We start from the raw sequence: 144,179 nt of genomic DNA on the forward strand, positions 1-144,179 counted from the left end.
GACCAAATTGGGAAAATGATGACCAAATTGAAGGCCACTAAAAACGTGGTAGGGAAGAGAACCAGGTACAACATCATTTTGTTTAATCAGAACAAAGATGAAATCTCTTTATGCATAAAGATATTTCAGTGCCTATCCCCTGAAAGTGTTAAGCATTTTCTTAAAAAGAGATTAGTGGGCCAGGCGCGGTGGCTCAAGCCTGTAATCCCAGCACTTTGGGAGGCCGAGGAGGGTGGATCGAGGTCAAGAGATCGAGAGATAGCTAGACTGCTGACAAGGATTGCTGACTTGTACTATTTTATTTAAAAAAATTGAGAACTACAGGACAGAAGTGTAACTACAATGAAATCTGCTGTCCTTCTTCTAGTTTCAAAATTTAAGTAAATTTGTTGACCTAGAACCCAATAATTGAAAGGGAGGCTGAGTTTCCTTAAGGAATAACATTGCAATGCTATTGCAAATATATATATATATATATATACACACACACACACACACACACATACATGAAATATTCCTTATAATCCTTGCCCAAGGGGGCCTGTGCCCATTGATAGACTATTTTATACTGGGGAAAGGAAGTACACATAGTTGTTTTTGAGCACTGTTAAATATGGGATCTGAGCTTTCTGATGCTAATAGACTCAAAGCTTCATCACAGAATTCCAGTTAGAGTAGATATATGGAAGCTAGGTGATAAATTAAATGTTAGCTCCAGTTTATCTCAGTTATTTTTCTAGTCTTCAAGTACACAGTTATTTTGAGCATCTGGCAGAATCCTCCCATTTTTTCTCCAACTTGTAGATTAAGAGCCATTATGCAAGGACTATGTGGAAACCCCTGAACTTTCTGCAATTCCTTCTGCTCTTACACATACACACCTGCACACACACACACACACACACACACACACCCCTACCTATGTACACATTCATGCCCTACATGGTGAGAAGCAATCTGCATCCCAAAAGGAATTACACAGATTTTCACTACCATTAAAGATGTAAAGGATGAAGGTGTGGTGTTCTCATCATATCCTTATTTAGTTGGTTTATCTGTATCTTGAAAAAAACATATGGGTCATGGCAGACAAAATGTGGTTACCTTTAATGAAAAAGATCAACACAGTCTTTGGCATTTTATATGCAGCTCCTAATCTTGAAAACACTTTTTTTTTTTTTTTGAAGTCAGGGATAGGCAAACTATAGCTCATAGGCCAAATATGACCACAGACTACAAAAGCAGAGTTGAATAATTACAACAGAACCATGTGGCTAAAAATATTATTGAATGACCCTTTACAGAAAATGTTTGTTGACTAGATTTCCATTGGCAAAAATGATTAAAAGAAATTTGTCTTTACATTTAGAGGGACAACTCTGCATACTCCCTGTTTCACTGTTTTGTTAACTCTCCTGTTCCCTGGCATAATATAATAGGTAGGGATTTCCATCATCTTGACCTTCTGCAAAACCTCACAGTATCAGACTTCTCTGCTGTATTGATGATGCCATGTTTATTGGAAATGTTACTACCCTAGGTGACCCAGTAAGATACATACATACCAGAGGGTAAGATATAAACCCAATGAATATTTAGGTTCCCATGATATTGGTCAACTTAGAAGATATCCAGCAACCCAGAATATATTAGGACATTCTTCCAAAGAAGTAAACACATTTCTCTACTTGCAACTCTTACCACTGAGATAGAGGTACAGTGCTTGGTGAGCCTTTTTGAATTTTGGTTGAAGAGCAGACTGCATTTGAAAATACTGCTTTGGTCTGTATTCTGGGAGATATAGAAGTTTTGCCTGGGCCACAGTTAACAGAAGGCTCTGCAGGAGCCTTCTGCAGAGCCAGACTATTGGACCATCACACTCAATAGATCTAATCATGATAGAGCTCTCCATGATGAAGGAACTGTAGGAAATAAGAATCTCCTTCAAAGATGATAAAGAGTTATCTGGCTTTTGCAGACTGCCATTTCTTTTGCAGCTCCTGGCATGCTACTGGATATCTGTAGAGATTGAATGCCTGGTTATCACATCACAAGACAGCAAGTGTGAGCTGTTTCTGAGTCCATTTAGTGTTGCTATAAAGGAATACCTGAGGCTGAGTAATTTATAAAAAAAAGAAGTTTATTTAGCTCACTGTTGTGCAGACTGTACAAGAAGCATGATGCCAGCTTCTGTTTCTGAAGAAGGGCCCAGATTACTTCCACTTATGGTGGAAGGCTAAAGGGATCCAGCATGTGCAGAGATCACAGGGCAAGAGAGGAAATGAAAGAGAGAGAGAGAGAGAGAGAGAGAGAGAGAGAGAGAGAGGAGGTGCCAGATTCTTTTTTTTAAGCTCTGGAGGTTTATTACTAAACCCAAACCCGTGTTACTTTGAAGAATCTTTACATATTTACATAATACACTGTACATCTTATGCATGCCTGTTTATGCTACTTTTAAGAAGAGAATATTGTTTTAAACTATTAATAAACCAAAATTAATTGATAGGGCTGCATCAATCTGTCTTCCTTCCTTGGTCCATGATTTCCTTAAATGATGGTGTCATGTTCATCTATGGTTCTATACCGAATGCCTCTTCTTGAGTAGTACATTTTGCATCCAATGTAAAGAATAGATAAAACTCCCAGCATTAATACAATACCACCAACAAAGCTCCCAGTATCAAATCTGGATCCTTTCTTTGCTTCAGAATGCATAGTTGCTGTAATTGTTACTGATGAAGAAACAGATGTCACTGAACTATTGTGGGCTATGGTCATGGTGGATGTTGCTATAAGAGATGTGTTCTGTGAAACACTTGTTTTGGGTGTAGACTTGAAGGTGGCAGTCGTATTTGTTGAGACCATCCTTGGTGTTGTCGTATTAGCTGCTGCTGTGGGTTTCATGGTGGTGACTGTCTTATTGCTGGGGACTGAGGCAGCTGGAGTTGGTAGTTTCTTTCTTTCTTTCTTTCTTTCTTTCTTTTTTTTTTTAAAGTTTCTTAATAACTTTATTGCAGGGAAAAATAATGCATTGTATTTAATCATTTTTTTCCAAAGTCAATAATATTTTGCAATGTACTACTTCTGTATAACAGCATTTCTCATACTTCACAATGTGTTTATCTTGTAACTTCTCGCTAGCTTCACAGACATTTTCTGGTTAGGGAAAGTTCCTGGGTCATTGGAAAACAAAGTAACCAGCACTGTACATTCTATGTACAGAAAACCTTGAGATACGGCTCTACGATCCTGTGCATTTTTGTTTAAAAGGAGAATCTGAGGCTGGTAGTTTCATAGTGCTGTTGGAAGTTTCATTTGCATGGTCAGAAGGCACGTGTTGGAGAGTCTCTGTTGAGTTAGCACTAGAGTTGTGTGGAGGCACAGAATTCTCTATGTTTGCAGATGCGGCCGAGGTTGCGCTGTACTCCATCCAGGGCGGTCCCCAGCAGCGCCAGCACCTGCAGCGTCCCCAGGAGCAGCGCGGCCCACGTACCTCGCGCGCCGAGTCCCATTGTTCCAAGGGCAGGATGCCGCGGCCTCGTGGGTTCCCAGCCGAGAAGGCAGCAGCGACAGCGGCTCCTCTGCAGAGCCGGCTCCACGCCCCCTCAGGCGGCGCACGTCTCCCCTCCAGCCGCTTGTCCCCCGAATGACCAAATAGGGCGCAGGAGCTGGGCCTGGAGGGGGCGTCGAGTGCGCAGCCAGAGCTGCAAGGCCCGGCGGGGTGGCGGTGGCGCGGGGGCGGGCTCGGGGTTGTGGGCTTGGCGACGGGCGCCCGGCCTCCCTCGCAGGCGCACGCCTGGGAACCCCAGAAGCCACTTCCTTTCTTTTCAGAAATGGCAGTTGTTGTCCTGGATGAAGGCGATCGCCGCTGCCTCTCCGAAAGCTGAGCACGCAGGCTTCGTGGTGCCCAGAAGGAAGTCTTTGAAGAGTAGTTTTGCCCCCAGGGAGGTTACGGGTGCCTGCGGCTCAGAGAGAGAGGGTGGAGCTGCAGGGCGGGGGGCGGCAGGACGGGGAGGTCCTGGAGAGGAACTTCAGTGGATGTGATTCACTCTTAAGGAGTCCTGGGTGGTTGGAGCTTCCCCCGCGTGTGACCCAGCCTAAGGGGGAAGTGGAGATTCTTTTTAACAACCAGCTCTCATAGAAACCAAAAAAGCAAGAATTCACTCACTACTGACAGAATGGTATCAAGCTATTCATGTGGGATCCACTCCTTATAATCCAAACACTTCCCACTTGGGCCCACCTCCAACATTTTAAATCAGATTTCAAGATGACATTTGATAGGAGCAGATATCTGAACTAGAGCAAGCTGTGTATTATTAGATTTGCTAAATCATAGATTGGGTTAGCACAGCAGCAATCCATTGTATAATGGAATGTTGTGTCTGGAAATGGGCCTGAGACAGGTCCAAAAGGCAAGAGTAAATTGCGTGAAGAGTGACACAAATTTGCATGTCATCTGCTTCTATTGCTCTGATATCTTTTATCTCATCTTTCACTTATGGTTTTAGGGGATTCCCTATGACCAACTGATAGAAGACTGAAAAAACCTCAGGCCTGGCTCACAAGTGTGTCAACAGATGCTGGTCAAAAATACACTGCTGACATATTACAGATCCACTTAGTGGTATCTCTAGAGAGCAGTGATAAAAGTAAATTAGCCAGCCAGGAAAGTGGTGATCAGTAAATTTGATCATCCACTTTGCATGAATGAACTGGTGAGGAGTCTAGAAGGAACCAAATTAGAAAACCGAGGAATGATGAATAGTGAGGTCACAGGAAGAGGCGTATAGATTGACCTATAACAATGAACAAAAATTTTGCAGCTGTTACTACCTGCCAGAGAACATTCACCACCAGGTCTCTCAGTAACCAGTGGGGAAGGCTAATTCATCATGTATGTCACTTTATCTCTCTCTCATCGATTGCTTCTATGCTGGACAGTGGTCTCAAGAAAAGAGTGGTTGCATGGCAGAGATAAAGGTTTACATGAACTCCTTCTAGTCTAGCTAATGATACTCTTGAATGCTTAATTCATCAACAGCAGAGATTGAGGAGATCAGCCAGCCTCTTGGTATCAGGTGGATTACAATTAGACACCTTCTACCCTGGGGGGCTGGGGAGGACAAAAATTTGTCTTTATAGGAATTGATCCTTAATGTGACTATACCCTGGGTTTGCCCTCTTTGTCTGTAGTACCTCCACTGGCTTACCATCCAAAAGTTTTTAGAATACTTGACTTATCAACATATTGCACACAACATTGCCACACACCAAGGGAATTCTTTTATAAGAGGCAAGGTAATGAGTGCATGAAATAGGATCTAATAATTGTTCCTTGTACCCCATCACCCAGAAGCAGCCATCCTAAGAGAATGGTAGAAATCGTATTAAAGGTTCATTAAGATTCGAGCTTGGGGACAACATGTAGCAGGATTGAATGTGGTCTTCCAGGATACCGTATATACATTAAGCCAGTGACCAATATATGGTTCTGAATCCCAGCAGCTCGGTTATGTAAAACTGGGAACCAAGTGATTATAGAATCTGTGTTTACCATCTTGCAACTTTAGCATCTATTGGATTATAAATCTTAATTGTGATTGTGAATGGGAAAGATAATAATTCTGCCAGAAAAAATGTATGGGTCCCTGAATTTGAAGCTGAAGATATCAATTGAACTCTTCATTATTATGGGCCAGCAGGGAAGAAAAAACACATCATTAACAGTAATAGCCCATGACTCTCCTGAAGAACTGAAGTTGCTGTTCCCAGTGAAGACAAGAAGAAGCACATCTGGAACCCAAGGATTTCACAGGGGCATCTCCTGGTGCTCCCAGGTCCAACGATAACAGATTTATACATAGTTGTATTGTACCTACATAATTGTATGGTCAAAAGTTGATGCATAGTTGTATTGTAACAACTATGGCCCAACAAGGATAAGGCAAAAAAAGGTTCAGGCCCCTCAAGGATGAAGGTCTGTGTCATCACACCAGGACACCAAAACAGATAGCTAATGTGCTGGCCCATGGTGCAGGAAATATAGAATTTCTGGAAGAGATTGGAGATAAATATTAATTATGACTTCAGATGCAGGTCCAGCTATGGAACAGAAGTTTGTCTTACTTATCCTTAACCAGACTCTGGTGAAACATCCCCTGGAAGGAGACCTTGTGACAGATTGAACTAGTGCTTCCCCTCTTGTAGAATAGATAAGGACAACTTATTCTCACAGAAATGGGGACCTCTATTGTAGAATGCAATTTGGATATAATGATGGAGGAATGTGCCCTGAATAGTGCAGGAGGTGGACTGTATTATGCACCTTTTATATACTAGTTTATAGGCTTTGGCTCACTGATTTCATTCAAGCTGCTGCTGAGACCTCTTGTTCTTAGGGTATATTCTGATTGCTTGCATGCAAGAGCAACCTGACATTATTGCAACTTCTCAACTCCTTCCACAGGGCCATCCTGATGATACTTACATAAGACGCTTATTACACTCAAATATGTGTAATATGGACATGCAGGAGGTTCATACTCTGTGAGACAAACCTTTGACCAATTGGAGGTGCAGCCAATGGTTAAATTCTTCACTTTATTTTCTCCATGATGAAATTATACAACTTCTCAGAAGATGGTCCTATGGGATTGAGCAATCAGTCAAACCTAGGAGCAGTTAGGCCTATACTGCATCCTTACATTACTCTCCCTCTTTCTCTATTCCATTCCCTTTATCGTCACTCCTGTTCCCTGGGATTGTACAATCTAATTCAGGCTGGGATATTATCCCACCTTCCAATCTGATCCACTTGTGGCCCTCTCTGTTCCCAGCATCAAATAGCTCTCTACTTCTCATTTTGCCTCCCTTCAACTATCTTGGACACTGAGTCAAAAGTAATCTTCCCAAAGCATAAATTGGATCATGTCATTCACCTACTTAAAACTTTTTCGTGGCTGCTTATTGACCTTAATATAAAAGTCTAAGTTATTTATCCCAGTCGAGAGACTCTGTAAGATTTAACTTGTTTCTTTTCAGCCTTTATCTTCTGTCACTTCCTCCCTCACAGTCAGCTTCAATAACACTGAACTACTTTGGCTTTCCTAAAATGGAGCCTGTCCTTCACATGCCCTGACCCTGAAATGACTGCTCACACTTGATTAATGCCCACTTAGCTTTTTAGGTCTCAGAGGCAAGTGTCCTGGGATATTTTCCTGGACCTTTCCAAGACTGAGCTAGTAGTGAACACCTTATCCAGCCTTCTTACTTAACTCTTACTTTAGCACTCGCTACTTTGAAATTTTTGTCTCTGGATCCTCTGTCAGACTTAAGGCTTCCCAATTCTCCTAGCATCTAGTAAAAATTAAGCATTTGACAAAAATTCATTGCAAGAATGTCTAGATGAATTGGTTTTCTTTTCTTCCTATTAACTTGTTCACCATTGTTTATAATATTATTAAAAAGATGAGTGTACATTTTTTCTCATGTATTTTTCCAACGTACTTAAAAAGTAAAATGAAATGGCACATGAACAGTATGAAACTGACTAGGAACTTTCTCAGGCACAGATTACATCATTAGGCTAAAACTCATATAGTCAGCATTAGGAAAAATAGATTAAATTCCATATATATATTCACAATCATTTATTATATTCATATTCCTTTTACATTTTTGTATTTTTGAAATCCCGTGTCATATTTTTATCACAATACTATATCACAAAGCTGAACACACCTCCTCTTGAACATTTATCACTAGTGGCCTTGAATCTTATGTGATATCATAATAATTAGAATTTCTACTTCATAATGACTGATAGAGAAAAGCAACCTCAGCTGTAAAAACAGAGTCCCGGGGGAATCCTGATAGCCTTTTTCCCAAGAAAGCAAAATCCATTTGCAATAATATGTGTGTATGCAAAGACCTCCTGAAATTGCAGGAACAAAACTCTTTCTGCATTTCTACCTCATTAAGATCTGTTCCTCAACAGTGATCAGTCGGATTTTACTGTAAGAAGGAAGAAAACAAGGAGCCTGCTGGAGCAACATGGAAACAGGCTATATATATGGTGGTTATGGCCACAGACATTTGGTTCAAATTCTTGTTCTGCTTTTAGCCTCTCTAGCTTTCAGTCTCTTCGAGTTTAATGGGAAAAATAACATCTACTTCATAACATTGTAGGGAAATTAAGTAAAATATCATATGTGGAGTTCTCAGCACATTGTATTCTCTCAACACACCCATGGCAGCTATCACTGATGAGTTCCCAGAAACCTGGAACAATAAGGAAATCTATTAAAAGAGCTGTAGGAACCAGCATCTTCAGGGAGGGATGGGGGTCAAGGAGCCAGAAGGAGGTGAGAGAGGATGAAGAAAGAGTGATCATTTTCTCTAAAGTAGTTTTTTATTAAACTTTAGCAGCTTCCAATCTCAGATTCAGAACCCTAGGCAATGACCTAGTAGTCAGTAAGGCAGGAATAAATTGTGATAAGCTGGTTCTATTATGGAAAACATTTTCAGCAAACTGCAGGGGAAAGATAGCAGGAAGATCCATGGCTAATGCACCACTTTTAAAGGACTTTCATAACTCACTGGATACACAGGGATGTTATGTGCTTTTCCAGTCATGAGCAGACAATAAGCACAGTGACTTACTTGTCAGGCAGAAAACTTGATTAATTTTTTTTAAGCAGTAAGCAGAATCAAGGAAATCATTTCCTTAATGGAAGCCTGGAAGAAATGGGAGGTTCATTTGTCATGAATTCATTTCAGCATTCACATGGTAAAAAAAAATTACTGCCACAAGTGGAATGAGCCAAGTGGGCTTTAGAACTCTTTCTGAAATAAACATTGCAAAAAATCATACCCATAAATATATTAATCTGTATTTCTTATGCTCACATTTTAAGGTTGAAAAGATCAATATAACATTAGTACTTTATCTCTCTCAAAACACTTTTATATCCAATATTTCATCTGCACTGAATAACAGATACCATTAGGTGGGCAGGGGAAATATCCTCCTGTTAAAGATGAGGACACAGTCTCTGAGGGGTTATCTCACTTGTTAAAGGTCACATAGCCTGTAAATGAAAGAACAAAAGCTCAACCAAACCTCATGCCTCCAAATCAAGAGGAGGCCCCAGTGGACCACGCTGATGCTGCTGTCAGATGTGTTTTGTCTCATATATTTTGATGTTTACACAGACCATTTTTAACATACATGTTTAGCAGTCAATGCCATAGGAAATGAACTTAGACCAGGGCAGGTGTTTAGACATCTTATGGATATTTCCCTCATCAGGCCCATGAATAGAGTGTAAATATAGGTGAGAAACTGACTTCCTGTTTGTTTCTCTGGTCCCACTCTTTACCTTTCTCCTGCTGTGCCCTGGGAAGTTCACTTTAGGACCTACAACAAAGAGATTTCTCACTGGCTTCCTTGTGGTTTATTCAATGTGGAATTCCTGCAGTAAGTTGGAGGGAGGGAGGAGAAGTAGGTGTGGATTTTTGTTTCTTTCCTTAGTTCTCATTTTAATGCCTGGGCATAGGCTGGTTGTGCCTGGGGGGCATCTGCAGACAAACTTCTGTGCTTCCAGGTTTGGTAATGACTCCTTCTACTTGCCTTCTCAGAGCCAGAGGCCTCAGGGTGCTGAGATGTTCTTATCCCCAGTTCCCACACCATTCTTGTGGCTTCCCTGTACCCTGCCCATCCTTTGTAAATATGTCTTTACCAAATTTTCCTCAGAATACCTGAATTTGAGTGGTATCTTCATTGCCTGCCAGGATCCTTCCTGACATTACCTTCCTGAATGAATATTGTTGAAGGAGTCTATTCTCTATGCAAAGAAGCCCAATTTCTCACCATGTATAAAAGGAAGTAAACATCATTTTCAATAGAAAACAATGCAGGGTATATGTCTAGTGTCACAGCTGTGTTTGGACCACAGAGCCTAGAAAGAGGTAGTCATAGAAATAGACTCTTTTCTCTCTTTCTTTTGGTAACAGCATCCTGATTTTCCCTTGAGAAACCATCCTCTCCTCTCCTTATAGTCTCTGTCATTATGATAGGACCAACCCTACCCTCCAGGGACAGGCGTGGGGCTCCACCCTGGCTTATGAAAGAGCTATACACTCTTAACCACAGTGATCCATGTAGGACATCAGTCAGGATGCTGGGGAAAATTATAAGAAAGACTCAAACCTTCTTGGAAGGCTGGATGGTTTTACAAAAGCCTCAGAAGAGAATTATAGCTGAAGGCAGCCTAATCCTCTTGACTTGAGCAGAGCAGGTACCAAGGGAATGTAAAGGAGTTTATCTAAATAGCTTGTTTACTTATGTTGTCCCAAGATCAAACTTTAATCATCCACATGCAGGACTGCTCTCTACATGTGGTGGGGTGGGGGTGGGGGGTCGACAATGTCAATTATCCACTAATGATGTTTGCCCAAGACTTCTGTCATTAAATCTATTCTAAAATAAATATGAGCCTCTCCAATATATAGGGGCTTCATAGCTGGACTCCCTCTTAGGGATCTGTGAGCCATGGAGTCCCCTGGCCATGCTTGTACAGGCAAAACATCTGTGTCTATATACTTCATTGATTGCTCAGGCAGAGTCTGCCATTCAGACTCAGCAGCCAGTTTAAAGATGGGAAGGAACAGGGGCAGGGGAAGCTTGACTTTTTCCAGAGGTATCAAGAAAGATTCTCTTCCCACTGGATTTTCTAATCTGTAGAACCTAAGCCTGGAGATGCTGTCAACCATCATGTAAAAGCCAAAATAAAAATCAAAAGGTGGAACTGAAAGATGGTGAAAATGTCCTCCTGGTCACATAGGTTGAGCATTTGTATTTGGCCATACCTGAAAGTGTCTCTGCACTTTTCTCCCCTGGACCAATCATCTTTTTTTTCTCTTAGGGTGATCTGTTTTCACCTTTATCCAGAAAAGTCTACAGTAAAGAGAAAACTCCTGAACTAGGAGACTTGAAACTCATTCCAGTCTCTGTTATTTAGAAGTTGTGTGACCTTTGGCAAATTATTTTGCCTCTCTGGGTTTAGATCTCTCCCCTATAAAATAAGGATTTTGTGCTGGATGTTCTTCAAATGCTTTTGTAGAGCTCAACATGGAGACAGATCAACAGTAACCAGACCTCAGAGAGAAGTTATGCCTCCAAGTGAGCTCATTCTTTGTTCTCAGCATGTTGACTGCAGCATTGCAGTCCATCCGATAAAGGTAAGACATTGTTAGAAATAATGACCCTATCCAGCCCTGGTCAGCCCTACTGTTAACTCCCAGGAGGGCTCATCTCATCTCCCCACTTCAGTCCACTCAACCAAATACACTATGTAATTTTGATGATATGTCTCTTAAAATTTAATCATCACACCAAATGGCCAAAGAAATATTCAATGTCTACCAGAAGTAAAATGTAGTGCTAGGTATTGTGATTATTAGCATTCCATCTTTATGTTGATCCTCCTTGGAAGGGACTCAAAAAAACTCTTCCAAACCCTCCAAGTTTCTACCACATAATACCTTCCTTCATGCACTGTGGCTTTTTGATACTTTCCTCTGACATTCATTAGATGAAAGTTTATCCGATAAAATTTATTTTCATCAAAAGATGCCAGAAAAACAAATGAGTTTTGAAGTAAAGATGAAGGAAAATTTTGAAAAGCACTTAATTTCCTCATTATTCATCCATTCATTGTTCCAATAGCCAGTGACCAAGGTATTTTTTGTGGGCTGTTCACAGTAGCTCTATTTCCTGCTATTGTTTTTTAGTTGATGAAAATTTAGCTAATAGCACAATCCTGCATGATTTGCCAAGCATGTGTTGAGTTGAAAGGTCACATATTTGCACGTGACATTTAGCTGTGGGAAAGAAACTGTCGTCATTGTGCCCTGAAAACCTCATTCTCACCATTGGTGGGGAAAAAAAACCCTATATTAGTGCATAGAAGGTATTTCATTGTCTGCTGGCTTAAATAGTCTTTTAAAGGCTTGTTTAATATCTTCTGGATAGAGACCCAATCAAGTTTAAGGTCCCTGCCGCTTTTAGTACTGTTTCTGGTCTTGGAGATTCATTTTCTAGAAAGATTCACTTTCCCAAGAGGCATCTTTCACAAGATGTAGTCTTTCATGAGATGGCAGTTGGTTGGAGAGGAAAGCTTACCTGCCCTCTTTGCTGTGAGGATGTCCACCTGCTCTCCTCGTACTGTCTTCTGGTCCCCTCCAGCCTTTGAGAAAGATGTTCTGTTTAGGCATCAATTAGGCATCCCCCTGACAGAAGCTGCTGAGGCCACAGCCAGGGTAGTTGGTGATCTGGTGGCCTGCTGGGGGTCTACTGTGTCCCCTCCTGTTACACTCCCTTACCTTGGTTCTTGCTAGAGCAGCAGCTCCCCATGGTCTCAGCTGCCTCCTCCATCTGCCCTGGGCCTTGGTTGTCCACCCAGCAGCCTCTGCCATGAAGTCAAGTTTCCCTCTCACAGGGATCCATGGGAGGCCCACTGGCCCTCATTTCTCTTCCTTACTCTTCTTACTCTGGGAGCAAGTGACAATGTTTGGTTATCTTCCCTATCCTACTGGAGAAGACCTATTCCCAGTTATCTTTTCTTCTTAAGTATCACCACCATGGTATACTACATGTTAATATTTGTTCTGTTGCAATGTTACTGATGCCGGGGTTCCCTAAAAGGTGATCTCCTCCCTGAACTCCAAACAAGGCATGAGTCCTCTTTGCCCCTCTGCTTCTGGGTTTCCTTGCTGATCTCTCTTGATATGAATTCAGGAACGTGTCTTACCTCTTTCTCTTATTTTCTGTACCTCATGGCTTCTTCACAGAATTGGAAGGTATATCTACTTAATCTTTCTGTTGTTAAAAGAAAAACTTTAGCAGAATTAAATTTAAGAGAGTTTAATTGAGCAGAGAATAATTTGCAAATTGAGCAGCCTCCCGAGGCAGAGTAGGCTCAGAGACTTCAGAGCAGCCACACGGTGGAAGATTTATGGATAGAAAAAGGAAAGTGATATATAGAAAATGGATGTGTGGTACAGAAACAACCAGATTGGTTGCTACTTGATGTTTGCATCATTTGAACACACTTTGAACAGTTGGTTTCCTTTGACTGGCCAAGACTCAGTGATGGCACAAGAGTAGATTACAGTTTGTGTACAACTCCATTTATGTTATAGTTCATGATGTACACAGAAACCTTTAGGCTGAACTTAAAATATGTAAGGAGGCAGTTTTAAGCTAAACATGATGTATCACTGTCCAGTAGGGCATTCACCAAGTAATATCTTCCTTCATGCATTGTGGTTTTTGATACTTTCCTCCTTTTTCCTGGGCAATAAATTGGGCTTTAATGATGGAAAGCCTTTGGGAGAACAATCACTTATATGGGAATGGAAAATGTAACAATTTAATATCTTCTAAATAGGATTCCTGTTACATCTAGAATATGTAAAACTCTGCTAGTTTTTAGGAAGGGAGCTGAGGATAGGCTAAGAGGGGATCAAGATGTGAATTAAACATGATTTCTGTTCTTAAATAGCTTTTAACTTGAGGGAAGAGATGGACATGAATACCATTGGAACCAAATGTGGCCTATACCACTGGGTTATGAGATCAGACAGGGGTAAAGATCACATAGAGCCCTTAAAAAGCTGGCTGCCCCAGCACTTTGGGAGGCTGAAATGGGTGGATCACCTGAGGTCAGGAGTTTGAGACCAGCCTGGCCAACATGGTGAAACCATGTCTCTACTAAGACTACCAAAAATTAGCTGGGCATAGTGGCAGGTGCCTGTAATCCCAGCTACTCAGGAGGCTGAGACAGGAGAATTGCATGAACCCAGGAGGTGGAGGTTGCAGTGAGCCAAGATCATGCCATTGCACTCCAGCCTGGGCAACAAGAGCGAAACTCCATCTAAAAACAAACAAACAAACAAAACAACAAACAACTGTCTGCTTTCAGTTTTTCAGTTTGCTTCTTCTCCATTCTGCAGGTTAGAGACCACAGCCAGAAACCTGATTAGCTGTCATCTTTGAGCTTAGACTTTGGCTTGCAGGGCAGAGGATTTCTGTCTCAGCAAACATCAGGTTGGGACTGAACTTAGGGGTGGGAGAGATCCATCTTTTTACTGGGTAGGACTGTACTTTTTTCTGGTAGATGGCAATTAATAGGAGATGCCCAGAAAGAGCTGCACTCTATTTGAGAGCAATAGTTCTCAAAGTGTGTCCCACCCACATAGGTGTTATCAGGGAACTTGTCAAAACACAAATTCTCAGGCCTCACCCCAGGCCTGCTGAATCAGAATCTCTGGGGATGAGGCCCAGCACTGTTTTAACCAGCTCTCCAGGTGATTCTCATCCACACTAAAGTTTGAGAACCTCTTCTCTAGACCCTAAAATTATGTAACTTCACACTGGCACTCAGGGCCCAGCAGCACTGGCATTACCTGGGAATTTTTTAGAAATGTCGGGTCTCAGGCCCCACTTCAGATGTATTGAGTAAGAATCTTTTAAACTAAAATTCCAAGTTAATTCTTATAAACATTAAAGTTTGAGAATCATTGCACTAGGTGATTAGACCTATATTCAACCTGGATTATAGATCATAGGTGGACAGTATCATTTTTTTTTAAAGGTATGTTTTCTTCTGTCTGTTCCAGGCAGGTCCCCTCCTATCGAAGTTGGCACATCTGAGAGATAGTGGTCACACTACAACTCAACTGCACGCACACCAAAAAAAGTAGCTTATTTTCTTTTACTGTTTATTTTTCTTGCTGGTTTACCAACCTACTGGGTATCAGGGTACAAAACATTATTTTACTTGCAAATTAATTATATCACCACCTTTTCTTGCTTAAACTGTCTTTTTAGGTTAACTCTGTTACTTTGGGATAAATGTTCAGTCTTTTGGAAATACGCCACTTACCCTAGTTTCTCCCATGATGGTTCTGGGGTGGGAGAGGCTTACATGACCTTGCAGGGCAGAGGACAGGGTTATGCAGCTCATGGGGCATTTTGTACAAATTAGATGTGTCTTTCTTATGATACCTTCCTTTCAGGTGTTGGAAAGTTGTCATGCTGATTTTATTAGAACAAGCACCTTGTTGCCAAATGCTTTAAAATTGACATAATAAATGTTCAAATTTTCAATATCTGCTAAGTGAATGGTGCCCTCTTAGACATGGATTTCTTGTGCAGTACTCAACCTGCACAACTATATGCCCGTCTCTGTTTTTGTACCACAGTAAGGTGCATGCATGAGGCTGAATATGGGGTTTTCCCTAGAGGCTTGCAGTGGTCTTCTAGAAAGGTGGACTATTGGCATTGACTATCCTGGCCACTCTGGAAATTTTATTGCTCTCAGGCCACAAGGATCAACATTTGTCCATGACTTCCTCACGTTAACTCTTTCTTGCCTCCTCCTCTTAGGCCACTGGGGTCAGGAGCCCAGGCTTTTTCATTTCCCTGAAAAACAGAAGCTTTGTTTACATCATGACTGGTTCTCACTACTCCCTGACATACAGAAAACTCCAAGTTTAAGTCAGCCAGGCCTGCTTCTTGATATGAGATGGGAGCTTAAGGGATTTAAAAAATTCTTTTACTTTCCCATAATGTCTGACTTTTGAGACTCCACTCACTAGTGCCTCACATACCACGCTGACTTGCTTTTTCTAGCTAAAATTCACCCTTTTCCTGAAGCATGAAACACACTGTTTCAGTGTGTAGGTCCCCCAGGGAAGCAGTGTTTTCTGGATTTGAAAATTTAACAGAAAAGCTCTCACAAACATTGTATTATTTTTACCTGTCTCTTGTGGGACTTTATTGAAGGCAACAAGAAGCAGCCAAAAACCCACCATCATTTTGAACTTTTCCTAACAATTTCTTGGTTTCAGACTTTTGGTGGACATTATCTGAGTCTCGGGATACAGCAGGCAGTAGTTTAACCAGCAATTTTGCTGCCACTTACCATGGGCTGCTAACAAGCTAGTTCCATCTTCATTGCCCTCTCCACTGTAGCTTTTCAGCTCTGCCTATTCAACAGTTTCGAGTCTGTCACATCACCCTCACTTCCACATTCCAAATTCCATTGGGATCCTTTAGGATTCAAGGAACAAAAATACCAGATTTATACTAAAATAATAAGGAAGCATATTTGGTTCATGTAACTGCAATATTTGAGACTCTCAGCATCTTTAGGATGCAGCTCCAGTGTTGAGTGATTCTGAGTTCTTCTTTCTCCCATGCATTGGCAATTTTATGTTAATAAAATGGCCACAGAGATTCCAGGCGTCTCATTCACATACCACAACATCCAGATTAGGGCCTTTGTCCCAGAGTCTAAGCAGGTTAGGTCACATGCCCACCACTGAACCAATCATTGTGGCTTTGATTGACTTATTTAGGTACTACGTGCTCCATTCCTAAAGCCAAGAACCACATAGGTCTGGAAGTCAGGCATTCCTAAAAAGAGGCAGCTCTGAAGTGTCAGCTGAAACATCATGAGATCTATCCATTTAGAATGGACACTTTATTTCTCAAAGGGTTACAGCCTGCAAGGTGGTCATTTTCATAGGCTGGGAAACATAGCCTCTGGTAGTAGCCAAAAGGCAGGCACTTTGAGGGAGGGGAGGGTGAAACAAGGATTTATGCTGAACAGTTGGCCAAGTATACATATTTAACAGTTTATAAGAGTAGCTATGAATATTCATGAAGGGTGTCCTAATGCATGTGTATTAATAAACACGCATGTTGCATGTTCACTTTGGGGTGGAGACTTAACATATAAATGCATTACAATTAGGTCTTGTATGTCAAAAGGTGAATCAGGGACACAGAGGCACTCAAGTGTGCAGCCTCTGCAAATCAGCCAGAACCAGCCCATGGTTGGTGATCTTTTATCAGGAGAAAGTTACCAAAATCAACCTCATGTCTAATCAAAGCTGTAGAGATGGCTTGTGGAACAGAGGGGCCAATCAGGCCGCATCTGGTGACTGGTGAGCTATAATTGTTTAAATATTTCTTATTTCGAGGCCAGTGATTGTTTAGCTGCTAGAGAAAAAGAAAAACCTTGTGGCAGGTAGAAAGTAGTTTATTCTTTAAGTACAGGAGGTACGTGACTTAACTATGCTTGACGTGGCCTTAGGTCTTGTTTATAATTTAGTATCTTATTGCCATAAAGAGTGCATTCTGTCAGTCTTATGATCTCTGTTTTAACATTAATACTGGTCAGTTTTGTCTAAATTGTAAAAGGGAGTGGGTACAATGAGGTGTGTACAAGATCCCATCCTACCACGGCTAGGAACTCAGTTTTTAAAGTTTCTCTGGGGTCCTCATGGCCATGAGGGGTCTTTTCAGTTAGTTGGGGGGCTTAGAAATTTAGGATTTTATTTTTAGTTCTCAGGAGGATACACAACATTTTGAAGGAAGCTCTACCTGTTGCACAAGAATCTGGGTCATTAACTGGGCTCCTACTAAGTCTTGCTCTGTGCCCCAAGAGATTCAGGGAGGCAGGAAAGGATTCAAGCGACCACTAAAAGCTAGGCAATATTACCATCACTGGTGACTGTTAAGTCAAAGAATGCCTTCATTTCCTTAACATCATGTAAACCTCCCCCATTCTGGTGTAAACCAAAAAGAAGACAATCCCATAATGCCTGAGATGGGATTTCCTACAGCCTGGTGGTGTGTGGGCTGGGAGGTGTAATTAAGCTGACAAAGAAAATGTCGCAATATTTTTTTGCAGCTGCTGATTCCATGAACAGATATTCATGCCATTGTGTAATCTGCAACAAAAGTCAGCGGATGAGCAGCTTACTAAAAATTTAGGGAAGGGATATCCTAAAAACATTTATCATGAGCAACAAATGATAGCTAGAAATCAATATGACGATTCTTGTTACTACTAATTTAAGATGAATAAAATGTCATTTGCTAATGTTTGTTCATACTGTTTTACTTCAGCAAATATAAAAACTTTGATAACGACTTTCCTAAAGGGAAACTCTTTCTTTTTAACCTTATTTTCCAATATAATCTTAAAGTTTTTCAACCAGGAATATAAATATCCCCAAGGGTTTTAGGAACTGAATTCTGAGGTTAGGACAAGCTAAAATTGCAGCATTATTAGTTTGTTTCATTAATTAACTTATTTATTTATCCAAAGACAATTATGATTACTAGTGAAAAGACCCTTAAAAAATTGTCCTTTCTGGGGATCAGAACAAGAATTGTCTTTAAATTTTCAATCAAGGTTTCCAAGTTAAATTATTTGTTAGTGTCAATAGTCTTGGAGGCAATACCAGCATTTTAGAGTAATTCTAAAAAGAACTTACAGTGAAATGCTGAGAACTGAAGTTAATATTTTTAATAGAATTGGTAAATCAAGTCATTGTAGAGTAAGGTTTCTTGCTTGTGTTAGATTTGAATTTCAATGAACACACATTTCCTAGATAATCAAATTTATATTTTTATTCTAGAGCTCACACTGAATGATAATATAGAGACCTCTCTAGCTCATCCCTCTATGGCTATGTACATGGTTTGATTTTTGAACACACCTAACTGCAAAATTATTTGAGGAGTCACAAACTATTTTTTAAATAAAAATCCACCAGCGCTTCATAAAGGGCTTCAGAAAATTACAGGCAGAAGTAAAGGAAATTACAGGACATTGTATTTTTAAGATATGCAAATGCTATTAAATTAGAACATGAGGGCATTATTGTTCTTTGTGGAGAACAGATCTAAACAATTCAAAATATTAGATGTAAGTTTTAAGTGCTGAGATCTAACAACAAATTAGAAATTAAAATTATACATATGTTGTTACATCTTGAATTTCATAAATAATTTCATAATAGTTGACAAAAGTGTCAACTGTGTATAACTTAAATGTTCTATTTATATCAAAGTTGGCCAGACTTTTCTAACATGGGTAAGATAACTATACAAAGACATATTTTTAATGCTATATCCACATTCCTGCAAGAATTATACAACTTAGCCTACGTTTTTTTTACAAATGGGCAGAACAATTTTAACCAACTTTTAAAAGTTTAGAAAGACATATGGAACTTAAGCCAAATGAAATGATCTGATGATTGCTGAGCTTTCCAGAGAGAAGAGAAGTGAATAGTGCAAAGGATATGTCAGCATTTTCCCCTTTCATTTCCAGTTCCTGGGAGATACGTGTTTCTTGGTTGAGAAACAATCATCCTGGGCTCCTCCGCTCTTGTGAGAGTGGCAACTAGTGGTGAACTATTAATACGAGATTCTGTACAGAACAAGATCATCACCTAGTGGCCACAAGCAGAACTCCCGCATGGCTTTTCCTGGCCAGCCAAAGTGATGTAGTAGGAACAGCATCTTTGGAGGAGAAAAGATGTATCTTAACTCCCACATCACTTCCCCCTCCCCAGATTCGATCCGTTTGTCATTGTCAGCTTATGTCTTCAAACTAGGTGCATTCAGCTAATGTAAGTAATAACACAAAGGTAACCATGCTGTGCTCCATCTTTAAGCTGTTTGAAATGTCAAAGAATAAAAGAAGATAGGGGTCAAATATATATATATATATATTTTGAATTTTTTTTTTTACTTGAGTCAAACCAGGTTTTTATACTATAGATGAAAACTAATTTAAAAATGTTTACTTTCCTTTTTCTTTCTTCTTTCTCAATTTCTTTCTTCTTTCCCTCCCTCCTTCCTTTCTTTCTTTCTTCTTTCTTTCTTTTTCTTCCTTTCTTTCCACAGAGCCTAGCTCTGTTGCCCAGCTGGCTGGAGTACAGTGGCACAATCTCAGCTCACTGCAACCTCTGCCTCCCATGTTCAAGTGATTCTCCTGCCTCAGCCTCCCCAGTAGCTGGGATTACAGGCATGTACCACCATACCTGGCTAAGTTTTATATTTTTAGTAGACATGGGGTTTCACCATGTTGGCCAGGCTAGTCTCAAACTCCTGACCTCAGGTGATCTACCCACCTCTGCCTCCCAAAGTGCTGGGATTACAGGCATGAGCCATCACTCCTGGCCCTACTTTCTTTTAAATTAAATTTCTATTATTTCTCCCCAAAGGTGTCTACCTAGTAGGTGTAAATAAAACTCAGTCAGAACTGGATTTCCAGTACAATAGTGTAAAGATGTAGTTAGAAGTTTTCTTACTATAATTCCCTTGGCAGACCCTTCTGGTTGGGGAAGAAAGACAGAAGGAGGGACAATTGGGAGAGAGAATCTTAAAAATGCCCCACCTAGATGCTGATTTTGCAAACAAGAAAATAAAAGCAATCTGATGGTGCAGTACTTCAGAAGTTAAGGGGGTGATGTGTGCTCTACTATTTGACATTAGAACACCTTAGAGGACATGCTGAAAGGGCCCAGGGATTTTTGTTTGTTTTTTTGTGAGATAGGGCAGGTTGTTTGTCAGTTATCTGTAAGCATATGTTCTTTCTGTGTGTCGGCAGCAGGAAGTCTTCTGATTCCATGGCTAAAGAAGTCTATCATTGCAAAAGCCTCCTTGGTTAGGGTGTTACACTAGCCATTGTGTTTCCATAGCAACCTATGGATAGGTTTATCCAGGACAGCACAGGGGCCCGCCCCATGCATGGCCAGAAGAATCATGACAGTGAGGATTGGACAAAAAGAAGCATAGGACAGGATAGACATGTTGTAAAAAGAATGTGTGTTCTGTATCACAAATTCTATTCTAAAATCGGTGCTAATTAAAAAGAAATAAATCAACAAAGTCCACAGAGTCCTTTGGTAAGTAATTATTTATTTGATCATCACATTAAATAATAGAAATCTAATGTCTTGGGGAGTCTTATTAGCTTAGTTTGAGACAGAAAAAGGAATAAATCAGGCTGCATCTACAGATTTGCTCAGGATGCTCTTGAGGAGATAATGTTACATAATTTGGGCCACATGAGTTGGTTCTTTTGGGTTTTTTTAAGTTTCTCTTCATCCATGAAGCCTCCCAGACTAGGTAGAGAAAATGGAAGTTTTAAAAACTTATAATCACTCCTTTTTCTGCCCTATCAGGTATTTATTTTCAGTTCATTCAATTAGAAAATAATATTCTGAATAAGAAAATAAAAAGTCAATAACTTTTAAACCAGTGATAATGGACATCAAGCTGCATATTGATGCCCACAGGGTATGTCTCCCCAGAATCATGAACTCCTAAGAACAGGCAGGCACTACTGAGAGTGGTTCACAGAAAAAGAAAGATGGAAGTCTTTAAAATACGTTAATGGATATATTTAACCACTTGGAGGAAGTAACTATAGCAGTGGTCTCCTATAGCCAGCTCCTGCCAGCTCACATTGCTACATTCCTACCCTAGTGTCACTCCAGGGATTCTCTGTCTCTTGGGTAGCTGTCCACTGATTTTAATAAAGATGAGAATAACTGATAATCACGAACATTAGACAAATGCACCACAGTTATATACAGTGTTTTCACATCTGCTTGTTAAAAGCAGGTATTATCACTGTCCCTGCATTTTGTAAAAATTGAGTATTGGGGAAAATCACAAAAATGTTGGGAGGTCAAACAGTTAGTAAGTGGGTGTTCTAATCTTCTAATCTAGGTCTTCTGACAATAAATTCCAGATAATCACAGCTAGAAGATCTTACCTTTTTCAGAAGTACTTTCGGTTTACTGGGGAACTCTAATAAAATAAACGTGAAAAGCCTTTAAAAATTAAACAATTAGCTCTCGAATGCTGAAATTTTAGATAATTTTAGATTACTGCTAGTGTTTTGTCTGAAATCATATGAGTATTCTCCCAACATGGATTCTCCGTGATAGGCTCTGGTAGGAAAGATAGGCTGGTAGAAGGCATGGGAAGCCTGGTTCATTTGGGAACTCATCTCACATCCTAAATCAATGTTTTGCTGGTAATCATTAAGTAGAACATTCTTATTAAGGGTGTCACAAATATGTATTTGCTACATCTCTTTGTATAACCAGCTGAGGAAAAGTCCTAATTGATTCTGTATTACAGATCACTTTAATTACTGTCTGTATGATTCATTGTATTTCCAGATATGTTAATTAAGGAAATAACTCTCCTTTTCCCCTTATCATGACCTAAACCTCAAGACTACACTTAACAATTTTCCATCCATATGTCTTTATCAAGCCTACAGAAAGAAATGGTAGAAATGAGCAAAAATGATCAGAAAGCGGGAGAAACAACTCTGGAGAGAAGTCAGCATTCCTGGGTTCCAGGCCTGGCTCCGCTTGCAACCAACTGTGTGATCTTGGACAATGAGTTAATCTCCACCTGAGTTTCCAGATGTGGGCAACACTGGTTTTGAATCTTTTACTTTTACAGATATTCAACTCACAGCCCGCCAATAATTTATCGGTAATTAATCAATCAGCCCAAACTATTTTCATTTTAATGAATCTTTAGTCTTTAAACATATGGGTGTCTCAGAGTGCCCAGAGGAAATCTTAATTAATTCTCTAAAAAGATTAGACCAGAAGAAGCAAAGAACAGAGAATGCTCACATGACCTCCAAGTAAGGTGGTTTTCTATTGTGTATGCACACCATCGTGGAAGACTTTCATGGATCATGGAGTCAGTTTGTGCACTCACTGATTTTTCAGTGTGTGTCTAGAAGTTAATGACTGAAAAAAAAAAAGATCTTTCTTGTTATCAATATTCTGTTTTTTAATGTGAGGGCATCAAATGTTATCAAGACATTTGCTCTCTGATTATTGTAGGGGAAGTAGAAAGACCAGGCAAGAAAAGGAAAGGAAAGGAAAAAGGAGACGGTTAGAAAACTCCTCAAAAATATTTTGGTGAAGAAAATGTTTACCAAGGGTCTACCTACAACGAGGCGATTTCCACAATGAGGATTCAAAAGAATATGTTATATCAAGACTCTCTTGGCCAGGCATGGTGGCTCACGCTGGTGATCCCATCACTTTGGGAGGCTGAGGTGGGATGATCACTTGAGGTCGGGAGTTCGATCGAGACCAGCCTGGGTGACATGGTGAAACCCCATTTCTAGTAAAAATACAAAAATTAGCTGGGAGTGGTGGCGGGGGATTGTGATCCCAGCTATTTAAGAGGCTGAGGCAGAAGAATTGCTTGAATCTGGGAGGTGGAGGCTGCAGTGAGCAAAAACAGCACCACTGCACACCTTCCTAGGTGACAGAGGGAGACTCTGACCCCTCCCCAAAAAAGAAAAATGAAATAGAAACTCCCAAAATATTCTAAGATTTTAAGTCCAAAAGGAAGCCTCTGAATGTAAGATGTAATAGAACTAGTTATTTGTCTATTCATTAAACTTCTGGTAATTTCAACTATGTTATACCCAGCTATAAAAGGAAATCAAAACAAAACTCAGAGCCTACTTACTTTAACTTTATATAGAAATCATTAAGCTCAGTGACTAGGTTTTTGGACTAATGCAAACTTCATGAGGCTTCATGAGACCATTTCTTTCATAGCCCCAGTACTTAGCTCGAAACCTAGTTTATGGAATGGGTTCAATAAATATTTGTTAATGAAGCCAAGTGATTAGATAAACAAAGTGTAGTATAACCATGCAACAGAATACTAACAGGCCATAAAAAGAAATGAAATGTTGATACATTCTATACATGGATAAAACTTGCAATCATTATACTAAGTGAAATAAGTCACAGTAGGCCACATATTGCATATTTCTGTTTATATGAAATGTTCAGAATATGAAAATCCTAGAGACAAAAAGTAAATTAATAAGTAGCATGGACAGGAGAACAGGGAGTGACTGCTAAGGGTGTAAGATTTCTTTGATGGGTGATGAAAATTTTCTGAGTGTAGTGACGGTTGCCCGTCTCTGTGAATACACTAAACATCACTGAATTGTACATATTACACAGTTGAATTTTAAGTTATGTAAATTTTGTGTCAATAAAGCAGTTCTTTTATACAAGATAAAAAAATAAAGATTTGTTAATGAATGAGGAGATTAGAAGCAGTATTCAGTAGCTGGGGTTGTTGAAGAGCAGTACACAAAATTAGTAGAACTGATGGCTGATACCCTGGAAAACAAAGCAAGAGTGAGAAAAATCATAAAACCCAGACACAAAGGCCACCGCTTTGAAGAAACAGTCCTACATACCTTACTGACTCTAAGCGATTATAGCACAGATACAAAAACAATTGCCATGAACAATAATGACCCTGAGTCATTAGGAAAGTTTTGAACTTCGTTTAATATACCTCATTTGATACAACTCAGGGAGGGAGCTGTACAATGTACTTTTAAGATATTATATTGGACAGGATTAAAATATCACTCTGAGAACGCTTAGTCTCCTCTCATGCTAGATTTCCTTTTCAAAATGTGACTTGATGGTATAATAATGTATACCTTAAACCTCCATTCCCTTCAAAAGATCCTTGGTTCTATTCCAGGACCTCTAATTCCAAAGTATCTTTTGTAGACCCAGAAAGTATGCGTTTTCTTTGTCTTTGTGATGTATTATACCTCCCAGTACAGAATTTTAATATATTCCACATATCATATCTTCCTGTTTCAGTTACAAAACAGTACAGAATTGGATCAGCAACACAATTCAAACTTGTTAATGCGACCGTGATTCTATACATTGTGTAAGTTTGCTTCCCAGACTTGCTGTGGTCATTGAAGTTCACATCATGCTCTAAAATGCAGCGAATCAGCAACATCACATGAAAGGGAGTAAAGCATAAGACAAAAGTCACTGTGATGCTGAGAAGTAGTTTTATGATTCTCTTCTTTTCCTTGTTTTCTGTGGCTTTATTATGCCGCACAGCTTGGTAGACTTTCTGGTTGCAGATCAGGATGGTGACCAAAGGTATTGCATAGCCTGTACACGTTCTGAACAAGCTGAGGTTGATTTGCCATTTCTCTAAAGGGTATTTGTCATAGCATAAAGTAAAATTAGACTTTTTGGTGTCGCAATATTCAACACTTGTTTCATCTTCCCACAACACGACAGCATTGAAAATGGTTTCCAATACCCAGATGGAAAGGCTGACCATGAGTGCAAATCTTCTTGTCCTTAGAAAAAAAAACTTCAAAGGGTAGACAACAGCCAAATACCGATCAACGGCAATGCAGGTGAGGAATGCTGTGCTGCTGTAAAAGTTCATGTATGTGAAGAAAGCACTTCCTTTGCACAAGGCAGGAGAGAAAGTCCAGTTGTCATTATTCCAAGTATAATCAATCCATAAAGGGAGAGTTAATGCATAGAGCAAATCTGATAGTGACAAACTGAAGAGGTAAATTCCTAGTTCACTTTCCTTCTTTGCTTGCAGGAAAGACACACATAGAGATCCAATATTGGCCGGAATGCTGACTATAATCACAAAGATGTAAACAATAGGAAACAAATAGTGATCCAGGTCATGCTGTTCTTCAATGCATGTGCTGTTCATGTTTTTCTTTTTAAGGTAGCAATTATATTAGTTCTTAGAAGGTAAACAGAAAAGTAAGTCTTGTCTTGTTGTAGTTTGTTTTGAACATCAAATTCTCTTTTACTATTTTTTTTTCAATTTTTCTTTGTTGTTTAAAGTTCTAATTAATTCATCAATGCTTTTAAAGGGTGGATGTAGATCAATTTCTACACAAGTACCAGCAGTCAGAAGTCAAAATCCAGGCTCCTGACAGTTGGCTAAAGGGATCAACTGAATTTATTGAACAGAAGTCCACATGTTCATTATCATAGAACACTGACAAAACCCACAAGGATCAACTAGGGTATTTGTAAGTGTGCATGGAGAGTTGTCTGCAATTTGTTTTTCTGCATAAATCTCACAGTCGATTGGTAGAAACATGAATATATAAGGCTTTGTTTTCATAGAGATTGGTATTTCCTTCTAAAATTCCTTTCTTTCTGTAATGAAAGATGAATTAAAATAGTTTAGATGTTTAAGATACATAACTTCATTACAATAATGATTTTGAAACAATCCCTTTTGTTTCATTTATGGAGATACTGAAAATGCATTAAGTTACAGAGAAGGTGTTTAAAATGGGAAAATTGTCTGATTGACTTCAGTAAATAAAATCAAGCCAAGATATTTTACTTATTTCAAATAAGAATTACCTGAGGTATACTGGATTTCAGTGAATTTTATTTCTCAATGGGCATGACCTAAGAACATAAAACTCAAGTTAGAAAGCCGTTTTAGCCGCTAAAGATTTCGTTATTTGTCTGTGATTGGTAAATACTTTTCAGTGTGTGATCAACTGTATGGTTATATGATTTCAAATTTCTAATTTCATATGCAATCTAGGTATATGGCACTTTCAAAAATCACCTTATTATTCAAAGAAATAGTATAATAGAAATACAAGAAAGTTGTGGAATTTTAAAATGTAGCAGTTTGTTAAACCTTAGCATATAATTAGACAACCCTACCTCTGTTAATCTTTTTGTTTCCTTTGTAGGCTAATACACTTTATCTTTCTTATACTTTTATGAATGAGAGGACAGAATGTTCTCAATTCTGAGTAAAATCTTAGAATCATTAATTTCCACCTTTATGCCTGATAGTTTATTAGGCATCTTTTAAAAGCTATGATGTAATAGATTAACACAAGAGTAAAGGTTCCATCCTTCTCTCCATACTGGAGTAGAGAAATACGTTGTCTATATCCCCTTGCTAGTGAGTTCTACTGGTGGTTTAGATGATTTACCTGGTGAATACCTTCACAGAAAGCTTTGTAGAAACACTATTCAGGGCACCAAAATCACTCCCTTCCAACTGTTGAGTCCTGAGCACAAAAAGACCTGCCAGCACAAGTCACAAGAATTCTACTAGAAGAGTAAAACATATGGGAGAATATATTTCACTCTTAAACAGAATACTAAAACTTCTGAAACCTTTTAGCTTTATCAACCTAAAAAATAGGAGTAAGATGTGAAAAACAGCCTTTTAAATAAATAGGGAGACTTCCAAAGGGGGAAAAAATTTGCGATGGAACAAAGTAGGTGGGAGCTGCTATCAGGGAGGTGAGTGAGCACTGAAGCTCTGGATGGCCTGAAGACATATGTAGATCTGGAGGAACTAACCGGGGATCAGAGAAACCAGAGACAAAGCTTGGGCCTGTGCAGGTAGGAAGGGGTCCTTGATCATTCCAAACACATGGGATCCAGGAACCTCTGCTGTCAGGAAAAGGGTGAACTAGAAAATAAACAAAATAAAATAACAAACTGCACAGACATTTGCTGACAGTAGAGAAAAGATGGCAATTTCCCTGCCTCTGCTTGGTTTCTGTGAGGAGTTATAATAAAAAATTCTACCCTAAGTAGTTGTGGTCTGTGGGGTCCTCACTTGCAAAGTGGGTCTGGGTCTACGTTGTTAGTTTGGTCCTGCAAACTTCAGGCCAACCTACATGCTCAACTTCATTAGTCATTAGAGGAATTCAAACTAAGATTAAAATGATATGCCACTACACACCCAACAGAATAAATAAAATAAAAATAAGACAACATATCAAGTGTTAGTGAGGAAATAGAACACCTTGACTCATACGTTGTTGATTAAAAAACTATTTGGCACTTATGCATACCATATGATCCAGCAATTCCACCTCGAGGTATCTGTTCAACATAAATGAACACAAAAGTTAACCAAAAGACAGGTACTAGAATTAGAATGTTCACGGTAGCACTATTTGTAATATCCCCTAACTAGAATGTCCACTAGCAGTATAATAGATGAGTAAATTGGGATATAGTAACACCATTGAAGTCTATACCTCAATGAAAATAAATAAATTATTGCTACACACAATCACATAGTTGTAGATCACAAATATAATGCTGAGTGATAGATAAATGCAAAAAAAGTATGTATTATTTGATACAAATCAGGCAAAGTTAATCTATGCTGTTAGGAGTCTGAGCAGTGGTCACCTTGGGGAAGGTCTGGGTACTGCTGGAACAGGGCATGAGGAAGACTTTTGAAATTTAGTAATGTTCTATTTCTTGATAGGGGTGACTGCTTTCATGAGCATGCTCAGTTTGTAGAAATGTATCAAGCTGTACACTTAGGATATGTGCATTTTGCTGCACGTGTATTGTATTGCAATGAAAACATTAAAGAGTGGAATCAAAAGGCTGTGTGAGATGGCATGTAGAGCATCTTGACAAACGTGTTTTACCTGCAGATGGAACACATATGCCTTCCTAAGAAATTTTATTTTATTTCTATCCTCATATATGCAATGTAATTGAGAGAAACAAAATAATAAATAATTTACATAGTTATGAAAATATATTCACCAAAAATAAAGGTTGACTATATATGAAAAAATAAGTTCTAGGATCCTGGAAGAAGTAGACACAGATCTTCCCTTGAGCAAGGTCTCTTAACTCAGGCCTCAAAGAATCCTACAGATAGAGTTCTAACAAATATGACCTTGTTCACACATACACACAGAAATAAGCCACTATGTGTGAGATTGAGCAGAAACAACAAAGAAGGATACTAGATCTGCAAAAACTTTAGAGATAAAATTAATACGTATATAACACAAAACAGATATGTTCAATATGTTTAAAGAAACAAAAGAAGGGATTTAAACACATGAGTAAGGAGGAAGAGATTATTAAAAAAAGATGGCATATTTTTTAGAAAGATTGAAAAAATTTCTAAAAATAAAAAATAGAATCTAAATTTAAAAATCAACACAGGTACTAACTAACTGATTAGATCCAGCTGAAGAGAAAATTAGTATATTGCAAGATAGAGATAAAGAAATAACACAAAATTATCAGCATGTTAAGGACATGAAAAGATATCAAAAAGACAGAGAGTAAGGTGGAAAGGACGGCATATGCATAATTGGAATTCCATAAAGACTGAAAAGAGAGGATGTTGAAAGGGCGATATTCACAAAGACGATGAACTTTCTAGAATTGATGAAGGGATACTGAGGATAGATGAAGAATCCTCATGGATTCATTCCTCATGGATCTTCAATCCTCATAGTATCTTCAGGTTTATGAAGCCTAAACAAATCCCAGATAGGATTAAAAACACACAAAAATGAAAACCTATACTTAGGCACATTGCGAAAATATTGCAGTTTACCAAAGACTAAGATAAAAAGAGCCAGAGAGATAAGATGGAATATGACTACCTATGAAGGATGAAATTTAGATGGACAAAGGACTTCTCAACAGTGAGAACAGACAGCAGAAGATTAAACGTTCCCAACTTTCTAAGAAAATATATGTCATCCTATAATTGCACACTCAACAGAACTAAATTTCAAGGACCAGAGCAAGAATTAGGACATTTTCAGATAGACTACCACTGAGAACATTTCTATCTAAAATCCCCACTAAAGAAACTTTTAAAGGATATAGTTGATGTAGGAAAAGGACACTAGAATAACATGTGAGATGAAGGAAGGATTGAATCAGCCCCCTGTGGATGGGATTCTGACGCATACACAACACATCCAACTCTAGCTTCATGTGTCTTGGGGAGGACACGCGAACCATGAAAAAATCCTCCCTTAAGACCAGGACTGAGAGAAAATTGGGTAATGGGCAGTGTGTACCTCTTCCTCCCTTGTCCATGTTCCTTCAATAAATATGCATCATTTTCTTTTAAAATGGTATGATAGATTAAATGAAAAAAAGGATTTTTAGAAAGGTTTATAAAGTTTTCAACAGAATACATCTCTCTAGCTGTAAAAGCATTTCCTGCCTTGACTTAACCGCAAGACAGCATGGGTTGATGAAGCAGACAGAGGGCCCTCTTCTCCGTAGTGATGCAGAGGCAATTCAGACTTGTGGTTATGAGCGTGGGCTGTGAAGACAGTTCGAAAGCCTCTCCATGGGTTCTGGGCCCATTGTGTGTCTTTACCTTCTAAGTTCCAGTTTTCACATGTGTAAGTTAGTATCCACTTTGTACGATTGTTGTGAGGGCTAAATGAAATGACATATGAACAAAGTACTAGCACATGAGAGGCATTCACTGTACATGAGCTGGTAATATTGTTTTAATGCCATTGATAGTCTGCAGCCAATCTTGGTGCTGTCCCCCAAATTTCCTGAAAAGAAATCACCTTTGGCCATCTAGCCAGAGCATAGCAGAAAAGCTAGAGGTGCTCGGAGTATAATTTGTATGGTAACACTTCACATATAATACCAAGTTCTGCAGATAATAGTCGTTTGTTTAATTTGGATGGTCTGATATTTTAATGGAATACTGTATGTAATTCCTATTATAGTATTCATATATCTTTTCAGATATTATTTTGGTTCCTTTAATCAAATTTTGAGAAAATTGTTTTTAGAACCAGCATTGAGAAATTTAGGTGAGTTTTTAATTTTAAAATTTTTACCAAATGTCAAAAAAGATAATTTACAGAATACTAAAGTATATCTATTCTTGACCAGCTCTAAAAACAGTACAAGTCATTGATGAAGATGACCAAAAGTAAAATATTTTCCTACAGCGTTATAGAAAATGCTTGTTTTCATTTATCAGTTTAACAGTTACTTATTAAGACTCTACTGTATTTCAGGCACTGTGATAGTCACTTTTTAACCAGTAATTATTACTTGGCATTTATTAATACTGGAAATATTCTTTCTTAACACCACATTTTTTTCTGACAGATATCGAAAGTATTACTGGACCATTGTACAGATGAGGGATTGGTGCCAGATAGCTCTAAAGCCAGGAGCTGTTAGGCTTCTTCCCAAATACTGAACGAAGTTTGTCAAAGCACTGTTTCCTGAAAAGAAAATAAAGCATAAAGAACCCCCTTTTTCTATATTTATTGTTTTACCTAGTTTTAAATTTAAATTTTGGCCCTTTACCACTGCTCAAAGTAGAAGAAACCATGTGTCTTCCTCATTTCTTTCTCTCTTACAATGCTTTGCATCACTACATTTATACAGCCTAAACCAGGTAGAATGTTGCGAACATCGCTGACAATTATGCCAAGGCATGTTATCTACTTTAAAATCTTACGTTATTTTTTAATCTTATACTTACTCGTGTTTCTTCGGGTGATGTGTTTGTTGACCGAGGAGGTTGATAAATCTGTGCCGGCATCAAGTCAAGAAGAGAAACCAGCACTGCTGAGGGGACAGGAAATTGCACTCATATTTCACCACAGACCAATGAGGAAGCAGCATCTCAATGAGAAGGACGTGCGTTATCCAAATTTGCACAAAAATGTCTTCTAAATACTTTTAAAGATGGTTTCTTTTTTTGGTATTTACTGTACTGTAATTTTTATAACTCACTTATCTCATTGTATCTTAATTACAAGGGTATACTGATATGATATGCCCTTTGCTTAATAGAATATATGTTAGATATTTTTATTCATTCATTCATTCATTCATTCATTTATTCATTCACTCATTCAATCATTCATTAACTCATCATGCTTTATATTCTTAGGGAGTGTGCTTGGAGATGTGTAGGAACTGGCTATCAACCAAAAGGAGTTTTTTTTACCTAGAAAAAGAGAAAGACATGTTTAATAATAATTGTAGTGCAATGGCAAAATGAAGTACTTCAAGAGTGGTACAGATAAAATAGAATGAGCCATTTGGATGTACAAGATAGGGGAGGATATTGTAGATAGATTCAGTGTGATAAAGTTTCTGGGAAAAAAATTTTTTTTTTTAGGGACTACTGGGATTGGATATACAGTATTTGATTGTAGAACTATTTCTCCTTTGAGTCTCCTCTTGGAATAGAATACAGAGATGGCTAAAGCCAGTTGAATTAACTGGCTGAGACAACAAAATAATTTTAGAAAACTTGAATATTTTATTTGAGAAAGACTTACATTGTTAGTATAAGAACTCATCTACTTTAGCAAGTTAAAATTAAAGCCAAATCTATAAGAGGTTTAATATGAAGTGAAATTCGCTTCTATAACTTTCTTACTATTGATATATAAAAAAGTCAGAGATATCACTTTGAAGAACAGAATTGATTTGGGATAAAGACATTTAACCTAATTTTGACGATTGTAATCAGGACATTTTGAGTCTGTATTTGTAAAAGGACATTAAGGGTTGTTGTTGGTGGCTTTTTTTTTTTTTTTTTTTTTTTTTTTTTTTCCTCCCTACCCAGAGATGGAAAAGATGAGCCTGGCTTTTCATATTAAAGTTCTTCAGGGTATATGAGGAATGTAGAGATTTTCAATACTTCCTTTGCAGGTCTTTCTTTGAGAATAATAAAACTAATACCTTACATTTATAAAGTACATGAGTGTTTATAAAGTAATTTAGCATATAGTAAATCATAAATTAGAATATACTGTTACTAAAATAAAAATTAAATGTAAAGTAAAAAATTAATAATAAATGTCCCGAACTTTTACACAAATAAGAGTAATGATTTCAGTTTACTCGTGACTCTAATTCATAATTTTCACTTTTGCTTGGTTTCGCACATCCTCTTATCTGTAGTTTCTATACATGATATTTCTCTTTTTAAGTTCAGGGATACAAGTGCATTGTTATGTAGGTATTTCATAACTTTCATGATCTCTTATTTTATCTGAATAGGCTAAACTTCTGCTTTTAGGGAAAGGGTATTTTCTTATCCATATCAAATATTTATGTATTTTGCTTTTCCAAAAAAAGTATGTGGTTAAGAAACATAAGAAACACAAACTTTCGCTTCTCCTGATCAAACAGGAGAAAAAGCTGCAGTTGACCTATACTAAAACCTTGCCAACTCTACACAAAAAGAAATTTACCAGCTTTTAAGAAATTTGCTTCTTGATGCAGAAAATATGGCAGTACTGTATTTTCAACTATAGGGCTATTACAATGAATGGTTAGAAATTTTAGACCACTGAGTCACTGTGACATTTTAACAACGTAACGATGAGATAAAGACAATTAGTAGTTATTCAGAACGCTGCCTTAAGCGGGTAGGCATTTCTGACCAATTATTTGGTTTTCTGTGGTCACAAACTGGGGACCCAACACTGGCCAGTTGGGCTACCCATGGGGTAATGGGGAAGAGATTGTGGATCTACCCGGTTCCAACTTCTCCATGGGGTAGACAGTGCAAGAGTGTGTTCTACTGATGAAGGGGTCCTTTGTGAGGCCACACTATTTGCTAAGTGTAATTTCACTAGCTAAAGCAGCAACCAAATGTGGCAGGGTAAGATTTTGAAATAATGCTATGTTTTCCCAGCCACATTTCTTTTCACTCTAGCCCTACCCTTACACAATCAGTGAACCATTTTGCATTTATTACCTCAAGGAAATTTCTGGCACAAAGCAGGGGGAAAAAAAAGAAGACAATGTGAGTTTTGAGTTTCAAAAGATTTAGGGAACAGCAGGGGGAAAAAAAAGAAGACAATGTGAGTTTTGAGTTTCAAAAGATTTAGGGAATTCAAGGCCATGGAAAACACGGAGGCACAGACACTACGCTTGGGAGAATATCTGTTGAAATAAAGTAAAGCTTCCCAGCCCCCAAAACAAAAAGATTGTCCTGCTTGATAGGGGTTGGGCTTACCGTTGCGAGAGAGGAAGTATGTACAAGAGCTTAGATGTGGTGAGCACTTGAGAAAGGGGCCCTGCATCCTGATTGCTGTACTCTCTTCCAAGCCAGTCCTGAGGTAGGGGTGGTTGAGAAATACCCCAGATGACTTGTGTGATCTGGGGAGGAGAATGAACCTGTGCCTCATTTTCAAAAAGAGATGCAGGAGGTATGTACCTGAGAGGGCTGAGACAACCTCACTGTTGTAGTTGGGGTATGGTTTGTTTGTCTTCACAAAGCTGGTGTTGAAATTTGATACCCAGTGTGGCAGTAGTGGGAGGTAGGGCCTAGTGGGAGATGTTTGGGCAATAGGGGTGGATCCTTCCTTAATGACTTGGTGTGCTCTGAGGTAGTGAGTTCTCTCTCTGGATTAGTTCTCCCAGGAGTGGATTAGATCTAGAGAGAGTGGGCTGTTATAAGAGCCTGGATACCTCTCTGGTTTCCCCTTTTTGCATGTATCCACTTCCCCTTGGACTTTCTCTGCCATGCTGTAGTGCAGCATGAGAGCTTTTGCCAGAAGCCTGGGCCACACCCTTGAATTTCTTGGCCTACAGAATCATGAGCTAAACAAACCTCTTTTCTTTATAAATTATCCAATCTCAGGTATTCTTTTACAGCAACACAAAATGAACTAAGACACTTATCAAGTCCCTCTGTGCCCATACAGCACAGGTAGAGTAGAATGATTTCTGGATGCCATGAGGGCCACAAAGAAATGATGGGAAGCTTCAGCCCACCTCACAGCACTTTCAGTGGCCCAGTGCAGCACTTTGTCATCACTGATAAGGAACAACTCAGGTTAATATTACATGGGCTAACTACCAAAGACCAGAAGGGAAAGAGGGTGTCTCAGGAGATGCTAGCATTGATACAGGCAGTTCTGAGAACCAAGGGTCAAGCTACCCTCCAGCTCTGGCAATGTGAAAAGTCCCTGAATCTGAGATGGTGTTATAAGCTGAATTGTGTCCTTCCCCAAAACTCATATGCTGAGGTCCTAATCCCCAATATGTCAGAATGTGCCTGCATTTGGATATAGGGCCTTCAGGGGTGATTAAATTAAAATAAAGCCGCAAGGAAAGGGCCTAATCGAATCTGACTGGTGTCCTTATAGGAAGAGGAAATTTGGTAGCCTAGAAAGATATGGAGAAGTTCCTAGACACATACAAATTGCTAAGACTGAAACATTAAACACACACACACACACACACACACACACACACACACACACACACACAGAAAATCTGAAGAGACCAATAACAAATAAGGAAATGTTATCAGTAATAAAAAGTCTACTACCAAAGGAAAGCCCAGGACCTAAAGTCTTTACTGCTGAATTCTACCAAACATTTAAAGAAGTCATACCAATTCTTCTCAAACTCTTCCAAAAAATTTGGAAAAGTGGGAATACTCCCCAATTTATTTTATGAGGCCCCCATTATCTGGATACCAAAACCAGAAAGAACACTACAAAACAAAAAATTACACGGTAATGTCCTGATGAATATAAGACACAAAAATCCTCAACAAAATACTAGCAAAGTGAATTCAACAGCACATAAACAGGATCGTTCACCATACATCATTTTAACAGAATGGACAAAAGCCATTTGATGTCTCAATAGATGCATAAAAAGCATTTGACAAAACTTAACATCCTTTTATAATAACCGTCAATAAATTAGGTGTAGAAGGAATGTACCTCAACATAAAGGTCATATATGACAAACCCATGGCTCACATCATACTAAATAGTGAAAGTTAAAAACTTTCCCTCTAGGATCAGAAACAGGGCAGAATGCTTTCTCTTGCCATTTTTATTTAATATAGTACTGGAAGTCCTAGCTAGAGCAATTAGGTAAGAGAAAGAAATAGAAGATATCCTAATTAAAAAGGAAGAAGTTAAATTGTTCCTATTTGCAAATGACACAATTTTATATATAAGAAACCATAAAGGCTCTACCAAAAAACATTAGAACAAATAAACAAATTCAGTAAAGTCACAGTATACAAAATCAACACACATATGAATAGTACGTCTATACACTAAAAATGAACTATTCTAAAAATAAATCAAGGAAATAATCTCATTTATAATAGCTATAAAAAATGTGGAAATAAATTTAACAAAGAGATGAAGGACCTGTATGCTGAAAACTGTAAAACACTGATGAAAGAAACTGAAGAAGACACAAATAAATGGAAATATGTTCCATGCTCATGGATTAGAAGAATTTCTATTGTCAAAATGTTCATACTACTCAAATCAATCTACAGATGCAATGCAATTCCTATCAAAATTCCAATGTTATTTTTCAAAGAAACAGAAAATGCAACCATAAAATTTATATGAAATAAAAAATAACTCTGAATTGCCAAAGCAATGTTGGGTAAAAAGAACAAAGCTAGGGGCATCATATGACTTGACTCCAAAATCTACTACAATGTTACAGTAATCAAAACAGTATGGTGCTGGCATAAGAACAGAAACATAGATCAATGGAGCAGAATAAAAAGCTCAGAAATAAATACACACATTTACAGTTAATTGATTTTTGAAAAAGGTATCAAATATATGGGGAAAGGAAGTCTCTTCCATAAATGTTGTTGGGACAACAAGATATTCACATGCAAGGGAATGAAATTAAACCTTTATCTTACCCATATGCAAATATTAACTCAAAATGGGTTAGGACTTAAACGTAAGACCCGAAACTATAAAACTGGTAGAATAAAACTCCAAGACATTGGTCTAGGCAATGATATTTTGGATATGACCCCCAAAACACAGGCAACAAAAGTATAAAAATGGACAAATGGAATTACATTAAACTAAAAAGCTTCTGCATATCCAAAGAAACAGTCAACAGAGTGAAGAGACAACCTACACAATGAGAGAAAATATTTGCAAGCCACACATCTCAGGAGTTACTATCTAAAATAAATAAGGAACTCAACTCAATAACAAGAAAATAAATAACCTCATTAAAAATGGGAAAAGGATCTGAATAGACATTTCTCAAAAGAATACATACAAAAGGACAACAGGTATATTAAAAATGCTAAAAATCACTAATCATAAGGAAAACACAAATTGAAAATATAATAAGATATCACTTCACACTTGTTAGAATGGCTATGATCAAAAAGAGGAAAGAAAATGTTGTCAAGGATGTAGAGAAAAGGGAACCCATGCACACTGTTGGTGAGAATGTGACTAGTTTAGCCACGATGGAAAACTGGCAGTTCCTAAAAAAATTAAAAATAAAACGACCATATGATTCAGCAATCTCACTACTGGATATGTTTCTATTAGACAGAATTGTAATAGATGTTTCAAAAATATTTCGAGTGATGAGAACCTCTTGTACTGTCATTTTCTTCATGCCTGGTACCTGGGGCTAGGTAGACTCTAAAATTCTTTTCCTGGCAGGAGTGCAATCAAGTGGGTACTTGCAATCCAAAGAAGAGCAGAAATATCACAGGTAAAGCATAGGAGGACAGTACAATTTCCTGGAATTTCTTTATTTGAGCAAATCTGTGCTGTAACAATTACCAGCAAAGGACTACAGGTAGTAAAGGCAGTTTTTACAGTGGAGAAATGCAAATATGGAGGCTGATAATTCTTTGCAATTATCACATCAGCCTTGGATTATAACCTGGTGTATCCTTCAGGGTTCCTTGCTGCAGGTCACAGAAACCGTCTGTGGTTAACCTGAGCAGAAAATGAATGACTTAGAAACATATCGTTCAGGATATGGAACGAATTGATGCAGAATAGACTAGAGTCAAAGGACAAAAAGCCAGGTCACTCTCCGAGCATTCAGGTGAGAAAGGCATTGCTTGACCCCACTGCTTTAGGCACCTGAGGCCACCTCTGATGGAGCCTCTATGCAGTTGCCTCCTCTGGACTCTGACATGGCTTTTGTGAAATTTCTCAACTGTGCATACATCTAGTTACTCTTCCAAGGTCAAATTTGCAGATTCAAGGAACTGAATGAGAAAGCCTGTTCATTGTCAGAGCCTGTACTGCATTAAGAGGGAGGATCTGGTTCCTCTAATTCTGATGGAGGCAGAATTCTGCTTCACACCAAGACTCTCACTTGAGGAATCAGCTACACTGGACATGGATTTGCATGACTGTAGACAACAACCCAGCAAAAACAAAAACTGAGACCAATACAAAGGTAGGAATAATCTGTTTTTGCAGAATTAATTGTGGGGAAAGCAGTAAGCTCAAAAGTTATATGATAGTTACCTAGGTATGTCATTTATGTTAACTATTAATATAATAAGCACTCATATAACACATAGGATGTGTGGGTCACTCTTCTAAGTGCTATGTGAATATTAGCTTGTCCAATGTTCACATTAATATATTGCCATCATTATCTCTATTTTATGGATGGGTAAAACGAAGCCCAAGGAAGTTATATAACTTAACCAAAATTACACTGCTACTAAGTGATAGGAGAAAGATTTGAAGCCAGAAAACCTGGGGCTTCAGAGTTAATATTGTAACTAGTACGCTACATATTTACTATGGATGTTTTTATTTGTAGTTATACTTAAGAAAAATGTTCATTGAGCAATTTATAATTTGTTTCATTAGGTGGATTCTGTCCTCTGAATTATTTTCATTTTGTTTTATAAAGTCTTGTATTAATAGAGCCCTATAACATATTTTAGGGAGAAGTTACCGAACAGCTGCAATCAAGAAACATGTTCAAAGTTGAAAGACCAGACAAATAACAGATGCTGGATATATACCAAAAGGAATATAAGTCATTCTCCCGTAAAGACATATGCAAGTTATGGTCATTTCAGTACTATTTGCAATAGCAAAGACATGGAATCAACCTAAATGTCCATCAACAGTCCATCAATGGATAAAGAAAATGTGTTACATACATACCATGCAATACTAAAACAGCTATAAAAAAAGAATGAGCTCATGTCCTTTGCAGCAACATGAATGGAGCTGGAGGCCATTACCCTAAGAAGACTAACACAGGAACAGAAAGCCAAATGCTGCATATTCTCACTTGTAAGTGGGAGCTAAACATCAAGTACATATAAACACAAAGAACGAAACAACAGGCACTGGGGCTGACTTGAGGGTAGAGGGTGGGAGGTGGGAAGTGGTGGAGGATTAAAAAACTACCTATTGCTTATTACCTGGGTGATGAAATAATCTGTGCACTAACCCCCATGACATGCAATTTACCTGTGTAACAAACCTGCACATGCACCCCTGAACTTAAAATAATAGTTATAAAAAATAGCAGATGTTACAGGACAGTTCATGAAGAGAAAGTACTGTACACTCTCATGTCCCAGGGACTCTTACTTTAAGATATGTTTCCAACTCCCTTTGTAAATAATTCTTCACCATTCAGTGATTTTTTTTTAAGTTCAATTCAACTAATATTTATTGAGTATTTAGCATGGTTTGGGCACTGTGCTTAAGAAGTACAAAGAAGAAATAAACTTGGCCTCTGCCCTGGAATTACTGACAGCCTAATAGCAAAAACATGGAACCAACCTAAATGCTCATCAATGGTAGACAGAAGGGGAGGTGGACTGATTTCTAAAGTAAAGACTTCTCCTGAAGTGAGACAACATAATACTATCATACTCTTTTATGATAGTCTTAGGGGTTGGGGGGAAGGACAAAAGAAAACAATCCAGACTGCTATTAGAGTTTATCAATAAATTTTCATTAAAATATCTCTGATCCTTCTCAAGAGACCATTTGATTTTGATCACATTTAATTTAAAAAAGGAGAGATTTGGGGTGGCTGAAGTGTAGTTGTGATACCTAGAAACACCTGTGGTTTAAGAGAAAAACCATCGTGTTTCCTTTGGCAGCACATATATATCGAACATCGGTATGTTACAGAGATTACTGTGGCCCCTGAGTAAGGATGACATGCAAATTCTGTAAGTGTTTCAGATTAAAAAGAGAGAAACACTGTCATTACTTTTTAAACTCATTTAAAATCTGAAAATTGGGACCTTCCTTCTCTCTTACCATCTTATCTCACTGACCCTGATTCACAGACACAAGGGAAGCTAAGCATATGATCACTTGTCTGGTAACTGCCATTTTTATCTACATCTTGAGCACATTTGAGTGTTGTGCACAGCACTTCAAGGTTCTCTGTCAGCTTGCATCGGCCTCTTATTAGAAACATTCTTGCCTAATGGTCTCATGAATATGGACTAGAAATTAAAATCTTTTTCTGGTAAGCAATTTTTTTGATAACTGAATGAATAGGAACTACTGGGACTTCTTGGGAGTTAGATTACCTTTTCCTTTAGAGTTTGTTTCCTCTTTTGTAGATTTCACACATTGCTCAAATATTTGTGGCATGCATTCCAAGTATAAGGTGCAACTCAGGGAGGGGAAAAGGGAAAACTTAGTTGGGCGGAGAGCTAAAGCTGGTCTTTGGTAAATTATTTTAAACAGAAAGACAGCCTGAAAAAATCAAGATACAGGCATAAACAGAGTGGCCTGGGTAAAACTCTGGCCACAGCTGCACTGTTAAGAAAATAAGGTCCAGCATAGAAGCCTTTTGGTCTTTGTGTGATTAGTGGGCTCCCAGGGAAAAGTTTCTTGCACTTTTCAGGCACATACACGGTAGGTTCCATGAGAGCTTGTAAGCGGGTGGAAAGAACAGACCCGCAGTCACACAAAAAAGAGAAGTTGAACTTTGTGCTTACCCAAGACATACCAGCAGCTGCACAGATAAGGGGAGTTACATAGACAGCTTTATAGATAAGTTACACAAACAGCTACAGAGATGAGAGGAGTTTCTTATAAAAACTTTTGGATTCAACTGTAAAACTGGCAACCCATCTGGGACCCCTCTCCACTGAAGAAAGCTTTCTTCTTTTACATAGCAAACTTTCCCTTCAACTTCACTCTGGTGTCCACACTCCTTAATTCTCTTGGTTGTGAGAACACAAGCTTGGATAATATCTCAGACGAGACCATTGACCCATTTCACAATGATGTGCTACTGGAGGATGTATGTTGGGTATTCATATATCATCACGCAACTTCCTAATTTTATGTGTATGGTAGTTTCCTCTGTTTTCACCTTGGTATTTTCTACCTAGTGAAGGTGTTACATGGGTCTTATGTGCTTGTTAAGATCTGGTGAGAGAAACTTAACATTCACTTGATGGAATGGTTACCATGGCTTATATCCACAGATGCTCCAGCTCATGCTTAAAATATTGTGTTAGAACAAATGCATCAGAGTGAATTCTGTAAAGGTAAATCCACAGAACTGGAAAATTACTGGCTTGCATCATAAACTGGTGGCAGTGGGAAGACAGAGTTTAGATTCGTGTTATACTGGGGAGAGAAGAAACCAAGGAAAATAAGTGGTTCATACACAGGGGACTATTTAACTCATCCAAGCCAGAAAACTAGGGAGGGTGAAAGGAGCATTATCAATAATTATGTTTGGACAATAGACATAAGTTGTGACTGTCCTTGGTAAACCAGGATAGGTGGAGAGTAAAAAGAGAGAAAGAACAAACACAGCTAATGTACATTAAGAACCCAGGGATATCAGAGGACCTGATATGCATATTTATGGGATTGCCCAGAGATTTGACCTTCAAGTATAATTGAGTTCTGGAAACTTAGATTTAGGTTTGTGGTTAAGGGGCAAAATAATCAGATTCCAAATAGGGTTCTGCAGACAAGTTCCCACACGTCCTAAGTCTCTGGGTCTTTTTCCTGCCATTGTGACATCTCAGGGGCTTGTGTAGACAATGATAACCAGTTCCATACTTCTGCTAAGAGAAATTTTGGGATTAGAAAATCTTTCTTTGCAGCTCTTTAGAGTCTCTTTAATTTACTTCAATAACAAGGAAATCGGAAATCTCAGGACAGTGTTGAATGTGGCAGAAATTCCAGGGCGATTCATAACTTTCCTACCAATTTAGAGTTATCTGTCTGGAGTGAGTTCAACTGACCGTGGAAGATAGCTTATAAAATTGTAGGGGAGGCAAAATTTCACCTTCATCTATGTAGGGTCCCAGCAGGGCCTTAGTACTAAATTGATTTAAGGTATTAATAGATTGACAGGAGAGAAGCACACAAATTTATTTTACATGGTATGGGGGTTGGGGGGAAGGCTCACTAAAAAAAAAAAAAAAAAAAAAAAAAAAAAAAAAAAAAGACCAAAAGCAGCAGTTAAAAGCATATACACTGAAATGGACAAAAAATAGTTAAGTTATGAAACATGATAAAGTGAAGGGGCTTAGAGTAATTAATTGGGTAGAGAAACGACTAATATATAGATTAACACACTTTTGTTTGGATAGATTTCCCTCGACTTCAACTTTCCGTCCTTGAAGGTAATAATGTTATTTTATAGGGAAGACATCTTTCACATGGGAATTTCATCTCCTGCTTTTAAGACACAGCCAATCAGAGTGATTTTGCACCTGCTGTTTTTTTGTTTTTGTTTTTGTTTTTTTTTTAAGTGCCTTTAATTTAAAATAGTCAATATGGCACAGCAGCATACTTTGAAGCGGTATATTCTTAACTCCTTCAAAGCTAATAGCCTTGAATATGCCAGGGCAGTTACCAGAATGGAGAACCTTCTCAGCTCACATTTGCCACATGTGGAATGCATTCAATGTACTGAGTGCTTACTGACTTTTATCTCAGTCCCTCACTCTGCTGCTCTTCTCGCCTCATCTTACATAACAGAAAACTCAGGCTCCAAAAGCAAACTGATTCCACAAAGACGACAGCGGAACTGGGACTTGGGGTCCAGGCCTGGTCCTCGCACGAGGTGGATACTCCCTGAGATGCTGGGGAAGAGCCACAGCAGGGCCACTCATCGCCCTCTTCCCGTGGTGGACCTTGGACATCCACCCTCCTTGCGTTAAAGTGCTGCAGCCGGTGACGCCGGAAGAGAAGCCGCAAGTAAGTACATGTGAAGTCCGGTGGTTGACCACACACACGCAAGCCCTAAGAAAAAGCACGCTTCTACTTTCCGCAACGCGGCGCGGGCGCCCGCACTCAAAATGGCGGCGTCAGCGTCAGCAGCCTCCTGCCCATCTCCACCGTGGCGCCGACGGGTCCCGCCTCCCCGGGCGCCGGAGTCATGTGACCGACACAATGGCTGAGATGCTGCTCCCGGCTTCCCAGCAACGCCGAGTGAAAGCCATGACGGCCGCCGCGGGCTCGGCGGGCCGCGCCGCGGTACCGCTGCTGCTGTGCGCGCTGCTGGCGCCCGGCGGCGCGTACGTGCTCGACGACTCCGACGGGCTGGGCCGGGAGTTCGACGGTATCGGCGGGGTCAGCGGCGGCGGGGTGAGCGGCGGGCCGCAGTGTCCCGCGGGAGGGCGCCGAGAGCCCGCCCCTGGGGCCCGCCCCACAAGCCCCCGCGGCGTTTCCCTGCGTTTCGACGCGCTCCCGCTTCGGGCACGTTCTGTAGGCTTTCAGTCAGCAGGTTGTTGGGGCCGGCCCGCTGCGGGCTGGTCCGGGTGCGTTTTCGTTTAACTTGAACCAGAAAGGCGGTTAGATTTGAAGAAATGAGGATCTGAGGGTCCAGAGAGTAAGGTGACAGGTCTAGGTAGTGAAGAAGCCGGGACTGGAACCCTCGTCCCCGGCAATGGGGCCCAGGCTAGTTCGTCGAGGAGATAGATGGCGGTCAACGAGCGCGGCTCCAGAAAGGGCCAGGGAGTGCGGGAGCGTCCGTGTGCGAAAGCGGACGCCCCGGGGGGATGCTTTGGCTGTGTCTCTTCCTTTTGGGGGAGTTGGTGGTGGTGGAGTCGTTAAGTCCCGGGCAATTGCCAGGACAGGGTAAGGATGGGCTCTTCCGGAGAGGGTAGCCCGAACAGGATTTTGTTTGGAGGTCGGACTGGTGCCTCGAGGTCTCTTTAGGAAGATAAGTGGCCTGAAACTACCCGGTACTCCCTCTAGGCCGCTGGGCTTTATGGTGGCAGACCTTTGGGTGAGAAAGTTTTTGTTTTTTGTTTTGTACCCTAAATTACATCTAGAGCTTTTTTTTTTTTTTCTTTCTTTTTTTTTTTTTTTTTGAAAATGTTAAGGTTGAATTCTTGTATATTTCGGGTTGAGTTAGATGGAGCTTGCATCCTTCCATTCAACTCAGAACAAGTTTGAATGCTTACTGCATGCATGACGACCTGGCCTGTAGTCCGACCGCATGACACGACCTTCTAGTAGGGGAAGTTTTTTTTCCCTTAGTTGATCCTTCTTGATTTTTAATGCTTTTATTCCCTAATTTGCAATCTCTCCAGCAGTGCTGATGGGTATTTCAGGGGAAATCTGTAGGCTAATGAGCTAATATATTTATTCTTTGCTACTGCTATCTCCTTTTTATGTTTTTGGTCTAAACCTGAAACAGCCAATATTTCATAAAATGAGGCCCCATCTTTTTGATAGCTTTCCTTGTGGTACTAAATCTAGCGTAAAAGCTCATCGAAAAATGGAAGTCTTTGTTTCCATTAGGCTTATTAAGCCCAGTTTAAAATGAGAAGAATCATTTTGTAATTCAGAGTAGGAAAGTCCAATCGAATCTGATAGAATATACAGCAGTTATTAGTATCCCTGTGTATTCAGCTTTATTCCTCATAGGAACTCACTAAATAATGAAAATTATTGCAACCTTATATTTAGATACCGTTTTAAACTTCTTTGTGGAGCCCTTGGTCTCTATCCCAGTTTGTGGCAGTAAGTGTTTAGAATGCTGTCATTTAATCTTCATGTCAGAGAGGGAAATCAGTATGGTACAATGAGTAGTTAAGAATATAGACTAAAGAGAAGATTTCCAAGAGTTTATCTGGGTTCTGCCACTTCACTGTATGACCTTGGTGGGTTATTTATTATAACTCCTCTCTGCCTCACTATCTTTTTTTGGGGATACAGTTATACTTGCATGGCAGGAGCATTGTGAGGATGGACCTGAAGTACTTAGGATGATGTCTCGCAGGTGACTAATTTTGGTTAATAACCACTTTTGGGAGGAGGAAGTTATTTCAAGACCACTGAATGAGGAAGTGTTACCAGGGCTTTTTCCTGGGCCTGTAAACTGTTCCAGGCCTCATTCAGGCAGTGTGGTTAGCAATCCCATGATTTGTTACTGCTTGATGATACATTTTGATATTTGGTTATATTGCCTTTGACTTACGCTGTTGTGTTAGGTGTGGCTGTAGGTTTGCAATAGCGTGATGGATGTGTTTGACTAAAGCTGATACTTTATCTGTTAAACGTGGGAGTGCATAGAGGGCAAAATAAACCCCAGACAGAAAAACACACAGTTTTAATGGTGTACTGTAGGACGGGAAGCATTGTTTACCTAGGGTCAAGGATATGTTAGTGTGCCCATACTGTGTTCATTTAAAGAATGCCTATTTTAATACAACCCCTGCTAGGTTGTAAGCTCTTTGAGAAATATGTATCTTTTAAAAAACTGTATATATAACACTTGACTTTATTGAGAACTTATTATGTGCCAGGTAATGTGCCAAGTCCTTTACATAGACTAATTTTAGTCTTGAAACAGCTGAATGAGTAAGATAACCCACTTTACAATAATTTGCCTATGATTACATAGCTTATAAATGATGAAATCAGAACACAAGCTCCATTTGACTCAGAGTCTCCTGTGTTATGTTGCTTGTACCATTGCAACAGAACCCATGAAATACTTAATGTCTTTAATGAATAACAATAAATGAGGATTTGAACTTGAATAAGAAACAGTCTATGTCTTTAAGGAACTAAGAGGTGAGTCTGAAAAGTAAAGTAGTGATAAGAATGCAGGGTTGAAGTGTGGTGATAGAGATATGAACCTGGTGCCAAAGGAGCCCCAAGAAGACACATCAGATCAGTGGGTAGCGTCAGAAGACATCTTTCCTTGAAGAGGTGGAATTTAAGCTGAAAGATGAATTGGAGTTGCCCATGAGAGGATGTGGGGTGCATTCCAGGTATAAGAACAGAAAAAGTTGTTTGTTACAGCTAGATGGAAGGTGTGAGGGTGATAGGGGTAAAGTATGAGGTTTAGGAACCAAATAATTAAGGAATTAGGGTGCAAAATAGAGCAATTTGAACTTTATCCTGAAAACTTTTGGGGAAGGGAAGGTCTTAGGATGTTTGTACAGAAGAATTTCGTGATTACATTTGTGTCTTGGGAAGGTTACTCTGGTAAGTAGCATGTAAGATAGAATACAGGGTGAGGCAGAGGGGATGCCCTGAGACCACTTACACTGCTCTCTTAAGTGAGGAGGGCCTAGGTTAAGTCAGTGGGTTGAAGAGTAGAGGAAGGATTTGGGAGCTGTTAAGGGTATCTTAGTGACTGAGGGTGCATGGGAAGTTTGGACAACAGGTGGCTCAAATTTGGCAAGTATTCATTACTTAGCAAATTCAGGAAAAGGAGCGGATACATGCAAAAGTGCTATATTTGGTTTGGGGTATATTGAGGTGGATGGGAAGAGTGGCTAGAGAGCAGCTCCATGGGTCTTGGTCTCACTGGTATGGACTGGGGATATTTTGGGTATGAGAGAGTAGATATGGGCTCCACCAGAATGTCAGTGGTAGCATATATGAGAATATAAAATAGAAAGTTGAACCCCATAAAAGTGAAGTATTTTGTCCCAGTCATCATGCATACACCTGGCAGAGTGTCAGCAGTTTGAACCTAGGGCTGTCTGGTTTACAAGCCTGAGGACGTGCTACTGTTTCATGACGAACACCTGCCTCTTTTATTATTATTATTTTTTGCTTATATTGTCTCCCAAAGGATAGATTATGGGTCAGTTACTGGTTTTGTGATTACTTTTTTCAAACCGTTGTATGTTGTGGTCCAGGCATGATCCAGTATTGGTCCTTGCACTGTCCACCATCATCTTTCCATGCATTTTGAGGCCAGTCCTGTGTTAGGTTTTCTTAGTACGGCCTGGTCATTATTGCTGGTTATTCTTACTAGTAACAGGCAGAGTTTATGAGATGGGGAAAGCAGTGTTTTCTTTCAGCATTGCTGCTTGGAATGTTTTCTGGAAGATGTTAAGGGGAAAAATTACCTAAGATTCATCCCTCTCATCTTAGTCCTGAGATATCGTTGCCAAGTGGTTTTAAGATAGAAAACCTAAGTTTCAAGGTAAGTTTGTGATCATGAGGTTAGCAAGCTTACCTCCCAGTTTACCCTTATCCAAGCAGAAGAGAACCTTTTAGCTGTCAGACAAATAGCAGCCCTGCTCGCCCACTGATTGACACAGAAAGGGCAGACAAACAACTTGTGAGGTGCTTTTCCACACCCTGACCTTGCCTGAGGCTATGTGTATACCAGGTGGTGTGCATGAACACTGTAGACAAGCAGTCATGATTGGATTTCTTTTAGTCATACTTTTAAAAACTTTTTTTTTTAGGCAACCTCCCGACTTCTGGTTAATTACCCAGAGCCCTATCGTTCTCAAATATTGGATTATCTCTTTAAGGTAATGAAAAAATAATTATTTCATGGTACCTGTGATATTTTAGAAACTGTGTGGTAAATTTCACCATTGAATTTATTAACTTCACAATTCTAGTTTTTGAAAAAAGTGGCACATTACTTTGAGAATAAATTGCTGTATGAAGTTTTGCTTTTGTTTTTGCATCTGTAAAATCAAAGGCAGTGATTAGTAATTGTCTTGAAGCTTTGTAGAATACAGCACTATGTTAATACTGTCACTTCTTTTCACAGCCGAATTTTGGTGCCTCTTTGCATATTCTAAAAGTGGAAATAGGTGGTGATGGGCAGACAACAGGTAGGAGAATTTGGGAGATAGGATTTCCCCTATCAACATTTTAATCTATACCTCACCATATAGACTATGATTTCAGAATATGTGTAAACAACACAAACGCTTTTGAGATTGATTGTCGCTTATTAGATTGTTCTTTATTTTTTAACTGTAATTATTTTAAGATATTATATAGAATATGACTTCTGTCAAAAACAGTATTCAGACTTTAAATTGCTTATTTAGTTGAAGTAATCTGTAGAAAACAAATCCACAGTTTTCTAAAACCTATATACACAAGACAGAGTGTAGGGACAGTTTTGAATTCTATTGATAAGTTAGAAATATTTTAATTTTCTATAGAATATATAAAATGTTATTATGTGGTAAACATATATATATAGCCAGTGTTTCAGAGATACAGCTTTTTTTTTCTTTTAAAAACAAAACTGTCTTTAATCACTAAATCTCCAGTCTTCATTTTAACTATTTTGATTGGCTTTGGGTAGTCCATGTTATCAATTAGCAGTTTATAGGTCTTTTGTTTCCAGGAAGAAGGAAAAAAAATTCTGTTATTAGATATAGCTTATTATTTATAGGTCAGATTCCATTATATTGAACTCTAGAGTATCTTCTGCATACTTGTATTCCTGCTAGTGATTTGGAAGTAATTCTTTGTTAAACAGATATGTCAGTGTGGTGGTATTAGTGTTTATGTTAAAAGAAAAAGTGCAAAGCAAAAACAAAAGAAACCTCCATAACAGAAACTTTCCCCAAGCTGTTACATTTTACTCTTAAAAGCTTTTAGGCAGAATTGATAATGATAGGCTGATTTCACTTGCTAAAGCTAAATTAGAGGTAGAGATACATAAACAGGCAGTTCTTGTGAATTCTGATGTTTACCTTTAAGAAGAAATGGGCAAGGGCCTCTTGGAAGGCTCTACTTAGCATGTTTGTGAACTGTGGGAATATATGTGGACTTTGATAGCAGTTACCTACCTCAGGGCTATGATAATGTAACCTCTGTTAACTGCAGATGTTAGTGTAGAATTTTGTTATTTTTAGAGTGGATATGTATACTCATTCTTTTTTTCCTCAAAACTCTTACTGTATTAAGACATATTATAGGCTAAAGGCGTGGGGTCTAAGAACAGGGCTCAGGAGCCCAGGGATTCACATCCAGAGTTGATAAGCTGTAAGTTGAGATAATGAGAACTACAGGTTGGACATGGGGATTTGAAAACTGCAGAGAGAGGACATGGAATTTGAAAACCACAGAGAGAGGACATGGGGATTTGAAAACCACAGAGAGATCAAAAGCCCAGAAGAACGAATACTGGGAATTTTTAGTTATATGAGGTGATAACATTTCTCTCAGTACTGCTTATAATAGAAGGTCATGGTTTTATTAAGACTTTTAAATGCTTAAGATAATGAAAAAGGATGAAATAATATACTTTTATCATCCATCCTTAAGTTGTATAAGATTATAATTTGCCCAGCTTCAGGATTAGAACTGGAATACTGCTTTTGTGAAGTGTGTTGATGGGGTGTGGGGAGTGTGAGATGGTCCTAGGAAGTACCATTCATGGATCATTTTCTTCCATTTTTGCTCTTCTCTATTCAGATGGCACTGAGCCCTCCCACATGCACTATGCACTAGATGAGAATTATTTCCGGGGATATGAGTGGTGGTTAATGAAGGAAGCTAAGAAGAGGAATCCTAATATTACACTCATTGGTAAGAAATGAAGTTTGCAGTGCTTCTTCAGTGTCTTTTCCTTTAATTTTTAAATTCTGAGTCATGTTGGTGGAATCTCTGTTAATACCGAAGTACTCATAATATCATTAATACTATCACTATTCTGCCAGCAGCAAAGCATGTGCCAGGGGTGATCCTTTCTGTGCCCTTGTATATTATATTGAATCCTTATGATACCTGTGGAGTAAGGCATGTCTCTTTCCATTTTACAGGAAGAAGCAGTAGAGGCTTCAGAAGGTTATGGCACTGACCTAAGGTCATAGACAGTAAATGGCAGTCAGTTTTAGCACCTAATTTTTTGTTTCTGTGATGCTAAACTACTTTCCTTCACAAAATCTGTCATCAGTATTTGTAAAAGGGTAATTCTATTAATAAAACTGTATATTACATGCAGTAGTACACCTAACTAGTTACAAAATTGTATACTATATATAGTAGTAAACCCCATTTTTATAAAAGGTACATACAAAAGTGTTTTTGTTTGTTTGTTAGTTTTTGAACTTAAACAATATGCTGGTCACTGTTCTAGGGACTCAGGAAGCCAATCCAGTCCCCAGTTCCTACATCTGTGGCGGTTAGGTTCTATTGGAAGGATCATTGGCTAGTTGCTTAAATGGGACTATATATACATTTCACAGTTCTGTGAGAATGCCTACAGAGCCTGTGAAATATTTCAAACATTCAGAGTGGTGGAATTTTTTTCATCATTTGAAATAAGTTTGATTTTTTGCAACAGGCATAAATTCAAACGAAGTTAAATGAAATTAATGATTCGTTTTAAAGACCTGATTTCAAGTTATTTAAAAAATAATTTTCTCAACAATCAAATTAAAGGATTAAATTAATATTTTCTAAGTTAAAAGAAATTAGGAGTAAGTATGTTCTTTATAAATGGGCTTTTGTAAGAGATTCCAGAAATGTTGTGAGCAGTAAAAACATCATTGAATCAGCACATATTCACTGGACTGCTTCCAAGGTCAGACCTCATTTAAATGTAGAAAATATGGCATGCTAAACCATGTCCTAACAAAGACATACATTGTGGGCCTTCAGATTGCATTTAGCATTTCACTGTCTTCAAGAATTCCATTACTCCAGTGTCACGTTTCTTATGTGATACACGTAGGTGTTCCTCCTGAGTTTAGAAAATATGCATTTTGTCATTTTAATTTTCATTTTTTTCAGTGGTGAACTAGTTTGGTAATATATTTATTGCTGAGGAACGTAACTGTTGAGCTTATTTTAATATATTAGTAACAATTTAGATTTAGGATTTTAATAAGTACTTTTCTACTTTTCTCCTTTTTTAACTTAAGTATTATCAGGGTTATTGGAAGAGTATGAACTCATTTGATGTGTATCACTTAACAAGGGTATATTTCTCTATTGAGTCATTGTCATTTATAGTGACATAAGAACAAACTAGTTTTGCTAAATTAGATTACCTAATTAATATTTTAAGGACCCTTAAATTGTAAGAAGATGTGCTAGTGAATGATAAATTTGTGTTATACATAATTCAAAGGAGTAGTTTGGCATAAGCCTTTTAGAATTCTTTGGTTTGACCTCAAAGAACAGAAATTGAATATTGAACATTCCAACAGTGAGTGGAGATGTTAAGTTAAAACATATGGTACATTTCTTTCTACTGGTAAGTGTCTTTGAGAGAGATGTTTGTCTTTGTTATTTTTGTTTTTCCTGGAAAGAACATTTGAAATTATGGGACCTGACTCTAGGGATCAATAAGAAATTATAAGGTCTGTAGATTGGAAGGATTTCAATAGTTTTTGTATGGTATGTAATCTTTCCTTTAGTCAGGTATGTATTGTTTTTTAGCTAGTTGAATGCTTTAAAAATTTTTTTTTTGTTTTATTTTCAGTAGTACCAACACCATTATACCTCCTCTTTCTTTGCCTCTTCCCTTCTCTCTATAGGGTTGCCATGGTCATTCCCTGGATGGCTGGGAAAAGGTTTCAACTGGCCTTATGTCAATCTTCAGCTGACTGCCTATTATGTCGTAACCTGGATTGTGGGTGCCAAGCGTTATCATGACTTGGACATTGATTATATTGGAGTTAGTAATGTATTTAAAATATGATTAAGTTTTAGACATTTATTTGTAATTTAAAAATATAATTTGATTTTTTGGCACTTTTTGACTAATTATGTCATGAGGCTAATTTGTTCTACTGGGGTGTTTGATAATAATAACACAAACTAAGTACATGTGACCATTTATTGCTCCCCTTTGCCCATTCCAAATGTTCCCGCTTTTGAAAACTGTACTAAGGGTATACCTCCTTTCTCTCAGCTGGGTTTTTTGTTCTTTTTTTTGGTATCAACCCAACTCAACTTCTCTTTAAAAGCTTTCCCTAGTTTCTCTGGTTCTTACAACAATATTATGTTTCTATACAGCTTATGGGTTAGTCTTATTTTATTCTACTGTTGTCCTAAGCCAAAGATTGGCAAACTTTTTATTAAAAGTCCAGAGCATAAATAGTTTTTGGTTTGTGGGCCAAAAGGCAATATTGAGGATCTTGAGGTAAATATATTGCTGTTTAAAATGTAACCATTTAAAACTAAAAACACTTATAGCTCTGAAGATGTAAAATTACAGATGATGGGCCAGATTTGGCAGGCTAGCTGAAATCTGCTTCCACCTGTCCCAAACTGTTATTTAACACCTTTTAAAGATTTAAAAAGTGTGAAACATGATACCATGTCCAGCTTATCTGTTGGCTAGGTGGCTGCATGCCTCAGACTGCATTGTACCCCACAGAGCCTTAACATACACATAGCGGGCCTCCATAATCATTTGCTTATTAATATACCATCAGTTAAAACTGATACTTAAACATTTTCATGTAATCATGTTTTAGATTGTTAGGAAACAATTACTGAGCTCCTACTGTGTTGCAGGACTGTGATTGTAATATTGTAGGGCTGCTACGGTTAATAAGCTCTTGTGTTCTGTAAGAGAGGTAGAACATAAAAACTGGAACATAAAAACTGCAATACTACATGATGACACAGGGCATGAAGATGAGCCAAGGGCTGGAGGAAGCCAGAAGAAAGGATATACTAATTTTTGCTATTTTTTTTTTCCAAATTATGACCGAAAATATTTATATTTGAGAACTTTCTTTTTTCTTTTTTTTTTTTTGTTTTTTTGAGACAGAGTCTCGCACTGTCACCTGGGCTGGAGTGTAGTGGTGCGATCTTGGCTCACTGCAACCTCCACCTCCTGGGTTCAAGTGATTCTTCTGCCTCAGCCTCCTGAGTAGCTGGGATTACAGGTGCTCACCACCAGGCCCAGCTACATTTTTTTTTTTTTTTGGTATTTTTAGTAGAGACGGGGTTTCACTATGTTGGCCAGGTTGCTCTCAAACTCCTGACCTCGTGATCCACCCATCTTGGCCTCCTAAAGTGCTGGGATTACAGATGTGAGCCACTGCACCCAGGCTGAGAACTTTCTTAAATGTCAGGACATTTATAACCCATAGTGAGACTAAATGTAGGTATGGTCTAATAGCTTTCTGTTATGGTATGGTCTTATTTAGACATGGGTGATTTACATCTTGTTTAGACTCATGATAACACGCTGTCATGAGGAGCTTCATTCATAAACTCTTTTTCTGTATCATTGGAGTAAACAGACCTGCACCTGGATTCTAGGATCATCTCTATTAACAGTTTTCTCAACTGTGGAGTTATGGAAGTTCTTTCAATTCTGAAACCCCGTGCTTCATGATTCTAAACCTAATCAATATATATGTGCCTTTTATCCATCCTCATTCAGAGTTTGCTTTTGTGACTAGTGTATTACTTTGATTCTCTGTATATGCTTTAAAACATTACTTCTATATAGTATACATATTAATACTTGGCTTTCAGTGTGCCTGTAGGGATCTTGTCATAACTGTTATAATAGTCTCCATATCTATTAGTTTTCCATTGCCTATTGTAGTCTCTGGCACACGTTGCACTGTCAATACTTGTTGAATGAATTAATGAATATTCCATTATTTAAAACCTTTGGAATAAATGACTTTTTGAAAAATATTAAATATTTTAATATTTTAAACATATTTTAATTTTTTAAAAGTTATGCTATCTTATAAATTCTATGGCAGGATGTTGTATAAGGTTAAAAAATGGCTTATCAGGTAATATGAAAGATGATGAGAGAAATGGTATCTTAATGATATACTTTCTGACATTTCAGAACTTTCAATTCAGACTTTTTTGATTTTTTGTTTTGCAGATTTGGAATGAGAGGTCATATAATGTCAATTATATTAAGGTGTGTACAACTTTAATATCTTTCTGTCTTTAACTTATTAGTGAATAATTCCTTATGGTTCCAAACACAGAAATTAGTAGGAAATTTGTGTTGGAAATACTATATTTTTTATACTATAGTTATTTATTTTGCTGATTGTGACATAAAATTCAAGCAAAATCTTAACAATGTTTATATTATTGATATTAAAGCATGTTTAATTCTTTGTGAGCCCTGGATTGTCTTTGTCTAAGGGGTCTTGTTGAATTTTTCTATTTTAAAATTAATTAGTTTTAGAATTCTAATAAATTTTATGAAACAATTATATCATTTTAGACTTGTAGGACTTCAAGAAATGTAGTTTTTTTCTTTGTCTTGTCAAAATTTATGGCGTATGTTCTCATTCCTGTTTTCTATTGGAGTATATTATAGTACGTTTCTCTTCCTGATTAGCAAAGAGGCAGCAGTAACGTCTGCCAGTTGTGTTATTTTTGAGCCACTTTTCCTAACTATTTACCTCCATTTAATTCTCACAACCTACCTATGAGGCAACTACTATAATTGTTATTTTCCAGCAAAGGAAAAACAGAATAATAACTTCTGCCATTGGAAAAAAAATTGCAGTTTTACTTTTCAGGTGGAGCTGTTCTCTAGTTTACTTTTCATTTCCTTTTGTCTCACTTTATGTATCTTATCCAGGAAATATATTTTATTTCAGGTTTTAAAAAATTTTCTTTAAAAAGTTTTCATAGGGTTTTGGAGAACAGGTGGTATTTGGTTACATGAGTAAGTTCTTTTGTGGTGATTTGTGAGATTTTGGTGCACCTATCACGTGAGCAGTATACACTGAACCAAATTTGTAGTGTTTTATCCCTCACCTCCTTCTCATCTTTTCCCCCTGACTTTCAAAGTCCATTGTATCATTCGTATGACTTTGCATCCTCATAACTTAGCTTCCACTTATGAATGAGAACATATTATATTTGGTTTTCCATTCCTGAGTTACTTCACTTAGAATAATAGTCTCCAATCCCATCCAGCTTGCTGCGAATGCCATTAATGCATTCCTTTTTTTGTGGATGAATAGTATTCCATCATCTACATATACCGCAGTTTCTTTATCGACTTATTGATTGATGGGCATTTGGGCTGGTTCCATATTTTCGCAAATCCAGCAATCCTGCTACTGCGTATCTATCCACAGGAAAAGAAGTCATTATACGAAAAAGATACTTGCACATGCATGTTTCAAGAAAAAATTTTTCTTTAAATTCAGTGTTTTATGTTCTTAAGTAGATATCAATACATTTCTTTCATCTATTCATTCAGTTAATCAGAGAGCATTTATTTACTTAACACTAGTTTGTTAGGCATTGTGCATGTGGTTGGAATATAAGGATAGAGAATATTATTTTCTGCCCAGAAGGATTTTTTTATATTGGAAAGGGTGGTATAGAGTCAGATATAGACAGTTAAAATGTGTCATAATTTCTCTAATGTGATAATACACCTACAGGGTTCAGAAAGTGCGCAGAGGAGATGACACCTCTGCCTGGGTTGATTAGAGGAGTTGATGTATAATTTGAATCTTCAAGAAGGGATAGATAGGAACTCTCCACGTTGCTAAGGCAGGGGCATAACATCTGCAAAGAAGTGAAGACTGAGAGGTAAAGGGCTTTGGGGGAAAAACAAACCATGAATTCACTGAAATAATGGCATATTTTCATTCATCTGTCATCGTAGGGGTGGAGAAGGCATAGGTTGAGAAGATCTGTTGCAGCCAGAACTGGGTAACTCAAGGTCAATTCCAGGTTGAAGTAGGCAGGTGGGAGTGTGGTGGTGTGGGCAGAAGGGGTGAGGGAGACAGGGCAGGGCAGTGGAGCTAGTAATAAGATTGGAGCACAGGAATTATTTGTGAAAAGTCATGACTGCTATGAGCACAGGTCTGATAAGAGCAGTAAGGGGACAGAGCAGAAGCCAAGTTGGTGCACGTGTAGTGGATAACTCTGTAGTCAGGTGGATGGCATTGCTATAGCATCTTCATAGTGAAAGGTGAAAAACTTTTTAAATACCCAAATTTGAAATTTCAAAGCTTAAGTTTTATTTTTTTGTGATCATACGCATGTCTCTCTTGTGTTCTTTTCATTTGAGGGAAGCATTAAAAGTATTAGAGCCTGGTTTCCATTTTCTTTTAAACTAATGAAATAAGACCGGTGGTATTTTATTTTAACTTTTTTACTATTAATAGTCTATTCCTGACTCTAATGCATTCCAATTCAACTAACCTGGTTTGAAAGACGAATTCTTACTTTAAGACACATTCTTAGTGTTTTAAAAAGTTCAGACTTCATTTCCTTTTCTCTTAACCTTCAGTTTTCCTGTAGTAAAATCTCTCAGGATGCAAAATCTTTTAACTTTGTGTGTGCCATTTTTTTCCAGTAAGATTTTATTGGGATCTGTGTTCTGTTTGTTGAAATGCCTATTGTAGGCCAGGCATGGTGGCTCACGCCTGTAATCCCAGCACTTTGGGAGGCCAAAGTGGGTGGATCATCTGAGGTGAGGAGTTTGAGACCAGCCTGGGCAATATCGTGAAACCCGGTCTACATTAAAAATACAAAAAAATTAGCTGGGTGTGGTGGTAGACATCTGTAATCCCAGCTACTTGGGAGTCTGAGACAGGAGAATCACTTGAACCTGGGAGGCACGGAGGTTTCAGTGAGGCGAGATCGTTCCATTGCACTCCAGCCTGGGCAACAAGAGCAAGACTGTCTCAAAAAAAAGAAAAGAAAAGAAACGAAAAGAAAAGAAATGTCTATCACAAAGGGTTCAATAAAGACGAATGTAGTTGCTTAGACTAGATAACCTTAATAAATATATATTTTATGGGACAACAAATGACCCCTGGAAAGAATAAGGATTTGTTTTTAATAGTAGAAATAAAATACAAAGGAGCAATTTATATAAAGATGACAAGGATTTTGTTTCTGTTTGTTTCTGTTTTCTTTTTCTTTTTTTTTTTTTTGCTATGGATATTTATAATTTACTTTGGTTTTCAGTGGTGTTCTTAGGTTTTCTAAATTGTGTCTGGAAAAATCTCATGTAGGATCTAGGATAGTGGATGGAAATGGAAGGGTGGGTCTTTGGACCTTCATTCAGTTCAACCATAATAAATTCCTTTCCATTTATTTTATAAATAGAGCTTCTATTTAAGCTTTTTCTGGAGGAGAAAATTCAGTAACAAAAACAGAATCTGAAACACGTTAGGTAAAACTTTGCTCAAAAGAATGCTGCTGTTCATGACTTTGGGATGGAAATTTATTTAGAAATCACAGCATGTACACTTGTAAATTTTGGAATGTTAAAATACAATGTATAAAAAAGTAAGTCTTATTGGGATTGTCTAGCACTAGTACTAGAAAAGCTAGATACATCCATAGTGAAAAATGCAAATTTGACTAAGTTGCTATTCCTCTGCTCTGGAAGAATAAGGAGAACTTCAGGGTGATGAAATTCAGGATTGATCTCCTGCTAGAGGGATAGGGATTCTCAATCCTACTGAATCTTGAGAGTTGGTCTCTGTTTGCTATGAAGGATCTGTTCATGCTGCTTCTAGGGTGTCCTAGGACTCACTTGATCTGATTTGAAAGATGAACTTAGATTGCCACCTCTAATTCTCACCACTTTTTCTAAAATCCTATGATATATCTGTTTTAAGACACCATCTATTGAAAAGTATACCATGGATTTAATTGGAGCTTTTATTATTTGCCTCCTGAAAGAGCACATTAATTTGAAATTCCCCTAGTTCTGAGAAATTGGAATGTGAAGAGAGAGCTTGTGAAATTCTTTGTTCTTTCTTAATTTCTTCAATCAGTATTGAGCATCTGCTGCTATGTACTAGAAATTTCTGTGTGCTTGTGGATATAATGGTGAGCTTATTTGGATCCATTCATCAAGAAATGCTTATGGTATGAAATCTGATCTTCCTGATCCTATGTAAAATGATGTATCCTTTTCTCTGCTCTTGATTTTCATATAGGCAATCTATACATTTTGGTCTGTACCTGCCCTTTGATTTTCTAATACATCCTGTTAGTTTCGGTGTCTTGTTGAATGTGTTGGCCACCTAAGGGTGAGGCTCCATCTCATACTTCTTTTAGAGTCATCATGGGGCCCAAGCATAGTATTGAGTACTAAAGTAGTTGCTGTTTGTGCTTTGCTAATTTCTCATTAGAATTTAGCTTGTTACTTTTAATTTTTGTGGGTGGACAGTCCTACAGGTAAATTTTATTTCCTCTCTGGTTTAATAATGGCAGAATATTTGAAGATGTTGGAAATTACTTAAAATGATAATATAAAGCATTTTGCCAAATGGTATAATTAATATGTTACCCATTTTATTACTGTGTCTGCATAGGAAACTTCCTGGAAGAATGCATAGCAAAATAATGGTGGTTATTTCAGGGTAGTACTATTTGATTATTTTTATTTCAGTTTCCCACCCCCCATATTTTATGTTTAAATGTAATTTTAAAGCCAAAGTGAAAATCCTCTAAAACACTTTACCCATTCTGTTTTTTTTTTTCCATTTTACATTCCTAGTGAATTAGGTTATTTTAATGATAATGCTTTTATTTTCCATAAGAGGCATGTTTCTATTGAGAAAATATAGTATTGAAATTATCATCCATGAGGTCAGGAGTTCAAGATCAGCCTGGCCAACATGGTGAAACCCTGTCTCTATTAAAAAATAGAAATACTAGCAGGGTGTGGTGGCGTGTACCTGTAATCTCAGCTACTTAGGAGGCTGAGGCAGGAGAATTGTTTGCACTCAGGAGACAGAGGCTGCAGTGAGCCGAGATGGTCCCACTGTGCTCCAGCTTAGGTGACAGAGTGAGCCTCTGTCTCAGAAAAAAAAAAAAAAAAAAAAAAAGCTGTTTTCCAGAATGCTGATTTTTAACGATACTTTATCTATCTTGGTCATAAATTCAACAGCTAAAAATTCGTTTGTATCCTTTCATATGTTCTGTTTATTACTTTAAAAGGTATTAAGAAAAATGCTGAACTATCAAGGTCTCCAGCAAGTGAAAATCATAGCAAGTGATAGTCTCTGGGAGTCCATTTCTGCTTCCATGCTGCTTGATGCCGAACTCTTAAAGGCGATTGATGTTATAGGGTAAGGCATGTTTTACTTGGAAAACTAGCAGTTTCTGGTTGCTTGCTCTGTGTATTGACTGTATGTTTCTTGCCTTTTCCCCATTTGATTACATTTTCAGAAGATAGTGCTCCTGTATTTACTTACCTGAAGCACCCATAGCTCATAGTTCATTACTTTCTCTTTTAAATGTATTTTAGGATCTTTCTATGACAGATACGTATTGATAACTTTTAAAAAACATGTTGATGTTTGGAATAATAAAACAGGGCTTTGTTTTAGATTAAGGGGCAGAGTAGTACCTGTATTTAATTTTAGAAATGATAAAGACAGTTGTGAAATTAGTTTCTAACTCTCAGATATTCTGTGGCTGGAGGTTCTTGCATGAACACATTTGTAAATGGTTCATTATGATCACTGACAATAACTTTTATCATGCTTCCTTAGTAGTATAGTTTAACCCCTACTCTTTATTTCATTTCTGCCTTTTAGCCCTCTGGACCTTGACCTCATTGGATTCATTTTTTTAAAAAGTGAATTTATATTTTATCTACCATGACACAGGATATAAACATTTGAAAAATAGAATATGTGTGTGTGTGTGTGTGTTTGTGTGTGTGTGTAGAATTCATTCTTTATCCAGTGTGAAGACTGATTGATCTCTCCATGTGCCTTACTTTTAAAAAAAGATTTTGAATATACACAAAAATAGGCAGAATAATACAATGAATATCTATGTTTTTATCACTCAGCTTCCTGAACTATGAACCCATGGACAATTCTTCATCCATGTATCTATCTGCTCCTCTTCCCTTCCTCCCTACATTACCTTGAAATGAACCCCAGACATTATATTATTTCTCCCATAAAAATAGTACTGTGTATGTATCTCCAAAGATAAGGATTATTTTTTTAGTTACCATAAACAATACTATTATTACACCTAAAATGTAATAGTTTTTTGATATTATTAAATATTCATTATTATTTTTTAATTTTATTTGATTGAATCTGGAGCCCTTTAAAATTCATACATTGTGAATTGGTTGATACTTAAATCTGTTCTGTTCTTTAGGTTCTTGCTCTTTTTCTTTCTTTTAATTTGTTGAAGAAAGGGGTTATCTTATAAACTTTCTGTCAGTCTGGATTTTACTGATTTCACCCCTACCAGGTGCCAGGCTGGAGTGCAGTGACGTGATCTTAGCTCACTGAAACCTGCGCCTCTCGGGTTCAAGCAGTTCTCCTGCCTCAGCCTCCCAAGTAGCTGGGACAATAGGCAGGCACCACCACGCCCAGCTAATTTTTGTATTTTTTAGTAGAGATGGGGTTTCACCATGTTGGCCTGGATGGTCTTGATCTCTTGACCTTGTGATCCACCCACCTCAGCCTCCCAAAGTGCTGTGATTACAGGCGTGAGCCACTGTGCCCGGCCTTCATCTATCCTTTTTTGATGATTTTGAAATTGGTAAAGGTGTGATTAGGTTAGATTTAGGCTTAAGTTTTTTTGCAAGATAAATTACATTAAACATTTTATACATTGAGATTAAAATGGAATTTTTGCTGTTATTGTTAAAGCTTTCATAAATATTGGAAGTCTTGAAGGAAAACAAACTTGTGTTCATCTTAAATATATTTTCTTATGAAAAAATATGAAATGAAAGTATGAGTTTTACTGTATCTTCATGAAGGATTTTGATGTGTACTTCATTTTTTTATTGATAAAGGCATTTTAATGTAATGAATATTCCTCTGAGTACTGCATTAGATTTATCTTATAGGGCTGTTTTATCATTAGTTTCTAATATTACATTGTAGCCATTTAATACCAGATGAATTATTTACGTTTTATTTTTTTTGGAAATTTCTCAGGAGCTTATTAAAAAAAGTCTGAAAAAACCTTCACATTTTTCTTGACTATCTCATATTTTGACTTTTAAGATGTATTCTTTATTAGGATATAGAATTGAATGTATAATATCTACTTCTTTGATTATATTGTTCAGGTATTTTGTATTTTAACTATTTTGTCCACTTGAACTATTCAGGGATACCAAGTGTTTGTTTCCTTCTATTAGTGGGATCTATTTCTCTTTTCAATTTTATGCAGTTTTTGCTGTGTGGAAGTTTCTGCTTTGCTATTTGGTACATAAATGCTGATGAATGTTTTATTTTTATTATGATTTATGACTATTATCATTAGAAAATGCCATTCTTTGTCTTGTTTAAAGCTTCTTGATTTGAATTCTACTTTCTGTGGGACTGAGAGATCCCTGCTTTCTTTTCATTAGTATTTGCCCGATATATTTTTGCCCTTTTATTCTTTACCTTTCAAGGGCATTTTCTTTTAGGTGCATTGCTTGCATATAGCATAGAGTTAGATTTTGCTTTTTTGAAGCTCCTCTGAAAATGTATATTTTAGTGAATGAGTTAAACTCATTTTTAGATATAACTGGTATTTGTGTTTTCTATGCTACTATATTGTCTTTTGTTATTGAATGATTTATACTATGCATGTAGTAATACAAACTATCCTATTATGTAATTTGTTTACTTCATACTTATTTAAGGAGGTGTTTCTTTTGTTATTTGGCAAGGTTTGTTTTTGGTTCTTTTATTTTTTTTATTTTTTTTATTTTTTTATTTTTATTTTTTTTGTTTTTGGTTCTATCAGTTATCTTTATACTGATTTATACCTTTATACCAGTATTTTCAGCTGGCAATAATTTTGCCTCCCAGGGGACATTTGGCAATGCTTGGAAATATTTTTAATCGCCACAAATAGGTAGGGTGGTGCCCCTGGAATCCAATGGATGGAGGCCATGAATGTTTATAAACATCCTAGTACACAGGATAGTTTTCCCATAACAAAAAATTATCCAGCCCGAAATATTAATGGTGCTGAAGTCAAGGAACTGCTTCATACTAATACTTTGGTTTCCTCTTTATTTAGTTATTGTCTATGGATTTATTATAAGCAGTACTAAAATCATTTGATAACTTCTTTCTCCCCTTTTCTCCCTTACCATGGAGTTTTAATTGCCAGAATTATCTTAGTTTTAATTTTTGTACTCTTATATGAACTTACGTGAACTTAAGCTTCTACTATATTCGTTTGACAGCTGTAAGTTATAACTGTTTACTCCCAAATAATCTGCAGACTTAGTTTACATTTCACCTTCTTTTTCTCTTGTCTTATTTCATGTAGCTATATTAGTTGTATTTTAACCAAGTGTGAAATATTTATATGCTATTTATTATTTATTTTAATCTAGCTTTATTATTAAACATATTAAATGCTCACCTTCAAGTCTTTTGCCGAAGTTTCTCTCTTGGTTTCTTGGATGTCAGAAATGTAGTTATCTATTTTATGTCTCAGACAATGCTAATGGAAACAATATTTCTTGATGTGTTTAGATATTTATTGATGTTTATCTATGACCTTTATACTTGAAGGACAGTTTGACTGGATATACTCTTTTTTTAATCCTTGAGTATCATAAACTTTGTTCCATTTGTTATTTACATAAAATGTTGCTGTTAAGAATTTTGACTCCAGAGATATTTCCTTTTCCTTATAAGTAACTTGACACAATTCCTGTTATGTCCAAAGAATATTTTTATTTATCTTTAAAGCTTAGTTGTTGTATATACTTCACTATTTCCAGATATATGGTAGGGGCCTCTTTTTTTTTTTTCTTAACATCTTCTTGAATTAGCACCCTCATAATATTTATATATAAGTATTATTTCAGTAAGGTTGACTTAAGTTATAAATTAAATCATTATTCTGCTCCATTATTTTGGTCTACTTTTTAGAAGCCCTGGTTATATATCTTGGTCTTATTTGCATATGGCTTTATTTTGTATTTCTCTGAATTTTTCTCTATCTATTTATGTTTTCCAATGTTTACTATTCTATATCTTTACTGCATTTTCCATAGTGTCTGTTCTGTCTTATGTTCCTTCTAGTTTAGTCTTCATTTCTAAAATGTGTTTTTAAAAATAATTCCTCTATAATTCTTTCATTTTAGTTTCCTATATCTTTAACAATTCATCTTAAAAAATGTTTAATTGTTATAAAAATTTATGTGTTACAGCTTACATACATACATATATAAAAGTACAAAAATCATAGGATTATAGCTTCATGAATTATCACAAAGTGAACATACGTATGTAACCACCACCCAGAAAATTATCAGTGCCTAAGAAGCTTGGTTACTGATACCTCCTCTTGGAAAGATTTTTCCTTGGAAATCTTTCCAATCATTAACCTCACTTTTTGCCTTAAAGATAACCACTAATCTGACTTCTAACACCGTGGACTAATTTTGCCTGTTTAAAAACTTTATTTAAATAGCATCTTATAGTAACTGTTATTTCAGCCAATATTATATAAATTTGTGAGATTAATACATGTTGTTATATAGAGAGGTAGTTCATATTTAGTGTTTAGCATCCAATTGTTGGATGCTAAATGGAGCACACCACAACTTACCTGTGTATCATTTGTTAATGGTCATTTGGACTGTTTCCAATTTTTGACTATTAGAATTTTGTTCAGGAGCTATTTCTTGGCTCATATCTTCATAGGAAGACTATTCCTCCCTGCCTCCTTCATGTTGTGCTTGGCCTGTGCTATATCTGCAGATTTTTATTGTACCATTACAGTACTTTCCAGGGTCTGTTTATGCTGGACCCCATTCTCCTTACTCACTGAAAGTTGTTCTCCCTCACACACAGTGTTCCTGCCTTATTCAATTTGGATTCTTCTTCAAAGTGCTTATTTTCATGTTGAGGGTCTACCATTCCTGATTATTTGCTACCTTCTACTGAAATTGTTACTGCTTAACCCTGTATTGTTCAATACAGTAGCCACTAGTCACGTATGTTTATGAAATACTTGAAATGTGGCCAGTGTGAGTTTAGGTGTGTTCCATGGCTTTTGAAGATTGAATATAAAAATGTTATTTACGATTGTTTTACACTGATTACATGTTAAGTGATAATATTTTGGATATATTGGGTTAAATATATTATTAAAATTATTTTCTTGGCTGGGCACGGTGGCTCAGCACTTTGGGAGGCTGAGGTGGACGGATCACGAGGTCAAGAGATGGAGACCATCCTGGCCAACATGGTGAAACCCTGTCTCAACTAAGAATACAAAAGTTAGTTGGACGTGGTGGGGTGTGCCTGTAGTCCCAGCTACTCGGAGGCTGAGGCAGGAGACTCACTTGAATCCAGGACGCAGAGGTTGCAGTGAGCTGAGATCATGCCAGTGCATCCCAGCCTGGTGACAGATCAGTACAGAGCAGGACTCTGTCTCAAAGGAAAAAAAAATATTTCTCCATGATTTTCTGCTTTTTAAATTAAATTAGTTTTTTTCATTTATGTGTTTTATTGTGGTAAGGACCTTTGCATGTTTTTAATGTGGCTGCTAGACAATTTAAAATTATGATATATGTGTGGTTCACATCGTGTTTCTAATGGACAAATCTGATTTGAACTGTTACAGTATTGGGTTTGATTTCCTAATGAATTAACTGTTTTGAGCATTCATCCCTAACTTCAAGCATGTAAAGATGTTCTCAGTTTCCTGACTTGGTCTTCTGTGTTCTCATCCCTAACTTCAAGCATGTAAAGATGTTCTCAATTTCCTGACTTGGTCTTCTGTGTTCCCCTTAGGGTAGGATCTACTCATTTTGTGTGAGTGCAGGCCAGTCCCCTTTCACTTACACAGTTTCTGTATACCATCTGCTGATCCTGGGCCATTTCTGATGCTGTGGGGCTCCTGGGAGTCCCTGTCATCTGGTTTGATGAAAGTATTATCTGTGAGTTTTTCCTTTCCTTTATCTGGTTGGTCTGTTCGGTTTCAGGAAAAGTACTGAGGAGCTTCAGAAACTGGGCTACTGTCATGTTCTGCCTTGGCCAGAAATTCTAATTTTTTAAAGTACAAATATGTTCATCTGTTAGGATAAACTATAAAGTTGGTTTACTTTCAATGAGATTAATTTTATCTGTCATTGAAGTTTGAAAAATAATGCTGCAAATGATAGAGAATTTTTGCCTGGTTATGTACATTAAAATTTTGTATTCTTAAAGAGACTTTACATTTTGTTACACTAGTAATAAATCTATACATTGAGAAAGACCAAGATTTTAGTATTAGTTCTGCTTTTCTTTGCTCAGATCATGTAATAAATCATTTGGGCTTTGACTGTAGTAATAGTTTCATCATTTTCTGAATGAAGGATATACCGCCTATTCCTATAACGTCAATATAGTTCCTCTTTCATTTTGTCATTATAGAAAATTTGGAAAATGTAGAGAAGTGTAAAGGTAGAATTTACTCATAATCCTAACATCTACTGATTATTGGTAATATGCTAGCATATTCCTTTCCAGGGTTTTCTTTAATAGAGAAATACATTTTAACCAGAGACACCAAACATTCATTGGGCAACTAGACAGCTGGATGACAACTAGATGAGTCTTAAAATTAACATTTAGCTGAGGTACCAAAGCTGAATGTCATGGAAATAGAATGAAGTTGTGGAATAGAAGAATAAATCTAAAATGTAATTTTTTGAATTTATATTATTTAAAAGACTAGTAGCTAGATTTTTTCAGGTTGGTTGTTTTACTGCCAGAATAATGAATACTTAGTCTTGTTAGTTGCTAGATTTCTGTTGGTATCTTTGTAGTGTAGAATTGTAATATTGAAAAGATGCCTGCTTTCACCTGAGTTTAGTGACTCAGTAAAATCTTAGTGGAACCTCATTTTTCTCTAATACTTCCTTTTATGTTCTGTGGTATATATTGTGTCTTATTTTCTTACTCATGAAATCCTGGGATGCTAAATTGATATTGTGCCTTAATTCATCTTCACTAGGTATAAAGAATTATGAGATGGGATTATTTTCCTAAAAGATCCTTGGCTTAAAATGGAATTAAATGACTAAAAAGTAAAGCAAGCATTTACACTCATTCTTTTGATGTTATAAATACAGTTAAACCAAACTACAAAGGTTAGAATTATGATTTAACTTAATCTCCATTATTCTGCTTGTATTTTTTTGGTAAATAATTCTTAATCTAAAAAGTAGATGCTCTTATTCCTAGTTATTCAGCTAGTGTGATTTCTTATTGGCTTGTCAGTCTATTTTCTATTTTACATTTAAAATTTATTATTTGTTTTTATTCCTATAATCAGTGTTTTCCACAATCATTGTTATGGGGTGTTTTACTCTTGCAGTAATGAATATGCGTTTATGCTTCCACTGACTGACTCCCCTCCCATCAAATGCTAGAATGAAGGAGGCATTCATTTTCTGGGGCAGTTTCTCACCCGCTGCCCTATTGATTCAATGAATAATTTTTTGTTGTAGGGTTGGTCCTGTGCATTGTAGGATGTTTAGCAGCATTTTTGGCCTCTCTTCACTAGATTCCAGGAGCAAATCTCCCCAACCCCAGGTGAAACAGTTGAAAAATGTCTCCAGAGATTGCTAAATATCTCTTCCAGGGACAAAAATCATCTAGGTTGAGAACCACCACTGCTCTGTTACAGTAATTTCTAGTTTTCCCAAGGTAGTTTATTCTTTCTATTCAAGAATAACCATTTGTGGGTTTTGTCTTTGTCTTTGTTTTGTTTTTGGCCTGGGAGTAAATGCTAAGCTATCTTTCTGTGTTCTAAGGCCAGGAGTAGCGGGGAGAGTACTACTTTATATAATAGATTCACTAGTCTTATTTTTGGCCTCCTCCTCACTCATTTACTATTGCCCCAAGCTCCTTAGCTTCACCTGGGAAGTCTGAGTCTTATCTTTACTTCATTCTCCTCTTGGAGTATTCTAGGCTCTGGCCCTCTCTGCTATTTCCATCCTTCAACATGCTTCCATTAATTTTGTGATTTCCAGAAATAGATTGAAATTCCTTATCTATTGATGATTTTCCTTCCTATCCTGTATGCTGTTGTAGGTTTATCCCCTTTTGTTTTCTTTGCTGTCGTTTTATTGGCATGCTGAGACAGAAGAGCATAAAGCAGATGCTTACATTCATTATCTACCTGGAAGCTACCCAACTGTTTAAAAATAGAAAACCTTGGAGAGGACTTGTATTTTTATACATTCAACAAATGTATATAAGTGCCACATTGTGACCATTTTCCATTGACTCCCACCCTTTTTTTTTCTAGGGCTCATTATCCTGGAACCCATACAGTAAAAGATGCAAAATTGACTGGAAAGAAGCTTTGGTCTTCTGAAGACTTTAGCACTTTAAACAGTGACACAGGTGCAGGCTGCTGGGGTCGCATTTTAAATCAGAATTATATCAATGGCTATATGACTTCGTAAGTTATTAAAAGCCTTTTAGAGTTTATATCATAAAAAATTTAAAAACATAGTGTTTGAAAAAATGGACTTTCTTATTCTTATAACCTAGATTCAATGATTGTAAACATTTTGCCTTATTAGCGTCTTCTATTTTTATACTTATACTTCATCTATATCTAATTTTCTATATTTGAATATAGTCTATGTTAAATAAAGTCAGGTTAATTCAGGTATAATTTATATGTAGCAAAATATATGCAGCTCTCAGATTTTTGACAAGCTACATATATTTTTAAAAATAATTACAAAGTAAATTATATATGTAAGGATACTTTATCTCTAAATATTTTAGCATGTGTCTCCAAAACATAAGGATATTCTCCTACATGATCACAATATCATTTTTTATACATGAGAGTGTTTTTAATACTCAGTTTATATTCAGATTTTTTAAACTGTTCCCCAAAATGCCATTTGTAGCTTTTTTAAAGAAAAGGAATAGTCAGGCACACACATATTCCATTTAGAAGTTACACCACTCAAGTCTAGAGTAGTTTCCTTATTCCCCATTTTTGATGACAGTGATTTTTTGAAAAGACCAGGTTGGTTGTCTGTGGACTATCTGCTTCCCAGCCTGTCTGATTGATTCCTCATGGCATTAATGTGTGTAATTGTTTGTTTAAAAAACAGATATTCTTAAGGGAGAACACAACTGTTTTTGTTTCTAAGGGAAGCATTTCTTAAGTGCTTTGAAAAACACTTTAATTGTGAATAGATCCAATTAACTTGCTTAAATAATGATAAATAGAAGAAAAGCCAACAAATATGTGTGTGTGTATATATATATATATATATATATATTTTTTTTTTTTTTTTTTTTTTTTTTTTTTGAGACGGAGTTTTGCTCTTGTTACCCAGGCTGGACTGCAATGGCGCAATCTCGGCGCACCACAACCTCTGCCTCCTGGATTCAGGCAATTCTCCTGCCTCAGCCTCCTGAGTAGCTGGGATTACAGGCACATGCCACCATGCCCAGCTAATTTTTTTTGTATTTTTAGTAGAGATGGGGTTTCACCATGTTGACCAGGATGATCTCGATCTCTCGACCTCATGATCCACCAGCCTCGGCCTCCCAAAGTGCTGGGATTACAGGCTTGAGCGACTGCACCCGGCTATTTGTTGTGATATTAATGTGAGTTGCCATATATTGTATTTGTCCTTTTTCTGAAGGAAAAGATGTGGAGAGTTCAGTTATAACTTGATTTGGTCTTAAGGGTAAGGCATCTTCATGGCAGAGAATTTAGAAAACTGAAGATAGGTACAAAGAAAGAAGGAAAAGCATCTATAGTCTTACTATCCAGAGCTAACCATCCTTAGCAATTTTAGTGTATGTCCTCCTATTTTATATTGGCATGTATACCTTTTTTAATACAAAATTGAGACCATACTATAGAATCTGTTTAAAAAGGTGCTTTTCACTTGACATGACATTAGGAACTTTTTTTCACATTTAGTTATATTTCTACTTCATCATTTTTAATGCTATAAATGCATTTTAAAATATTCTGTTACATAAGGCACTATTTCTAAATCTTGCCTTAAGAAGCACTCGAGACACTTGTTATAGCTACTCCTTGGCAGCTGCCCAGACTTAGTGAATCAGAATCTACAGGGCAGGCTGGTGGGGTTCTGTCTATCTAGTCAGGGACCCAAGTGATTCTGATGCCACACAAGTTGGGAAACACTGACGTGGAAAATATATTATTCCTTATTAAATATTTTCCTCTTTTAGAATTGGAAGTTGTCTCTATTTTTATTAATAGCTTTGTACAAACTGAAATGATCGATTGTATACAAATATCTTTGTATATACTCATGACTATCAGAATGTATTTTTAGAAATGGAATGGTCAGAGATATATAGATTTTGAAAGGTTTTGTATGTATTTTACAAAATGCCCTCCGTAAAGTTGTCTTGATTAATACTCTGTCACTAGCCAGAAAGGATACCATGTATCTTGCAAACTATGAGCAAAATCACAGGAACTTAAAATATTCACTAGTAGTAAGGTGTTTTGAAAATTAGGACCATTATTTCTACTTTGTATTGATAGAATTAGAAGGTTTTGATTTGCTAAGAATGTCTATTTTTTTATGCTGGATGAGGTCTTTTTAAAATTGCATTTTAGGTTTTTGGGTACTTGTGAAGAACATGCACGATTGTTGCATAGGTACACACATGGCAGTGTGATTTGCTGCCTTCCTCCCCATCACCTATATCTGGCATTTCTCCCCATGCTATCTCTCCCCAACTCCCCACTCCCCCGCTGTCCCTTCCCTATTTCCCCCCAATAAGGTCTTGATTAAGAAAAATAAAATTCTGTGGGCAAGCTCTGTGGGTTTTTAATCAGTGAGGAACCCAACAATACCAAGTTCAAGAACTTCCCTTTTGCCCTTGGATTTCCTGAGAACCAGAGTCAAACTTTTAGGGTTTAGCCCCTGCTCTGGACTGTTAGGGCCTGATGGATCTCAGAAAGAATGGGCCACAAAGCAGATCACCGAGTGGATCCAATTACTACTTGTAGATGAAGTAGAATAATATTTAATAGCAATACTACAGCCCAGACCTTGTTCCATACTCTTCCTATGCATTAGTACATTTAATCCTTACAACAATCACATGAGAGAGATGTAATTATTATCCTCATTTTACAGAGAGGTTAAATGGTGAAACCATGGTTTAAACCCAGGCAGTCTGATTAAGAATTTTCAGTTGTAAAACTTTGGAACAGTTCAGAGTCAAGTTCATAAAAATTATGTCATGAAACTGGGGTACTAAGAAGGCTGACTGTTGAAAGTAGGTATGCAAAAAGCTTGTATTTGTATTTGACTTAAATTTGTGACGTGTCAGGTACTGGTAGGGTATGATTCGTCTTTTGGCTGTACCATTGTTCACTAAAAATTTTGTACATAATACATTTGTATTTTTTATCATGTGATTCACCATGAAAAATACTAAAATGTAGCCAACACTGGATTTTTCAAAAAGTGAATGAATTTAGACAAATTCTTATTTTGGGTGATCCTTTTATTGTCATTTATGTAGATGTGTATTACTATGATAAAATCTTTTTCCCCAGGTTTTTAGACATTTACATTTTTATCACAAGTTGTCTTGATATTTCTTTTCTTATCAAACAAATCTTTTAGCACAATTGCATGGAATTTAGTGGCTAGTTACTATGAACAGTTGCCTTATGGGAGATGCGGGTTGATGACAGCCCAGGAGCCATGGAGTGGACACTACGTGGTAGAATCTCCTGTCTGGGTATCAGGTATGGTTCAGTTCCATCTCTTACTCTCTAAATTCTTCTCTAAGAGACAAAGCAGAAAAACACTTAAAGAAGATAATATAAACTGTGCATCTGTGTGGGTTTTAATATGTGTCTCTAAGAAAGATTTGCCAGTGTTTTATGAGAATATTTTGGGTAACTAGTATTCTAAGACTAGGCTTTTAGAAAAGTGTAGGAGAGGAAGAGAGAGAGAGGGAAAGGGAGAGCTGTGTGGTGATAGAGACGGAAATAAATAATCATCTAAGGATATAATTACAAACTATGATAATTGCTACTAAAATTATTTGTAAAAAGAGTATCTAGAAGTCTTAAAATTAGCTTTGGAGTCACTTTGTTCTTTTATATTAATAATATTAATGTAGTTTTGATTAAAATAATATGCTAACAAAATCAAAGGTATATGATTAAAAAATACTGTATTTATTGAATCATCAAATGAATAAGTAAATATGAGTTATGTGAAATATGGCTTTATATTGTCCCCTAAATCTACTGGTGTGTGTTGTGAAAAGGTAATTTTCAAAATAGGTAACAATGTAGCTTATATAGATTTTAAAAATGAGCACATACTGAGATTTTATGGTACTTATATGATATGAAGGATCCTGGCAGATGGCAGATGTTAGAAATGGTTCAAATGAAAAGTCAGCATAGCACAATGTTTTTGTAGAATAAGAGAACTGGAGATGAATTGTCAAGGGAGGCAAATCGGGTTTCTCACAATAGGGAAGAAATCAAATTTCTACCAGACAAGACATAATTTACATAGCTCAGAGACAATGAACAGAGCTATAGATAATACATCCAGTTTTATTGAACCACAAAGGTTTTACTACAGTGTCATTTTTTAGTCACAAGGGAGGTTGACTTTATGCAGGGATGGATGGCTTAGTATCACCTTTTCATGAAGAGATATAACCATACTAATAGTGACTATAATTTAAACAAAATAACAAAATCTGTTGCTGAATAATATTGAAATTTTTTTCTACTTTTTTTTTTGTAAAAGATTAAACATTGTGACTATTTTGTTTTAAAATCCTAACAACCTTTCTAAAAAGCTAATTTCTTTAAAGGTAAAATGCTTTTGGAAGAAAATCGTGAATTTGAAGTGAATTTGTTTTTATTTTAAACTTAAATGTGGTGATTTTCCCTATTGTGGTGCTCTCCAAAGCAGATTTGTAATCATATTAATTATGTAATCATGATATTATTCTAAACTCCTTAAATTGTCCTTCCCAAAACATGAGAAAATTAAGACTTATATATTAACCCTTTGAATGTTGAAATTGTTGGTCCTACATGATCTAGATGAACTACTGTACTTTTTAAATTTTGTGACTTTTCTAAGGGTTGAGACATGGTGTACTGCTTAGTACATTTTCAGGACCAGCTTAGGAGGTCGCCAATAAATATACATGTGGTGGAAATAAGTATGTTTGAAACCATGAAAGTTAGTTTTTGAAATTCATTATTAACCTTTTTTTAAGTTTTTTTTTTTTTTTTTTTTGTAGCTATTTTAGGATGGGTTAAATAGGGATGAACCAAGATTGGGAGGGAATAACTATATTGTTCTTAAAAAAAAATACTGATTGTGTTCTTGAACTGAGAGCTTCGTTTATTTTGTCCATCATTCCAGGAATCGTCTTGCAATTGTACCATTTATTGGATTATTTAAAAATTTAAACATGAAGTTGACAGATACATTTCTCCAAAATAGAAAATAGCTTGTTAGAATCAGTCAGACTATCAAACTGATATCCAGCTTTTTTTTTCTTTTTAAGAAACACTGTTATTATCATTTTTATCTTATTTGGGTCTTTCTGTTTTTCTATAGCTCATACCACTCAGTTTACTCAACCTGGCTGGTATTACCTGAAGACAGTTGGCCATTTAGAGAAAGGAGGAAGCTACGTAGCTCTAACTGATGGCTTAGGGAACCTCACCATTATCGTTGAAACCATGGTAAACTTTTGTTGTTACTATTGGATTAAGTCACTTCTTTACTATTGGAAAAATAATGTAATACAAACTGAACACCTTTTTGTAAATATAAATACATAACCATACAGACAGATGCCAAGATCTTAATGATTTTCATTAAAAAAATTTTAGCCATGAGTCAGTAAGCATAGCAACACAGCCCACTGATTTATACAAAATAGTCATCCTTTTTTTTTTTTTTTTTTTTTTTTTGAGATGAAGTTTCGCTGCCCTTGTTACCCAGGCTGGAGTACAATGGCATGATCTTGGCTCACCGCAACCTCCACTTCCCAGGTTGAGGCAATTCTCCTGCCTCAGCCTCCTGAGTAGCTGGGACTACAGGCACACGTAACCATGCCCAGCTAATGACAAAATAGTCATCTCTTATCTTTTCTCCACTTTGTTTCTGGCATTTGGGACAAAATTAAGATTACCTGTTTACCAGTATTTGTGGAGAAGACCTTCACACCTTCCCTTGCCCTGATATATAATCTTACAGAGGCTGTGGCTTTTTCCACTTCAGGTTGTTTTGCCCTGATATGTAATCTTATGGAGGCTTTTTTTTTTCAGTCTCAGGCTGTTTTGGGGAGACTTTAAGTCTGTTGAGAGCAAGGAGCTTAAAAGTTAAGTGATTGAGGGGCTGGAGTAGGAAGGGAATAGGTATGACAGGTGGACAGAAGCATGGGAGGAGGTCGGGGCTTGAAAGTGGACATATCAAGGATTCAGGGGAACTGAATGAAAGAATGAAAGTGAGAAAAGGTGTAAGGAGAAGCAGAAGCAAATGGAGAGAAGTCTTAGAGGTACCAGTTTAGGGAGATCTCAGGCTTCCCGAAGAGGTCAGTGAAGTTCCAACAAGAAGGAAGTGGACAGAATAGGAAGTGCATATAGTCAGCAGAGCTTTGTGAAAAGGGATTTCTAGCAATTAAGTTCCTATGGGAGAAACAAGATACAAAACAGAGTACAGAGTTGCCTTAAAGTATCCTACTATCAGGTTTGAACTAGGACAAACAGTAAATATTCCTGGCAGTATTGAGCTTTTTAAACCAAGGGTATCCATTAAGTGACTCACAACCCAAACCAATAAGCCATTTATATCTTACTTTGGATGAAGAGGGTCCTTGAAAGAGGGTATAAAAAAGATACAGGCCTCCCAAGATCTGCACTTGATCACAGCCAAAAAGCTGAGAAGTGATCCTCCAAAGACCTAGAACCAGTCCCAAGGATAGTCAAAAGAAAGACCCAGATAACCTCCCTACTCCCAGCTGCCTGTCAGAGCTGGCAATAGTTGGTAAGCTAGCTGTAACTAGGGGGCAAATCACATTGTTTCTGGCTATATTCTTAGGGCCCCCAACTTGAAGTTGGCTGCCTTCATACACAAAACTTACATCTCACACATCCCTAACAGGTGGGAAGTCAAGCCAGGTTCTCAGTATACAAAATGAGACAAATGGGAAAGCAATAGCTGACCCTGGGAGGGAAGGGATCTACAGGTAATCAGTACCCAAAACTACGTTTATACAAGAGTCACAAACCAAACAAATGTTTCCTTCTGTGAATCTGAATCTGGAGAGGATGGGATGAGAAGTTTTGTTTGTTTGTTTGTTTTTTCAATTGTCTTCTCTGGATCGGATACTTCAGGCAGAGATCCAGAAGAGCAGGGCTTTGTGAGAATTCTTGCTTTTCTGCTAGCATTTTGTCAATGTCTCAGGATCTCATTTGCAGGCTGTTAGAGTAAGTAGACATCTCATCTTCTTCATCAGAAACTGTCTTCAGAGATACAGGATATAAGGAGAGCACCTGTTGAATGAGGGTCTTATGAACTGCTTCAGAGGAGGAAGGAGGTCAGAGAGTAACCTTTCTACTTCTGCATTTTTCTCAGATTTCTTCACTTTAAAATATTTGGGGGTAGTGTGTCTTGAGCCCTGTCATGGCTATTATGAATAATGGTATGGATTAGCATATATGTACAAATTTTTCTGTGGACGTGTTTTCACTTCACTTGTGTATGTATGTAGGAGTGGAATTGCTGGGTCACATGGTAACTCTGTGTTTAAAATTTTGAGGAACCACCAAATTGTCTTCCAAAGTTATTGCACCATTTTACATTGCCACCAGTAGTTTATGAAGCTTAGAATTCTCCACATCCTCCCCAACAGTTCTTATTGTCGGTGCTTTTGATTATAGTCATCCTAGTAGATGTGAAATGCCATGTTATTGTAGCCTATTTGCATTTTCCTAGAGACTGATGATGTGGGGATCTTTTCTTGTGCTTATTGGCCAGTAGTGTATCTTCTTTGGGGAAATGTCTGTGTAAACTCTGCCCATTTTTAAATTGGGATGTTTGTGTTTTTATTATTGAGTCTTAAGTGTTTTCTATTCTATATAAAAATTCCTTATCAGAAATATAATTCGCAGATGTTTAACCATTGTATGGGTTGTCTTTCAGTTTCTTAATGATACTCTTTGAATTAAAAAAAGTTTAAAATTGTGATGAAGTCCATTTTGTTTTTTTGTTTGTTTGTTTCTTGTGCTTTTGGTGTTATATCTAAGAAACCACTGCCTAATTCAAGGTTCTGAAGATTTATATTTATGTATTCTTTTATGAGTTTTAGAGTTTAAATTCTTAAATTTAGGTTTTTGGTCCATTTTCTTTCTTAACTAAGATTAGCTGTGGGTCCAACTTGATTATTTTGCATTTTGATATCCAGTTGTCCCTGAACTATTTTTTTTAAAAGACTGTTCTTTCTTCATTGAATTGTCCTAGCACCGTTGTTGAAAAGCAAATGACAATAAATTTGAGGGTTTATTTCTGGAACCTCAATTTTATTCGATTGGCCTATATATCTTTTCTAATGTGAGCACCACACTGTCTTAATTACTGTAGCTGTCTGGTAAATTTTGAAATCAGGAAATGGGAGTACCTCAACTATGTTATATTTTTATTTTTTATTAATGCAAGGTACAATTTGATGTTTTGATACATGTATGTGATAAAATGATCAAATCAGGATATGCCCATCACCTCATGAATTTATCATTTCTTTACAATGAGAGCATTCAAAAGCCTCTCTTCTAGCCATTTTGTAATACACAAAACCTTACTGTTAGCCATCCTCACCCTACTGTGCAATAAAACACCAGAACTTATTCCTCCTTTGTAATAGTTACTTTGTATCTATTGACCAACCTCTTCCTATCCTCCCCTTCCCAGCCCCACCCCAGTGTTTGGTAACCAGCATTTTACTCTCTTCATCTGTGATAGCAACTCTTTTTTTTTTTTGTTCCACATATAAGTACGATTATGAGGTATTTGTCATCTTGTGTCTGGCTTATTTCACTTAACATGATATCCTCCATATTCCTCCATGTTGTTGCAAATATCAGGATTTCATTATTTTTATGACTGAATGATACTCCATTGTGCATATATATCACATTATCTTTATTCACGCATTCGTTGTTGAACACTTGGGTTGATTCCATGTATTAGCTATTGTAAATAGTGTTTTAATAAATATGGGAGCACAGATACCTCTTCAACATACATATTTTATTTTGGGCGGATATATACACAGTAGTGAGATTACTGGATCGTGTGGTAGCTCTACTTTTAATTTATTTTTTATTTTAATTTTTTTGGGAGACAGAGTCTCTGTACTCCCAGGTTCGAGTGCAGTGGTGCAATCTCGGTTCACTGCAACCTCTGCCTCCTGGGTTCAAGTGATTCTTCTGCCTCAGCTTCCCGAGTGGCTGGAATTACAGGCACCTGCTACCACACCCAATTCATTTTTATATTTTTAGTAGAGACAAGTTTTACCATGTTGGCCAGGTTGCTCTCAAATTCCTGACCTCACGTGATCTGCCTCCCTAAGCTTCCCAAAGTACTGGGATTAGGGATGTGAGCCACTATGTGCCCCGCCTATTTTTAACTTTTTAGGAATCTCCACACGGTTTTTTTTTTTTTTTTTTTTTTTTTTGAGACGGAGTTTTGCTCTTGTTACCCAGGCTGGAGTGCAATGGCGCGATCTCGGCTCACCGCAACCTCCGCCTCCTGGGCTCAGGCAATTCTCCTGCCTCAGCCTCCTGAGTAGCTGGGATTACAGGCTCGTGCCACCATGCCCAGCTAATTTTTTGTATCTTTAGTAGAGACGGGGTTTCACCATGTTGACCAGGATGGTCTCGATCTCTCGACCTCGTGATCCACCCGCCTCAGCCTCCCAAAGTGCTGGGATTACAGGCTTGAGCCACCGCACCCGGCTCACACTGTTTTTTATAGTGACTATACCAATTTACAACCCCATCAACATTAAGTAAGTATTTCTTTTTTCCTGCATCCTCACCAACACTTGTTTTCTTTTGTCTTTTTGATAATAGTCATTCTAAGTAAAGAGAGGTGGTATCCCCATATGATTTGCATTTCCCTGATGATTAGTGGTGTTGAATATTTTTTCGTGTACCTGTATTGTCTTCTTCTGAGAAATGTCTATTACAGTCTTTTGCCCAATTTTAAATTGGGCTATTTTGTTGTTGTTCTTGTTATTTAAGTTCTTTATGTAGTTTATATATTAACCCCTTGTCTGATGTAGAATTTGGAAATACTTCCTCCCATTTTGTAGGCTGTCTGTTTTACTTTGTTTCTTTTGCTGTGCAAAAGCTTTTCAGTTTGATGTAATCCCCTTGGTCTATTTTTGCTTTTTTTGTCTGTGCTTTTGAGGTCTTATTTAAAAAATCCTTGCCCATCTCATTGTCATAAAGCACTTTCCCTTTGTTTTCTTCTAGTTTCATAGTTTCAGGTTTTATATTTAAGTATGCAATCAATTTTAAATTGACTTTTATATATTGTGAGAGGTAGGGGTCCAGACTCATTCTTCTGCATGTGGCTATTTCTCTCAGTGCTGTTTATTGAAGAGACTATCTTTTTTCCCAGTGTGTATTCTTGGCACTTTTGTTGAAAATTAGTTGGTCATAGGTGTGTGAATTTATTTCTGGACTTTCTATTATGTTCCATTGGTCTGTGTGTCTGCTTTTATGCCAAAACCATGCTGTTTTATTAGTAGTTACTATAGCCTTTTAGTATACTTTGAAGTCAGGTAGTGTGATGCCTTCAGTGCCTTCAGCTTTATTCTTTTTGCTCAGGGTTGCATTGGCTGTTTGTGGTCTTTTGTGGTCCTATATGAATTTTATGGTTGAGTTTTCTATTTATGTGAAGCATGTCCTTGGCATTTTGATACAGAATGCATTAAATCTATAGATTGCTTTGGGAAGTATGGCCATTTTAATAATATTAATTATTCACTATATTTTTATGAGTTATTTTTTAGTGATTATTCTAGGGCTTACCATATACATCCTAACTTACTGGATTCACTTCAGATTTAAGCTAACCGAATTCCAGTAGATCATGCTGAATTCCCTTGTTGCTCTGTTCCCTTTCCCCTTTTGTTCTATTATTAGCATACATATCACAACACTGTGTGCTGCAAACTTAATAGGACATTGTTACTTTACATATACATTTATATGGTTTTTAAACCAGTAACATGGCTGTTTTGGTTACTATAGCCTTGTAGTATGATTTGAAGTTAGATAATGTGATGCCTCCAGATTGTTTTTTGTTCAGGATTTCTTTGGGTGTTTGGACTCTTTTTTGGTTTCATATGAATTTTAGGACTGTTTTTTGTAATTCTGTGAAAAATGATACTGATATTTTGATAGGAATTACACTGAATACGTAGATTGCTTTGGGCATTGTGGTCTCATTTTCACAATAATGATTATTTCAATCCATGAGCATGGGATGTATTTCCATTTGTTTGCATCATCTATTATATATTATATTTTTTATAGCTATTCTAAAAGAGATGGAGTAAATTTGACTCTCAGCTTTGTCATTATTGTTGTACAGTAGTGCTGCAGATTTGTGTACATTGATTTTGTAACTCAACTTTACTGAATTCCTTTATCAGATCTAGGAGTCATAGATCAATGGAGCAGAATAGAGAACCCCCAAAAAAGTCAAATACTTAAAACCAACTGATCTTTGACAAAGCACACAAAAATATAAATTTTGGGAAAGGACATCCTATTTAATAAATGGTGCTGGGAAAATTGGATAGCAACATTATTTGCCTAGAATAATGAAACTGCATCCCTACCTCTTACCTCACCATATACAGAAATTAACTCAAGATGGATTAAAGGCTTCAATCAAAGATCTGAAGCCATAAAAATTCTAGAAGAAAATCTAGGAGAATGTGGCTTTGGGCATATCCACAGTCACTGTGGGTTGACATAGGTTTTTCCAGGACTCTGTCTGGTTCCTTGATCACACCTCACTATAAGTTACGCTAATTGCTGTATTGTGGATTGCTGGATTTCTGTATTGTTTTAAACAATGCCCTGGGGACTTAAATTGTTCCAAAGACTGATCAAATTAAATTACAGCTCATTTTCAGTGATGGTTTAAGGTTAGTGTTTTAGTTTTCTTCTGACCACAGGAGGTGTTTTTTTTGTTTTTTAACTGTCACTTTCTTTTTTTGATTCTCAATGGTATACTAGGCTGGGCTGTGGTTTCACTTATGCCTATAATGAATGTACTGGCCTCTTATTTGCTTTTCACCAAAACTTCCATTATTTTTGAGAACTACATTAGTCTTGAACCTCCCTGTGCTCTGTGTCAAATATCAATTCCTTTAAAAACAGTTTTGAAGCTATTTCATGTCTTGTGTCTTTCCCCCGGGCAAATATTTGATCTCTAGTGGTATCATCTTTCTTATTGTTGAAATGTATGTTTTCTTTCTTTATATCCTGATTTTTTTATTAGTCTGGCTAGAGGTTTTTCAATTTTTTTGATCTTCTCAAAGAATCAGCTTTTGGTTTTATTATTTTCTTTTGGTTTTTAAATTTGCTTTTGTTTAATTGATTCTTCTTTTCTCTTTATTTTCTTTGCGTATTTTGGTCTTTATTTTTATTTTTACTTTAAAAAATGTTATTTCCATAGCTTTTTGGGGAACAAGTGGTATTTGGTTACATGAGCAAGTTTTTTAGTGGTGATTTGTGAGATTTTGGTGCACTCATCACCTGAGCATTGTACACTGAACCAAATTTGTAATATTTTTAAATTTGCTACTGTTTTTCTAGTATTTCAAGACTGAAGCTGAACTCTCAGATCCCTTCTTTATTTCTAATCTAGGTATTTAGTGCTCTAAATTCCTTCTAAGTATTATTTTAGTGGCATACCACAAATTCTGGTACATTGTGTTTTCATTTTCATAAAGCTGAAAATTCTAGTTTCCTTTTTGTTTTTCTTCTGACCTATTGATTATTTAGAAATTTTGTTATTTAGTTTGTAAATATTTTGGACTTTTCCGAAAGGTTTTCAGTTATTCACTCCTGATTTAATTCTCCTGTGGTTAAAACAATATTTTGTGTGACTTGAATCTTTTTGTATTTATGAGGAATTACTTTATGAATCAGAGTATGGTGTAGTTTGGTCCGTGTTCCATGTACACTTGAAAAGAATGTGCATCCTGCTGTTGCTAGATGGAGTCATTTATAGATGTCAAGGCACATTATTTGGTGGTTTTTGGGTTCAGGGGAGCCCTCAGCTCCCCTGAGAGGACGTTTCTCCAGGTTCTTGGTCTATCACTCACCCAAGTATGGGAGAGGAGACCATGGCGCAGTGCGTAAGTAAATACCAGACTCAAAAAGTGTTTGCAGAAAGTGATTATTTAGGCAGAGAGAGAAAAAGGAGAAGGAGAGAGAAGGAAAAGCGACTTTCACACTGAGTGAGGGAGGTTCCGGGGGGGAAAACCAGAGAAGGAAAGCTCTTCTCACACTGAGTGAGAGAATCCAGAAAGATGGAATCTAGGAGAGTAAAGACAGCTTTCACACTGAGTGGAAGGGAATTGAGAGAGAAATGGAGTTTAGGAGAGGAAAAGCAGCTTCCACGAGAGTGGAAGGGGACTCCAGAAGGGGAAAATCTGCCCTGATGAGGGAGACAGGGACTTTTAATCTGGCAGGAATTCCCTCCCTCTCCAAGCCCCCCCACCCTGGCCAATGAAAAGAGTTCCTTTAAACTTCTGCTGGAGTGATTGACTTGTGACCTTTTCCCACAACCTCAACAATTCAGCAGAAATGGTTACACCTTCTGGATGGAGAGAGATGGGAGGGGGCATGGCGCTGGGAATTTTTTGCCCTTAAAACTATGCCCCCTTGTGGACCTAGAAAGAGAACACATTCCCTCAGTAGAGTCCAAATCTCTTATATCTTGATTGTCCCTCTAGTTGTACTATCAATTACTGTACTAAGAGACAGGTATTGAAATCTGTGATTATGAAAGTAATTTTTTAATTGTCAGCAAAGCCTGAAATAGAACTGTGTACTAAAGTATTCTGTGACTGTGGAATCTTTTAAAGTGGGAATTAGGTCTAATACTTCTTTTGATCCCAGCCCATATTAGTGAGTATTTAGTAAAAAATGATGGCAATGTGAGAACTATTTGTTACAAATATTTAGCTGACCTTAGTGTGTATTTGACATCTATATATACTGTAGATACACACACACACACACACACACACACACACATTTTACTTCTTACATGAGAACGAACGTTATATTTAGATGAGGTGTCTTTTCAGTGAAAACATACTTTCCTTTTGCTTTTTATTTGATGTATTTTAGTTGGAAAACATTTATAACACAAAATTAATCTGAGTACCATATATGTCTCTACAGTTTAGCTATGAATCCAAAGTTTGATTCAGTTGAAGTGCCGTTGAACTTTGCATTTGACTAGGAACATACAACACGCATTCAGTAAAGATTATATTATAAAAAAATCTTTAAAAATGTGAAATAAACTCGTTTGTTACCTAGTATATGTCATTTTTGCTAATCTTGGGCATTAACTATTGAACTGTTTTTCCCCTAAGGTAGCTTATACATCATTTGTATAATGTATGTGATTTTTTTTTTCAGAGTCATAAACATTCTAAATGTATACGGCCATTTCTTCCTTATTTCAATGTGTCACAACAATTTGCTACCTTTATTCTCAAGGGATCTTTTGTAAGTAAATATGTATAACTTTATTTTGGTTTTGATTTAAGAATTTATATGTTCTATCAGGCCAGTAGTTCTTAAGTGAAGCCTTATATTATGAACTATTAAAGGTTTGCATATGAGTTGACAAAGGCCCTGGTATCTTCTGTCTTCTGACTTGCTTTATTCTAACAAGACAGAAGCCAGCAGGAGGTAAAACATTCTGTGACTTTGAGGAACACTTTCAAAGTCACTTGCAAGAAAGTTGTTCTTGGTGGTCTAGAAGCATTACATGGTCTAGGGAACTTTCAAGCATTGACATTTACAGTATTCTATACCAAAAATATATTTTTAAAAGTATCAGATACTTGCTATTTCTGTGAATTGTTAGGTTTGAATTGAGAAACAGCAGCTTCTGATTACTAATGCATAAGAATTGTTTTTTAATTCCAGAAAATTAATTTAAGAATTTTTACAGAGGTACAGTAATGAACATTTTTGAAGCAAAGACACTATAATTTTTCAACATTTGCCAAAATTCTTTAGTGTTTAGAAAATAAAGTATTTGCTAGAACAATGTTTTCCTATTTTTAAAAATAGAACTATTTAGTATTTGAGGTGGTTCTTTTGGTAAATAAGGTAGAGTACATACTGTCATTGGTACATTCCTGCTGGTACTGATTTTGGAAATCCTCAAAGAGGTTGTGAAGAATTACTCAGCCATGCTTTTTTGTCTTTTCTTTACAGAGTGAAATACCAGAGCTACAGGTATGGTATACCAAACTTGGAAAATCATCTGAAAGATTCCTTTTTAAGCAGCTGGATTCTCTATGGGTAATTTTAAAATACATTCTTATATTTTGGGTATTCCAATAGTAAAACAGTAAGGGAACAGAAATTTCATTAAGAATTTTGTTTTTATATTTTATAATTGATTTTGTAGCTGCAACATAGTAAAATTGTTCCCAACTGTTTTTTTTTTTAAATATAAAATCTCTTCAAGGCAGCATAGAAGTTTGTGTGTTTATAGATGTGTTCAGCTCTTAGACATTTACTTTGTTTTGATGGATGGTGACACCACCACCTGGCTGCCCAGGTCAGAAATTTAAGTCTCATTTGAGACTATCTGTGTTTCCCACTTGCCCTCTGTATTCTACAAGTGGTCAAGTATAGATGATTGTGCCCAGAACTTTCTCTTACTCCTTATTCTCCACTAGCACTTTTACTTCCTTATTCTCCACTAGCACTTTTACTTCTTGTTTTAGTTTCTCCTCTTCCTCCTCCTCCTTCTCCTCCTCCTTCCTTTTTTTTTTTTTTTTTTTTGAGACAGAGTCTTGCTCTGTTGCCCAGGCTGGAGGGCAGTGGCATGAACCTTCACCTCCTGAGTTCAAGTGATTCTCCTGCCTCAGCCTCCTGAGTAACTTGGACTACAGTCACACACCACCATACCTGGATAATTTTTGTAGTTTTAGTAGAGACAGGGTTTCACCATGTTGGACAGGCCGGTCTTGATCTCCTGACCTTGTGATCCACCAGCTTTGGCTTCCCAAAGTGATGGGATTACAGCAGTGAGACACGGCACCCGGCTGGGCTGTTTCAGTTCTTATTTATCTCTCTCCTGGATTTCAGAAACTGCCTCTTGTTTTTCCAGTCTGGCTTTCCAGGTCACCCACCACATGGCTGCAGAGTGATATGTTGAAAATGCAGATCTGATTTTTGTGACCACTGTGTACAGAATACCTCAGTGATTATGTTCTTAGAAGTTCATATTCCTTAGTGTAGCGCACGACCCTCCTTATCCTCTCAGGAGGTAGAAGGCTGGTTTCTTCCTAGATGTGTGTCTTACTAAGCTGGCCTCTTTTCACGGACTAAACTTACATTTTTCAAAGCATAGCATGCATGTTTACTTACCTCTGTGACTTTGCACCTGTTTTCTTCGCCTAGAATGGCTTCTCCTCATCTTTGTCATCTTTTGAGACTCAGTTCAAGTGTCTCTTCCTCTGAAGCTTCCTCACCAGTCTTAGCGCATATTCATCTTCAGCTGTGTGCTTACCGAGTTAAACACTTTTCCTGCTCCCCCGGACACCTCGAAGACTGGGCCTTGCTTTATTTAGCTTTATATCCCAGGTGCTTCCTACAGTGCATCAGCCATGGTGGTTTCTCAGGAAAGGTTTCAAAGAATGAATTGGCCCAAGCAAGCACATTATTTCACTCAATTGACACAAATACATGAATTTTTCTTGTTATTATTAATGTTCTGATAATCAGCTAGTCACTAACAGTGATAAAACACCTTATTATATATTAAGTTCTGAAAAAAGAAGTTTCTACTTTTTGTGTAACACATTGCTAGGAATAGTATAATAATACTGATTTTCCCCATTAGAGAAATAATGTCATTTGGGGTTGTTTCTCAACTTAAATATAACATCAGGTATTTCATAGATCTGATCATCAATTCGCCATTAAAACAAGGAACAGAACTCCTTTAATTCAAAGTAGAAAAAACTGTTCAAATTTCATAAAATTGACATAGATTTAATGCCTTCATTGATTATGCAAGGGATTCCAATGTCTTCAGAGGTCTGCATTTAGCATAGAACAGCTTTGATACTGGGAGCGCTTCTTATTGGTTACACACTGAGCTTAGCACTTTAAAAGCATTATCTGGTTTAATCTCTGCACAGCAGGTCTATGAAGTATGTATTTTTCCCCTGATTTTGTAGATGAGATTGTGGCTTAAAGAGATTAAGTTGCGAAGCCTAACTTGCTAGTTGAAATATATTTTGAACATAAAATGAGCAGGGATTTTCTCTCTTAATTGTAAAAGGATTTCTGTGATTAACAGCTGGGTCAACAGTGATATTTTATGGATTTTTCTACCTTAGGAACGTTCTGAGAGAAAAAAAAGCAGGTCTCTTAGTTATATGTATTGAATATATTCAAGCTTTAAAGAGATTACTGTGTAATGGAAAAGAATAGGCTAATAGAAATACATTTTGAGATTATTTAGTCCTTCCTTCTATGAATTAAAGTTGTTTAAAATTATAAAGCATAGTTTTACAAAGTTTTCTCCAATACTTAGGAAAAAATGATTCCAAGGGCCTTGGTATTGGTGAGGTTTTCACAAGTGCTTAGGAAGTTCTCACAGAAATGATTAGGACTTTCCTTTAAGCTAGTTTTTTTAAAAAGCGATTTTGTCCACATGAGATGAGCTGTAGCATCTGGTCTTGAATACAGTAGTGTCTTCTTTTTCAGCTCCTTGACAGCAATGGCAGTTTCACACTGGAACTGCAAGAAGATGAGCTGTTCACACTCACCACTCTCACCACTGGTCACAAAGGCAGCTACCCGCCTCCTCCAAAATCCCAGCCCTTCCCAAGTACCTATAAGGATGATTTCGATGTTGGTGAGTGTTTTTCACTAAAACTTAACTTGGTCTTGATATTTAACAGTGGTGAGTTGATTTCTACCTGTCAAACTGGGTACATGATGGAGTGGCTATCGAAAGCACATTTATTTAGCTCCTAAATCTCATGTGTGGTAAAAGGAGGCCTAATTTTCTGTATTGCTTTGTGTAAATCTAAATTTGAGGACCCTGTATTTTTCAGTTTCAGAAAAAATATAGAGTTCATTGTTAGAATGAAAATTATAATTCTAATTTTTTTTTTTTTGGTGAAACTTAAACTTTATAATTTTGCTACTAACCCATTAGCCGTTACTGACATCTTCTTTATGTGTGGAGGTTAAGACACATTAATCTCTTTCTGCAGTGCTAGTGAACTGAGTGCTTATGGGCAGTTATGTAGCCCTTGGGTGATCCAACTCATTAGATACCATTTTGTGCCTCAGAGTTTTTTTATTGAGGTCTTTTGGTTTTCTGAGAAGATCTGTCTTAAAGTTGTTAGAAGAGCTTTGATTATAGGTGATTTAGGAAAACCACTTGGAAAAAAGTTAGAAAACATCATTCTAGTTATATTCCTAGTCAGTAAGTAACAAAATTTGTTGACTAGTCGGTCATGTTCTATAGGTTTATGGGCCTCACAGACAGGGTCAGATGGCTTTGTAATCTGCTTCTAAAGTCTGTAGCAGCAGGAGAGTAATAGGGAGGGAACTGGCATTGCTGGAGCATCTCTTAAACCTCCTGGTGGCTGCAGAGCTGCATGTTGCACCAAAGATGGACACTCCTGTCACCCTTTCCCAGTGACTGCTGCAGGGTCTCAGCTCCCTTTCTCAGGAAATGATCTAGTTGGCTGGAGTATTGGCTTTTTGAACTATGTAGTGGAGTCGTCTCAGCTATAATACAGACAACAGTGACACTTAGCTTGGTGGTTTGTTTTTCTGCAACTCTTTGAAATATCTCTCTTAGATAAATCCACTAACTTTGTGAAATGCAGGGTCTTTGAAATCTGTTGCTCAGTTGGTTCAGCAAAGGTGACTTTTGCCTTCAGTAAGTGAGGAATCTTTGTGGGCCATGGCCTAGTTAATGAGATTGAAGAACTTCTGCCAGCACCAAGAACAATATTCTGTGACCCTGAAGACCAAGAGACAATTCTAAACCTTCCAATCTAAAATGTAATACTTTATGAGATATGATATAAATTTAAAACTAAAGTTAAATATTCCATGCCAGGCTCTGGAGATACTTGATAGGGTTCTAAATGTCTCAAATGGGGCAGTGAATGCAAAAACACATGGAAAAGCATGAGATGGAAATAGCTATAAGATATTACAAATAAAATTTCTTCTCTACAGCATTCATTATTGTGGACTAGTAAAACTAAAAAGCGATTGATAACTTAGGTCCAAAGCTGGTTTTGCTTCAGTTTAGAAATAGAAGAAAATGTGTAAATTTTAAGCTTGATACAGTAAACCTTTCTCATGCTCTTTTGGCAGATGATTGTGACCCATAATTTGGAACCTTGCTTGACAGATATTAGAAATAATAAAGCATATTGAGCCCTTACCAGGTGCTGGCTTATGTATATGTTATCTTAATTCTTTTGTCCTCTTGCAAACCTAGAAATGAAGAGACTTTAGATGCAGGGCAATTAAATAAATTGTCCAGGGTGACAGACTGAGCTTGAATTTGAACCTAGGTTTTACTTAAAAACTCATGACCTTTCCTCTATACCAAATGCCTGTATTAAATATTATGCAGCATTTATATGTCAAATCCATCATCCTGATATTTAGTAATGATGATACAAAAATTCATATATCGTTATTAGCCTGGGCCCTAAACTTTGGTTTAACTTTGTTTATTTCAGAACTTTCAGAAGTGTTTCAGATATACTGTAAAATACCAGCAAAGAGAGCTTCTGACGGATTTGTTACTAAACAGAGAATTTCTTGTGTTCTGAACAGATTACCCATTTTTTAGTGAAGCTCCAAACTTTGCTGATCAAACTGGTGTATTTGAGTATTTTACAAATATTGAAGACCCTGGAGAGCATCGCTTCACACTACGCCAAGTTCTCAATCAGAGACCAATTACGTGGGCTGCCGACGCATCCAACACAATCACTATTATAGGAGACTACAACTGGTATGTAAGATTGATGTTCTCTGTGTGGATCTGGCTGAAATACCCTTGTAATATTGTCAGGTACATTTGAAGTGAAGAGTTTTCAATAGTCCTCCTTGTCTAAGAACCTAATTGATATGTAATAAAGAATTTAGAGTTGTTGAATATTATGATGACCGCAAAGCTGTAAATTGTTTTGCTGCCTCAGTGTCCTTCACTCATATTTGCCCTATAATAGTGATTATTACAGGAGAAATTTTATTGCAGTATAAAAACTGAGGACTTTTGGACCCAATTATAATTTAATATTTATAAACAGACTGATTCGTGAGGTGTCTTTGTTTTGCTGGAGTTTTTTTGCTGATCTGGTGTTGCCATCTAGTGGATCATAGAATCACACTGTCTCAGCCTTATTAAAAAATCTGTTTACCAGGTGACAGTAGATGGCAATAGTAAAAAGCAGATGAGCTTTAGATGACTAGTGATTTTAACTTTTTATTTAGGCATCTGGTAAAGAAACAAGTTATATTATTCACGTAAAATATAATGCCAAACTAAAACTTGCCCTTCCCCTTTAGTTTAGTTACAGAATTTCTATGTGCTGACTTATTATCTGTCTACTTACTTCTTTTCATTTTTTCCTGCAACTAGTATGATTCCACTGTGGAAAAAAATTACAAACATTCCAGGTTTAGAGCTAGTACCAATAATACCAAGCTACCAAACAGCCATATCTATAGCTTGGAAACTAGAGAGGGAAGAGGAAAGAATTCTGAAAAGAGCCTTGCATTCCCTGTCTGTGGAGTGTGTAGAAAGTCTTTATGCCTCCTGAAGTGCTTTACTCCCAGTTAGAAATCCTGATTCTAGTCCCAAGCTCTGACATAAGTCTCAAGAAATTTTTAGTTTTCTAGAGTCCCTGGAACCCTTATAGCACTATGAAGAGTTATTGAGGTTTAGTGAAGAATTCTTTCCTAATTTAGGATGACATTCATGGCTTGTGTTTTTACACAGCAGAATTTCTGCTTGTCCCATTGTCTCTGAGGTGGAAACTTTACCTAGATTTTCTGATTGTGGTAGTGGAGTTTGTGACATCTTCATTTGGTCTTATTGTTAAGTCCAGTGGCTGAGTTTAAGTGTACAAGGCATGGGCCCCATTGTTTTGATCTCCAGTTTGGAAGTTACCTTAGGAAACTTAACTTTTCTGTGACAACCCCTATATCCCATGCCCATGAATATTATAGAGGGTTCTTTGTAAACGCAAACTCTCCTATTTCTGGCTCAGACTCCAAAAAGATTGAGAAGCCCCTTAATTGTAGTATAGAATGAGATATAGCACCATTCAAAGTTTTACTCCCCCAAATCTTCATATATTTGAAGATTTTACACAATTTAAATAGCAATACTCAGTTTTTACTATGATCTATTGCAGTGGGTAAGGAGATCGGGAAGAGAAATGGGGAAGGGTGTGGAAGAGAAAGAGTGACACATTCTGAAAGGAGAGGATCCAGAAAGTGGCAATTAAGTGTGTCAAGAAAGGACTACTTTCATCTTTCTGAAGCCCTGTTTTCAGCATGTTATTCCTCTGCTCAGGCAGATGCAGTCATTCTCTACTGCTACCTGTGTTTTCCACTTCTAGGCCTGATTTCCAAGACCCTTTATAATTTGGTCTCATCTGTTATGCGTTATTTTCCAGTATTCCATCCTCTGTTTGAGGGAGCCAGATCTGCTCAGAGATCCCACAAATCCCTTATTCATTTCTGTTGTCTGGCTGCTGTGCCCACTTATTGTGGGAAAAGGAGGGAATAAAAATTGGGTAATATTAGACATTTTGATGGATTTCTCACAAAACCACTTCAGGGTGGAGATATCATCATCCCCACCTTGCAGACTGAGAAACTGCATCATCTTTGGGGTATGATTTACCCAAGATCCCACTTGTAAGTGGCAGAACCAGGGCTAGAAGCTGGGGCTGTATGACTCAGTAGCCCATTCTCCTTGGAATACATCTCACAGCCTCATTTTAATTGTCTTCTTCTGAAAGGTAGGAAATGGGAAATTTGTTTAGTTTTATCTGTAGTGCTATTTTAGTAAATCTACTCTTAATGTGTGCACACTACCCACAGGTTTTAGAGTTGTAATTTGAGTAGAACTTCCTCTCTTATACCTAGATTTAGTTATGTACCAGCACAGTAATTTGATTATACAGGTAGATTGTACTATAGCTGGCTACTTCTATCTTGATAGTGTGCATTGATTGGAATTCTTTAAAGACAATCACAAAATTACCTTTCCCTGCACACAGCTGAACTCTCTCTCTGATCAAAGTTGCTTTATATATTGGCTAGTTTTTGTTCTTTCAGCATTACTGAGAGATTGTGGTTATGGAAGAATAAACCACACTTTTATTCCATTTCATGATTATCTACAAAATTGCCTGGCAAGTTCTGATGCAAGAATCATTTATTGTGGAATGTGGTATATAAAAATGGGAAAAGTTTGATCTTTTCTCATTCCAACTCTAAGTAGAATAATTTTAGGGTGTTGATGATATTTGCAGCACTTTCAAACTTGTGATGAACCAGAAAGGAGGTAAGGAATATAAGTACCAGTGTTGATTGCTAGTGGTTTCATGCTGGTGATAATCTCTGGAGAGAAAACTTCCTCTGATGTCAGAGGACAGGAGAGACTGGGCTTGAATTACTTAGCATTTGATCTTCCTATAAAGTAGCCCAGCTCTGCTTAGATAATTAAGTGTGGATTGTCCTCACTGTGTACTGTTGCAGGTACTTTTGTAATTTTTTCCTTTATATAGTAAATTGGACTGTGCAAAATTCACTGAAAAGACACAGGAATGTAAGGGCCACATAATTCTAGATCTCATTCCTCTCAACCCATTTCCGGAATAGATTTATTGGTGTTTCCAGTCTTACATGAGATATATTGCTTGATTTATGACTTGGTTGTGTGCAAGCTTTCCTGTTTCTTCCCATTTGCAGTTAGATACTGAGTAGGAAGTGAAATATTTTCAGAGATCATGTTGGTTTGGGGTGGTTGTAGCATCCCAGAAGGAAAGTGTTTTACCTGGTAGCATTTGTAAGAGGAAACCTGGAGGAGAGCTCACTATAAAAGCTCTGGTAGTCCCTGGATGGCTGAATCTTTTCCCATGTTTGATAGACTCTCGTGGATCAGTGAGCCTAGAACCAGGATTTTATTGCTTCATATAGACAGATACTTCATATGGAAAAATGGTTCAAAGTGGCATTTTTGGACAAGCAGCATGAGCATCACCTAGGAATTTGTTAGACACGCAAGTTCAAGGGGCTGTACCGGATCTACTGAATCATGCTGTGGCATAGGGCCAGTGAACTGAGTTTAAGAAACCCTCCTAGAGAGTCCACTCTGGGCTTTGCAGAGAAATAATTTTAGATCTTTTCTTATGGAGTTTTAAAGTTTTGTTATATTTAAATGTGAAAATTGGCCCCAGAGTAGCTTCTCTTCTCCCAGAGGCTCCTAGCATTGCCTTCATTGCCTCTCTTTGTTGATGGAAATTTGAATAAACACTTTTCCTCAGAATTGTGTAGAACTTTTACTTTTTATGTGTTCATAGACAATAGTGGATTTTTAAAATATTGAATTCTTAAGATGAGAAGTTTTATTTTAATAAACTATTTTCTCAAGAAACTTAAAAATCGTAACTATTATTGTCCAGTAATCATTTAAAGAGACAATGAAATGACTTAAGTCATGTAACATTTAAAACTATTGTCAATGAAGAATCTTGAAGCCCATCTCTGCTACAGGCACAGGCTCAGCAAATCACCTTCTCGCCTCAGTTAGAAGTTTGGAAGCATGTGCTGTGAAATGACATATCTGCAGTATGTTAGGAAGAGTATAGTTTAAGAGTACTAATCAACCGTTTTATTTTGCAGGACCAATCTGACTATAAAGTGTGATGTTTACATAGAGACCCCTGACACAGGAGGTGTGTTCATTGCAGGAAGAGTAAATAAAGGCGGTATTTTGATTAGAAGTGCCAGAGGAATTTTCTTCTGGATTTTTGCAAATGGATCTTACAGGGTTACAGGTGATTTAGGTAAGTCACTTTTTAATTTTTTATTTTTTTAAAATAGCATATGACTTACCATGGGCTATGTTACTATGAGCACCTACTTGTTAGTTGTGGGAGTGATAAAAGAGTTCAACCCAAGGTGCTTGGACATCTAATTGGGAAGAGATGTAAGCAAATACCAAATAGTTTACAATGATAGAAAGTTATTTAATTCCTAGAGAAGGGGCAGCTCTGTGAAAGAGGAAATAATTGTACAAAGCTTTTTAGGGTATTGTAGAGTTGAGCTGGGCTGTGAGGATAGGATTTGCATAGATAACATCAGAACCCTCTGAGGTAGAGATGGTAGTGAGAGAATGCTTAGGAGGCACCATACATAAAAACAACATTATAAGAATGTTGCTGCTGTACTTATGGAAATACAAGAAGAGGGATTGATCTGCTTAAAATGGAAAACTCTCATTTTTGATTTAGTTAATGCTTGAAAATAACTTGACTTTTCTCGGTCATCTTTACAGCCCTTGTGTTGGTAGGATGATATTTTATCCAGAATAGGTGCTTCCAACATGTTCAGATTAAACTGTGCTCACCACAGATTGGTTTTGTTACACAGCACTTGTTTGAAACTAGACCTTACTGGTGGTGTGGTGACTTTTCTTGTTTCTCAGTCTCTTGGTTTTCCTCCTGCCTTAATTTTAAAAAATTTTGCTGCTTTTTGCCTTGATTCCGTAAATAAAATAAAAATTAAAGAGGAAGAAGGTAGTAAGGATATTAGAACAAGAGGTACATATTCATAGCATTACCAATCTAAGTTACCTCACTGATACTGAAATTGAAAACAGAGAGCCAGAGAAGTTAATTGACTTGCCTGCGGCTCAAAGCTAGTTAGTGGTGGAACTGGAACTAGGAATTTAAATCCATGTCTGCAGTCCCTACTGTCTGTTTTAAACTGCCTACTTGACACTTTATCCTCGGGTTCTCATAGGCATTCAAATAACAGTAATTCAAAAAATTAACTTACTGTTTTCTCCCTCTAAGTTAATACTATTACATGTAACCAATTAGACTGGCTGGAAATTTTATGTTCTCTCTCTTTTGTCTTCCATATTCAATCCAGTCATGTGTAAGTGTATACTTAAACTATAGATGCTAACACTTCATACTGTCACTGGCTTTTCAGTTTATTTCACTGGTTCTTTGGTGAACTCACATATAGTATATGGCTCAGAGTAGGATCTAAGTATATGCTATTAAATGCATGGCTAAATGAAAGATGTTTTGGCTTAACTCAGTTGTAGGTCTAGGAATTAAGGGACATAGACCTCTATTAAGGCTGACTTTACCACATACAGATGCCACTCAAGAATCCCACTAAGTTATATGATTCTGTGATTGAGATCTCAAAAATATAACTATTAGGATAATCTTTTTATGTTACAGCTGGATGGATTATATATGCTTTAGGACACGTTGAAGTTACAGCAAAAAAGTGGTATACACTCACGTTAACTATTAGGGTAAGTATTGCTGATTGGAGGATCTGGAGGTAAAATGCTCTTTTGCTGTGCCTTTCTAGAATTTTCTGTTGTAAAATAGGAGGGGGAAAGTGTGACACATAATGAAGAGAGACAAGGAATCTGCCTTGGTGCGAGGAAACTACTCATCCCTAGGATGGTTATGTGTATGTGGGTAAAGGTAACGTACGTGAGAACCGTCAGCAGTTGACTTTGTCAGGTCACTATTTTTTTAAAATTTGTTTCTGTTTTTTAAACTGAGGCATAAGTGATAAAGTCAATAATTGAACTGTTTTTTCAAGTTTGCTTGAACTAAGACTGTACATAGAGCTTATAGTTGTAAGCAAAGTCATATACATTTATTTTTGATGGTTAAGAATAATTTGGTTTTCAGTTATAAGCATAGTTTTTTAGAAATTAGTTTGCATGAATATTTTTGTCCAGGAAAATACCAGATTAATTTTAGTATAATATAAAATGTTCCTCAAAATCACTGGGTGATCATGAGTTACTACTTGACAGTGCTTCCAAGGGATGCTGTGCAGGGAAAATTTTTATGTATGATGTGCTGGTCTCTCCCGAGATAGCTCTCTCACAATTTTGTTTAGGCTGCAATAGAAATTAAAAATCAGATTCCAATAACTTTGGAATTTGTTCTCTCAATCAACCACCAAAAATGACAGTACTATTTTTTTTTTTTTAGCATTTACAGTATGTATGTTGAAGATTTGATTTGGTATAGCATAGATTATTTAACCATACCACACTAGCCAAACTGTAGCCATTTTATAGCAATTATAATAATATTTACTATTATTGAATTCAAAGATTTTTATCTAAACTCATAGGTACGATTTGCATTTCCTTGATAATTAGGGAACTTGCACATCTAATGTTATTGGTTATTTGTATTTTCTCTTCTCTGAAATTGCCTTTTCACTTCTTTGTCTTTTTCTGATGAATTTATGTGAACTTTATATGTATTCTAGATAGTAACCTGTTGTCTGTTGCATATGTCACAACTATGCACATCCATCATGTGTACTTTAATTTTGCTTATGATATTTTTGATGATTATAAGTTTTATATTTTGATACTGTCAAATATTTCACCTTTTATTCATTGCTTTTGTGTTTCATGTTTTAAATAAGGCCTTCTTGCTTCTCAAAGTTAGGAACATTTTTTCCCCCAAAACTAAACAAAGTTTAGGATTTATTTTTATGTGTAAGTCTTTAATACATCAAGAATTTATTTGTGAATTGTAAGGGGAAGTATTGAATAGAATTTTTTGAAAAATGGATAGCCATCATTTATTATAATAGACTATCCTTTTGCCCATAATTTAAAGGTAACAATTAGCACATGGTACATATGCTTATTTCTGAACTTTTCTCTATTCTCCACATTGCTATTTGTCTCTTATTATCCAAAATCACACTTTTAATTGTGTTCACATTCCGAAAGCTTTGATGATTACTCCCTTGCCTCCTTCAGAGTTTTCTTACCTGACCACTTGATCAAAAAAGTGCCCCATCTCACTTCTGTCTCTTTTCTGTTGCTTAATTTTTCTCCAAAGCTTTTATCGCAAGCTTACATCACACATATTCTGTTGATCGTTTCTGTGTTTGTCCTATTCCCTTGACTAGCACATAGCTCCTTTAGTAACAGGCCTTTCTCCATATTCCTCACTGGAGCACCTAGGAAAGTGCTTTACAGCCAGGCAGAGCAAGAGCCCAAATAATGCTTGGTAAATGAATGAGTGGATATCTGGTGGGGCAACTTCCTCATTGTTTCTTTTTCAAAATTATCTTTGCTATTCCACTACATACATTATTTGATTTGACTTTTTAAAAAAATTTTCACTTACTTGAAAATGCTGCTGGTATTAAATTGAATTTATACTTCAATTTGGGAAAAAATAACTTTTTTTTTTTTTTTGCAATAATGTGTTTCTCCGTGAGCGAACACGGGAACAAAAGCATACCATATTTCACCATTTATTAAGATTTGCCATTATGTCCTTCAGTTTTATTTTTACACACTTTTGATTAGGTTCGTTTTAGTAATTTTCTGAGTTTCTTTGAAATCATGAATGAGATTTTAAAAATTTTTAAATTTTCTTTAGGTACTTTGCATACTTGGTTAAAATTTCAACAGGACTTATTGAAAACAGCTGCCTCCTGCCTCACCTCCTGTTCCTTCTTCTTGACTCCCAGTCTGTGTTCTGTACTTCTGATACAGCCACTCTTCACTACTTTAGCTGTTTTTTTCCGATGTGTCTTTAATATAATATGATTCATTACTTTTAGAAATTGGCTCTTGTGTTGCTACTGGGATGGATAGGACTTTGCTGGCTTGCACCCGCTTTACTGCCTTACTCCTATTATTTTGTGTTTCATCAACTATAAGCATTCTGCTGCTTAACTGAATCTCAGCTTTTTGCCACATACTCTGAGGGTCTTCTCCAACTGTCTGCTCTGAAGTAGTCTGTCAGGCATCCATCGTCATCTTGACCTGCTTTAATTTTTGCATGCTACTATCCCTTAGCTCTCACTGTGTATGTGTGTCTGTCCATCTCCTTCTACTAGAAGGTAAGTTCCATAAGAGCAAGGACCTTGTCTTTCTTGTTCATCTTGAATTCCCAGTGCATTAAACAGTATTTGACATATAAATCTTTTATGCATAAATGAAAAAAAAACATAATCTTCTCTGTTGTCCATATTCCAAATTATGGCTAATGTGAGGATTTTGTCACTGACCGTCAGCCACCTGTTGAATTCTTCTCAGCACATGTCAGGTGACATGTCCCCAGCTGTGTTGCATGGTAGGTAGCACAGTGGACTTTGAAGTCTATTATATTTTATGTTGCACAGCTTCAATTTTCCCCTTCATAATATCATGAAGAACACTTTTCTTACGAAGATTCAGTGAGAAAATATATATGAAATTTTGGTGCCAGATATGTGGTAAGCACTTAATGAATTAAGTTAATATTCTTAGGAGTAGGAGTGTTTGAAACCAGACAGACAAACATATTTCCTTACTAACACATACTGAGACTTCTAGCAAGTTATTTCTCCTCTTTGAGTATCCGTTTCCTTATTTGTAAAATGGGGATAACTTCTGTGACGTTGTTTTGAGGGTTAAATATGTTTCATTCTTTCATTTAACACATTTTTATTAAGCCTGTACTGTATGCACTTTACTAAGTCCTAGGGATACAGCAGTGAACAAGATAGATAAGTTTCCTGCTCTCTTAGAACATATATTCTTCTAGGACAGGGGTTGGCAACTTTTTCTGCAAAGGGCCAGATAGTAAATTTTGTGGGCCATGTGATCTCTGCTGCTCCTACCCAGTTCTGCTGTTGTAGAGAGAAAAAAAGCCATAGACAACAGGTAGATGAATGGATGTGGCTATGTTTCAATAAGATTTTATTTACAAAAACAGGTTGGCTGACCTGTTTTCTGAGGCCTGTCCTGAGACAGTTAGCTTGTAAATAAGTATATACTTGATTATGAAGAAAAAATAGTCATGAAATAGAGTAGTTCTGTTACCCTTATTCTGTAATCAGGGAGGTGAGGAAAGACCTCACTGAGTAGGTGGTACTTGAGTGCAGACCTGAATGATAGGAAGAACAATCTGAGCAGACCACTGGCTTGTACAAAAGACAGGTGTGACTGACATTGTGTGAAGAGCAGCCTGGAGGTGGGGCTGGCTGAAGCCTGGGGAGCGAGGAGAGATGACGTCCTGTTAGACAGGTTTTGTGCTTAATAGGCTTTGTGTTGTGAATCCCTTGGCTCAATATTAATATTGAGTGTTTCATGGCAGCAAAAGATGTTCAGTAAGCACTTCAAGAGCTGAAGACAGCTGTGCAGGTCTGTAGTCATAGGAATGTGGTTCTCAGTTTGGAGCTAGGTGACTTGGAGTAAAAATCTGTGACTTTGAGTTTTAATTTATTTCTTTTTTTCTTTTTCTTTCTTTTTTTTTCTTTTTGCCTAATAAAGCAGAGTTTAAATTTATTAAGCCTCAGTGTTTCCATGCATAAAATAAAAGAACTAAATTAAGGCCCATTATTATTATACTTCTAAGACTTAAAAGCAGATTTATTCTGGTTCTTGGCCCAGTGCTTTGAACTTTGAGCTCTTTGCCTTTTGAGAGTAGCTAGTTTTAAATGATTGGCTGTAGTTAGTATGCTGTGCATATATGCTCATAAATGTGCTATCATAAAGATAATAAGAGCTGAGATTTGTTGTTTACCATGTGCCAGGCACTGAGTTAAGTAGAATGGCAACCTTCTGAGGAAGGTGTAATTTTTTTCTTTCCCTGTCAGTGACCAGTAAGCCGCACCTTATAGATCCCTCCCTTCTTCCACCCACCATAACCTGCCCCATCATCACTTTAACTGGTAGTTACTGTTTTTCCCTCTTAAGGGTAGGAGCTTCATATGGCTTTGAAGTGATATTCTGTTCATGGGAACAAAACACAAAAACTAAGGTTAATTATTTTTCTTCTGGCTGGGCAGAGGCTCTTTAATGAAAACCTTAAACAGGCAGTGTGGTAGAAGCAGACGTTTTGGCACCAGCGCAGTCAGATCTGGAGAGCTGGTGGCTGTTAGCCACAACACATGTACATGCGACTACTTATAAATAACATTTTTTTTTTTATTTTAATGAGTTTTTGTCTAAAACTTTATAATCATGAAAAGTTTTGCAATTTTGTTGGTTTTCCATTTTGGTGGAGCACAGGAAATACTGAGGTATTCCTTGTACATTGGGAACAATTTAAGTAGGTAGGTAAGAATTTCGTCCCAGAATTTTATTTTGTATTTTAAACTTTTGCTCAAACTTGTGGAATTGTGTTTTGATGTGGTAAGTCATGAATGAGAAGTACATTTGCTCCACTAAGTAGTGGGCCATACATTATCAAGAAACAGACTTAAGAGGACTGTTTTCATATGGTTTCAGGGAATGTGTTTCTCTCTACTCTAGGGTGGTTTTGCCTCTGGCATGCTGAATGACAAGTCTCTGTGGACAGACATCCCTGTGAATTTTCCGAAGAATGGCTGGGCCGCAATTGGAACTCACTCCTTTGAATTTGCACAGTTTGACAACTTTCATGTGGAAGCCACATGCTAATACTTACAGGGCATCATAGAATACTCTGGATTTTCTTTCCTTCTTTTTGGTTTTGGTTCAGAACCAATTCTTGTTTCAATGGAACAGTTTGTGAGCCTTTCGAGGCTAAAAATAAGAGTAAATGGGGAGAGAAATGTATTTTTAATTTACCCTGTGGAAGATTTTACAAGAATTAATTCCAAGGGGAAAGCTGATGAATCTTTAACATTACCTGATGTGTTCCCCAACATTCAAGCTGTGCATTGGTTCTATCCTTTGGAGTGGCTTGAGTAGTATAGACCTTGAAGCCTTGCTGCTAACACTTAGGTTGCTCTCTTCGTCTTATTTGCAAATGATTCATGCAGATGGCAGCAACTTGATCATCACTGAGACGTATTTATGGATGCTGACCATGTGTCCAAGTGAGCTAATGTCTTCATCACAAGATGATGCTGCCATAATAGAAAGCTGAAGAACACTGGAAGCAGCTTTATGAAAACCACTTCAACCTGTTATGCTTTATGCTCTAAAAAGTATTTTTTATTTTCCTTTTTAAGATGATATTTTTGAAATGCAGGATAGGATGAGTGGGATGATTTAAAAAATGCCTTATCAATAAACTACTTCTAACTCTATTTCTGCAGTAATAGAGATTAGCAGACTAATTGGGTGATTTGCATTATCTAATTCTTTTGATTCCAAGTTTTGGTCTTGTAACCATTACAACTCTCTGTGAATGTTTTTTGAGGTGGCTAGAAGAAGGAAGAAAACCTGATATAGCCAATGCTGTTGGAGCCACTTCCTCTGCCTCATCTCATTGTGCTGTGGTCTGTCCTCACATGTGGCACTGGTAACAGACTCAGACAGCTGATGAATGCTTTTTTCTACTTAGTGTGGAAGGAGAGGAGTACTTAACCATTTGCTAACTCACAGAACTAGATCATCTACTAAAATGTAGTTACTGTTTAAAGTCCAAATGTGTTTATATTTAAATATATGTGAGTATGTTTACCATGTAGTATGATTTATACTAAGCACTAATGTGGCTCTAAGTAGCAAATAAATTATTCATATGGGTAAAGTAAATCTAGAGTTATTTATAAGAATTACTCATTGGACAAATTCTACGTAAGAGTCTAACACAGGATTAGCTACAATGAAGTTTTGCATTGCTTCGAAGACAAGAAGCTAATTACAAGAATAAATAAGATTACAGAGAAAATTTTTTGGTTAAGACCAAGTCTAAATTATTTCCAGCTAATGTATCTAATAATTTTTTAAAACTAACATTATAGAGGCATAATTTATTTACAATAAAATGTTCCTACTTTGAGTATACAAGTCAGTGAGTTTTGATAAATAGATATACCCATATAACCAATATTCCAATCAAGCTTCAGAATATTTCTCTTGTATACCTGTTCTGTCAGTTCCTTTCACTACCAATCACAAGCAGCCACTATAGGTTAGTTTTCTTTGTTCCAGAACATCATGAAAGTGGCATCATATGCTGTGTATTCTTGTGAATGGTTTCTTTCCTTCAGCATAATGCTTTTGAAATTTGTCCATGTTGTGTGTGTCAGTGGTTTGTTCCTTCTTATTTTGAAAGAGTTTTCCATTGTATGAATATACCACGATGTTTCCTCTCTCAAGTTTCCACTATTGCAAATAAAACTGTCTAAATTTTCAGTCTTTGTATGAAATATATTTGTATTTCTTCGGGATGAATACTGAGGAGTGAATTTTCTGGGTCTTATGTTAATTGTATGTTTATAAGAAACTACCAAACTGTTTTCCAAAATGTGTGGTTTTACACTTCCGTCAACAATGTTTAAGAGTTCAAGTTACTCTACATTCTTGTCAGTGCTTCATGTTGTCATTTTTGATTTTAACCCTGAATTGTGGGTGTATAGTATATACATTTCTCTGATGACTAAAGCTGTTGAGCAGACGTCTTGTCATGGACTTAATGGACATTTATATAGTTAGTTTTATGCAATATCTACTCAAACCTTTTGCTCATCTAAAAAAATTCTGTTGTCTTTTCTATTGAGTTTTAAGAGCCCTTTACATACTCCAGATACATGTAAAAAATGTTTTGAAAAGTATTTTCTCTATTTCTGCAAAGAGCCTGATGGAATTTTCATTGTTAGTACATTTAAATTATAGATAAATCTGGGAAGAACTGATATCTGACTAATATGGACCCTTCAAATCCTTTTTAAAAGTTATACCTTTTAAAAAAAATTTACTTTAAGTTCCAGAATACATGTACAGAAGGTGCAGGTTTGTTCCATAGGTATACACATGCCATGGTGGTTAGCTATATCTATTGACCTGTCATATAAGTTCCCTCCCTTCACTCCCCAACCCCCAACAGTCCCTAGTATGTGTTGTTCCCCTCCCTGTGTCCATGTGTTCTGATTGTTCAGCTCCCACTTATGAGAACATGCAGTGTTTGGTTTTCTCTTCTTGTGTTAGTTTGAGGATGATGGCTTCCAGCTTCATCCATGTCCCTGCAAAGGATATGATCTCATGCCTTTTTATGGTTGCATAGTATTCCATGGAGTATATGTATCATGTTTTCTTTATCCAGTCTACCGATGGACATTTGGGTTGGTTCCATAACTTTGCTGTTTTAAATGGTGTTGCAATAAATAGATGTTTGTATGTGTCTTTATAGTTAAAAGATTTATATTCCTTTGGGTATATACCCAGTAATGGGATTGCTGAGTCAAATGGTATTTCTGGTTCTAGATCCTTGAGGAATTGCCACACTGTCTTCCATAATGGTTGAACTAATTTACATTTCCACCAACAGTGTAAAAGCATTCCTATTTCTCCACAGCCTTGCCTGCATCTGTTATTTCTTGATATTTTAATAATCGCCTTTCTGACTGGCATGAGATTTGCATTTCTCTAATGATCAGTGATGTTGAGCTTTTTTTCATATGTTTATTGGCTGTGTAAATGTCCTCTTTTGAGAAGTGTCTGTTCATATCCTTTGCCCATTTTCTGATGAAGTTGTTTCTTTCTTGTAAATTTGTTTTAAGTTCCCTGTAAATTCCAGATATTAGTCCTTTATCAGATGCGTAGACTGCAAAAATGTTCTCCCGTTCTGTAGGTTACCTGTTCACTGTGATGATAGTTTCTTTTGCTGTGCAGAAGATCTTTAGATTCAATTTGTCAATTTTGGCTTCTATTGCAATTGCTTTTGGAGTTTTTGTTATGAAGTCTTTGCCAATGCCTAGGTCCACAATGGTATTGCCTAGTTTTTCTTCTGGGATTTTCATGGTTTTGGGTTTTATATTTAAGTCTTTAATCCATTTTGAGTTAATTTTTGTATAAGGTATAAGGAATGGGTCCAGGTTCAGTTTTCCGAATGTGGCTAGCCAGTTTTCCCAGTACCATTGATTGAATAGGAGAGATCTTTTCTCCACAGCTTGTTTTTGTCAGGTTTGTCGAAGATCAGATGGTTGTAGATGTGTGGTCTCTGTAGATCTGTAGACCTCTAGAGATCTGAGGTATCTGTTCTGTTGATCAATGTGTCTATTTTGGTACCAGTACCATGATATTTTTGTTACTGTAGCCTTGTAGTATAGTTTGAAGTCAGGTTACATGATGCCTTCAGCTTTGTTTTTTCTGCTTAGGATTTTCTTAGCCATATGGGGTCTTCTTTGATTTCATATGAAATTTAAAGCAGTTTTTTTCTAATTCTGTGAAGAATGCCAATGGTAGTTTGATGGGAATAGCATTGAATCTATAAACTACTTTGGGCATTATGGCCATTTTCACAATGTTGATTCTTCCTATTCATGAGGATGGAATGTTTTTCTGTTTGTTTGTCTCCTTGCTTATTTCCTTGAACAGTGGTTTGTAGTTGTCCTTGAAGAGATCCTTTACATCCCCTGTTAGCTGTATTCATAGGTATTTTATTCTCTGTGCAGTGATTGCGAATGGGAGTTCATTCATGCTTTGGTTCTTTGCTTGTTTATTGTTGGTGTAAAGGAATGTTTATGATTTTTGCACGTTGATTTTGTATCCTGAGACCGCTGAAATTGCTTATCAGCTTAAGGAATTTTTGGGCTGAGATAATGGGGTTTTCTAAATATAGAATCATGTCATCTGCAAACAGAGACAATTTGACTTCCTCTCCTCCTATTTGAATACTCTTTATTTATTTTTCTTGCCTGATTGCCCTGGCCAGAACTTCCAATAGTATGTTGAATGGGAGTGCTGAGAGAAGGTATCTTTGCCTTGTGCTAGTTTTCAAAGGGAATGCTTCCAGCTTTTTCCCATTCAGCATGATATTGGGTGTGGGTTTTTCATAAATAGCTCTACTTATTTTGAGATACATTCCATCAATACCTAGTTTATTGAGAGTTTTTAACATGAAGGGATGTTGAATTTTATTGAAGGCCTTTTCTGAATCTGTTGAGATAATCATGTAGTTTTTGTCTTTAGTTCTGTTTATGCAATGGATTAAGTTTATTGATTTGCATATGTTGAACCAGTCTCACTTCCCAGGGATGAAGCAGACTTGATTGTCGTGGATAAGTTTTTTGATGTGCTGCTGGATTCAGTTTTGTCAGTATTTTATTGAGCAGTTTTGGTATCAGGATGATGCTGGCTTCATACAATGAGTTAGGGAGGAGTCCCTCCTTTTCAATTGTTTGGAATAGTTGCAGAAGGAATGGTAACAGCTCCTCTGTACCTCTCTGGTAGAATTTGGTCCTGGGCTTTTTTTGGTTGGTAAGCTATTAATTACTGCCTCAGTTTCAGAACTTGTTATTGGTCTATTCAGGGATTCAGCTTCTTCCTAGTTTAGTCTTGGGTGGGTATATGTGTCCAGGAATTTATCCATTTACTCTAGATTTTCTAGCTGATTTGCATAGAAATGTTTATAATATTCTGTAATGGTAGTTTGTATTTCTGTGGGGTCAGTGGTAGTATCTCTTTTATAACTTTTTATTGTGTCTATTTGATTCTTCTATCTTTTCTTTATTAGTCTAGCTAGTGGTCTATCTACTTTGTTATTTTTTTCAAAAAACTAGCTCCTGGATTCATTGATTTTTTTTTTTTTTTTTTTTTTTTTTTTTTTTTTTTTTTAGGGTTTTTCGTATCTCTATCTCCTTCAATTCTCCGGTCTTATTTTTTGTCTTCTGCTAGTTTTTGGATTCATTTGCTCTTGCTTCTTTAGCTCTTTTAATTGTGATGTTAGGGTGTCAATTTGAGAACTTTTTTGCTTTCTGATGTGGGCATTTAGTGCTATGAATTTTTCTCTTAATATTGCTTTAGCTGTGTCCCAGAGATTCTGGTATGTTCTCTTTGTTCTCATTGGTTTCAAAGAAATTGATTTCTGCCTTAATTATGTTATTTGCCTAGGAGTCATTCAGGAGTAGGTTGTTCAGTTTCCATGTAATTGTGTGGTTTTGAGTGAGTTTCTAGATCCTGAGTTCTAATGTGATTGCTCTGTGGTCTGAGAGACTATTATTTCTGTTCTTTGGCATTTGTTGAGGAACAGTTACACCTTTTCATGTATTAAGTCTGTAATTTCTCTCAGCAATTTCTGTAGTTTTCAGCATACAAATCTTCAACATATTTTTTTTTTTTTTAATTGCATTTTAGGTTTTGGGGTACATGTGATGAACATGCAAGATTGTTGCATAGGTACACACATGGCAGTGTGCTTTGCTGCCTTCCGTCCCCTCACCTGTATCTGTCATTTCTCCCCATGCTATCTCTTCCCACCTCCCCACCCCCCGCCCCTCCCCCATTTCCCCCCAACGGACCCCAGTGTGTAGTGCTCCCCTCCCTGTGTCCATGTGTTCTCATTGTTCAATACCCGCCTATGAGCGAGAATATACGGTGTTTGATTTTCTGCTCTTGTGTCAGTTTGCTGAGAATGATGGTTTCCAGGTTCATCCATGTCCCTATAAAGGACGTGAACTCATCGTTTTTGATGGCTGCATAATATTCCATGGTGTATATGTACCACATTTTCCCTATCCAGTCTATCATCGTTGGGCATTTGGGTTGGTTCCAGGTCTTTGCTATTGTAAACAGTGCTGCAATGAACATTCGTGTGCACGTGTCCTTGTAGTAGAATGATTTATAATCCTTTGGATATATACCCAGTAATGGGATTGCTGGGTCAAATGGGATTTCTATTTTTAAGTCCTTGAGGAATCGCCACACTGTCTTCCACAATGGTTGAATTAATTTACATTCCCACCAACAGTGTAAAAGTGTTCCTATTTCTCCACATCCTCTCCAGCATCTGTTGTTTCCCGATTTTTTAATGATCGCCATTCTAACTGGTGTGAGATGGTATCTCAATGTGGTTTTGATTTGCATTTCTCTGATGACCAGTGATGATGAGCATTTTTTCATATGTTTGTTGGCCTCCTGTATGTCTTCTTTTGTAAAGTATCTGTTCATATCCTTTGCCCATTTTTGAATGGGCTTGTTTGTTTTTTTCTTGTAGATCTGCTTTAGTTCTTTGTAAATTCTGGTTATCAGCCCCTTGTCAGATGGGTAGACTGCAAAAATTTTTTCCCATTCTGTTGGTTGCCGATTCACTCTACTGACTGTTTGTTTTGCCGTGCAGAAGCTGTGGAGTTTGATTAGGTCCCATTTGTCTATTTTGGCTTTTGTTGCCATTCCTTTTGGCGTTTTGGTCATGAAGTCCTTGCCTACACCTATGTCCTGAATGGTTTTGCCTAGATTTTCTTGTAAGGTTTTTATGGTATTAGGTCTGATGTTTAAGTCTTTAATCCATCTGGAGTTAATTTTGGTGTAAGGTGTCAGGAAGGGGTCCTGTTTCTGCTTTCTGCACATGGCTAGCCAGTTTTCCCAACACCATTTATTAAACAGGGAGTCCTTTCCCCATTGCTTGTTTTTGTCAGGTTTGTCGAAGATCAGATGGTTGTGGGTATGTTGTATTTCCTCTGAGGCCTCTGTTCTGTTCCATTGGTCTATATCTCTGTTTTGGTACCAGTACCATGCTGTTTTGATTACTGTAGCCTTGTAGTATAGTTTGAAGTCCGGTAGTGTGATGCCTCCCGCTTTGTTCTTTTTGCTTAGAATTGACTTGGCTATGCGGGCTCTCTTTTGGTTCCATATGAAGTTTAAGGTGTTTTTTTCCAGTTCTGTGAAGAAGGTCATTGGTAGCTTGATGGGAATAGCATTGAATCTGTAAATTACTTTGGGCAGTATGGCCATTTTCACGATGTTGATTCTTCCTAACCATGAACATGGAATGTTTCTCCATCTGTTTGTATCCTCTCTTATTTCGTTGAGCAATGGCTTGTAGTTCTCCTTGAAGAGGTCCTTTACGTTCCTTGTTAGTTGTATTCCTAGGTACTTTATTCTCTTTGTAGCAATTGTGAATGGCAGTTCGTTCTTGATTTGGCTCTCTTGAAGTCTATTACTGGTGTATAGGAATGCTTGTGATTTTTGCACGTTGATTTTGTATCCTGAGACTTTGCTGAAGTTGTTTATCAGTTTCAGGAGATTTTGGGCTGAGATGATGGGGTCTTCCAGATATACAATCATGTCATCTGCAAATAGAGACAATTTGATTTCCTCCTTTCCAATTTGGATACCCTTTATTTCTTTTTCTTGCCTGATTGCTCTGGCTAGAACTTCCAGTACTATATTGAATAGGAGTGGTGAGAGAGGGCATCCTTGTCTAGTGCCAGATTTCAAAGGGAATGCTTCCAGTTTTTGCCCATTCAGTATGATATTGGCTGTTGGTTTGTCGTAAATAGCTTTTATTGTTTTGAGATACGTTCCGTCAATACCTAGTTTATTGAGGGTTTTTAGCATAAAGGGTTGTTGAATTTTGTCAAAAGCCTTCTCTGCATCAATTGAGATAATCATGTGGTTTTTGTCTTTGGTTCTGTTTATGTGGTGAATTACGTTTATGGACTTGCGTATGTTGAACCAGCCTTGCATCCCCGGGATGAATCCTACTTGATCATGGTGGATGAGCTTTTTGATATGCTGTTGCAATCGGTTTGCCAGTATTTTATTGAAGATTTTTGCATCTATGTTCATCATGGATATTGGCCTGAAATTTTCTTTTCTTGTCGAGTCTCTGCCGGGTTTTGGTATCAGGATGATGTTTGTCTCGTAAAATGATTTGGGAAGGATTCCCTCTTTTTGGATTGTCTGGAATAGTTTCAGAAGGAATGGTATCAGCTCCTCCTTGTATGTCTGGTAGAATTCAGCTGTGAACCCATCTGGACCTGGGCTTTTTTTGGGTGGTAGGCTCTTTATTGCTGCCTCGACTTCAGACCATGTTATTGGTCTATTCAGGGTTTCGGCTTCTTCCAGGTTTAGGCTTGGGAGGTTGCAGGTGTCCAGGAATTTATCCATTTCTTCCAGGTTTACTAGTTTATGTGCATAGAGTTGTTTGTAATAATCTCTGATGATGGTTTGGATTTCTGTGGAATCTGTGGTGATATCCCCTTTATCGTTTTTTATTGCATCAATTTGGTTATTCTCTCTTTTCTTTTTTATTAATCTGGCTAGTGGTCTGTCTATTTTGTTGATCTTTTCAAAAAACCAGCTCCTGGATTTATTGATTTTTTGAAGAGTTTTTTCTGTCTCTATTTCCTTCAGTTCTGCTCTGATCTTAGTTATTTCCTGTCTTCTGCTAGGTTTTGAGTTTTTTTGATCTTGCTCCTCTAGCTCTTTCAATTTTGATGATAGGGTGTCAATTTTAGATCTCTCCTTTCTTCTCATGTGGGCACTCATTGCTATATATTTTCCTCTAGAGACTGCTTTAAATGTGTCCCAGAGATTCTGGTATGTTGTGTCTTCGTTCTCATTGGTTTCGAAGAACATCTTTATTTCTGCCTTCATTTCATTGTTTATCCAGTCAACATTCAAGAGCAAGTTGTTCAGTTTCCATGAAGCTGTGCGGTGCTGAGTTAGTTTCTGCATTCTGAGTTCTAACTCGATTGCACTGTGGTCTGAGAGACTGTTTGTTATGATTTCTGTTCTTTTGCATTTGCTGAGGAGTGATTTATTGCCAATTATGTGGTCAATTTTAGAGTAGGTGTGATGTGGTGCTGAGAAGAATGTATATTCTGTGGATTTGGGGTGGAGAGTTCTGTAAATGTCTATTAGGTTTGCTCGTTCCAGGTCTGTGTTCAGGTCCTGGATATCCTTGTTGATTTTCTGTCTGGTTGATCTGTCTAATGTTGACAATGGGGTGTTAAAGTCTCCCACTATTATTGTGTGGGAGTCTAAGTCTCTTTGTAAGTCATTAAGGACTTGCCTTATGTATCTGGGTGCTCCTGTATTGGGTGCATATATATTTAGGATCGTTAGCTCTTCTTGTTGCAGTGATCCTTTTACCATTATGTAATGTCCTTCTTTGTCTCTTTTGATCTTTGTTGCTTTAAAGTCTATTTTATCAGAGATGAGAATTGCAACTCCTGCCTTTTTTTGTTCTCCATTTGCTTGGTAGATCTTCCTCCATCCCTTTATTTTGAGCCTTTGTGTATCCTTGCATGTAAGATGGGTTTCCTGGATACAGCACACTGATGGGTTTTGGCTTTTTATCCAATTTGCCAGTCTGTGTCTTTTGATTGGGGCATTTAGTCCATTGACATTTAGGGATAGTATTGTTATGTGTGAATTTGATGCTGTCATTTTGATGCTACCTGGCTGTTTTGTTGGTTAGTTGATGCAGATTCTTGATTGTGTTGCTGCTTTTTTACCATTTGGTGTGTTTTTGGAGTGGCTGGTACTGGTTGTTCCTTTATATGTGTAGAGCCTCTTTCAGGAGTTCTTGTAGAGCAGGTTTGGTGGTGATGAAATCTCTGAGTGCTTGCTTGTTCACAAAGGATTTTATTTTTCCTTCACTTATGAAGCTGAGTTTGGCTGGATAGGAGATTCTGGGTTGAAAGTTCTTTTCTTTAAGGATGTTGAATATTGGCCCCCAGTCTCTTCTGGCTTGTAGGGTTTCTGCTGAGAGATCTGCTGTGAGTCTAATGGGCTTCCCTTTGTGGGTAACCCGACCTTTCTCTCTGGCTGCCCTTAGCATTTTCTCTTTCATTTCAACCCTGGTGAATCTGACGATTATGTGCCTTGGGGTTGCTCTTCTTGAGGAATATCTCTGTGGTGTTCTCTGTATTTCCTGGATTTGAATATTGGTCTGCCTTGCTAGGTTGGGGAAGTTTTCCTGGATAATATCCTGAAGAGTATTTTCCAGCTTGGATTCATTCTCTTCATCACATTCAGGTACACCTATCAGACGTAGATTAGGTCTTTTCACATAGTCCCACATTTCTTGAAGATTTTGTTCATTCCTTTTTGCGCTTTTTTCTCTGTTCTTGCCTTCTCTTTTTATTTCATTGAGTTGGTCTTCGACCTCTGATATCCTTTCTTCTGCTTGGTCAATTCGGCTGTTGAAGCTTGTGCATGCTTCACGAAGTTCTCGTGTTGCGTTTTTCAGCTCCATCAATTCACTTATTCTCCTCTCTATGCTGTCCATTCTCGTCAGCAGTTCGTCCAATCTTTTTTCAAGGTTCCTATTTTCTTTGCGATGGGTTAGAACATGTTCTTTTAGCTCATTGTAGTTTCTTACTACCCATCCTCTGAAGTCTGATTCTGTCATTTCGTCACCCTCCTTCTCCATCCGGTCTGGTTCCCTTGCTGGTGAGGAGTTGTGATCACTTTTAGGAGGAGAGGTGTTCTGGTTTCGGGAGTTTTCATCCTTTTTACGCTGGTTTCTACCCATTTTTGTGGGTTTATCCACCTGTTGTCTGTCTCTGTCCCAGGGAGTTGGAGCTTCATGAGTTTCCGTTGCACTACTGCCTTTTTTGATTTTTTTTTTTTTCAGGTCTGACCCGCCCAGCTAGCAGCAGGCCTAGCCTCTGCCTGCCCGCAGGGGCTTTGCTGAGCTGCTGTGGGCTCCGCCCAGCTGCCCTGAGCTCTTCCCTGTAGTCCTTTTTATATGGGCGTAGTTAGAACTGTCTGGGCAATGGTGGCCCCGCCTCTGTTATGGCGGACTCTCTCTGTTGTGGCAGGTTGCCTCGGCAACGGCGGGTTGCCTCGGCAACGGCAGCCTGCCTCCGTAGCGGTGGAGAGTCTCAGTAATGGCGGAAGCCCCTCCCCCACGGAGCCGGACCATCCCGGTTCAGCTGTGCTTGGTTTGAAGGGCTCAACCCAGAGGGTTTCCAATTACTGTTTTTGTTTTCGTTGTTGTTGGGGGTGGAGGGGTGGGACCAACCGAGCCTGATCACCTGGCTCCCTGACTCAGAGTCTTTTCTTTTAAGTTGAATGACCCCGCGTTCCGGTCGCTTGTTGAAAAGGCGCCGGGATCTCCCGTGCTGCGACTCACGGAGTCGGCTCGAACCGCGGCGCCGGCTCCTGGCGGATTTTTTGCCTAGGAATCTCCTGGCCTGTCTCGCTATTTCAGATGAATGGGCTATTCTGCCGTCTCAAGGCTCTGCTCGCCAGCTAAGAGGGCTCCCAGACCAGTGGCTTTTGTACGGAGAACCGCAGCAACAGGGAGTGGTCACAGCAGCTGCGCGGGCGGAATCAGCCCCGCGGGAGCCAAAACAGCCGCACCGGCTGGGACTGCGACGCTGGCGACCCCTCTGCCTGGGTATCTCCTGGTCTGTGGGCAATAAGAGTTCGTCTGGAAATGCGGCGTCCACTCACCCTCTGCACTTTCACTGGGAGCTGAAGTCCTGAGCTGTTCTTAGGCGGCCATCTTGAAAGTCGGATCCCCCAACATATTTTTAAATTAAATTTATTGTTAAATATTTTGGTTTTTTATGCTATTGTAAATGGTATTCATTATTTATTACTCATACATAGAAATAGTTAATTTTTGTATATTGATCTGCAGTCCCGCTGCCTTGCTAAATTCACTTATTAGTTTAGCTTTTTTGGGGTAAATTCTTTAGAATTTTCTACATATATAATATGTCATTTGTGAATATAGACAATTCTGCTCTTCCTTTTCAGTATTTCTGCTATATTTATGATGTTTTTGTTGCCTTTTTGCACTGACTAGGACTTCAGGTACAATGTTAAGAATTGGTAAGAGCAGATGTATCCACCTTGTTCCTTATCTTAGGAAAAGTCACTTTCACTATTAAGTGTGAAGGTAGTTCTAGAGTTTTCTCTGTTTTTTTTTTTTCTTTTTTAGATTTCCTTTAAAGAATTTTTTTTCTATTTCCAGCTTGCTTATGAATGAGTACTGAATTTTTTGAATGCTTTTTCTACATCTAATGAGATAGTTATACTGTCATTCTTTATTCTGTTAATGTGATGTATCACATTGTTTGATTTTCAAATATTAAAGCAACTTTGCATTCCTGAGATATGTCATGACCAAGTGGGGTTTATTACCCTGTTTATAAACTGGTGAATTCAGTCTGCCAATATTTGGCTAAAAGTGTTTGTGTCTGTGTTCCTTTGGAATATTTATCTAGTTTTACTGTCTCCTAATGTCTTTATCTGGTTTTGGTGGCAGGGTGATACCTCATAAATTCAATTTGGAAATGCTGCCTCCTTTGTTCTCTGAAAGTTTGTGAGGTTCTTAAATCTTAGAATTCATCAGTTATATCAGTCAAGGTCCAGTCAGGAGACAGAAACCATGCCAGGACCAATCTAATGTAAAGAATTATTAACTAGTAATGAAATTAGTGACTAAGGGGTAGAGAGAACTCCAAAGAATACAGGAAGAGCAGGTGTAGAGACCAGCCACTTCCTAGGCTGGGGCAAAGTACTCATGAGGGGAATAAACTCAGAAGAGATTGTTCTTACATAGCTGAGGCTCAGATCTCACTGCAGATGATATAATGTTGATGTATTATGACCCTGGAATGGCCTAGAGTTTGCTGAGATGGTGTGTGCTGGGACTGGCAAGTGGGAAACTGTCTTTGGAGGATGTGTCAGATGGAGCTCCCATCCCCTCACTGAGCCCCCATCCTCCACTGAGCCCTATCCTCTCACTAAGCCCCCATCCCCCACTGGACCCCCATCCTCTCACTGGCCTCCCATCCCCCACTGAGCCACCATCCCCTCACTGAGCCCCTCCATCTCCACTCATTAGGAAGCTACCCTTTGCCATGCTGGTGAAACTTTCTGGGAAACCACCTGCAGGGTTATTGGTGAAAATCCCTGCAGAGTAAGTGCCACTGATCGTTCCAGCTCCTACTGGACGAGGTGCTTCACTGGGTGTCTCAAATGTTGCTTGTTAGTAGCCACATGCTGCAGAAGCAAGAAGGAAAAAGCACACTGGGTTAGAGAAGGTAAGCTCCTTTCTCCTGCGGTGTCCCTTTAGTAACCTCCACTGATGAAGCTTAAGTATGCGATCTGTCACAGGAGAAATGTTGGCAGAACCCAGCTCTGGTATCACAAAGCAGGTCAAACAAGAGTGAGTTCAGGGTTGAGAAGCTTTAACAGACACAGGGCTATTCCAATTTTTCTATTTCATTTTTTTTTTTTTTTTTTTTTTTTGAGTTGGAGTCTTTCCCTGTCACCAGGTTGGAATGCAGTGGCACAGTCTCGGCTCACTGCAACCTCCGTCTTTTGGGTTCAAGTGATTGTCCTGCCTGAGCCTCCTGAGTAGCTGGGACTATAAGCATGCTCTACCATGCCCAGGTAATTTTTGTATTAGTAGTAGAGACAGGGTTTTACCATGTTGGCCAGGATAGTCTCTTATCTCTTGACGTCGTGATCTGCCTGCCTCAGCCTCCCAAAGTGTTGGAATTACAGGTATGAGCCACCATGCCCAGCCAATTTTTCCATTTCTTATGTCAGTTTTGACAATTTGTCTTTTAAGGAATTAGTCAACTTTGTCTAAATTGTCTAATTTATTGCCATAACATTGTTTAATATATTCCCTTATTTTAATATCCATAAGACATTCCTGATATGTCCAATTTGTGCTTTCTTTTTATCTTTATTGGTCTAATTAGTATTTTTTCAATTTTATTTATCTTTCAAATAACCAGTTTTAAATTTCTTAGATTTTTTTTTCTGTTGCCTTTTTTTGTGTGTGTTTCACTTGATTGCTGCTTGTACTGTTGTTATTTTGTCTACTTTCAGATTAAATTTACTCTTACTCTAGTTTCTTAAGATGCAAGCTTAGATCTTTTATTTTGGATCATCATTTTTTAAGTATGTAAGCATTTAACACTAAAATTTAAGCACACTGATTTAGTTGCATCTCACATATTTTAACATCCATGTTTTTATTTTCGCTGAGTTCAGAGTGTTTTCTAAGTTACCTTGTAATTTTTTGACCTTTGTGCTAAATATTATAGAAGTTTGGTGTTTAATTTCTAAATATTTGAAGATTTTCCAGATAACTTTTTGTCATTGTTATTTAACCTTAATTCTGTTGTGATTAGAAAATATGTTGTTTTTTATTTCAACTGTCTTAAATGTATTTAGACTTTTTTATGACCCAGTTTATCTTAGTCAGTGTACCCTTAAAAATAATTTGCCTTCTGCAGTGATTGGCTGTAATGTTTTACAAATATTAATTAGGTCATGTTAGTTGATCATGTTGATGTCTATGACTTACTCATTTTCTCTCTATGTTTACTGTTAATTACTGAGTGAGAAGAGTTAAGATCTCCAAAGACAATTGTATGTGTTCTATTTCCCTGTTCAGGTTCAATCTGAGAGGTTGATTCTCCTGGGGCATTCTAGCTCTAGTCTAGCCCTGTTATTAAGGCATGGAATTCCCTGGGAGTTGAATGAGTTTTCTCTACTGTATTTGTTCACATCTTAAATATCTTCTAGCCCTGTGATAATTTTGACAGTTGTTCAGCTAACACTTTCCTGGTTATTCTTTGTCTGGCCTAAGGACTTTTACACTGTTAATGTTTAGCCTAGTTTAAAGCTAAAGACACAAATAGACCCCCTATGAGATTTCTGAACCTCTTTTTCTGCATAGCACCCTTCTCTCAGATACTGTGCACTGCAAATTTCAGGTGCTGCAGCCTCCTTGAACTCTGATCTGCAACTCCACAGCTCCACAAGACCCATATACTCTGTATTTCTCCTCCCTGCATTGGAATCTGGCAAGTGGCTCCAGACAGAAATGGGGGAATCACAAAATTCACCTCATTTATTTCGCTGTTTTCAGGGATCACAGTACTGGGCTTCCTGCTGTCTGCTCTCTGAAACTGTTGTTCACAGCACTGGGAAGACTGGGCCAGTTTTAGTTTTTTTCTCTCAAGGCTGGAAATGGAACTCTCCATTTACTTGAATATCTGGCCATCATGAGCCTTTTTTGATTTTCTTTTCCTTTCTTTCTTTCTTTCTTTCTCTTTTTTTTTTTTTTTTGATAGAGACAGGGCCTCACTCTATCAACTAGGCTGTAATGAAATGGCACCGTCATAGCTCACTGTAGCCTCTAACCCCAGGTTCAAGCAGTTATCGTGCATCAGCCTCTTGAGTAGCTAGGAATTACATGCATGTGCCACCATGCCTGGCTAATTTTTTATTTTTATTTTGTAGAGACAGTGTCCTTTTCTGAAATATTTTGACACTAAGACAGATAGTCCTCAACTTGATACACATTCATAGAAACCACACTTCAAATTTTGACCTATCCTGGGCTAATGATATGTGGTACAATACTCTCTCCTGACACTGTGCAGTGACAGCAAGAGATATCTCCTATCAGCCATGTGATCCTGAGGGTAAACAACAGATACTCTATAGTGCGCTGTGTTGCCTGTGTTTTTTTGAAATGATTTTGCCCAACTACAGGCTAATATAACTATTAGCACACTTAAGATGGCTAGGCTAAGCTATGATGTTCATTCAGTAGGTTAGGTGTATTAAATGCATTTTCTACTTGATATTTCAGTTTACGATGGATTTATCTGGATATAGTCCCATGGTAAGTCGAGGAGCATCTGTGATTTGCACCACATACTCTTCATCACGATTTAGATGCCATTTCAGCTGTTAGCTTACTCTGACGTAGCTTTGAACTATTTGCATATAAACGATGTCTTATACTTCTACATTCTCTGTGTTGCTTCACATGTGTCAATAGGTGGTCATCAAGGACTTGATTTTTGATCAGGTTTGATTCGACAGGCTGTACTGGTAGATGGCTACCAGTAACCATGAAGTGTTTTAGTCAAGTAGACCCATCAGAGCTTCTAAATGAAACCACTGTGTAAGTGGCCAAAGTTACTTTACACACCAAGAACAACACCTGGAAAAAACCATGGGAAAGTACTGAACTTAAGTCCTCAGATCTGACACTAAGATTGAATGCCAGACCAGCTGCTTATTTATCTGACTTTGGTTGAGTCACTGAAGCTGCTGTTTCTCTAAAATGAAGTTAGGCTGGATAATCACTGAGACATCTTCCAGCTCTTACTCTGGAATGCTGATTTATACATTAGCTTTTTTAAAAGTTAATTCAAATACTTAACTAGGCTAGAGTTACTTACCAGAAGAGGTGTTTTTTTTTTTTTTTTTTTTTTTTTTCTTAAATCATGAGATTTGCCACCTATTGTTTCCCATACTGAAAAATGACCAGACAGTACATTGTATGTTTACACACTGGCCAACTGGCTTCATCAAATGAAATTAATTTGCAAATGGATTTAAGATCATTTAAGGGCTGGGCGCGGTGGCTCAAGCCTGTAATCCCAGCACTTTGGGAGGCCGAGGCGGGTGGATCATGAGGTCAAGAGATCGAGACCATCCTGGTCAACATGGTGAAACCCCGTCTCTACTAAAAATACAAAAATTAGCTGGGCATGGTGGCGTGTGCCTGTAATCCCAGCTACTCAGGAGGCTGAGGCAGGAGAATTGCCTGAACCCAGGAGGAGGAGGTTGCGGTGAGCCGAAATCGCGCCATTGCACTCCAGCCTGGGTAACAAGAGCGAAACTCTGTCTCAAAAAAAAAAAAAAAAGATCATTTTATATATATATATGTGTGTGTGTGTGTATGTGTGTGTGTGTGTATATATATATATATATATATATATATGCATATACATGTACATGTGCCTTATGGCAGATTCCATTCCTCTACATATGTGACCTTCTTAAAAAGCACCATCTTTTATCATTCTCACAGGTCTATTGGTAGTATTTTAAACTGGGGGGGTGGTGGGTGAAGGTCCAAGCATTGTGATGTGATTTACACCACACCAAATCATGAAGGCATGATTTAGAGATCATAGTGTTCTACAGTCTTTGCTCATAGGTAGATTTCGTCCTCATACTGATTTTTATTGTGTTTTGTTAGTATTTTACATTCACTTGAAATAAAACCTGGTTTACTTTGTCAGAAGTATTATAGTTTGATCATATTGTACTGAAAACAGCTCTTCTGTTTAAGCCCATAGATAATTTGAAATTGTTCTAAAATGTTTCCTCCCACTCTTCCTCTCACTCTTCCTCCTCCTCTGTCTCCTCCTCCATCTTCTTCCTTCCTTCTCCAGTAAAACTGAACTTGATGCACCATAGAATTGATAATTGCTATTCAACTAGGAAAAATGCAGACACTTTGAGGGATCACGAGTGATTGTTGGACAAGATACTTAAAGTGATTTTGTTCCATCAGGATACTTATAGTTTTCACATTCACTGGGGGAGAGAAATACAAGATTAAGTGATTTGAAAATTATAATGAAGAGACAGTATATTCCTTTCTATATCTGTTTAACAGATTGCACTAAGTAATGATTTTGCATTGTGTGGTATATATTTAACACAATGTGGGTAGTATTTAAGACTGTGTTAAAGATTTTATATGTGAGGTGGTCCCTGGTCCTTTGGAAATCAGCCTAGGCTTTGATATCTCTGATTTCATTACAATGCATTTACTACTCTATTTGATAAATGGGCTGTCTGCCACTCAATTAGAAAACTGACTAGACACAGGGAGAGGATACAAGTTCATTTAATATAGGTAAATAATAACTGGTGTATAGAAGACACTTCAGTGTGGGGATCCCAGTGGCATCCTCCTAGGTAGCATTGCACAGTTTCTGGCCCTGAAGGCTCACAAGGGTTCTTAGTTGTTTATGATATTGTCTGATGGGGGTGGGAATATGGTCAGGATTTTTGTAAATGCGAGGTCTCTTAAGAGTCTTTCCTCACCTGCCTGTTTCTAATGACTCTTGAGAGTAGCTATATGCTTGACTACTCCTTAGGTAGAACTAGTAACAATCCCAGAATAATTTGAAAACTTGCTGCAAGACTGAGTGAGTTGAAGGTCAGTTTCTCAGGTGAAACCCTTGCTATAGTTTGGGTATGATTTTTTTGTCTTCACCAAAGCACATGTTGACATTTGACGCCCAGTGTGGCGGTGTTGGGAGGTAAGGCCTCTTGGGAGGTATTTGGTTCATGATGGGGGATCCCTCAGGAGTGGCGTAGTGCTGTTCTTGCAGTAGTGAGTGACTTCTTGCTTATGTGAGACTGGATGGCTCCCAGGAAATAGATTCATTTGGGATTTTATAAAGTCAGGTTTGGTCTCTCTTCACATGTACCCATTTCCCTTTGAACCTTCTCCACCATGTTTTGACACATCATGAAGGCCCTCACTAGAAGCAGAGCAGATGACTGTGCCATGCTTCTTGTACAGCCTGCAGAACTGTGGGCCAAATAAATCTCTTTTCTTTCTAAATTTTCCAGCCTCACATATTCCTGTATAGTAACATAAAACTGACTGAGACAGTGTTCTTTCCCTCTTGTAGGTCCAGGCCACAGACTCTCCAGAAGTGTCTTTCCTCTTACCTAGTTAGTGATTATCTTTGCAAATAATTAAGGTTTGCAAATAAAACTAAGATGATATGATGGTTAATTTTTTGTGTCAACTTGCCTAAGCCATAATACTCAGATATTTGAACAAATCTCATTTTAGATATTTCTGTGAAGGTGTATTTTTAAGATGAATATTTAAATCATTAGACTTTGGGTAAACCAGATTACCCTTCATACTGTGGGTGGACCTCATCCAATAAGTTGGAGGCTATAATAGAAAAAGGAATTCTGTAAGCAGATAGTTTTTGGACTTGGAATGCAACTTGGTGTCCAGCCTGCTGGCCTACTCTGTAGATTTTGGATTTGCTGCATGCATTAGTCTGTTTTCATGCTGCTAATAAAGACATACCCAAGACTGGATAATTTACAAAGGAAAGAGGTTTAACTGACTCACAGTTATATGTGGCTGGGGATGCCTCACAATCATGGTGGAAGGTGAAGGTGAAGCAAAGTCATGTCTTACATGGTGGCAGGCAAGACAGCATGTGCAGGGGGGAACTCCCATTTATAACACCATTAGATCTCATGAGACTTATTCACTATCATGAGAGCAGCATGGGAAACATCTACCCTATGATTCTACTACCTTCCACCGGGTCCCTCCCATCAAGTGGAAATTATGGGAGCTACAGTTCAAGATGAGATTTGGGTGGGGACAGAGCCAAACCATTATCACTATGCCTTTACGTTTCTGAGCCAATTTCTTAAAGTAAATCTCTCTCTTTCCCTCTCTAAACACACACATACACACACCCTCTTGGTTCTATTTTCTCTGGCGAACCCCGACTACTACAGATGCATCTTGAAATTCTTAAATGAAAGGTAAAATGTGGAGCACTGCATTATATTTTCCAATAAAAATATAACTATCTTAGAGCACAGGAATTTTTGGCTATTTTTGTAGAGGGTAAAAGCTTGGGAAATATTCAATGATCATAAATATTTTTTGAATGAATGGTGAATAAAAAACTTACAGTTAGTCTAACTGTGATGACATTTTTTTTTCCCTAGCAGTGTAAAAGGTGTAAAGATCTATTAGTTGTCTAAAGAAGATGCTTATGCCTTGCTGGATTATAGTTATATTTAACTAAGTTTTTAAAACAGATATTGACTATTGAAAATTTCTTTTGCATGTTTCAGTAGCATTTTACTTTCAACATACTTATTTTTAAAATTGCTGCTCATTAGGGGAAAAGGACTTGACTCTTCCCATTTAAGGAGACTTGCTGGGAAAGACCAATTTATATGTCATTGACCAGAACTTATTAGAATTCTAGCCAGAAAGTCATGTGGGAGGCTGAGAAATATGGCCTTCCAGCTGAGCACACCAACACTTCAAATATAACTTGGGTTTAGTTACTAAGGAGGAAGAGGAAGGTAGATGTTGGGATAGGCAACTAGCAGCCTCCGCCATAGGGTGCTATTTTTTGTTACTGTTATTTAAAATCTAAATCAGTGGACAAGCATTTTGCCTAGTTGTTGTCAATAGTAGTATACTAAAGCTGGCAGACCTGAATTATCATTGTTTTTAGGGAACAAACAAAAATCACACAATTTAAATTATTGAGAAGTGTTACAGCTGGCAGAGATCTTCGAACTAATTGGGCACAGCTGCTTCATTTTGCAGAAGAGAAGCTAAAGCCCAGAGAGATAAAGTGGCTGAAGTGGAAAAGACTTCCTGAGAGCATAAAGATGGTCATCTTGGCTGCATCTACACACTGGTAGGCTTTGTTATTTCAAGTTTAATCAAAGAAAGTTATCCAGCCCTTCAATGTTGCATTGTTTCTTCCCATGAAACTTCACTGTACAAATCCCTGCCATTTATGGGAATCAGGATGCTCAAGTGAAGGTTTGCAAATTCTTGGTGTACCACTGAAACTCTGTATTTTTAGCAGTGAATGCATTGTTCTCATTATTAGCATCTCGAAATAATAACAGTGGGAATTTATTGAGAATTAGTTTATAAGCTCCATGAAAGCAGGGATCAAGTTTGATTTCACACGCCACTGTATCTGTAGTGCCTAACATAGCCCTTGATGGATAATATGTAATACAACAAATAAATAGCTGTTGATTGAGTAGATGTAGTATTTATGAGGTGGCAGACGTGGTGTGTTAAGTACTCAGCATGAGTCATCTCCTTTTATCCTTGTAACAAACCCATGAGGCAGATAATATTTGAAACTAAAATTTGAAAACGTGCCCATAGATAAAAACAGAGTGAGTGTTGGGACTTGGGCTAGTCTGTCTGACTCCACCCTAAATTACTAGGGAAGCTGGAGGTTTTGGGGTTGATTATCGTATGAAACAAAACTTCTCTTAGATTAATTATGAGGAATTTAAAAAGCCTGACTAGTTGATGTGTTATCCAGCACCAAAGATAAGTTAATTAGCTTAAAAAAAAATGGAAGAAAAAGGAAAAGTCTGACCTGTTAGGTTAGTGAAGGATTCTTGGATATTTTGGGAGGAGTGGGTAAGTTTGAGTGAAGAAAAGTTATTCAATGAAGTTTTCACCCTATCTTGTTTGAGAGACTTTCTTTAGAGCCATGCATTAAACTTGAAAATGCTGTCCTGAAGTGTTATCAAATCTAGATCATGGATGACAGACATTTAATCTTACTCCTGAGATCCCAGGATTTACTTCTGTGGTGCTATTCTTTTTTTTTTTTTTTTTAAAGGAAATGGTGACTCTGTGTAGAACAGTGGAGAGCAGTGAGCTGCAGGAACTTTCTTACTGTGGTTTCTGGGCCCTGGCATTGCTTTTTTACATCTACTGAAAGAAAACTTGTCTATTTCTGTGTACATGTTTTTGTTATTTGCTTTTCTTGTTGTTGTCGTTCCTAAGATATTTCTAATGCTGGAAGCCTGTCTTAGGAGGTGATGATGATGTGACCCTGTATCTTAGACCCCTACATAAAGATACAAGTCCTGTGTCTGGAATAGACTTGCCAAAGCAGGCCTGTGGGTCTGGTGTGGCTTAGGGCCCTAGTCTTTGAATGGTGAATGTGGGCTGGTTGTGGCCGTATTTCGCCAAAGGCTTTGTTTTTTCTCCTCCTGTCGTATAGCCGGAACCTAGTTGTTCTCAACTCTGGACGTTTCTTAGAATAATCTGAGGAGACTTAAAATGTTGATGTCTGGGTTCCATTAAAGAGTCTGAGTTGATAGGTTTGGTGAGGGGTGAAGGCATTCGTATTTATTTTAGAAGCACCCCAGGTGATTCTAATATGTAGTCAGAGTTAAGAGCCATTCTTGTAGCCTAATAAAGTCCCTGCCTCAAAACCATTATTTTTGCTTGCCTTTTTCTCCCATTCTGTATCTTGTGTCATCAGCATTAGGGCTTTTGCTTCTACTGGATGGCATTTCTAATTACCATTAAAGGCTGTGTGTTAGATTGAAGTCAGGAGGACAGGCAAGGTAGTTTCTATGACAAGCACAGAGTGAAATGTATATAGTAATTATTTGATTTTTTAATTAAAAATCAATGAATCAATAAGGAAAGAAATAATAAAAATGCAACAAGTATGAACTAGAAAAGTTTTCTAATTTTTCTGTAACCAGTAGATCCAAATGCAGATAATCTGTCAAGAAATAGAAAAATTAGGCTAAATGAATGCTTTTCTTTCAAAAGGCTTTAATAAAAAGGTCTCAAAAAGAACTGAAAAAATGAATCTGACCAATTATTTCAGAAGAAATTGAGCCAGCTATCATAAAAAATATCAGGCACAGTTTCCAGTTGGATAAATTTAAATTATTAAGGATCGGATGGCTGTTGGGCATTTTAAAAGTATTTTAGAACAGAGAAAGTGAACCTTCTGAATTATCTTTATGAAGCAAGCATAACATTAGTATAGAAAATGAGAATGGCACTTAAAAACAATTAGCTATGCAATGTAATCTTTTATGAGAATATCGATATAAAAATTCCAAATAAAGTACAAGCAAAAGCAACCTAGCGATGAATAAAAGTATAGCACCACAGCCAAGTGAGGTTCATTTTAACAAATCAAAGATGGATCAATAGCGGAAATCTGCTAGTGGAACTCTCCATGTTGATGGGTAAAGGGAGGGGAAAAAAGTGTTGATAACAACAGATGTGGCAAATGCACTTGATAAAAGTCAATACATACACTAGGTAAACAGTAAAATAGTAACACATCATATTTCAGTAATTTTCATGAGTTATTCCATTATGCCTAATGGTGAAGAACTAGAACCGTTTTTTAAAGTTAGAAACAGAAGAGGATACAGCAGTAACCACTGTTATCTACCATATGTAACAAGAGATTTAGAGCACCAAGTGAACAGTGCTTTCGATCTTCCTTGCAAATCATTTAATCCTCCCCAAACGCTGCAAGAGAGATACTATTATTCCTATTTACTGATGAGAAAATAATAGCACAGAGAAATAACTTGCCCAGACTCACACTGCCCAGAAGTAGCAGAGCTTCTATTTGAGTCTGCCTACACTGCCCCTCTAGGAAGAAAATTAATGATGATAAGATACTTGAATAAATGAAGATCCAATGATAATTTTGAAAGGATGGCGTTTTCTCTAAATTTTATTTATGAATTAAATTATACTGCAATCATAATTCCAATAAGATTTTCTTAACTTGAAAAAATGATTCCAAAGTTCCTCTAGAGGAATAGGTATTAAAGAATAGCCAGAAAATCTTTATAAGGAAGTATAATGGGAAAGGACTTACATTTGTGGTAATGCAATGAGCACGGAAATGGCCCAGGAAGAAACCAAAAATGCAGAGTATAGAACAGATGTCAACAAACTAAGGCTAGCAGAGTGAAAACTAAAGCCCAGAGAGGTACAGCCACAGTCAACATTTACATATGATCTATGGCGACTTTCATGCTACAACAGCTATGTAGTTGTGACAGAGATCATATGGGTGGCAAAACCAAAAATATTTACTCTCTGGTCCTTTGCAGAAAAAGTTCGCAAATCACTAGCATAAAGTCCATACTTAAGTGAATATAGAAGGCATTTAAAAAATCAGTCAGGAGGCTCTTGGGGCAAGATGGCTGGCTAGATGCAGCCAGGTGGAACAGCTGCCACCGAGGGACCTGGAAGATTGGTGCAATCCTAACATCTTCAGAGGGAAGGCACTGAAAGTGGATACAGAGAAGACACAGAAACGGGCTGAAGTGGGAAGGAGCTGGGAACCCTGCATGGGGCTATTGCACAAGGGGAGGGACTTGCTCTGGCCCCATGACTCCAAACGGGTGAGTTTAACTGGCAAGGAGCAACTTACTCTTGCCACAAGCCTCTGGAATTCCAAAATGAGACATCTGGATTGCCACAGACACTTGAGTTGGGAGGAAGAGCTACTCAGAGAAGTGGTGGGGACAGCACTCCAGCCGGTGAAGAGCCCAGAGGGTTTGGTGTGGGAGCGTCTTCGTGGAGCACAGCTGATGCCCATCCCCTAGGCTCCACTTGCTTCCACAGTTGACTTTAGTCTTAGAGGAACCGTCGGACTTGAACTCTGCAAAGCAGTGTTGCCCATCAGATGGGGCTGCTCCAACCTGAACAACCCTTGGCCTGCCGGGCTCTCCTGGGGGCCCAGCCTGGGTGCCTCTGCTTGCAGTGCAGCCTCAGGTGCCAAGGGGCCCTTCATTCCAGCTCCCGCACTGGCAGACAGCCCTTGACAGGAAACCTCCAGAAGGGTAGCCCGGTGGACCCGCATTAGCCTGCCTGCTCCCTCCTCCACTGCAGCTCACCTGGTACATGACCACCTGCCACACTGCTTTGCTGGCACTCAGGTGCCCCAGCGGATTTTATCTTCCCTAACTACCCACCAGTGCATGTGTGCAAGTGCACCCTGCCATGTCATTGCTGCCGGCGTGAGTGTCTCGGCTCCCCCATTGCCCCTGCCTCCCATCTCCAGCTGTACTGCCACTGCAGTCTGAGCCTTGGCAGGCATACAATTCATCAGCTCCTCCTCTGCTGGCACCTCACTCCTGCACCAACACTGCCCTCGGAGTGAAACTAGGCATGGAGAACAGCAGACCCTCTTTTGCCCCATGCAGCTGCCTTCACCTGCGTGAACACACAGGGTACACACTGTCCTCAGCCCCACCAGCCCTCCAACCCAGTGCTACCACCATCACCAGTGCAACTGTGTGCACAGTCACCAGCAGGGACCTCAACCCTGGAGCTGTGCTGTCTCCATCACAGCTGTGAATGCCTGCATGTAGGCTGGTACCCTGGCACCTGCTAGCACACTATTATGGTCCAAGAGCATGTACTCTGCCGGGATGCTGCTGACAAAAACAAGCAATGAGGTAAGGACTCCCTATTCAATAAATGGTGCAGGGATAACTGGCTAGCTATATGCAGAAGGTTGAAACTGGACCCCCTTCTTACACCATATACAAAAATCAGCTCAAGATGGATTAAAGACTAAAATATAAAACCCAAAACAATAAAAACCCTGGAAGACAAACTCTGGAAAACAATACCATTCTAGAGCAGGAATAGGAAAATATTTTATGATGAAAATGCCTCAAGAAATTGCAACAAAAGGAAAAATTGACAGTTGAGATCTAATAAATATGACAGTTTCTTTTACTGAACTGCACAGTAAAAGAAACTATCAACATGGTAAACAGACAATCTACAAAATGGAAGAAAATTTTTGCAAAGTATGCATCTGACAAAGGTCTAACATCTAGCATCTATAAGGAACTTAAACAAATCTACAAGAAAAAAAAACCCATTAAAATGTAAATGAAGGACATGAACAGATACTTTTCAAAAGAAGACACACATTCAGCCAACAAGCATATAAAAAATGCTCTGAGCACTGATCATTAGAGAAATGCAAAGCAAAATCACAAAGAGATACCATTTCACACTAGTCAGAATGGCTATTACTAAAAAGTCAAAAAACAGATGCTGGAGAGGATGTGGTAAAACAGAAACACTTATGCACCGTTGGTGGGAGTATAAATTCGTTCAGCCACTATGGATGAACAGTGAACTGTTGGTGAAACAGGAACACTAATACGCTGTTGGTGGGAGCATAAATTGGTTCAGCCATTGTGGTTCAGCCATTTGTGGCAGTTCCTCAAAGAGCTAAAAACAGAACTACCATTTGACCTAGCAATCCCATTCCTGGGTGCCTACCCCAAGGAATAGAAATCATTCTGTCATAAAGACACATGCATGCATATGTTTATTGCAGCACACAATTCCATGTCTTTGCTGTTCACAAAGCAATATTCACTATAGCAAAGATATGGAATTAGCCTAAATGCTCATTAATGGTAGACTGGAATTAAAACATATGGTACATATACACTACAGAATACTAAGCAGCTGTAAAAAGAACAATATCATGCTCTTTGCAGGAACATGAATGGAACTGGAGACCATTATCCTTAGCAATCTAATGCAGGGACAGAAAACCAAATAGTACATGTTTTCACTTATAAGTGGGAGGTAAATGATAAGAAGACATGGACACATAGTGGGGAACAACAGACACTCGGGGCTACCTGAAGGTAGCAGGCGGGAGGAGGAAGTGGATCAGGAAAAATGGATACTAGGTTTAATACCTGGGTGATGAAATAATCTGTACAACAAACCTCATGACAAGAGTTTACCAATATAACAAACCTGCACGTGTACCCTAAACTTAAAAGTTTAAATAAATAAAAATAAGTAGGACTGTTGATTATGGCAGTTGTCTTATTCTCCAACACATGGAGATTGCAAGTAGTAAGTAATAATAGTAATAAGAGAAAACATTGATTTGGAAACCTGGGAATTACAAATTTTTCTAGGGATGCTATAAAACAGGAACCATAAAGAAAGAGTGTCTAATTATGACTACAAACTATTATTTAAATGGCAGAGAAACAGCAAAAACAGTATTGATAGGCAAATGACAAACTTGGAAAATATTCATAAGACGTGTTTAGCATGGTTTAACATTTAGTGTTCAGGGTTCAGTTACAGATTATGGAACCCACTCTGGTTCTTTAAGCAGGAAAGGATTTAATGTACAGAATTAGGTGATTATTAAATCATTGTAAGGGCCAATGGAGAAAATTTTCAAACTGGCCTGCCAAGCCAGCTGCTGCTCTTGTTCACCCAGGAGGCTGCTGAGGAGGCTGTGATCTCTTCTGCTGGTTATCGGGTCACAGGGCCACAGCTGTAAGGCAAGGATTAGGAAGCTGTTCACAGCTGTAAGCGAAGGATCAGGGAGTTGTGGTCAGAACTGTTGGCTCATGGGCCACACCAAGCCCTCTGACTCCACAGCAGCAAAAGTGAATAACATATGTGCCTCATGAACTGACTCTCTCAAGTCTCCTGCCATCATGTCCAAGTGGTGGAATGGTATTTCGTTTGGAATGTTAGCTGCAAGGGAGTCTGGAAAGTGCAGGTTTTACCTCTCCTGGGATAAGAGGTTAGGGCAGGTGCTGAAGAAGATAATTTACTTCCCATAATTATGCACACTAGCATGTACATAGAGGGAGCTATGAAAAGTGAATCAGGAAAATATGAACACCCTAATATAAAAAGCAGGCAAAGGAAAAGACAGGTAACTCAAAGAAAATCAAGATGTCAGTAAAAAGGAAAGGCTGTGCCACCTTATTATGGCAAGAACTGCAACTGAAATCAGCAATGACAAATCTGGTATTGTCCAAGACGTGGGAGATGAGCCACTTTCATCCCACTGTAAAGTCAGACAACCTTTGTAAACCTTTGTAAAGCGCAGTGAAAACCATATGACTTAATAACCCCACTATAGGGAGTGTCTGCTAACGAAGGAGATAACCCTATGAGCTTGAGAGGAAGCTTATGCCAGCATGTCTATGGGCATATTGATTGTAGTTGCAAAGTTTTGCAAACAATCTAATTGCTCATCAAAAAGGGAATGAGTAAATAAATTATAGTACATTTACACCACAAAATATACTGCCTTTGAAGAGTCACATTGCTTAGACATGGTATCATGTGTCAATTAAGTACATAAACTTTGGAAGCAGAATGCAGTGGATTCTACCACTTAGTAGCTGTGTGATCTTGGGAATTAATCTTTTAACACATCACTTTTGCTATTTGTAAACCACAGATAGTAACAGTAAAATAGGCATAATAATAACAGATAGTAACTTACTTGGCTGGAGTATTATAAGAATTAAATGAAATGATAACAGTATCTTCTTTTTAACTTTCAATGAATATTGGTTTTTATTATGTTTGTTGCTAAAGATTAATGACCATAGCAATTTTGAGTAATACAGTTTCAAAAGATCAAATACAGTATGATCCCATTTTATATAGAAAGCAGTGTATGTATGAGCACACACACATAAATAAGTGTGTTCAGAATCCCAATAGAGGTCCTCTTTGAATGGAATTTAGGGTGACTGTACTTTTTTTGCACTGTCCTGTATATGTGTTTATGATGTGTCAAGGAGCATTTCTAAAAAGCTATTTTAAAAGTTATTTAAAAAACAAAAGGCGAGGGTTGGAATTCTGTCTTTTTATTGTTTTGACTAAAGTAAGACACAGCCTCTGCTGGCAGACAGGCCTCTCAGGTCCCTGAAGAGAAGCTGAGAGTGTCAGCCAAGCCTGGAAACTCACTGCACTGCAGCAGGGAGCCTGGGCTCTCCTAGCAGGACTCAGGCACCCGCTCAGATCGCCATGGCAACCACATGGAAAGTTAAGTAAGAAGTTTTGAGGAAAGAAAGTGCCTCTCTTTATCATTAATCAAATAAAAATAAGAAGCTTTTAATTTTAATTATATATTTTTTGACAGCAGCCCTCTTAACTCCATTCTGAGTCCCAGAGCAAGAATTCCAATCCTTTGAGTGCAGGTCCAAACAACAAATGGATGATTTGGCACATGAGATCCTTTTATAAACAGTCCTCTTTGGCAGACTTCTTGTTCTGATGACCTGTGGGCTCTACGGAGATTATTGTTGGAAATGAGGAATCTAAATGAGCGGTCCCCTCTTCAAAACAGAATTAGGAAACCTTTGAGTAATTTGAAAGTTGACTTGGAGCCTGGATGAGGGGGAACCCCCACTTCTGCATCTCTCATAGGTGTTGGTTTAGTGTCTGACTGCTCTCCTGACAGGTGTCTATCCTCATCCAGAAGACAAATGAAACCTCCTTCAGACAGAAGCTAAAGAGAGCAAATGCTTTCTAATGATTATAACTATATAAAAAGCAGCCTACATAGTTACAATCATTAGAAAGTATTTGTTTTGAGCCCAAATATGTTTTTCTATAACTTTCATCAACTAATTCTGATTCCAGATCAGAATCAGCTCCGAGAAGGTCTAATTCTTATCCCACTCCAAAGTCCTTCAATAGATAAAGGCCACTGCCCAAGACTATTTGGGGAGAGATATCTATTCTCTCTGACAGGGAATTTTAGGGACCCTTAGGCACTAGAGCTGTAAAAATAGATACCTCAATTTATAGTCTTGTTTCATTAACGAATGTAGTTTCTCCTTTCCTCTCCCCTAACATTGTCCTTTTGATCTAATTTGTCTTCAAAAGTGAGGACAAATGTCATGCCCCCTGTTTCTGGTTCTCTGAAGAGAGCTTCTTGCTCTGTTGTTGCTCCTTCCCACTATGGTGTGAGGATTTGTTTCCAGATCCATCTCCTTCCTGAAACCAACAGTCACTCAAGGGGGGATGGGCACAGCATCCACCTCTGATTCTCCAGTGCCTTGTCTGCTCTGGGATGTTGAATGTATGGTGCTGCTGGTACAAAGGGCAGGGAGATAAGGCCCTCATATCTGTCAATTCTGCCAGTGCAGCCCAAGATGACATTCATTTCTTGACCTGCTAGTGTTTTAGTCCGTTTGGGCTGCTGTTAACAAAATGCCATACACAAGGTGGCTTAAACAAGAGATGTTTATTTCTTACAGCACTGGAGACCAGGAAGTCCTCTGTCGAGGCACTGGCAGCTCCTGTGTCTGGTGTGGGCTCTCTCACTGGCTTGTGGACCACTGCTTTCTCACTGCATCCTCACAAGCTGCCCAGGAGGTGCAGCTGTCTGCCTTATAGGTCTCCTCCAAAAAGAGTTGCCTACTGGGAGAGGGGTCCCTGAGGTCTCCTCTGGGGAGTGCTGTGGTGGTAGGGAAAGCACAAACCCAGCAGGTTTATGTCAGGGGAGCTGTGCAGCAAGGAAGCTCTGCAGACCCCTCTCCCTCAGAATCCACTAATGTGTTCCCAAGAGCCCATTTGAATCACTTACACACGAAGTGGTCTGATGTCCAGGCAAGGGTAGACAAAGAAATAGAGACAACCAACAGAATAGAGCTGGCAGCTTGACCAGAGGCAGCTCAGCAGTTGACATCCAGGCCAACTCTCTCCATCCACCTGCCCCAGCACCACAGCAGTGGGAACCTGGGGAGGGTGGGCAAGTTCCTCTGTCCCAAGTCTGGCCTGTCTGTGGGGAGGGATTTGAATTAAACATGAGTTTGAAAAGCTACAATAAAGACAGGTCTTTAAGAACTGGAATTACACTGTTTTAATAATCGAAAGTGATCAAGCAGTGATGGAACTGGGTTGAAATATTACTGAAATCCCCTTTGTTTCAGTAGGGAGGTTTTTGCAGAACAGACTCTTTGTGGCAGGAAAGTTACTGGGCAAAGTAAGACCATTTTATTGTCATACCAATGAGTGAGACCACCAGAGAATCAGCTTTTTTGGGTATTGTATTAGGCCATTCTTGTGCTGCTATAAATACCTGAGGTTGGGTAATTTATACAGAAAAGAGATTTAACTGGCTCACAGTTCTGCAGGACTTATAGGAAGTATTGTGCTGGCATTTGCTCCTGGTGAGGCTTCAGGAAGCTTCCAATCATGGTCGAAGGTGATGGGGGAGCCAACATGTCACATGTCAAGAGGTGGAGCAAGAGGGGGTGGGGAGAGGTGCCAGGGTCTTTTAAACAACCAGGTCTCACATGAACTCAGAGCAAGGACTCACTCATTACCATAAGGGTGGCGGCAAGCCATGACCCTAACACCTCCTACGAGGCCTCACCTCCAACATTGGGGATCACATTTCAACATGAGATTTGGAGGGGGCAAACATCCAAACCATATCAAGTATGTCTATAAACAACCCAGGAGTCCACAGAACTATGCTCTCATGGAAGGCTGTTGGGAGGCTAGTCATCTCCCCATTTTTAGAAAGTTCCCTGGGAGTCACCAGTCTGGTGAATGAGGTTGAGAAGTGACAGCTCCCTCATTACTGCAGGTATGAGGCATAGCGATGGTGTGGAAGAGGCAGGATCTGACTAAGGGAAGGAGATTCGTCAAGAGTGTTCAATGGAGTTACCCAGCCAAGCAGCTGGGATGAGATGTGTCCCTGAAACAATAACCATTTGGATGAATTTAGGATTAAAGGAAAGCCCGAAAGCCTGTATCCATCCATCCATCCATCCACCCATGGGCTTCCCACCCTGTGTTTCTCTTTTGCGGCATTTATCACACATGCATAAATATTTGTGTAACTCTGGTTTACTGTCTGCCTCCTGCCCTAGACCATATGCTCCCGAGAACACAGCCGTATCTGTTGGGCTTCTCAATAGATCTCCATCCCCAGCCCAGTGATGAGTGTGTGGCAGGCACTCAATCAGTATTTATTAAATGAATGGATAAATGAACACTTAATCGTGGTCATTAAAATAATGTTCTTTAAATTGCTAGCTGTATTGTAAGCGAAATGTCCTAATCTCAGTAGGCTATGATCCCAAATAAGATCATGTTTCTAAGTATTCACGTTGTAAGTTCTGCACAGTCTTAACTGTAGAATTCCAGTCCCTGGAGTAATTCTGAGAGTTGTCTGAAGGGTTGTCTCTCAACTGTGCTCAAGACTGGTTCTCTCCATTGCTCTCCAGCCTGCCTGTGATGTGCCCACATTGATGCCCCACTTCCTGGTGGTCATCAGAGGATGCCTCTCCAGAAGCAAAGCTGCCCTGTGCTCATGTTCCTTTCTAGTACCCCCATTCTGGCTTTAGGGGAGCATGAGTGCTTTCTCCCCTTTGTCCTTTTATCTCTAGCTTGGACCAAGTTCTTCCTCTAGTTCCTGGTAGCACTTTCCAGACCCCAAAACCACAGAGAACAACTTAAAGCCTCCACTCGTCACTGTACATGAATTCCCAAGCTTAGGACTATCTCATTCAGTCTCTCTTAGGGCCACTTCCCTGCCTACCTTCTGACCAGACACCATGAGTGAAGGGTGGCTCGTCCTCCAGCACTGGGAAGGCCGCAGGCACCTTCCTTCCTTGGGCTCAGGACACACTTCCCTTAGCACCCAGAGAGAAGCGAGAGATTGTGGGTGTTTTTGTTCTTATTTTTTTCCCCCTTACCTTAACTCAGAGCCTGTAGCTCTGCTGAAAGAAACCCCTAATGTGCATTATTAAAAGAAACAGTCTGGAACATCAGCATTCCGGTTCCTCCACACAGCTCTTCCCCAGAGGTAACACGTGGAAACTGCTTATGTGGGGTAGTTTTCCTAAACCCAAATATGGTCTTCCCTGAAAATTAATTCAAACCTCCTCCCTTAGAAGGCAGAGATCATTTGCAGCATCAAAAATGTTGAATCCATTGTCAGCAAGAGCCATCCCATTACCTATTAAAATCCTTGTCTTGTAGGACATTTATTGGATGTCAAATTATAACGCCCTTGTTAGAAATCCAGTAACTACTTTGTACTTTTTTCTCATATTTGTTTATTATTTATTTAATGAATACTTAATATTTCTGAAGTCCCCGTTTTCATGGAATTTACATTTGAGAGCAGGAATCAATTGGCAAACTTTTTCTGTAAATACCCGAGAGTAAATATTTTAGACTTTACTGGCCATGCAATCTCTGTTGCAGCTACTGCACTCTGCTATTATAGCCCTAATGCAGCCAGAGATAATCTGCAAATGAGTGGTATAAGAGAAAAATCTTGCACTACACGCTTGTTAGAAATGGCAAGACAGATTTTGCTCAAGCTACTGTAGTAAGTGAGAGGGACTTCAGCATAGAACTGTTCAGTTTTAAATATAGTGAGAGGGACTTCAGCATAGAACTGTTCAGTTTTAATATAGAATAAGAGGGTTAGGAGATGGAAAATTACTAAAAGAAAATTGATTATACATTGGGGGAAGAAGGATTCTTGCTAAACAAACCCAGCAGAATTCTTAGGACTTAGATATCAAAGATGAACTGTGAGGAATTTGGTCAGTTATCAAGGATGGGAGGATTTTTGTTAAATGGACTTAGCAGGATTCTTGCTAAAACTGGGCTCTGGGACTGAGGGCAGGGAAGAAGGCTAAAGTCAAGCCATGGTTGAGAAGTGGGCTCAGAAGAAACTGAAGTTTGGCCAAGGAGACTTTGTTAAGGGGCATGCATGTCTCCCAGTAGAATTTTATTTATAAAAGAGGTGATGAGCCTGGGGCTGCAGTGTGCTGACTCCTGTTCTGGACTATGCAACAGAGATGTGATATGGCAAATATGACCAAGTGCTAAGAATGAAAAAGACAATGATGAATAACAAGGGCCAGATCACATAGGAATTTATGCTGAGTAAGATAAATCCTTGGACGGTTTGAACAGGGAAATGGTTTGATTTGACTCACAGAAGATGTGGCTGCTGTGTGGAGCACACTGCAGAAGGTATGGATACTTGGAGACCAGCTGGGAGGTAACTGCAGTGATCCAGTTGCCAAGAGATGGTGCTTGGTACCAAGGTGGTAGTGATGAATGAGGTGGTAAAAAGTGGTTGGATTCTAGATACAATTTAGAAGGTGGAACCGGCAGGCTTTGCTGAGGGTGGAGATACAAGGTATATGAGAAAGAGCTAAATTCAAGGAGGACTCTAACATTTTAGCCTGAGCAGTTGGAAGAATGGCTTTTCCATCTACCGAGATGAACAAGAGCTAGGAGGAGCAAGCTTTGGGCAGAGACCAAGGGTTCTGTTTAGGACATTTGTCGTCTAAGGGATATTTGAAGTCTAAGATGCCTATCAGACACTTAAATAATATGTTGAGTAGGCAGCTGGATATCCTAATTTGAGATTAAGGTGAGGGGTCTGTCTAATGTTACAGATTTGAGTGCTATCAGCCTATGGATGGTTCTTGGAAGTATGGATGAAATTTGATGTGGAACAGAGCCCCAAGGATTGAGCCCTGGGATGTTCTGGTGTTTAGAGGTCAGGAAGAGGAGATAGAGAGGTGGCCACCATGGTAGGAGAGGCATGGGAGAAGGAATTGAGGGGAAGAGCTTATTGGGGCATCTAATGATGCCAGTGGGGTGGCCAGATTGAGGGCTGAGAGTGTCTACTTCTCAGATCTTGCACTGGGCTTTCTGTGATTGGATGCTAGAGCTCAGCAGGAGAGCTCTGAAGGTTTCCTCCATGAATGTGCATTTCATTTCCCTCTGCAGTTTCCAGCCACCGCTTTCAGAGATCTCCCAAGCTATCACTCTTTCCAGATGCCCTGTCACTAGACAAGTTGCATTTCCTTCGTGACTTGGCAACTTGGCAGGGAAATTATACCTCCCCAATTGCTCATAATCTTTGGCTAAGCTGCTCCTTTGTACTGAAACAGGAAGCCAGCAGAGTCACAGAATGATTTTTGGAATGAACAGGAACATTTACTGACAAACACGTGGGCACATCATAGACCTGCACACCTCTTTGCCCTATTCCCTGGGGTAGGAGGGATGAAATCTTGAAGTCTCTTTGCCAATATGGCATTTTTCCTCTCACAGGGTAAAAACACAGCTACCCCTGAGAGGTGTAGGAAGCATCGTGGCTTTCATATGGAGGTAAAAGTTACAGGACTGGTCTTCCATGAAGGGTGAGTGTGTGTGTTGATGGGCAAATGTGGGGTGAGGGGAGAGTGGGCAGAGGTGAGAGAGAATGACCTGGCCAAGGAAAGACCAAAGCAGAATACAGTGGAGATGGAGGCAGCAGGCTTTTTTAATGTATAACCTTGAGTGCTTTTGACCCAGAATTGGCCAAATGTTAAAGGTTATGGATCTAGGAAAGTCATCCCCTCCTTCCTCTCTTCTCTTTTTTTGCCACGGCAAAGATGACAGTTAGCTCTTTGGGCTTGCATCTGCTGATGCCTTTGTTCTGTTTTTTCCTGCCCTATTCAATTTGAGTGTTGGCGTGAGAGATGAAGGTTTGAAAGTGACACTCCAGCTGTTGCCTCCTTGCCACTTCTGCTGAATTATCTTGAAATCCCCATCGTTTGGCATGGCTTTCTCTAATTCCCACCAAGGACAGTCTTCGGCAGGCCCCTGTTTTGACATGGACTCATGCTCTTGGCACCTCCTGTCAACAGTCTTCTTGGATTGTTGAACACCTATCTGTCTTCTAGGCCTCAAATCTTGTGGTTGATGGATGACTGGCTGTCCTTGAGTACAGCTGAGAGCCACAGAATTGATGGATCCTCTAGATGACTTGGGTCCCAAGTCAAAGAATATTCAGGTACGCCCTGTGTGTGTTCAGCATAGCGCAGGCCAGCAAAGTATTTAGATTAGGGAGATGCTCATAAAGATGGATTGTTTTTTAAGTTATTTAATGATTATTTTTGTCACTGAGGTTTATTAAATCAGAGTATAGCATTTATTTATTGTCCTGGCTGCTAGATGATATCTAGTCACAAAAAAGTAGGTAGAGAAGAAAGAGTTATGTAGGTGGTAGAATAATGTATTATTTTCACATGTGCTACTGGAAGGATTTCTGAGAAGGGAACTATTTTTGGAAAGTGTCTTGACAAGTCATTTGGGGATATGACAGGGAGCACTGAGGGCTTGCAGGAGTTAAGACAACCAAAGGAATTTCACAATTGTTATGCATTAGATATTGAGGCTTAGGAACAAGGAGAAAAAAGAGAGGAGCTAGTGTGGTGGCCAGAGGCCAGTGAAGTGCTCCTGTTAGTGGAAAGGAGGGCTAAGGAATGTGCCGGGAGATGACGAATGGTCAGTTTGAAGGGGCTGCATTTTAGTTACGTAACTCTTCCACCTCTCCTGGTTTTCTGAAATTCTCAGTCAAGTATGTTGCTCACCCAAATGCACAGCTTCTGTAATTGATGTGCATGTGTATGTGTGCAGGGATGTGTGTGAGTGTAAGCATGTGTGTGTACATGTGGTGAATATGTATATGTGTGTGTGAGAGAGAGGGAAACAGGCCGAAAGAGACAGGCAGAGAGAAACAGAGAATGGTTTGTGTAGATGGAAAGACCTGAGCTTCTCCTCAGGAGGATTGCTGCAGTGCAGAAGAGGGAGTGGATGATGAGATAATACAGAGAGACGGTGAATTTTGCAGAAGCCGGAATCTGTATCAGAGGCGGTAGAAAGGCATGAATACACAGAAATCTTGTGGAGGGGGTTGAGATGAAATGGGAGTTAGAGCCAATCTTTTCTAAATCTTAAAGGGCATGGTGGTGCCGGTTACACATTCTGCAAGCTCCATTAACTCTTGATAAAACATACATGCCTGAGACTAATAGATTTATATCCAACCCTAGCAGTCCTCCACTCTCAACAAAGCAAATAATCCAGATTGTTCCTTTGCCTTTATTCCTCTCTAGTTGACATTTTTTGACAACTTTTCATCTCTTCCTTTATCAGAGACCCTTTAACCTAATTTTAGTAGGCAAAATGGTAAGAGGTTAAGTGTGTGATTTTATGCAATGGCTTGGGATATGTGGCCCTTTTAATAGGATTTTCATTTAGGGCATTAAAAGTGTAATTTAATAAAGCAACTTAGTTTACATCAAAGTACTAGACACTAGTTGTATAAGATATATTCTATTTTCATGTAACTTTCTGAATTGCCAAACAACAAACCACTAGTACAGTGTTTTCCTGAGTCTTAAAAGGTTTTGCAGAAGTGAATTAATCTTATCACACCCCATGTTCTGTTTGGAGGGGATCCACACTGCCCCTTCCCTAGTCCACTGCGGTAGCTATCATCATTAGTATGTATCAGTTGCTGAGACTGAGTCATCAACTACAAATCAAGAAAGAAATATATTAGGGAGGAATCATATAAATTGTGTTTCCAGAGTAAAAATAAATGCAGTGCAAATTTAAAATTCACAGAGCAGCTATCATAGCTATTTAGAATGCACTAAAAGTCCATTTTAATAAGTATCACATAGTTTACCTGTGGCCCATTAAATGCATTTTAGAGATAGGCAAAGTGAAAAGTGTAATCTGATTTTAAGCATTTTCCACTAATATAAATTACTCAAATGAAGTATTTGGGCATGCTTGCACTGCAAAATGAGGCAGAAAACTTTACCAAACTTTTATGTTACTGATACTCCTTATGGGCTTGGCTGTGTTAGGAATGAGTCATATCATATAAGTGAAAATTCCTCCATGGGCTTTGAAGGCTGAACAGGCCCTCAGCTCTGTTTCTTGTTAGCTCTCTGATCTTGGGCAAATTGCTTAACTTCTCTGGGCTGCAGATTACTTGTGTGTAAAAGTAGGTGGGTTAATTAATCCTATGAGTATTATCGTTTGGGTTAAATGAGATAATGCATGCAACGTGCTTAGCTCAAGCCTGGTATCTAGTACGTTTTCAAGAAAGGATAGCTATTTCATAAGGTTGTAGTCTTCCGGTTTCACCTGGACATCCATGACCTGTGGGAGCAGGACTTTGCATGTACAGAGAAGCTGCATGGGCCTAAATTCAAGTTCAGGTTTCAAGTTACCAGTGTTGGCTTAATCTCATGAAATTTCCCCATGGTTATAAAATGACCATATTGTAAGATTATAGTGAAGAGTTAATTATATGATATACATAAAAGTGATGGCAGTAGTTAGTCCTGCTTATACAGAGCATATAATAACCCATATCCAGCTATTGATCTTTCCTGGTTTATGTCTTTGCCTGTCAAATCAAGGACTTGGAATAAATGATCTCCAAATTCTCTTTTCTCTTTAAAATATCATGGCACACTTTTAGCAAAGAGAATTTAATATTCCCTTTAGCTTCTATTTTTCCTCCTTTAGCAAAAATGAGTTATTGCAGCACATGCATTTAGATTAAGAAACCAAGTAACTGTGTTTGAAATTTTCCAGTGGGAGCAAAAGGGTTAAAGGAAGCCAGAGTGGGTCACATGAGGATGAGTGACTTGGTGCAGGTGCTCGCTCTCCTGCTCTTTTCTGAGAAGATTCATTTCATTATCCAAGGCCTCTGTGTTTCATTTTCTCCAGACCAGTGGGCCTCAAGCTTTACTACAAATTTCAATCACTTGGAGAGCTTTAAGACTACTTCAGAGTCCCAGAAACACCTTCTACAATTAAATCTGGGTGGATCCCAGACTTCAGTATTTTAAAAGCTCTCCAGGCGATTCCAATGTGCACTCCAAAATTAAAATCCATGCCCTCCAGTGAATAAAGGACTCAAAATTATGAATCCCATGTGTTAACTCCCCACTGAGTGGACAGAGGCAACCTTTCTCTCCAAGACTCTTTACATAGCATTGAGGACCTGATACCAACAGAGGAGGGTATAGTAATGGAAACCTTCCAATTGTATTTTGTTTGTAACCCCGGCATAGTACTTGTTTTGTTCATAGGGTGATTGACCCACATACAATGTATCTTAATGTGCTTTGTTCACAGAGTGATTAACTCACATACAATATATTTTAATAAGCTTTTGGGCAAGGAGGTGTTTTAAAGATTGCCTAATGCCACTATTCATTGAGCAGAGGGAGAAACTGAGGTCAGAGAAAAGAAATGATTCTTTCAGGCCTCTCAGCCGAGAAAAGAAGCCAGATTTTTTGCTTTGTCCTTCATTTCCTCTGTCCCACTTGCTGGAAAAGAACTAAAGCAAAATGTCCCTGTCCAAATAAAAGTGTGTTTGTCACACAGCAGTGTTCATATTCGTCTCAGGAAAATAACAAAAAGAAAAAATAAAAGGAAGTGTGTTTGTTTGAGGTCTCGTCCCTCAAAGATACATGATGGATCTAAAAAAAGGAGACAGGCTATTGCTGGTCTGATGGCACTTCTTTCCAGGGGACACACATTTTCTCTTGTGACAATCTTCTCATTTTTAGACAAAAGCAGAAAAACAGAAATTCTCTTCCAGCTCACTGAGTGTGACTGACACATTTTAAAATATCTTTCTACTAAGACAGGAGGGATAGTGTGAAAAATACTCTGATCTAAGCTAAGAGAAATCCATAGAGGTATTCTAAAAATTAGTCTCCTAAAGAAAAATAGATGTCAGACATAAAAATCTTAGAACTTCTAATTCTTTCCTGACAATTTCCAGAAAACAGAAGACCCTCAGGTCTAAGAGAGGTCCACTAGATGGCAGCATGACTACAGTTAAAAGTATTTGGTTTTCCAGGCACAGAAGAGAGGATTTATTATACTGAATGGAGGTTGGAACTCAAAAGATTTTATGGATACAAATCTATTATTAAAGTATTCTAAATGATATGATATATATATCTTTATATATAGGTGTATATAAGACTAACATAGAATTCTGAATATCATTGTGTACAGTATCATATTGGCATTCTTACTATCATTCTTATTGTTACTTAAATCATACGTGATTTAAGCAGGTTTAATGTACAGCTAAAAGTCCTTTGTTGCCTACCATCATCTTTTCGTGGTCTATCTCAGAGTTTGCCTGGCTAAACTAACACTACATTCTTCAAAGGGCAGGGAATGTTTACTTTTTAAATGGCTCTAGTCTAAATCATCAGCCACACGACTGTGATCCTACTAATTACTCTTCTATCAGGATTTTTGCTCATTTATAGGAAGTAGGCAATTTCTTCTTCTATAATTTAATATGAACAACTCCCGATTTTTGATATTTCATGGGTGCAATACATTAAATAATTATATTTTTTACTGAGTGCAGGTCATGTGTCAGCTCATGGAGGTTGCACTCTAGTGGAATATATCGTGACTCATATATGAAGTGCATACCCTGGTACAAAGTAAATTCTTTCTTTACAAGTCCTTTTAAGGTTGAGATATCCATCCTGTTGATTGTGGAAAGTTCATTTAAAAATAGCTGAGTGATCTACAAATAGCCAAAAAGTTTAGACTAGAGAGCAACAGTGTTGGCTTTCCAAGTTTAAGGATTATTTGGAGAAGACTGACACCAGCAATGTTCATGGGGAAACCAGGTCCCCACTGCAGCTGTCTGCTATTGTCACCATCTGTCATTTTTAGGGCACATCCACATAGCCAAGATAGAGTAAGTTAGAATTGTAAACAGTCAGTCTGGCTAATTTATTAGTTAGATAATTGAATATACACACAGACTGGTCAACCAACAGCACAGGTCACTGTCCTAGATTTAGCAAGTTTCCTTTTTAAAGTACTTGGCTAATAAAGCATGTTCAGATATATGACAGGAGAATTTCACAACCCTATGTTCAAAAAAGAGGCAATCTGCCCATCTTACATAGCTAGCCAGTAAAAAGAGAATTCAGAGGTAGAACGATAAAAGGCATATATCAATTGCACATCAGAGGTCCAGTAAATTGCTATTTTACTGTGGCTACTGTTTACTAGAAGCCTGGTTTGGTACCCAGGCAGTAGTCTTATATCATGCTCTTTCCAGGTCAGTCATTTATGACTCGAGGTCTTCAGATGCTTCTATAAGCTCCCGCTTGGACTGTGTGTGCTTGATTTTCAAATTCTGCTCCCGGAGCCTTTGTGCACTGTGTGTATCTGCTCAACTTGTGTTTTAGCGATTCAAGGAAGGAGTGGGTGTGTCTTGTCGCTCTGTGGTTGGCAAGATCATAAAGGAAACCAGCATTGTTACTGGGAAGAGTATAAATTAAGCAACAGGCATGTCCAAGGATAAAATGTAAAAAGACTGTACCTCATGCTATTCGCCTGGAAAAGGCCTTTCTTGCTGCCATGAGTGGGACTGGAGTGTGATGCTTGTTTATAACCTGGGCAACGGGTGCTCTCACTGGTGCAGTGACTGTGAAAGAACACTGAAATGTTAAAAGGAAAAGCTGTTGCCCACGACCTTATAAAATGGGCTTTCTGTTTCCAACAACAACAACAAAAAATAGACAAACAGAAGAAAAAAATACCATAAAAGAGTAAAAACACCACAATGATGGAAAAGTGTGAGTCAGTGTGGAGGGAAGGTGCCGGGGTTTCTAGGGCCTGAATTTTCCACCAAGAAACAAATATATTTAGAAAGAGGCAGCACCTTTGGACATTTGCTAGATGACTTTGATGATTGACTTTTCAATTGAGTTTCTATAGTGAGCAAAAGAGGGGTGTGAAGAAAAAGCAATTTTCCCAATGGGAGTATAAAATCCTTCAGACTAATGAAATGCTTTTTCTGGTTTAGAGATAACAATCCACTTTTGGGTTTTATGCCTAATATTGATTCTTTGTGTATTTTTTATAGAAGCCTTCACGAAATTCAGTTAATTGTATTTTATTAGACTGAGATATTGTCTTTTTAAATATTCTCCAGACCTCCTAACTCATGACTCTCCATCCCGTCTCCCTTCTCCCTATCAATAGTTTAACATTGATGGATGGTTTGTCGTAGTTTTTTTTTAAAAACAAACAAACAAAAAAACAAAACAAAAGTTGCTCTACCTTTTCGAACTCCTTCTGGTTCGAACAATTGCAGAAATGCTGAAAAAGCCAAGTTCCTTTAATGAATGAGACACTGAAATAGGATCATTAAATCGTGATGGTTTTTTTTTTTTTATTCTGCATCCCATAATTTTAAGGAGAACCACTTTCCAAGATGATTGGATAAATGCAGCAAATATAATGAGGTGGAAGTGAGGTCCCAAGGCACCTTTGCAATCTACAGGGTACTCAGTTTATTTATTTACAAACACTGTAAGCTATTAGGGTCTGCCTCACTAAGCAAAGATAACCAAGGAACAAAGCACAGTAGACTTAGGGGAGTCAGCAGTTTGGTGGCTGCTGGTGGGGGCGGCTGTGTCTTCTGTCTTTAAATGTCCTTGGTGTTTTATTTAGGGAAGGCATTATCTTGACAGAACTGCTTTGCTGTTAGGCAGTAAGATGAGTTACTTCTTGGGATAAAGGTTCTCATAAAAGAATTTGAACAAGAAGATTTTGTGGTTTATAGAAACTGTATTCTTTACTGAATGACTGGGGTGGGCATGGCAAGAGGAATTAAGTTTATAATTGCTTAAAGGATAAAAAGGTTCAGCTTGATTTAAACTCAGAACAAGAAAGAATCATGACCACAAAAGGAAAGGGAGGGACAAGATATTACAGTGAAGAGTGCCGCCCTGAGATTTAGAAGACTTGGGTTTTAGTTGTGGTTGTGCTTAATAGTCGTATGTCCTTTGGTAAATCACTTAACTTCTCTGAACTTCAGTTTTTCTATTTATAAAATAGGGTCTTATGCAGGCATATCATGGGCTAGGCTAAGCACTTCACATATGCTATTTTCTTTCTTTTTTTTTGAGACAGGGTCTTGCTCTGTCACTCAGACTGGAGTGCAGTGGCAGTGGCACAATGTCGGCTCACCGAAACCTCTGTCTTCCAGGTTCAAGTGATTCTCCTGCCACAGCCTCCCAAGTACCTGGGATTATAGGTGTGCATAACCATACCTGACTAAATTTTGTATTTTTAGTGGAGAAGGTGTTTCACCATGTTGCACAGGCTGGTCTCAAACTTCCGACCTCAGGTGATCCACCCACCTTGGCCTCCTAAAGTGCTGGGATTACAGGCATGAGCCACTGTGCCCGGCCAATGATGTCTAATTTAGTCCTCTCAATTATCAGGTAGGTTAAATTATGAGGTAGGTGCTATTATTATTACTCCTATTATACAAATGAAGAAACTGAAGCATGTAGAAAGTTAGTAACTTTTCTGAGTCACTGATGGGAGCAGAATTTGGACATAGACAGTCTAAGGCTAGTGTGTGAAGCCATTTTATACATACCACAGTACTACTATAGAACTACTCTGGAGAGATGACCCTTGGCTTACATACACGACTGTGGTATGAATAACAAAAGTTAGTATTTGTGAAAAGTGTCCCATAAAATAAAAACTCACATGGATGTAAGAGAATGTAGTTTTTAATTTATTACTAAAAACCTCCTGCTGTGGTTTGAATGATGGCATCTCTTTATAAACTCATACTGATAATTAATCCCCATTGTAGTGGTATTAAAAGGTGGGGCTTTCGGGGGACATGATTAAATTCAATCCTTAATGAATGGTTTGATGTCTTATAAAAGACCTGGAGGGAAGAAGCATACACCCTTTCTGCCCTTCCATCTCTTTGCCATGTGAAGACATAGGATTCAAGGTGCCATCCTGGAGACAGAGACCAGGCCCTCAGCAGACACTAAATCTGCAACTTCTTGATCTTGGACTTCCCAGCCTCGAGGACTGTGAGAAATACATTTCTATTACTTATAAATTACTCAGTCTCAAGTATTTTGTTACAGTAGCACAAACAGACTAAGACACCTTAATATTAGATGTGGAGAGTGTCTGTCCAAGATTGTAGACTCAAGTAGCTATAAGGCTACTTCACAGAGTGAGTGTATTAGTTTACTAGGGTTTTTGTGACAAACCGCCACAAACTGGGTGACTTAGAATGACTGAATTTTATTGTCTGTGTTTTGGAGGCCAGATATTTGAAATCAAGGAGTTGCCGGGCCATGCTCCCTCTGAAGGCTGACGTCTTTCCTAACTTTCTGGGAGCCTCAGGCTTTCCTTGGCTGTAGATGACCATCTTCTCCCTGTGTCTCTTCACAATGTCCTCTCTTTGTGCCAGTCTATGTCTAAATTTCTCTCTTTCATAATGACAGCAATCACACTGGATTAAAATGTACCCTTATCTTGATCATCTGTAAAGACTCTATTTCCAAATAAGATCACATTTACCAATATTGGGGATTAAGTGTTTCTAAATAAGATCACATTTACAGATATTGGGAATTAAGTGGTCAATAATTTGGGAGGAGATGGAGTCACAATTCAACCCAAAACAGTGAGTGGGTAAACATGGGATGCAATTTGGAGTCAGACATACCAGTGTTCAAATCCAGCCTCCACCATTTACTAATGCAAGGTGACTATTAGTTTCCTTTTGCAACTGTAAATTATACACATGTAGTGGCTTAAAACATCAAGAAATTTAGTGTCTTCCAGTTCTAGACGTTATACTGGGCTAAAATCAAGGTGTCAGAAGAGATGTGTTCCTTATGGAGGTTCTAGGGGAGAATCTGTCTCCTTGCCTTTTCCAGCATTTTGAGGCCACCTGCATTTCTTGGCTCACGGCCCCTTTGTCGGTCTTCAGAGCCAGCAGCATAATATCTTCAAATCTCTCTCTGAATTTGACTCTGACCTCTTCCCTCTTTTTTCCCTCTTCCTCCCTCTTCCATCTTTTAAGGATCCTTATGACTACATTGGGCCTACCTGTATAATACAGTGTTATATTCCCATGTCAAGATCCTAAATGTAATCACATCTGTAAAGTCTCTTTGCCATGTAAGATAACATATTCATGGGTTCCAGGGATTAGGACTTGGACATCTTTGGGGAAAATTATTCTTCCTACCACGGTGACTGTCCTAAGCTCCCTCTGTAAATTGGGAGCCTTATTGTTTTTATTTCAAAGTGTTGTTAAGAAGCCGGGTGCAGTGGCTCACGCCTGTAATCCCAGCACTTTGGGAAGCCTAGGCAGGCAGATCACCTGAGGTCAGGAGTTTGAGACTAGCCTGGCCAACGTGGTGAAATCTTGTCTCTCCTAAAAATAAAAAAATTAGCCAGGCGTGGTGGTATGTGCCTGTGGTCCCAGCTACTTGAAAGGCTGAGACAGGAGAATTGCTTGAACCCAGGAGGTGGAGGTTGCAGTGAGCCCAGATTGTACCACTGTACTCCAACCTGGGTGACAGAGTGAGACTCTGTCTCAAAAACAGAAAAGAAAGTGTTAACATAAGTCATTCTTATGGAGTATTCAACCCAGTGCCTGGCACAAAACAACATTTCATTACATGTTAGCTGTTAATAGTATGACTGGTTTCATCCCTGTTTCTACGTTCTAATGGAAAAGTTTCTTTTTAATACTTGCAAGTGGTAGGGAAACATATGCATGCATTCCTGGTGTTTGTATGATTCGAAAGCAAAGCATAGATGTTCTGTTTTCTGAGCAACTGGTAGAGCTACTTGTACCTAATGGGGGTGGTGGGAGGTAGGGGGAGGGTTTGAACATCATTGTGTTGTCTACAATTCAGTCAGTTTGGTTCCCCATTCAATCAAGTGGCAATTACTAGAGATCGTGCTTAGGAAAACAGCCAATTTAATTTGGCGATCTTAATTCAGTTAAATATTCCATTTTTAGTTACCTTAATGTTTAAGACATTTTAATGGTCCCTGTAACACTTACTCTGTCACCTCTCAATCCCCAGCCTCAATTTAAATCTTTTTAGAGTGTTTAATGTATCTTATATAAGCAGCCGAAAGCCATACCAATAGAATGGAATAATAAAAATCATGCTTTTTTTTATAACTACAATAACAATATAAATAATTGAAGAATACTTTATAGTTTTACAAAAGGCTTTTTCATAGCCTATCAAATAAATGACTGATTTGATGGTTGCATAGGCATTCTGGTGTGTGGACAGAGATTCTGACACTGGCCCCCTAGAATTGGACTGACCTACTTTCTAATCCTACTATTGCCTCTTGTGAAATCTGTGACCGAAGCCTATTGAAGAACTTCCCTGAGCCTCAGTTTCCTCCTGTGTTAAATGCAGCAAACATCACAGTTTCCTCACAGGGTTGTAGTGAGGCTTCAGTAAGAAAATACCCATAGACCACTTAGTACAGTGCCCGATGTGTCTCAGTGACAGATACACACTGGCTGCCACTATACCATTGCTACTACTGTGGTGAGGAGATATTAACACGAAGGTCTTCCAGTCTGTTTCAGCTGTGCACTCAAGTTAACAGAGCCTACAGTCCAAAGTGAGGTACAAAACCACAGAGACTTCAAAGGAGCTGAGCAAAAACTGGTTATTACCCCACACCCGAGCACTGACTTCCAGCCTCTTATGGGTTAGAAAGATGGACAAAAGGGTGAGAGTTGCATGGCAAATCACTCCTGTAAGCTGAAGGGTGGGTTCTTTCACCTTAGGTCCATGTTGAGGGGTGTGACGAAATTACCCAGAGAACCTAGTACGTGTCTCTGGCTGTTTGGTGGGCTCCACAGACCAGCACTTGTCTCAGCTCCAGAAAGCCAGAGTGTAAGAGGCTGTCTGGTTGCTAAGAGAAAGGAGTGAAGAAGAGATGTTGCTGCCTTGGGGTGAGGCTACACTCCCAGCGTTTCTTCAGGCAAAGCAAGTGGGTCCCATGGAGAGGATGGAGGCCATCCGAGCCAGCCCGGGACATCTTAGATCCTGAGCAAGACGGCAGCCTCCTTAGGGGAGGGGGCAGGGTTCCAGGTTTCCAGAGCTGAAGAAGGATCCCGAAGTGTCAGGCAGAAGAGAAGCGTTTGCCGAAGTCAGTGGAACTACAGTAAAAAATAAAATAAATAAAATAATAAAATAAAATAAAAAAATAAAATAAATAAATAAAATAAAATAAAACAAAATAAAATAAAACAGCAACAACAAAAACCAGCGACGGGGCGAGGGAGCACGTCTCAGAGACTCAGGGAGCTGCCGGGGCAAGAACCTGAGGACGCATGCCCCACCGTCCTGGGAGGAGACCCCTCGACGTCTCCTCTCCATGCTTTCCGATCCAGAAGGGTCAGAAACCACGATGAACAGGTCTGAGGAGAAGGGATGAACGTGCAAGGTGGAGAAAGAGAGGGCAAGCACCACTTTCTCCTGGGCGGCCAGCGAGCCTGCCTGGGCCAGCGGTGGCCATGGCGAGGCCGTGCGTGAGAAGGGAGAAACAGAAACTTTCATTT

The 144,179-nt window shown here is 38.2% G+C and overlaps 3 protein-coding genes across 15 annotated transcripts; 1 reads left to right on the forward strand and 2 right to left on the reverse strand.

The window, feature by feature from the left end:
* Positions 1-2,443: 2,443 nt before the first annotated feature.
* LOC101045652 (porimin-like) lies at positions 2,444-3,512 on the reverse strand. The gene is given in 3 exon segments (XM_010351650.3): positions 2,444-2,955; positions 3,284-3,421; positions 3,423-3,512. Coding segments are annotated over 3 exon segments (636 nt in total). The 3' UTR covers positions 2,444-2,547.
* A 16,810-nt stretch (positions 3,513-20,322) lies between these two features.
* On the reverse strand, positions 20,323-31,120 carry GPR65 (G protein-coupled receptor 65). 7 transcript variants are annotated; one of them, XM_074392867.1, is made up of 4 exons: positions 31,037-31,120; positions 27,588-27,618; positions 26,119-26,166; positions 20,323-25,905 (listed from the first exon to the last, which is right to left on the reverse strand). In XM_074392867.1, exon 4 carries the CDS (start codon positions 25,445-25,447, stop codon positions 24,434-24,436), a length of 1,014 nt encoding a protein of 337 aa, XP_074248968.1. In that variant the 5' UTR covers positions 25,448-25,905; positions 26,119-26,166; positions 27,588-27,618; positions 31,037-31,120; the 3' UTR covers positions 20,323-24,433. The 7 variants fall into 7 exon arrangements, with proteins under 7 accessions (XP_074248968.1, XP_074248966.1, XP_074248967.1 ...); XM_074392865.1 differs by having other exon boundaries at positions 26,119-26,805; XM_074392866.1 differs by having other exon boundaries at positions 26,119-26,829.
* An 11,561-nt stretch (positions 31,121-42,681) lies between these two features.
* GALC (galactosylceramidase) lies at positions 42,682-99,421 on the forward strand. Of its 7 annotated transcripts, none has more exons than XM_039468892.2 (17): positions 42,682-42,902; positions 46,979-47,047; positions 47,296-47,359; positions 48,963-49,076; positions 51,032-51,171; positions 53,362-53,400; positions 58,425-58,555; positions 66,729-66,884; positions 70,078-70,202; positions 72,058-72,185; positions 81,186-81,275; positions 81,996-82,082; positions 84,507-84,657; positions 86,616-86,796; positions 90,705-90,868; positions 92,282-92,358; positions 97,345-99,421. In XM_039468892.2, exons 1-17 carry the CDS (start codon positions 42,708-42,710, stop codon positions 97,489-97,491), a joined length of 2,058 nt encoding a protein of 685 aa, XP_039324826.1. In that variant the 5' UTR covers positions 42,682-42,707; the 3' UTR covers positions 97,492-99,421. The 7 variants fall into 7 exon arrangements, with proteins under 7 accessions (XP_039324826.1, XP_074248974.1, XP_039324827.1 ...); XM_074392873.1 differs by having other exon boundaries at positions 42,781-42,876; XM_039468893.2 differs by lacking the exon at positions 42,682-42,902 and adding an exon at positions 42,980-45,541.
* Positions 99,422-144,179: the final 44,758 nt, after the last annotated feature.

The sequence above is a fragment of the Saimiri boliviensis genome, chromosome 2 (genome assembly GCF_048565385.1).
Source record: "Saimiri boliviensis isolate mSaiBol1 chromosome 2, mSaiBol1.pri, whole genome shotgun sequence".
Taxonomy (NCBI): domain Eukaryota; kingdom Metazoa; phylum Chordata; class Mammalia; order Primates; family Cebidae; genus Saimiri; species Saimiri boliviensis.

Excerpts from the sequence above, each read along its gene's own strand:
- GPR65 (XM_074392867.1), bottom strand. The coding sequence starts at position 25,447 with ATGAACAGCACATGCATTGAAGAACAGCATGACCTGGATCACTATTTG.
- GALC (XM_039468892.2), top strand. The coding sequence starts at position 42,708 with ATGGCTGAGATGCTGCTCCCGGCTTCCCAGCAACGCCGAGTGAAAGCC. Across the intron at positions 47,048-47,295 it reads TATTGGATTATCTCTTTAAG|CCGAATTTTGGTGCCTCTTT; the intron begins GTAATGAAAAAA and ends TTCTTTTCACAG. Across the intron at positions 90,869-92,281 it reads CAGGGTTACAGGTGATTTAG|CTGGATGGATTATATATGCT; the intron begins GTAAGTCACTTT and ends TTTATGTTACAG.